This window comes from Moschus berezovskii, chromosome 21, assembly GCF_049115385.1.
Source record: "Moschus berezovskii isolate FMDL1 chromosome 21, NW_MosBer_1.0, whole genome shotgun sequence".
Taxonomy (NCBI): Eukaryota; Metazoa; Chordata; class Mammalia; order Artiodactyla; family Moschidae; genus Moschus; species Moschus berezovskii.
Genome location: NC_142480.1, coordinates 13,223,420 through 13,347,162, shown reverse-complemented (window position 1 = coordinate 13,347,162; position 123,743 = coordinate 13,223,420). Strand labels below are relative to the sequence as shown.

Sequence of the window (123,743 nt, the reverse complement as noted above, 5' to 3'; positions counted from 1 at the left end):
TGCCATAAGGGTGGTGTCATCTGCATATCTGAGGTTATTGACGTTTCTCCCAGCAATCTTGATTCCAGCTTCTGCTTCTTCCAGCCCAGCATTCCTCATGATGTACTCTGTATATAAGTTAAATAAGCAGGGTGACAATATACAGCCTTGACATATTCCTTTTCCTATTTGGAACCAGTCTGTTGTTCCATGTCCAGTTCTAACTGTTGCTTCCTGACCTGCATACAGGTTTCTCAAGAGGCAGGTCAGGTGGTCTGGGATTCCCATCTCTTTCAGAATTTTCCACAGTCTATTGTGATCCACACAGTCAAAGGCTTTGGCATAGTCAATGAAGCAGAAATAGATGGTTTTCTGGAACTCTCTTGCTTTCTCCATGATCCAGTGGATGTTGGCAATTTGATCTCTGGTGCCTCTGCCTTTTCTAAAACCTGCTTAAACATCTGGAAGTTCACGGTTCACATATTGCTGAAGCCTGGCTTGGAGAATATTGAGCATGACTTTACTAGTGTGTGAGATGAGTGCAATTGTGAGGTAGTTTGAGCATTCTTTGGCATTGCCTTTCTTTGGGATTGGAATGAAGACTGACCTTTTCCAGTCCTGTGGCCACTGTTGAGTTTTCCAGATTTGCTAGACTGGGTAGGCATTCCCTTCTCCAGGGGATCTTCCCGACCCAGGGATCGAAGCCAGGTCTTCTGCATTGCAGGGAGATTCTTTAGTGTCTGAGCCACCAGGCAAGTCCATCAAGCTATACATATCAGAATCATACTTTAAGTTTCTTGGACCATAGTCCATCGCACTAAAAACAAGGTTTTTAGTTTCGTGACATTGTACAGGAGACAGGGACCAAGACCATCCCCATGGAAAAGAAATGCAAAAAAGCAAAATGGCTGTCTGAGGATGCCTTACAAATAGCTGTGAAAAGAAGAGAAGCGAAAAGCAAAGGAGAAAAGGAAAGATATAAGCATCTGAATGCAGAGTTCCAAAGAATAGCAAGGAGAGATAAGAAAGCCTTCCTAGCAATCAATGCAAAGAAATAGAGGAAAACAAGAGAATAGGAAAAACAAGAGATCTCTTCAAGAAAATTAGAGATACCAAGGGAACATTTCATGCAAAAATGGGCTCGATAAAGGACAGAAATGGTGTGGACCTAACAGAAGCAGAAGAGATTAAGAAGAGGTGCCAAGAATACACAGAAGAACTGTGCAAAGAAGATCTTCATGACCAAGATAATCACGATGGTGTGATCACTGACCTAGAGCCAGACATCCTGGAATGTGAAGTCAAGTGGGCCTTAGAAAGCATCACTATGAACAAAGCTAGTGGAGGTGATGGGATTCCAGTTGAGCTATTTCAAATCCTGAAAGATGATGCTGTGAAAGTGTTGCACTCAGTATGCCAGCAAATTTGGAAAACTCAGCAGTGGCCACAGGACTGGAAAAGGTCAGTTTAAGTGTAAAGTTTTAAAATTATGATATAAAGGTGACCTGCAACTTATACATGGGCAAAGGATGATCTGGTTAATAGCGTCACTGACTCCATGGACATGAATTTCACAAAACTCTGGATGATAGTGGAAGACAGAGGAGCCTGGCTTGCTACACTCCAAGGGGTCGCAAAGAGTCGAACATGACTGAGGGATTGAACAACAATAAATTACTCTGGGCACTGGGGATACAGCAGGAGAAAAAACACACCCAAAGACCCTGATCTCATGGAGCTTGCATTCTACTGGGAAGGAACAGATGAGAGCATGTATTAAGTATAACATGATGATGACTGCTATGGGCGAAATAGCAATATATTAAACAGGGTAAGAATGGTATGGAAGGGATGTGGGGGAGAGAGCGCACTTGTAAATGTTGTCGAAGGTGGTCAGGCCTCACTGGTAAGGTGATATTCGAACAAAAACTTGAAGGAAGTAAGAGAGTGAGACGGGTATCTGGGAAAGAGCAGTCCGGGCAAAAGAAACACCTGATGCAAAGATCCTGAGGCAGGAGAATTCTTACCAGGTTAGAAGATTAGCAAAAAGGCATGGATGGCTGGAGCCGAGTCGGCTGGAGAAACGCAGTAAGCGATGAGGACCAAGGAGTTCAAATAGGGGAGGACAGGTCACATAGGGCCTGGTACGTGGATATAAGAACTCTAGCTTTTACTCCGGAGAAGGCGATGGCACCTGACTCCAGTACTCTTGCCTGGAAAATCCCATGGGCAGAGGAGCCTGGTAGGCTGCAGTCCATGGGGTCGCAAAGAGTTGGACACGACTGAGCGACTTCACTTTCACTTTTCACTTTCATGCATTGGAGAAGGAAATGGCAACCCACTCCAGTGTTCTTGCCTGGAGAATCCCAGGGATGGGGGAGCCTGGTGGGCTGCCGTCTATGGGGTCGCACAGAGTCAGACACTACTGAAGTGACTTAACAGCAGCAGCAGCAGCAGCAGCTTTTACTCAGAGCAGAATGAAGAGCTGTTTAGAGAAAAAGAGTCACATGAACTTAGGACCTCAATGGGTTCCTGTATGACAGTGAAAAGTTTGGTGTAAATCAAGCTGTTATTTCCTAGAGGTGTAAATTCTCTGGAGTGTCATTTATATAAATTCATGTCATGCCATTGGAGAAGGGCATGTCAACCCACTCCAGCGTTCTTGCCTGAAGAATGCCATGGACAGAGGAGTCTGGCAGTCTACAGTCCATGGGATCATACTGAGTCGAACACGACTGTAGCAAAAGCACACACACATACATGTCATGCCATAAAGATATTGCAGTTAATGCAGAAAACAAAATACATGCCTTTACATTATGTATTAAGGTATTAACATAAAAGCTATGTCTAAAATCCTCTTTATTGAGGATTGTTTTTAATGTGATGGACTATGGTCCAAGAAACTTAAAGTATGATTCTGATATATATATAGCTTGATGGACTTGTCCAGTGGCTCGGGCACTAGAGAATCTCTCTACAATGCAGGAGACCTGACTTCGAACCCTGGGTCAGGAAGATCCCCTGGAGAAGGGAATGCCTACCCACTCTAGTATCCTTGCCTGAAGAATTCCATTAGACAGAGGAGCCTGGCAGGCTACAGTCCACAGGGTTGCAAAGAGTCGGACATGACTGAGGGACTAATACACACACACACACACACACACACACACATAGCATGATGTGATGTTTGGGATGTGCTTCAAAGAATGGGGACAGGGTAGATGAATCAGGAATTGTCAGGACTTGGTCATTATTGATGCTGGGACATAGGTACATGTTGCTGTTGTTGCTGTTCAGTCGCCCAGTCATGTCCAACTCTTTGCGACCCCATGGACTGTAGCACGCCAGGCTTCCCTGTCCCTCACCATTTCCCAAAGTTTCCCCAAGTTCATGCCCATTGCATCAGTGATGCCATCCAGCCATCTTATCCTCTGATGGGAGTCATTTAGTTTTGCATATATTTGACATTTTTTACTGTACAAGTTTGGGCTGATGACACCTCTTCCTTTTCCTACCAAAATCCCCTGCAGCAAATAAGGCTGTTTATCATTACTTAATGAATAACAAAACAAGCCCAGCTACAGCAGACACACCAGACACAGCCCGGGAACGTGAATGACACCCTGTGGCGGGAGCTAGGCTGCCCAGCTGAAACTCTGAACTTAGGATTTTTGTAACCTCAACAGATAGAAGATTCTTTAAAAAAAAAAAAAAAAACTAACCAAAAAATGCTATCAACTGCAAACTGGTTTCCATTTCTCAAGAGGCAGCATCATGAATACTTCTCTAGGGAGAGCAGTCTCTTTCTTCTGAAGAAACCATCCAAATGGGTTTATTTATACAAAAAGAAAAGAACCCATTTTTTTATGTTTATGTAAAGAAAAAATAGACTTTTTAAAGTAGAATTTAAAAATATTACTCTGATCTGTCCCTCTCAATTTCTAAATATGATCCTTATATTGCCATTTTCTCATAATTTTTGACATTATCTACCTACTCTCAATTACGGAAAATAAAAGATTAGAACTCTTGTATTACCACCTGTCTCTATTTCCCTTCCTTCTAAGCTCCCAGTAGAATGACATCATAATTATTGGTAAAATTAAAAATTTAATTTATCAGTTAAAAATTCAAATTGAAGTTTACCTTATATGCCTACGTAAGTGTTGTTCATTGGCTGAGCCACATGGTGTACTAAGATTCAGTTCAGTTCAGTTCAGTCGCTCAGTCGTGTCCGACTCTTTGCAACCCCATGAACCACAGCACGCCAGGCCTCCCTGTCCATCACCAACTCCCAGAGTTCACTCAAATTCTGGAAGGACTGATGCTAAACTGAAACCCCAATACTTTGACCACCTCATGCGAAGAGCTGACTCACTGGAAAAGACTCTGATGCTGGGAGGGATTGGGCGCAGGAGGAAAAGGGGACGACAGAGAATGAGATGGCTGGATGGCATCACTGACTCAATGGACATGAGTTTGAGTACTAAGATTACATTTCCTTTATTTTTCAACCTGTTCTTCCTGAAGTTAACAAATTCCATCTTTTAGATTTGCATAATTTTCTGTTACCTCATGTGTGCTAAGTCACTTCAGTCATGACCCGATGGACTGTAGCCCACCGGGCTCCTCTGTCCATGGGATTCTCCAAGCAATATTGGAGTGTGTAGCCATGCCCTCGGAGAAGGCAATGGCAAGCCACTCCAGTACTCTTGCCTAGAAAATCGCATGGACAGAGGAGCCTGGTAGGCTGCAGTCCATGGGGTCGCTACTAGTCGGACACGACTGAGCGACTTCACTTTCACTTTTCACTTTCACACATTGGAGAAGGAAATGGCAGCCCACTCCAGTGTTCTTGCCTGGAGAATCCCAGGGACGGTGGAGCCTGATCGGCTGCCATCTGTGGGGTCGCACAGAGTTGGACACGACTGAAGCGACTTAGCAGCAGCAGCAGCAGCAGCTATGCCCTCCTTCAGGGGATCTTCCCCACCCAGGGATGAAACCCATATCTCTTACGTCTCCTGCGTTGGCAGGCAGGTTCTTTACCACTAGCACCACCTGGGAAGCCCTTTTCTGTTTATTACAGAATCACTAATCCTTCTAAAAGTTAGCAACAGAATTGCAAAACGTCCTAATTCTGTTTTCAAGAAGTCATCAAGAATTCTATTATTTGCTTAGACTCATTTCTTCTACCCAGAGTCCTCTGTTTCCCTGCTTCACTCTCCTCTGACCTGTTCTCTGGGCCTTGTTTTTCCTTCTGGAGGCTTGTAGACTTTTATTGTCGATGATGCTCTGAAGTTAATAAGGATGTGCCCTAAGTGGGTTTGTTTGTCATGCTGGGCACTCAGCAAACCCTTTCTAAAACCTTGTCTTTCAGTTCTGCGAATTATTATTATTTTTTATTGATGAATGTCCCCCTCTAGGGAAACAGCTGTTTGTCAGGTATCTTTAACCAATTCTCCTGACTTCAGTCCGCATCTCACCCCTACCTTCCAAGACAGTTGTTGCTGCCTGTTCTGTGTGCTGTTGGACATCCTTCTGTTTAATACTTACTATGCAGCTCCCTCTGTGAAGAAAGCTGATCGCCGAAGAATCGATGCTTTTGAACTGTGGTGTTGGAGAAGACTCTTGAGAGTCCCTTATACTGCAAGGAGATCCAACCAGTCCATTCTAAAGGAGATCAATCCTGGGTGTTCATTGGAAGGACTGATGCTAAAGCTGAAACTGCAATCCTTTGGCCACCTCATGCGACAAGTTGACTCACTGGAAAAGACTCTGATGCTGGGAAAGGTTGGGGGCGGGAGGAGAAGGGGACGACGGAGAATGAGATGGCTGGATGGCATCACCGACTCTGTGGACATGAGTTTGAGTGAACTCCAGGAGTTGGTGATGGACAGGGAGGCCTGGCCTGCTGTGATTCATGGGGTCGCGGAGAGTGGGACACGACTGAGCGACTGAACTGAACTGAACTGAACTGATGCAGCTCCCTCAGTTCTGCTCATTCCAGCATCAACTTTCCATCTTCAAAAAAAAAAAAAAAGGTTCACATCTCCTATCACCTCAAATGGTGAAAGGAAGTGTTAGTTGTTCAGTCCTGTCTGACTCTTTGCGACCCCATGGACTGGGTCCCCCCAGGTTCCCCTGTCCATGGGATCCTCCAGGCAAGAATACTGGAGTGGGTAGCCATTCCTTTCTCCAGGGGATCTTCCTGACCCAGGGATCAAACCCAGGTCTCTGCATTGCAGGCAGATTCTTTGCTGTCTGAGCCACCAGGGAAGCCCCCACGTTAAATGGCAGTGACTGCCAATTGTTCCCCAAAGTCCGTTCTCCCCTTTGCACACAGTGCTTGAATCCTCACTTTTTACCTGCACCTGTGGCACAACAGAAGATGCAGTGTTCCTCCTGATCCCATCATCCCTTTACCAGTTTTGTGCACCACCTGTTCTTGGGGTACTTTTACTCCCAAAAGTCAGCACCTGTTTCTCTTTGGCTGAGGGCTGCCTTTGGACGGCCAGAGCCCACGTTGCTTGTGCCCAAGAGTGCTAAAACACAGCCTTGTTCAGTAGCTTGTTAAAATGGCACAACTCCCATGCCCACCGTGGAGCATCTCTAAGATGGGACTACATTGCCTCTGGACCTGTCTGCAGGATTGAGGCTCTGTTTACTCTTACAAGCTTGCTTGACCTCCTTTTCTTATCTCACTTTCCCACTCCCCTACACCTGTTCCATTCCTTCCTGAGAGCATTTTTTTTTTTCCCGAGAGCACTTTTTGAAAAATAGTTTTCCCTTATCTCAAGGTCTGTCTCAAGGGTGCCCAAGCTAAGACTTGTGACTACCCAGAATGAAAACCACCTTGTAGCTAGGAGTGGTCTTGTGATTCATCTCTGGCCCATGTCGAAGAAGTGGAAGTGATGTGTGCCACTTCAAGGAGGTAAACTTAAAGACAGGGCATGTGGCCTTTTTCCACCTGCCTTTTGCTTCTTGATTGCTGAGATGCAGAAGTAATCATGGGCACCACAGCAGCTGTCTTGGACCCATGAGTGGACATTAGCAAAGGAAGCCATATATGTAACATGAGAATACAGAAAACAGATTCTGACATGGTGTGACCCTATCACCCCTGGATTGGCAATCTCTACATTTCCTGAAGACTTGTAGCATGTAAAGTCGTTGTTACATTAGGTTTTTCTATGATGGTCAAATCTAATTCAATGAATTCACCTCTTCTGCTCGTTTCTCTGTACCTGAGGTTGTTTTTCTTTTTTCTTTCTTTAATTTAGGTGGGATTTTGGAAGGAAGTAAATACAGTCATCAGTCCCATGTAATTTTTGTTTTTTGGCTGCACTGGATCTTCATTGCTTTGCCAGGGCTTTTTCTAGTTGTGGGAGTGGGGGCCACTCTTCATTGTGGCACACGGGCTTCTCACTGCCCTGGCTTCTTTCATTGCAGAGCACAGGCTCTAGGCGCACGGGCTCTGGTAGCTGCAGCATGTGGCTTCAGTAGCTGTGGTGTATGGACTTTGTTGCTCTGCTGCATGTGGAATCTTCCCAGACCAGGGATTGAGCCTGTGTCCCCTGCATTGGCAGGCAGATTCTTACCCACTGTACCACCAGGGAAGTCCATCCTATGTATTTTTTTGTGATAACATTTACATAAAATTTACCATCTCAAAGTATACAATCCGGTTGCATTAAGTTCATGCACATTGTTGGGCAGACATCACCATCCATCTCCAGGACTTTTTCATCTTCCTAAATTGAAACTCTGTACCCACGAAACAGTAAGTCCTTATTCCTTATTGCTCTAACCAGCCCCTGGCAACCACCATCCTATTTCCTGTCTCTATGGATTTGATCAGCCTAAGTACTTCGTATACGTGGAATCACACAGAAATCCTCTGTACTTAAATGGAAGCCCCTGGAAGAGATGATTGGTCAAAAAAAAAGCTAAATCTGCCTTGGCTCTGAGAAGGTTTCCATGTTGGAGACAGAGCTCTCCCTGTGCAGAATAGAAATACAGCTTTTGGAGAAACTATATCTTATTTTGAGAGGGCAGAAATGCAATGGAGACAGTGACAACATGGGATCAGATCCCTCTGATCTATTTTCTGAGAGACTCAGCAGGACTCTGGTCACCAGCAGAGCTGTATGGAGCCTGTGTGACAATATTTGCTGAGGGCTGAAAAAAGGGCCATTCCACTTACCTTAGCTTGGAACCTATGACTCACCTGGTGTTCCAAGGATTAGACATTGTTAGGCTTGGTACTTCTGCATCTTGTTTTCTAACATGCTATTGCTGGTATACAAACAAGCTATTGTTTTTTGTTGACTTATTGACCTCCTTCATCAGTTCCAGTAGCTTTTCAATTAATTTTCTTATGTTCTCTAGGCATACAATCATATCAGCAAATAGGCACCATCCTTTCCAATGTTTACACATCATCATTCCCTACAACATGTTGACAGAAATTAATGAAGGCTCACTTAAAGGTAATTGGAGTGACAGAACTAAGCAGCTTTGGGAAGACTGGTTCCAAATCAGAGCGGCCAAAGGCCAGGTGAACCGGTACAATGTTATGGCACATGCTTATATGTGATATGATGCTGTCCTGGACTAGAAGTAAGTGGCTGAGAAAGACAAAAAGGAACTACTCAAATATGAATCACTGCAATTGACAATGTGGATTCACAAACAAAATGCTAAGTTTTCTAAACTGAAATGTAGTTTCTGATATTGATGAAAAATATTGCATAAATGTAAGATGCAAAGAAAAAAATGCACAAGTGGTAAATGGGAGCCTTGCCAGAAATTCTGATCTGAGATAGCAGTATACTTGAAGTATTAAAAATTCAGTTTTTTGAGTTGCTTAAGGTGGACACTTGGAAGGAAAGCTATGACAAACCTAGACAGCATATTAAAAAGCAGAAACGTCACTTTGCCTACAAAGGTTCATATAGTCAAAGATACGGTCTTTCCAGTAGTCATGTACAGATGTGAGAGTTGGATAAAGAAGGTTGAGTGCCAAAGAATGGATGCTTTCAAATTGTGCTAGAGAAGGCTCTTGAGAGTCCCTTGGACTGCAAGGAGATGCAACCAGTGAATCCTCATTTGACGGACTGATGCCGAAGCTCCAATACTTTTGGCCACCCAACATGAAGAGCTGACTCATTGGAAAAGACCCTGGGGGAAAGATTGAAAGCAAAAGAAGGGGGCAGTAGAGGATGAAATGGTTAGATAGCATCACTGACTCAATGGATATGAATTTGAAGAAACCCCAGGAGATAGTGAAGGAGGGAGGAGCCTGGCAGGTTGCAGTCCATGGAGTCCCAAAGAGTTGGACACAACTTAGCCAATGAACAACAAGGTGGACACTGGCATGGAATACTCTTTGGTCAAAGATGTAGTTAATGGTGTTAAAAAATAAGTTTTTTTTTAAAGAGGCTTGGGATATTTTAGACAAGTCTAGAAAGCGGAGCCAGGCTGTTTGGTGTAATAAAATGTAAATACAATCCAAACTTACTTTGTAAAGCTGTACATAAGATTTTTGTTATCTACAATAGCTGGGGTATATTCCTATTCTCCCTGGGTCAGAATGCCCCCCACCGCCACCAAAAATAAAGCCTTTGTCTCATGAACTGTGAGAGAAAAACAATTCACTATCATTCATTCGCTCACTCAAGAAGACCTGTGTGCGTTCCTGGCATGATTCTGGGTTCTTGGAACAGAGCCATGAATCAGACACTCTGCTCTGCCGCTGCTTGCATTCTGATTGGCCATGAGGCAGAGGAAACATTTAAATTACTGACCCTGACTTCATACGATGTTAAGGGCTATGCTTGCTCTGTGAGATCTGGAGACAAAACAGGATGATACGATAATATGTGACTGGGAGGGAGGGCTGGATTTTGTTCATAACAAAAATCTTATGTACAACTTTACAAAGATACGTTTGGATTGTACTTACATTTTATTACACCGAACATCTGGCTACGCTTTCTAGACTTCTCTGAACATGTTCCATACTCCAGCTTTTGTTCACCCCCTGCCTGTCTCTCCAGCCTTCTGTGTTCTTCACAGACAAGCAGCCACCCCACCTGTCACCGCGCTTGCTGTTCCCTCAGGCAGGCATAGCGGCACCACACCTTTGCATGGCTGCCTCATTTTCCTGGTGTCTGAAAGGCACCTCCACAGAGGCCTTCCTTGAACCCAGTCTGAAAAGGCCCTCCATCCCAGTCACACATTATCATATCATCCTGTTTTGTCTTCATATCTCACAGAGCAAGCATAGCCCTTAACATCTTATGAAGTCATGGTCAGTAATTTAAATATTTCCTCTGCCTCATGGCCAATCAGAAGGAAAGCAGAAGCAGAGCAGAGTGTCTGATTCATGGTTCTGTTCCAAGAACCCAGAATCATGCCAGGAATGCACACAGGTCTTCTTGAGTGAGCGAATGAATGATACGGAATTGTTTTTCTCTTATAGTTCACAAGACAAAGGGTTTTTTTTTTGGGGGGGGGGAGTTGGGGGAGGTTCTGATCCAGGGAGAACAGGAACAATCTTGAGAGAGCAAGGTCCAGCGAAGAGTGGTGGTCAATTGAAAGAGAAAGTCCTCATAGCAGAGGTGGCCAATGATCTTGAGGGATAAGGATGTCAAAAGGGCAAAGGTGAAAGAGCAAGGGGAGTGTTAGGATGCCTGGCGGTGAGAAAGAACTTGGTTTCTCTGAAGACCTAAAATGAGGCCTGTTAGCTCCACTGTGCCTTAAGGGGAACTGTCAAGAATACAGGCTGAAAAGGTCAGCTGGGCTCATATTACCGATAAAATGATGAGCATTGAGTGTGACAGACACAAAATGGCAAAAAGGATCCCCAAACATGCAAATCTTCAGAATAAGGACAGCTTTTAGGTGACATAAAATGGGCCTTCAAATCAACTAGGAAGTTTCATAGGGCCTATAGGTGATGTTGATGAGATCAGAGCCATTTGGCTATCAAGTTACACTAAAAAGACGGTCGCATGTCATCAAGTGGAAATTTTTGTTTCAAGATTTGTGCCCAGCCCTAATTAAAGCTAAAATGGATAGCCGTCATTATAAAACCTGAGGATCCTATAACCCTGAACCATTTGGTGGATTCCAATTGTTAAGAGTCTGGTGTCTGGAGTTCAGTGAGGAAAAATAGCACTCTTAAAAACTGTTACTAGTATGCTTTGTTTGGCTCTCAGGGTGGGGAAAAGAAAAAAATCAAGCCAACATTTAAAAATCAGATTTCAAGTAAAAATATGGAATTGTTAGCCTCTCGGAAAAGATCAGAGGATCCCTCTGGAAGCAGTTAGTTGAAACGGAGTTATCAGTGGACTCCCCTAGCCAGCTTCATTTATCACCACGTCCATAAAACAATGCTTCTCATATTCACTGTGTGGGAATCTCCTGGGGATCTTGCTAAAGATGCAGGCTCTATTTCTGTAGGTGGGAGTGTGGCCTGAAACTTAGTGTTTCTGAACAGCTCCCAGTGGCATAAATGCTCCAACCACACTTTGAAGGCAAAGCTATGACCTTAACAATAAATACAAACAGAAGGAAAAAAAAAAGCAAACATTATCTTTATTTAATAATCTTTGATATTTAAAATACAACTCATCGAACATCCACATTAACAACAGTATCCTCAGGGTTCAACAGTGCTTTGGAAGCCCGGCTCTTCTAAGGACCAGACAGGAAGGCCTGTGTGTGTATTAACGGCAAAACAACTCAGAGAGAAGAGCGCACACACAGGGCTGCAGAGCTGGGTCCTGAGCAAATGGCACTGCCACAGTGCACCTGTGTGGTGGCCAGAAGGATGCTTTTAATGCTTTACTTGAATTTCAAAGGTTACTTATACAGAACAGTAATTTTTAAAAATGCATTCCTACTAGTCCAGTGTTGTAGAAATTAGATAATCACATTCAAATGTATGTTTTCCTCTTTAAAAAATTCCTGAAAATATTCACTTTTGAACTATGCAAGAGACAAGTGAAGTGCTTCCTAAATGAATCAGGAATTTCCAAATATGTTTCACAAATGCTTTCTACTCCCTGTTTTATGAATCCATAGTCTTAAAACATTTATTGACATACTATGATAATTAAACATGCCGATTACAATAATTTAGATGTGGTTAGTAGCATTAATTTTTAAAAATGCCAGACCATTTTGCAAAAATTAAAACAGCAGACGTTTTCTTGAACAAAAAAAAATCAAAATTCAAGAATTAAACAACCATGTCAATAATATTTTCATTCATGAAAGCAAAATGAAACAAAAATATTTTGTGTATTTAAAAAACAATACAAGTTCATTCATTTATTTAACAAAAGATGCTGGTTACAAAGGGACCAGAAATGCAGCGAAGTTTTTATTTTGAAAACATGAAAAATTACTTATACTGCTGAAATAATTAATCCAATCTGATTTTTCTTAATTAAGATCACATCTGTAATATCTCTATACTTGTCAGGGCCCAGCTGCAACAATTATCTTTGAAAGTAGTGGCCATCAGTTCAGTTCAGTTCAGTTCAGTCGCTCAGTCGTGTCCGACTCTCCGCGACCCCATGAATCACAGCACGCCAGGCCTCCCTGTCCATCACCAACTCCCGGAGTACACTCAAACTCATGTCCACAGAGTCGGTGATGCCATCCAGCCATCTCATTCTCCGTCGTCCCCTTCTCCTCCCGCCCCCAACCTTTCCCAGCATCAGAGTCTTTTCCAGTGAGTCAACTCGTCTCATGAGGTGGCCAAAGTATTGGAGTTTCAGCTTTAGCATCAGTCCCTCCAATGAACATCCAGGATTGATCTCCTTTAGAATGGACTGGTTGGATCTCCTTGCAGTATAAGGGACTCTCAAGAGTCTTCTCCAACACCACAGTTCAAAAGCATCGATTCTTCGGCGATCAGCTTTCTTCACAGTCCAACTCTCACATCCATACATGACCACGGGAAAAACCATTGCCTTGACTAGACGGACCTTGGTCGGCAAAGTAATGTCTCTGCTTTTTAATATACTATCAAGGTTGGTCATAACTTTCCTTCCAAGGAGCAAGCGTCTTTTAATTTCATGGCTGCAATCAGCATCTGCAGTGATTTTGGAGCCCAAAAAAACAAAGTCTGACACTGTTTCCACTGTTTTTCCATCTATTTCCCATGAAGTGATGGGACCAGATGCCATGATCTTTGTTTTCTGAATGTTGAGCTTCAAGCCAACCTTTTCACTCTCCTCTTTCACTTTCATCAAGAGGCTTTTGAGTTCCTCTTCACTTTCTGCCATAAGGGTGGTGTCATCTGCATATCTGAGGTTATTGATATTTCTCCCAGCAATCTTGATTCCAGCTTGTGCTTCTTCCAGCCCAGCGTTCCTCATGATGTACTCTGCATATAAGTTAAATAAGCAAGGTGACAATATACAACCTTGACGCACTCCTTTTCCTATTTGGAACCAGTCTGTTGTTCCATGACCGGTTCTAACTGTTGCTTCCTGACCTGCATACAGGTTTCTCAAGAGGCAGGTCAGGTGGTCTGGGATTCCCATCTCTTTCAGAATGTTCCACAGTTTATTGTGATCCACACAGTCAAAGGCTTTGGCATAGTCAATGAAGCAGAAATAGATGTTTTTCTGAAACTCTTTTGCTTTCTCCATGATCCAGCGGATGTTGGCAATTTGATCTCTGGTGCCTCTGCCTTTTCTAAAACCTGCTTGAACATCTGGGAGTTCACGGTTTACATACTGCTGAAGCCTGGCTTGGAGAATTTTGAGCATGACTGCCATAGGTCGCTCCAATTGCAGATAAAGTTTCTAATAGGAAGTCCTCAATATTAATGATTGAATCCTCTTAAGAATTTAAAACATTAAGATTTATTTTTCAGTCTAGGCAATTTCAATTATTATCATTACATTTTTGCTTGTGCGCTGAGAATCAATCTTTTTTGCATTTGCACACCTCCAAATGGGCCAATTTTAAGACATTCAGTAAATCTTGGCACTAGTGTGATACTATTTAAAAACAATATCAAACATGCAGACATTGAAAATGTCTTAGGCTCTTACTGGCATAAAATATACTTTATTTGACTTAACATTAAATGAAACAATGTAGAGTATGGGTAGTTTAGCTCCTCAACTAGTTTGGAGTTTTTCTTCATTAACTATGGCATGAATAAAGCCTCAATTAAGAAAAAATAAGTTTTAAAGAAAGAAAGCACCTTAAATATTCTGTGAATTGTAAATTATTTGGCCAAGATCTTAGAGGTGAAATAGAGTTTACCTGCAGCAACCTTTTCAAACTACCTGCATTACTGAAATATTCGTATGTTAATTACTGTAAAAATGTTTAATGATGGTTTAGATTAGATGTTAACTACTCTGAATTTTTGAAACATAAATAACTACTTATTAAATCATGACATCCATCAGTGTGAAAGTGTTATTTCCAAAGCTTGTTTAAACTTCACTTATAACACTAGCATTGCCATGGTACGTATTTCATCCCAGTAATACAAATTATACATTAGAAAAATGATACCAATAGTTTAAATATTAAACATTAAGGTGTTCCCAATTGGTAAAACAGAATGGAAATCTTTCTATAAATAAAGTTCTTAGCAGGACAGTTATGGTGAATTTCATTGTTTCTGACTTGCAGGTGGTTTAAAGTAAACCGTACTACCTTTGTAAACTATAACTTTGTGTACCTTAAAAATTTTCTTACTGTGGTTATGAGCATTGGCATCTTTACATACTGGCCAATCAGTCAAGAAATGGAATCTAAATGTTCAGTAATATTTATGCCAATCCACACAAGATGGCAGTTTACTAGTGATTCTGAGTCTGCCTGCCAAATGTAACAATTTCACAACAAACTAAATAAAGACATTCAAATATATCCAGTGTGTGCTCAGCCCTGCTTTAAAAAAAACCCTAACAAAAGAAGGTCAACATCCTATATTCCTTTAAGTGCTTTAGCAAGGGTGTGTAATATAAGAACTTTATAAATTCTCAAGGTTAAAACTTTTCAATGCATATTCGCTTTTTCATTTTTGTATCAGGTAGTTCATCAATTCAAATGTAAGAATTAACATATTTTTTTTTCAATGAGAAAAGATACAGGTCAAATATCCATGGAAAATATGACTAGCATGCTTGGGTTAACTACAGAAATGTCCAGTCTTAAAATATTTTGGTTTGTTAATCTCAGGGAGTAGTACCAAACTCCAACATCCCTTGCACTTCTAAAAGTTTATAATTCTTCTGAAACATTTTCAGTTGTCAAAAGAAAACTTTAGATTTTAAAATAAAACTGTCTAATTTTATGTAAGGGGAACTTCATAAAACTTAACTTGGCACAAAATAATGGCTTAAAAAAAGTCTGTCTCTTTCCAAGTAAAAGCTATTTTATAATCATAAATAAAAGGTATTTTCTCATCTCTTTTCAGTTAGCAATAAATCCTACATCAAAAAATTCCCTGATAAAATGTGTGTAGCCATACACCAGGGTATGGCAATATATCATACTTTAATATTCTAAGTTGTCAGCTGAAATTTCTTCTTAAATTTTAGCTAATGAACAATTCAACATTCAAAAGGGCTTCAAAGAGGGATGGAAAATGAGGGAAGGGGAGAATCTAAAAGGCCCATTTCAGAGAGACATGGTTAACTTTCATGAAAATCATCCCACTGCAATGACCCAGCAAGAAACTCTGCATCCCAATTAAAGAATGTTTATCAAAACTAAAGACTTTCTTATTTACAAATCCATTAAGTACTGTGACTTCTATAATTCGAAGCTATTTAAACATGATGCAAGTGTCAAGTCACAGTACAAATTTCAATGCAGTTTTGTTGGTAAATTATTTTCATGTTCTAAATGGTTATCTCTGGCAAGCTATACCTACTAAAAGATGTACAACAGAAGCAGACATCCACACTTCATAACTCAACTGTAAACAGAACAGACAGCTCCAGTCACAAGAGGAAAAATGAAACTGCTACTAAAATTGAAGGCCAAATTTCATCTATCATACATTCACAGTGGGCACTGTAGGTAACAGAAGGAAACTTGCACACTATGCTCCTCCTATTTTTCTCAATTTCAAAAGAAAAGGAAATAACAGGGTGCAGGAAAGAGGGTTACAACCCACCTTAAAGTTCTGACCTAACTGAGGAGAGAGCCACAAAGCATCTGGGGATGGATATGCTCACACATGACAGAATTCTCTTTTATTCTCAAATACTTGTGTAGAGCCAATTTCAGAATACAGGAATGCACTGGAGTCATGAAATGATCCCTTCTCAGAGGGCTTAAAAACCTCAAGAAACATTACTGTCTTTCAACAGAGTAGTAGAAAATAATGAAAACCAGATAACAAAGAAACTGTGATCAGAGAAAATAAAGATGAGAAACCACCCAAGTGCACGATACATAGTCAGAAGGAAAACAGCTTATCCTGGAACCGTTACTATTATCAAAACGGAGGAGACACTGTCCTACAAGGTTAATTTGGTTAAAGAGAAACAAGAGCAACTATTAGGTGATAAAAGTGAGCCAGATTCCCTAAGCAGAAGGGAGGAAAAGAAGACAAAGTGTGTGGGGAAAGTTCTGTGGCCAGAGCTAGTTATAATTAGTTGGTCTGCAAAAAGGTCCAAGAAAAATGCCCTAATTTTCGATCTGTTAGATATTGCACACTCAGAAAAAAACATTTAGAAAACTATTTTAAATTTCTTTAATTGCTGAATGCCTCTTTGACTAGTGATCATTTTTTAGTCCTACAACTGATGTATTTTTCCACCCTCTCATTGTTTTGTTTGCAAACCACCTAAGTCTTTTTTTCCTCTGCTGAAAACTGTTCTCTTTGACACATTACCAAAATGGACCCTATGCTGTAACCACACAGGACACTATTGGAAAGACTGAATATCTAAATGATTTGTGAAAGGTATTACTTTTTTCCTTCTGTTTTGAGATTACTTCTAACAGTTTCTAAAGACATGGTCACAGCTGCCTGAAGCATGTCTTCTTCACTCATAGAATCACCTGTTGGGAATAAAACACATATTTCTTAGTTCTGGAAAATTTCCAAAGTCATCAAAAGGTAAGTTCTCAGAAACTGTTTACTTGGCTGCTTTAGTTTCCTTTGTTGATTCTGAAAGTTTACAGACAGTAAAATCCACTCTTTGACAGTTCCTCAAGTTTTGACAAATACCAAATGGTATAACCATCACCACCAACCAGATACAGAAAGAACCATTCCATGCACCAAATAGTCCCTCAAGCTGTCTTTGTAGTCAGTTCCCAACCCCTAGGTCTAGGCAACCACTGACATGTTTTCTGCCCTACAGTTCTGCCTTTTCCTGCATGTCAACACAAATGGAATCACACATTGTGTATGCAACCTTTGAATATGGCATCTTAAACAAAAGCATTATGCTAAGGGAAAGAAAATTTAACTTTGATTCTGTCAATGATACATATGTTACTGAAAAGTTTCTTGTGAGAAATAATTATTTATGCACAGGAAGGTGCAAAGATAGTTCAAAAAGGTCCTGTGTACACTGGCTAAATTTCACCTAATAATTAAATCTTACATAACTACAGCTCAAATCTAAATCTGAATAATGACACTGGTATTTACAATGCTGTGCACAGTTCTGTGGTATTTTGTCGTATGTGAAGATCTGTGTAACCACCACCACCACCACAATCCAGACTGAGAACTGTTATGGTGCCACCAAAATCTCCCTCCTGCCATCCCTTTTTATCCACACTCACTTCTCTTCCCTGCCCCCCCTACATTCCTTAACTGCAGGCAACTGCTAATGTGCTTTCCATCTCTATCAATTTGTCATTTTTAGAATGCTACACTTAGAATCCTACAGTGTGAGATCTTTTGAGATTTATTTTTTTGTACTCAGCATAATGCCCTTGAGATGTGTCTAAGCTGCTGCATGTATCCACAACTGTTTTTTTTTAAAAAGTTAAAAAAAATTTTTTTTAAATTCTTTTGACTGCACCACATGCCATTCAGGATCTCAGTTCCCTGACCAATGATCTAACCTGTGCCCCTAGGAGTGGAAGCACAGAAGTCTTAACCACTAAACCAGCAGGGAAGTTCCTGGTTTCTTTTTAATACTGAGACGTATCCATGGGATGGATGTACCACAGTTGGTTTAACCATTCACCTACTGTAGCACACTTATTTTTTCCAGTTTTTATCATGACAAAGATGCTATGAACATTCAAGTACAGGTTTCTGCATGGATAGAAGTTTTAATTTCTCTAGGATTAAATGGGAATATAACTGATGGCTGTATTGTCACTGTATATTCAGGTGTTGTAGAAATTACCAAATTATTTTCCGGAGTGGCTGCACCAGTTCAAATGAAAGTTAAAAATCTTACCTCCCTTTACTTTCCTCTGATTATAATTGCCTTAAGTATTTCCTGTATTTTACAGTAAAAACCAAATCAGTTATAATTCTTCCTGCAATCGTAAAATATAATCTAGAAAACTGAAAAGGAGAGGCAAGTCTATTGTGTTTACACATATGTTTATTCCTACTGTTCTTTTTAAGTATTTATTTGGCTGTGCTGTGTTTCAGTCGCAGCATGCGGGATCTTTTTTGGCGGCACAGGGGTATCTTTTACTTGCACATGGAGACTCTTAGTTGTGGCAGGTGGGACCCAGTTCCCGCTGTTCTTCAGTCACTCAGCTGTGTCCGACTCTGCACCCCACGGACTGCACCACACCAGGCTTCCCTGTCCTTCACCATCTCCTGGAGTCCAGTCAAACTCACGCCCAGTGAGTCAGTGAGGCCATCCAACCATCTCATTCTCTGTCATCCTCTGTTCTTTCTGCCTTCAGTCTTTCTCAGCACCAGGGTCTTCTCCAGTGAGTCAGCTCTTCGCATCAAGTGGCCAAAGTATTGGAGCTTCAGCTTCAGCATCCGTCCTTCCAGTGAATACTCAGGGTTGATTTCCTTTAGGATTGACTGGTTTGATCTCCTTGTTGTGCAAGGGACTCTCGAGTCTTCTCCAACACCACAGTTTGAAGGCATCAATTGTTTGGTGCTCAGCCTTTTTTATTGTCCAGTTCTCACATCTGTACATGATTACTGGAAAAATCATAGCTTTGACTATACAGACCTTTGTAAGCAAAGTAATATCTCTACTTTTTAATACACTGTCTAGGTTTTTTTTTAATTTATTTTAGTTGGAGGATAATTACTTCACAATATTGTGGTGGTTTTTGCCTTACATCAACATGAATCAGGGATGGGTGCACATGTGTCCCCTCATCCTGAACCCCCCTCTGGCCTCCCTCCCCATCCCATCCCTCTGGGTTGTCCCAGAGCACCAATTTTGAGTGCCCTGCTTCATGCATCGAACTTGCACTGGTCATCTATTTTCACCTATGGTAATATACATACTTCAATGCTGTTCTCTCAAAATCACCCCACTCTCGTCTTCTCCCACATAGTCCAAAAGTCTGTTCTTTACATGTGTCTCTTTCACTGCATGTATATAGGATTGTCATTACTGTCTTTCTAAATTCCATATATATGCATTAATATACTGTACTGGTGTTTCTCTTTCTGACTTATTTCACTCTGTATAATAGGCTCCAGTTTCATCCACCTCATTAGAACTGACTCAAATGCATTCTTTTTTTATAGCTGAGTAATATCCCATAGTGTATATGTACCTCAATTTCCTTATCCATTCGTCTCCCGGGTGGACATCTAGGTTGCCTCCATGTCCTGGCTACTGTAAACAGGGCTGTGATGAACACGGGGGTACATGTGTCTCTTTCAATTCTGGTTTCCTTATTGTGTATGCCCAGCAGTGGGATTGCTGGGTCATATGGCAGTTCTATTCCAGTTTTTTAAAGGGAACATACATACTGTTCTCCATAGTAGGTGCACCAGTTGCATTCTCACTAAGAGTATTAAGAGGGTTCCCTTTTCTCCACAATCTCCTCAGCATTTATTGTTTGTAGACTTTTTAATGGCAGCCATTCTGACTGGCATGAGATAGTACACTGTGGTTTTGATTTGCATTTCTCTGATAATGAGTGATGCTGAGCATCTTTTTATGTGTTTTCTAGCCATCTGTATGTCTTCTTTGGAGAAATGTCTGCTTAATTCTTTGGCCTACTTTTTGATTGGGTCATTAGTTTTTCTGGTATTGAGCTGCATGAGCTGCTTGTACATTTTTGAGATTAATTCTTTGTCAATTGTTTTGCTTGCTATTATCTTCTCCCATTCTGAAGGCCCCCTTTTCACCTTGCTTATAGTTTCCTTAGTTGTACAAAAGCTTAAAGTTTAATTAGGTCCCATTTGTTTATTTTTGTTTTTATTTCCATTCCTTTGGAAGGTGGGTCACAGAGGATCTTGCTGTGATTTATGTCAGAGAGTGTTCTGCCTATGTTTCCCTCTAACAGTTTTATAGTTTCCGGTCTTACATTTAGATCTTTAATCCATTTTGAGTTTATTTTTGTGTATGGTGTTAGAAAGTGTTCTAGTTTCATTCTTTCACAGGTGGTTGACCAGTTTTCTGAGCACCACTTGTTAAAGAGATTGTCTTTTCTCCATGTATATTCTTGCCTCCTTATAGGTTTCTCAGGAGACAGGTAATGTGATCTGGTATCCCCATCTTTTGAATACTTTTCCACAATTTGCTGTGATCCCCACAGTCAGACTTTAGCATAGTCAATCAAGCAGATGTTTTTCTGGAAATTCCTTGCTTTCTCTATGATCAATGACTTCATAGAGTAGGCTTTTTTGGGGGCAAAAAGAAAATCGAGCCTACTAATCGCTCTTTCTCTGGTCCTGAACTTCCCAACCAGTTTGTCTTTTCTCTGTCTTTCAGATTCTGCTTATATTTGCTTTATACAAAAGCCCAGGGTTGTCAGCTGTGCTTAGCAGAATGTGTAAGAAAAAATACCAGTTCATTCCTTTTTATTGCTGATAGTAGTCCTTTGGATTTAGCAGTTTACGTGTCTATTCACCATCTGAAGAACAACATCTGAAGAGCAGCTTCCTGTTTGGGGCAATTATGAACAAATCAGCTAGAGTATTCACAGTAAGTTTTTGTGTGAATCTAATTTTCTTTTCTCTTGGTTAGATACTAGGAGTCGGACTACTGGATTCCATGGTTAAGTGTATATTTAAGTTTGTAAGAAAATACTAAACTGTTTTCCAGAGTTGTTGTACCATTTTACACTCCTACTAACAATGTATGAGAGTCCCAGTTGCTCGGATTCTTGCCTGCATTTGGTATTGTCAATTTAATTATTTTCTTAAGTCTTTCTTGTAAGTGTGTAATGGCATCTCATTGTGGGTTTAGTTTGCATTTCCCTAATGACTAGTGATGCTGAGTATATTTTCATGCCCAATTTTCATCCGTATACCTGGTAAAGTCCTCAAATCCTTTGCCCACCTTTTTGCGTTATTTTCTCAGTTTTGAGCGTTCTTTTTATGTCCTACTTACAAGTTCTCTGTTGGATACAGTTGCTTTTGCACTCAGTTTCTACCACCAATAACTGGCCAACGTTCAAGACCTATTTATTAAACCAAGGCCTAATAGTAATTCTAGACTTCTATGTTGTAATGCAGACTACACCAAAGTGTTTTCAGTTTTCCAAGTAGTAAAATGAACTTATTTCCCACCTACTATTATTCCTTATCTTTGAGAAACTTTTGGAACATGTACTAATTACTGTGACATTGCAAGTACTATTTATAAGTTAAAAGCAAAACATTCATTGAGTGTTTTAAGGACACAAGTACATTAAGGAGTCAACCTGCTCCTTAATCCAAGACAGTTTAGTAGATCACAAATTCATTCAAGAATTTCAGTATAATGAAAGAGAGGAGAAAAAAACCTATAAAGCCAAAAATCACATGGAGCCTGTGTGTCAAAGAGAGCATGCAGGTAACAAACGTGATGCATGGTCAGGAGGCATACCTAGATCACTGTCAGCTGCTTCAGAACTTGTGCTCGATTTTTCACACAGATGTGTAAGCTGTCCTGGCGGAGCTTGTTGTTGTTGCTGCTGCTGCTGCTGCCTGAAACATTCAAGAGTGAATGTATATTTAAAAAACAAAACCTAAGAATAAATATGCCATGAGAAAAACCATTCCCACGGAAAATAAATGGTTCCACAAAACAAAAGTGTCACTGGCTTGAACACCCCAAAAGAAGGCAAGAGCAATCAATCATTCTGATAGAAAACAAACTTATGATTATCAAAGGGTAAAGGGGGGGGATAAATAAGGAGTTTGGGATTAATAGATATATACTACTATATATAAAATATATAACAAGGTCCTACCGTATAGCATAGTGAACTATATTCAATACCTTACAATAACCTATAATGGAAAAGAATCTGAAAAAGAATATACATATATCTCAACAATTTTGCTGTACACCTGAAATTAACACATTATAAATCAACTACACTTCAATTTTTAAAAGAAAGAGCAATCAGTCTGACATAAATTACTGAAAAGCATCACAGTGCTGATCCTAGGAAACCTAGATAGAAAATTCACATTTATCAGACAAATTAACAGATAGGTATTTTCACCATAAAAATAACACATTGTACCAACGGAGTCACTATTTTTATACAAATGTGTTGGTTTACACTTGTTGGAAGTCACTGAAAATAAGCACCTTTGAAAAGATAAAGCATCTCAAATTATGGGCAGATTAAAATGATCCTTCCATGGTTGGCTCCTTCCTGTCATTCATATCTAGGCTTCAGTATCTCCTCAGAGGCTTCCCTGGTGGCTCTGATGGTGAAGAACCTGCCTGCCAATGCAGGAGACCCAGATTTGATCCCCAGGTCAGGAAGATCCCTTGAAGGATGAAATGGCAACCCACTCCAGTATTCTTGCCTGGTGAATCCCATGGACACAGGGTATTTCCTGACTGTTCGAGCTAAAGCAGCCACCTGCCATTCTCACACTCTCATTTAATTTTCAGTATAAACTATCATCATCTGATATTCTTTTGCCTGTCTCCCTCTGTAGAATCATAAACTAACGAGAGCACAAAGCTTATCCTGCTTGTTTCTCCAGTACCTAAAGCTGTGCTTGTCACCAAATATTTTATGAATGAAAGAAATGAAAACTATTTAAACTGCATTATCAAGTTTCAGTAATACCTGCTGCATTAAAGTAAATTCTCCCTGTATTTTTTTTCAAGAGGAAAATCCATGTCATAACAATTCACACATTTAAACATGATGGTTATGATGTAAATAGGTAGGACAGTGTCCTTATACTCAGAAAATATACACTTAAGTTTTGAGAAATATAATGGGAAATTGCGTTTGTAAGTTATTCTAAAGTGGTTCAGAAATATCAACAATTGGGAAATCTAGGTGGAGGGTATAAGGAACTCTGAACTATTTCTGCTTTTACATCAATTTAAAATTACTTAATATACATACATATGTATATGCTAAAAATTTTTTAAAAACAAAACTTATAAACAGCTGACAATCTAAGCAAGAAGTTATAGCTTTCAAAAAATGCATAAGAGGATTTTTAAAGGAAGCAGAAATTTTTTTTTATGAATACAAAACTCTTTAATGGGGTAATGAATGATACTTTCTGTTTTTTATCAACCTCACCCTCTAAGGTATTTCTCTTATTTTTTACTGTTTTTTTTTAAATGTATTTTTTTATTGAAGGTTAATTGCTTTACAGAATTTCGTTGTTTTCTGTCAAACCTCAACATGAATCAGCCATAGGTATACATATATCCAATCCCTTTTGAACCTCCCTCCCATTTCCCTCCCCATCCCACCCCTCTAGGTTGATACAGAACCCCTGAGCTTCCTGAGCCATAAAGCAAATTCCCGTTGGCTATTTTACATATGGTAATGTAAGTTTCCGGAGAAGGCAATGGCAGCCCACTCCAGTACTCTTGCCTGGAAAATCCCATGGACAGAGAAGCCTGGTGGGCTGCAATCCATGAGGTCGCGAAGAGTCAGACACAACTGAGCGACTTCACTTTCACTTTTCACTTTCATGCACTGGAGAAGGAAATGGCAACACACTCCAGTGTTCTTGTCTGGAGAATCCCAGGGGCGGGGGAGCCTGGGGGGCTGACATTTTTGGGGTTGCACAGAGTCAGACACGACTGAAGCGACTCAGCAGCAGCAGCAGCATGTAAGTCTCCATGATACTGTCTCCACACGTCTCACCCTCTCCTCCCCTCTCCCACGTCCATGTCTGTTCTCTATGTCTGTTTCTCCGTTGCTGCCCGGTAAATAAATTCTTCAGAACCATTTTTCTAGATTCCACACATGTGCATTAGAGTACGATATTTATCTTTCTTTCTGACTCACTTCACTCTGTATAATAGGTTCTAGGTTCATCTACCATATCAGAACTCAGATTCATTCCTTTTTATGGCTGAGTAATATTCCATCGTGTATATGTACCACAACTTCTTTATCCATTCATCTGTCAGTGGGCATCTAGGTTGCTTCCATGTTCTAGATGTTGTAAATAGCGCTGCAATGAACAATGGGATACAGGTGTCTTTTTCAACCCTGTTTTCCTCAGGATATATGCCTAGGATTGGGACTGCTGGGTCATATGATGGTTTTATTCCTAGTTTTTTAAGGAATCTCCATACTGTCTTCCATAGTGGCTGTATCAATTTTCATTCCCACCAACAGTGCAAGAGTGTTCCCTTTTCTCCACACCCTCTCCAGCATTTATTGTTTGTAGACTTTTTGATGATGGCCATTCTGACTGATGTAAGGTGGTATCTCATGGTTTTGATTTGCATTTCTCTAATAATGAGTGATGTTGAGCATCTTTTCTTGTTTGTTAGCCATCTGTATGTCTTCTTTGGAGAAATGTCTGTTTAGGTCTCTTTCCCACTTTTTTATTGGGTTGTTTCTCTGTTTTTGAGTTGTATGAGCTGCTTGTATATTTTGGAAATTAATCCTTTGTCAGTTGTTTCATCTGCTATTATTTTCTCTCATTCTGAAGGTTGTCTTTTCACCATGCTTACAGTTTCCTTTGCTGTGCAAAAACTTTTAAGATTAATCAGGTCCCACTTCTTTACTTTTGTTTTTATTTCCATTACTCTAGGAGGTGGGTCATAGAGAATCTTGCTTTGATTTATGTCATTCAGTGTTCTGCCTATGTCTTCCTGTAAGAGTTTTATAGTTTCCGGTCTTAAAGTTAGGTTTTTAATCCATTTTGACTTTATCTTTGTGTATGGTGTTAGGAAGTGTTCTAATTTCATTCTTTTACATGTAGCTGTCCAGTTTACCCAGCACCATTTATTGAAGAGGCTGTCTTTGCCCCATTGTATATTCTGCCTTCTTTGTCAAAAGTAAGGTACCCATAGGTGCGTGGGTTTATTTTTGGGCTTTCTATCTTGTCCCATTGGTCTATATTTCTATTTTTGTGCCAGTACCATACTGTCTTGATGATTGTAACTTTGTAGTATAATCTGAAGTCAGGAAGAAGCAGAAGTTTTAAATGACCAGTAACGAAGATCATGGCATCTGGTCCCATCACTTCATGGGAAATAGATGGGGAAACAGTGGAAACTGTGTCAGACTTTATTTTTGGGGGCTCCAAAATCACTGCAGATGCTGACTGCAGCCATGAAATTAAAAGATGCTTACTCCTTGGAAGGAAAGTTATGACCAACCTAGATAGCATATTAAAAAGCAGAGACATTACTTTGCCAACCAAGGTCCGTCTAGTCAAGGCTATGGTTTTTCCCGTGGTCACGTATGGATGTGAGAGTGGGACTGTGAAGAAAGCTGATAGCCGAAGAATTGATGCTTTTGAACTGTGGTGCTGGAGAAGACTCTTGAGAGTCCCTTGTACCGCAAGAAGATCCAACCAGTCCATTCTAAAGGAGATCACTCCTGGGTGTTCATTGGAAGGACTGATGCTGAAGCTGAAACTCCAATACTTTGGCCACCTCATGCGACGAGTTGACTCCCTGGAAAAGAGTCTGATGCTAGGAGGGATTGGGGGTGGGAGGAGACGGGGACGACAGAGAATAAGATGGCTGGATGGCATCACCGACTCAATGGACATGAGTTTGAGTGAACTCCGGGAGTTGGTGATGGACAGGGAGGCCTGGCGTGCTGTGATTCATGGGGTCGCAAAGAGTCAGACATGACTGAGCGACTGAACTGAACTGAACACAATAGGGCTTTCCTTGTAGCTCAGATAGTAAAGCATCCACCTGCAATGCAGGAGACCTTGGTTCAATTCCTGGGTTGGGAAGATCCCCTGGAAAAGGAAATGGCTACCCACTCCAATATTCTTATTTGGAGAATCCCATGGACAGGGGAGCCTGGTGGTCTACAATCCATGAGGTCACAAAGAGTCAGACATGACTGAGCAATTAACACATAAAACACTATAAAATAGAATAGCACACTTTTTTCTAGGGCTTCTCTTAATCTTGTGTTTTAAATATGAGCAACGAGGCAAATTCAGCCAGTGGGACTTGCAGCTTTTCCCTGCTGGCCTCTGAGCCAGACACTGATTTACGCACAGCTTCTGGTGAGCACAGCTAACAAGGGACACATAGGCAGTGGGCTCCCACAAGCATACTCTGATTCTGGAATGTAACATGAAAAAGACAGGCTGTGAGGGACGAGGAATTCCTGACGCATCCTCTCCATGCCCTCCTCCCCCTCCACTCAAGAAAGTATTTCAGAATGCAAGGGAGTGATGGGTAAGACAGCGCCTTCAGAGAGATAACCTTCATTCTACTTCAAAGTGAGAAGTAAATCAACTGCCAGCCTTGAGAGTATTTTGACACCTTTTCTATGTGGGGACACTGTAAGATGGAACATGTTCAAATAGTAAATCAGCATCCTTTCCCCCTGTGCCTTCTAACATGCCTTCAGCAATGAGAAAGGCTGGAAAACTGAAAACTATACGTCTTAGACTGTTTTCAAGTTAGGAGTCTGGCTACCAGTTAAACACATGCCTGTGACTTACATGGCAGAGGAGGTACAGTCATCTTCCTGCAGCTTTGGTGGGTCTCTGCTGGCAAGTAAAGCCACGGAGACGCCAGTTCCACAATCTTGCTTCCTGGCAGCGGCAGCGGGGACCAGACTGCAGGTTCCCATGTCTAGGCAACTGTGGTGGCAGCTTCCTGGTCCTAGGGTCACGGCTAAAGCAGCGTGTTCTTAAACTTGATATCCTGATTCCGCTTTTTCCAAAGCAGGCTTGAGAGGGAGGGGATATATGTATATTTATGGCTGACTCACATTGTTGTACGGGATTCCCTGGTGGCTCAGACGGAAAAGCGTCTGCCTGCAATGCGGGAGACCTGGGTTTGATACCCTGGTTGGGAAGATCCCCTGGAGAAGGAAATGGCAACCCACTCCAGTACTCTTGCCTAGAAAATTCCATGGATGGAGGAGCCTGGTGGGCTACAGTCCATGGGGTTGCAAAGAGTCAGACACGACTGAGTGACTTCACTTTCACACTGTTGTACAGCAGAAACATGGGATAAACTACATCATGCCACTCTAGTGGTAGTTCAAGTATTAGGTAATCAAAAAATCACAGTAACCCGTGACTGAAAACATTGGGTTTTCCTGGTGACTCAGATGGTAAAGAATCTGCCTGCAATGCAGGAGATCCAGGTTCAATCCCTGGGTCAGGAAGATCCCTTGGAGAAGGGAATGGCTCCCTTGTTTCTCTCCTGGTTAAGAACCACTTTTTTAGTGACAGAAGAATCAGCATCATTTCAGAGTTACATCTGGAGAAGGCATTAATAATGCTAAGTGTATCCGTAGGCTACTTCACAGTTTACAAAACAGTTTTACACACGTTGCCTCATTTGATGTTCTTAACATGGGAGCTAAGGTTTTACAATGACATAGCTGATAAAGCAGAGTTTCGCTCAGGGTTCTATATGTACCATGGATTTAGAGATTACCATTGGGAAAAAATATCACAGCTATGAAAGTATCAACTAACAATGCCTACTCATAAACTATAAATTTGTAACAGGTAGACTTTCAACAGTATTTTCACACTTAATCCATGAACACTGTGGCTAAACTGTGGCAACTACATTAAGTATGAAGCTTCAAATACTCTACAGGAAAAAAAAAAAAACACTATAAATTTCAATGAATAACAAATTAGCACCAGGGTAAGTTTGGAAAAGATCAAAAGGAAGAAATGGCCCCACAGCCTTACAGCCAAGTTCTCCACAATACAAGCTATTGTGACAAGGACCCATCTAGGTTTAGTAATCAGGAATTCTAGTGAAAGGCAAAAATTAGTTTCTCAGCTCCTTCAACCATGAATCCTACAAGATTCTGAATGCTAACTAAAGTTAAAAAGCAACCCCAGGAAGTTAGGTCTTAACTGTTCTCAGCAACAACTAACTGTGTAAAACATTCTCTAGGTCTACTCAAGTTGCCACCAGTATTTTCAAAGTCAAACTAGGAGGTAGGGAATAGGAAGCTGAAGCTGGCACCATCACTGTACTTTCTTACTCAATCAACTACCCCCAATCAGAAAGGAGACTCAGACATTTTTAAAAGGGTACAACATTGAATAAAACATCTGCATTAGTTATAGCTAGCATTCTGCTTGTTATAACTTCTTAGTTATTATGAAATGTTAGTTACTGCATTATCCTTTGTGCTATAGAAAATTTAATTTATTGGAAGTTTTACATTTTTAATCCAAAAAATCTTAAAAACTTTTTTTTAATAAAAGAGGGATTTGTTTTTATACTTTAAAGATGGTTTCCTTTTCTTGGATGTACTTGTGAATTTAACAGTTTCTCTATAAAGTATGTCTATGTTTATTCTGGAAAAAACTAAAGTCTCAAAAAAGCATGGTAGAGGTATCACTTGGAAACTGTTCTGGAGAGCAGTTTAGAAATCTTTACCAGGCTTTAAAAATGTTCCTGTGCTTTAACCTAGTAATCTGAAATTTTCAGGATAATTAGAAGAAATGAGGAGAGATGTGAGGCATAAAGTCCACACAAGGATTGCTCACTGCATTACTAATTATAATAGCAAAAATCAATAGGTTCATAAATTGTGGTACATACATTTTATGAACTACAACACAGCCTCTTGCAAAGAATATTCACAATCATGGGAACATGTGATACACAATATACGTGCATTTGTGTGACTACAAGTGTGACTGTCAAAACACTATCATTAGTTATTAAAGGTAGGATTGTGTTTTTTTAGATTTAGATATCTTGTAAGATAAATTTTCCAAAATATTATTTTTCATCTAGTTAAACACTGAAAGCTGTTTTTAGCACTGACTAGTTAGTTGATGATATTACAGAACTACCATTAATAATTATCATGTGATCTTTATTCCATTATTGTGTCACAAAAGCATTTGGTGATATTAAGAAAAAACCCATGTATTTTAGAGACAGACATGAAAATCAATACAGATGAAATATGATTTAGATTTATTACAAAATAACCCCACCCTGCATGGGGGGAGGAACAAGAGTAAATAGCATGGGAGACAGGGGCATAACAACCAAGATGGCCAATGTGCTGGTATTTGTTATATGTGGGCAACAGATAAATCAGGGTTCTTTATGCTAGTTTCTGTACTTGCACATAAATTTGAAGTTTATCATTTTTAAAAAATAAAAAAGTTAATTTTAAAATTGTAAAGGGAGTGACAAGCACTAATAATCACTATTTTGAGATTTTTATACAGAATTAAATCCATCAATCTATCACTGAATAAAGACTAGAAATATCTCACATTAAGAGGATGTCAGTTGATCAGAACTTTCCTTCATATACTTCTGAGTTGTGACTTAAAAAAAAACAGAAAACAAGGTAAATATTATCTTCATTACACCATCCAATGTAAAATGCGCCAACATTTTAGATATGGCTAAAGTACTACCAAGTATGATGTATAAGTCTTCCGAATTGCAGAGATGTTGAAATGTGAAAATATGTGCATCTTAGAATTGATAAAATATAGTAAATAACAGGCCAGACTCAGCCACTGCCTTAGTTCTCTGAGCTGGGATCAAAGGATCTGAGTATCTATTAGAAATCTTGTGATGGTAAGATGGAGTTTTATCTTTAAAAAAGAGAAAGGGGGATGAAGACCTGTGAATGATGGTTACCGGCAAGGATAACGATATGGGTGAAATTTCTATTTTGAGAGCACTTATACAGCTGGGCACAGTTAGGTCCGAGGAGCTGATGGTTGAGATTTACGGTTACTCTCATGCCCTCAATGCTGATGGGCCTGTGATACCCGCCTCCCCTGCCCCGGTGTGGTAACGAGCAGAGAGGTTAAGAACCAGCTCTATTTGAGAGTGTGTTCTATATGATAAATGCTGTTTTTCCTATTAATTGACAGGATAACTTTGTAGGGTTAGTCAGGTAACCAAGAAGCATATTCAAAGGACCACAGGGCTTTGTTCTTGCCTTGATCCAATTCCATTTTTCTTTTGATGACTGAAATTTTACAAGGCTTCCTTCACACTATTTCATGAAAATTTAGGAAAAGTTTTTTCCTAAAATCATATTTGATTTCATTTATTAGCTATAAATTTTTAAAAACTACATTCAAATGTTCATAGGGTCAGGCACTAGCCAGTCTTTTAAAAAAGGAGAGAATTCTAAATAAAATAAATGGTTAGATCAAAGCTGTATGTCTACAAACAGACCAAATAGCAAGGTAAATATAAAATATGCAGTTTTAATATGGTACCAACTACTTTACTTTTCAAAGTAGGCTTCTCTTCTCTTCCGTAGTTCTTCTGAAGTAGGATGTGAACCCGATGTCTGTGGGATATCTTGACATCTATTTCTGGAAGTACCTGAAAACAAAATAAAACACAACAAAAAACAGTTTTATTTACCAAGTCATGACGTGTTTACACTTAGGTGAAGAAGCTTTCAAAAAGTTTTCTGCTCAAAACTATTCTGTACCATTCTGTAAATGTAAGAAAGGCTCTGAAAGGTTCAGGGAAAATCAGAATAAGGTAGTTCAGTCTAACCTGTGTCCACTGCAACCAAACCTACTACCATTTGTGACACAGTGGACATGAGGTAAGTTCAATGACCATCTGGTAGGAGAAATAACTAGTACCACACTTGCTTGCTCTTTACTTATTAGAAATGAATCTACACTTTAAAAAATTTAATTAATTAATTTATTTGGCTGCACTGAGTCAGCTATGGCATGTGGGATCTTCCTTGCACCACGCGGGATCTTTGCTTGAGGCACACAGACCCTCTAGTTGCAGCACTTGCGGGCTTAGTTGCTCTGAGACATGTGGGATTTCAGTTCCTTGACCAAGGATTGAACCCATTTCCCCTGCTTTGCAAGGAGGATTCTTAACCAATGTACCACCAGGGAAGTCCCAGAAATCAATCTACACTTTCGAAGGCACAGAATTCCTAGAAGTAACTTAAAGTGGATGATTATAAAATAAACCCATTCTGTATATTCCTCTATCTTCAAACATCTGGGTACTGACATAACTTAAGTATGTTTCCATGTTCTTACTAAATTATTGTTCCAATCAGATTCTGCACAAATTGTGAAATAACATGGGAAGAAGAGTAAAGTACACAAAAATAATCTAACACTAGTAAGGCTGGCTTCTGTCCACCACTGGGCTCACCCAGCAGGACTCTGCTAATCCAAGATGTGCCTGTGCACCATGCAGAGTACTCAGGCATGGCCAGGAGGCATGAGCCGTTCAGGATAAAACACAGCAGAAAAAGGGTAATCTTCGTAGTAACAGAAACTCAATTTTATTTAGCTACTTAAGGAATTCAACTGGTGAGTAATTTCATTAGAAAGAACGCAAATTCACATTAGACAAAGACAAAACAATGCCCCCCCAAAAAGAAAACCCGTCACACTTTTTAAGTAGGCCCCTTTGAGCAATGTCCCAGACAGTTCCCTCCCCTTGGATTCCCTGGGGTGGGAGAGAGGTGGGTGTGGGTTGGGGAAGAGGAGTGGTGGGCTAAAAGAGTGAGCCCACCAAAGTGAGCTTAAGCTAAAAGTTCCACAGCCGGTAAGTTTTAGAGTTTTGTAAAATCAATTTATAGTCTCTGTCCAGACCTTCCTTCACAGCCACTAGAATGCATTTAAACAGCTGGTCTGGGCAAGGGTCCACTGACCTCACAATGATTAGCTCCGTTTAGTATTGTGTTTGCACAGTATTATAACCAAACTGAATGGCCAGAAATAAAAATATAACTAGTCCGAATATAACACAAGTCATAAAAAATTATATGTATTAAATAATATCCAAGTTATTTGTATTAAATAATATCTAAAAAAACAATAACCGATTATACAGAGCTACTGCTTCTTCAGTGGCTGTCAAAGAACTTCTACCGATAGTATATCAATTTCCAGAAGAACTAAAAATGATCTAAATCAATTCCTTCAACAACAAATAAAGTGTTAGAATGTCCATACCTTGCATACTGAGTTGAATGGCCCTGCGGAGATCGGCCTCTTCATCTTCCATGTCAATTTCTTGGCGACTTAGTGCCAGAGCTCTCTGCAAGTCCTCCTCATCCTCGTCTAACATTCCTGTCCCATCATTTACTTCTAAGACGCGTTCTAGATCGGTTTTCTGGACTCTAAAGAATAAAAGCACAAATAGTAACTGCAGACCATTCTTCTATTTTAGCTATAACATAGAGACAGATATTTTTTTTTTGCAGATAACGTCTAATAATACAAAGGTCCTATTGTGATATGAATTTGGGAAGTATACTTAAATAATTCAGAGAGTTGATCCAAGGTTAAACCAATAACTCACACTTAAACAGAAAGGTCTAAAAAAAACCCCATCAAAAATAAAAGGACCACATCTTCAATGTAAGCATGTAAATTTAATTATTGTAATGAAATACTATCATATACCCCACATTGCAGGTTCAGCTTTACCTCTGTTCTTTAAGTTGTGCTAATTCTTCTCCAATAAGTTTTGGTCGATGCATCTGTTGGACCCTGATCATCTGTAGAAGTTGGTCAGCTTCGCAATCTGGCAGATCACCCTTAACAACAAATATAGAGTAACCTAAAAACAAAGGCAGACACACTGAAATCATAATCACAGAAAACTAGTCGATCTGATCACATGGACCACAGCCGAATGTGGTCCACTGGAGAAGGGAATGGCAAACCACTTCAATATACTTACCTTGAGAACCCCATGAACAGTATCAAAAGGCAAAATGATAGGATACTGAATGAGGAATTCCCCAGGTCGGTAGGTGCCCAGTATGCTACTGGAGATCAGTGGAGAAATAACTCCAGAAGGAATGAAGGTATGGAGCCAAAGCAAAACCAATACCCAGTTGTGGACGTGACTGGTGATAGAAGCAAGGTCCGATGCTGTAAAGAGCAATATTGCATAGGAACCTGGAATGTTAGGTCCATGAATCAAGGCAAATTGGAAGTGGTCAAACAGAAGATGGCAAGAGTGACCGTAGACATTCTAGGAATCAGTGAACTAAAATGGACTGGAATGGGTGAATTTAACTCAGATGGCCATTATATCTACTACTGTGGGCAGGAATCCCTTAGAAGAAATGGAGTAGCCATCATGGTCAACAAAAGAGTCCGAAATGCAGTACTTGGATACAATCTTAAAAACGATAGAATGATTTCTGTTCGTTTCCAAGGCAAACGATTCAATATTACAGTAATCCAAGCCTATGCCCCAACCGGTAATGCTGAAGAAGCTGAAGTTAAACGGTTCTATGAAGACCTACAAGACCTTTTAGAACTAACACCCAAAAAAGATGTCCTTTTCATTATAGGGGACTGGAATGCAAAAGTAGGAAGTCAAGAAACACCTGGAGTAACAGGCAAATTTGGCCTTGGAGCTCGGAATGAAGCAGGGCAAAGGCTAATAAGAGTTTTGTCAAGAGAATGCACTGGTCATAGCAAACACCAACTTCCAACAACACAAGAGAAGACTCTACACATGGACATCACCAGATGGTCAACACCGAAATCAGTTTGATTATATTCTTTGCAGCCAAAGATGGAGAAGCTCTATACAGTTAGCAAAAACAAGACCAGGAGCTGACTGTGGTTCAGATCATGAACTCCTTATTGCCAAATTCAGACTTAAATTGAAGAAAGTAGGGAAAACCACTAGACCTAATTCAGATATGACCTAAATCAAATCCCTTATGATTATACAGTGGAAGTAAGAAATAGATTTAAGGGACTAGATCTGATAGATAGAGTGCCTGATGAACTCTGGACAGAGGTTCGTGACATTGTACAGGAGACAGGGACCAAGACCATCCCCATGGAAAAGAAATGCAAAAAAGCAAAATGGCTGTCTGAGGAGGCCTTACAAATAGCTGTGAAAAGAAGAGAAGCGAAAAGGAAAGGAGAAAAAGAAAGATATAAGCATCTGAATGCAGAGTTCCAAAGAATAGCAAGGAGAGATAAGAAAGCCTTCCTCAACGATCAATGCAAAGAAATAGAGAAAAACAACAGAATAGGAAAAACAAGAGATCTCCTCAAGAAAATTAGAGATACCAAGGGAACATTTCATGCAAAGATAAGCTCGATAAAGGACAGAAATGGTATGGACCTAACAGAAGCAAAAGATATTAAGAAGAGGTGGCAAGAATACACAGAAGAACTGTACAAAAAAGATCTTCACAACCAAGATAATCACAATGGTGTGATTACTCACCTAGGGCCAGACATTCTGGAATGTGAAGTCAAGTGGGCCTTAGAAAGCATCACTATGAACAAAGCTACTGGAGGTAATGGAATTCCAGTGGAGCTATTTCAAATCCTGAAAGATGATGCTGTGAAAGTGCTGCACTCAATATTCCAGGAAATTTGGAAAACTCAGCAGTGGCCACAGGACTGGAAAAGGTCAGTCTTCATTCCAATCCCAAAGAAAGGCAATGCCAGAGAATGCTCAAACTACCGCACAATTGCACTCATCTCACATGCTAGTAAAGTCATGCTCAAAATTCTCCAAGCCAGGCTTCAGCAATATGTGAACCGTGAACTTCCAGATGTTCAAGAAGGTTTTAGAAAAGGCAGAGGCACCAGAGATCAAATTGCCAACATCCGCTGGATCATGGAGAAAGCAAGAGAGTTCCAGAAAAACATCTATTTCTGCTTCATTGACTATGCCAAAGCCTTTGACTGTGTGGATCACAATAGACTGTGGAAAATTCTGAAAGAGATGGGAATCCCAGACCACCTGACCTGCCTCTTGAGAAACCTGTATGCAGGTCAGGAAGCAACAGTCAGAGAACTGTACATGGAACAACAGACTGGTTCCAAATAGGCAAAGGAGTATGTCAAGGTTGTATATTGTCACCCTGCTTATTTAACTTATATGCAGAGTACATCATGAGGAACACTGGGCTGGAAGAAGTACAAGCTGGAATCAAGATTGCCGGGAGAAATATCAATAACCTCAGATATGCAGATGATACCACCCTTATGGCAGAAAGTGAAGAGGAACTAAAAAGGCTCTTGATGAAAGTGAGAGGAGAGTGAAAAAGTTTAGCTTGAAGCTCAACATTCAGAAAACAAAGATCATGGCATCTGGTCCCATCACTTCACGGGAAACAGTGGAAACTGTGTCAGACTTTATTTTTTTGGGCTCCAAAATCACTGTGGATGCTGATTGCAGCCATGAAATTAAAAGACGCTTACTCCTTGGAAGGAAAGTTATGACCAACCTAGATAGTATATTAAAAAGCGGAGACATTACTTTGCCAACAAAGGTCTGTCTAGTCAAGGCTATGGTTTTTCCAGTGGTCATGTATGGATGTGAGAGTTGGATTGTGAAGAAAGCTGATCGCCGAAGAATTGATGCTTTTGAATGTGGTGCTGGATAAGACTCTTGAGAGTCCCTTGGACTGCAAGGAGATCCAACCAGTCCATTCTAAAGGAGATCAATCCTGGGTGTTCATTAGAAGGACTGATGCTAAAGCTGAAACTCCGATACTTTGGCCACCTCATGCGACGAGTTGACTCACTGGAAAAGACTCTGATGCTGGGAAGGATTGGGGGCGGGAGGAGAAGGGGACGACAGAGAATGAGATGGCTGGATGGTATCACCGACTCGATGGACATGAGTTGAGTGAACTCCGGGAGTGATGATGGACAGGGAGACCTGGCGTGCTGTGATTCATGGGGTCGCGGAGAGTCGGACATGACTGAGCGACTGAACTGAACTGAAAAAAAAGGCAAAAATTATCTACAACAGCTAGCAAGTCATTCAAAATTGACTGAAAATGATAGCAGACAGAGAGGCAGCACAGCAGCAGGAAGACCACAAACCTTGGAGTGAGGAAGGCCTGGGTCCAAACAACGGCTCTCACACTCGCCAGTGGGGCGGTCTAGGACAAATTACTAAGGCCGTGAAGCCTCACTTCCATATATACACATTTCTTCAATTGGTCTTAGTTGGATCTTTCGTTGTGGCATGTGGGCTGAGCTGCTTGGTGGCATGTGGGATCTTATTAATAGTTTCCCAACCAGGAATCAAACCCCATGTCCCCTTCATTGGAAGACAAATTCTTAACCACTGGACAACCAGGAAATTCCCTCTAAGCCTCTTCACCTGTAAAATGGGAATAGCCATCTCACAGAGTGGCTATGAGAAGTATTTGAAAAGGGCTCTAATTAAGTAAGAACATGGAAACATACTTAGTTTGTAGTTAATAATTTGTGCAGAATCTGACGGGGGCAATAATTAAGTAAGAGGCTTCCCTGGTGGCTCAGCTGGTAAAGAATCTGCCTGCAATGTGGGAAACCTGGGTTCAATCCCTGGGTTGGGCAGATCCCCTGGAAAAGGGAATGACTACCCACTCCAGTATTCTGGCCTGGAGAATTCCATGGACTGTAGAGTCCATGGGGTTGCAAAGAGTCAGACACAACTGAGCAACTTTACTTTCACTTTCCATGGAAATACACTTAAACATACTAAAACAGTGCTTGACCAAGTAGCTTACTCCCTAAGTGACAACAGAAAGGCAAGGGAAGGACTGAGGAAGAGCAAGGAGTGTGCACTCTGACAGCCCGGGTTTTAGCCCTGGCTCTTCTGTTTCCTAAGGGCTTCTCTTGATCACTTTACCCTTCTATGTCTTGATCTCTTCAACTGTTAAACAGATTATGCTGTACCTTCCGAAGAGCGCTGTTTGAGGACACAATCAGAGGATGCGTGTAAAAATCTGCAATACGGGTAAAATGAGTCATCTGTGGAAATAGCTGACCCTGACACACACCCTTCCTAACTGAAAACAGGACCTGGAAAGCCAATACCCTAAATTCTAGTCAAGGTACTGAAGATGTGGTTCATATTTTGGAAAAATTACATTTGTCCAATGTAACTTTTTAATTAATACAATTCTGGAAAGCCAAAGTTTTCCCAGCTGGATACTCCATACAATAGCCAAATAAGGGTGGGCCACACGTAAGTCATTTTGATCAATTTTCATTTTTCTACCATAAATTTTCTTCAATTTTGGTGATTATAGATATTCGGTGATTAATATTTGGTGATTATAATATATAGATATTCATTATGAGCATTAACAGGCAACACAATAAAAAAAAAGATTTAAAGGCCTATTAACAGAAAAAACTCAAGACTAAATCATAATACACTTAACACTTTTTTTCACAAGGACAAGTATACTCAGAGTTCAGATGGTTGAACAGGTTTTATGCCAGTGAAACTGTTTTCGAGGTTGTGGATACACTATGTTAGCTCCCCATGCTATTCCATGAAGAGCATCATGAAGGGCAGAAACTGCTTTACAGAGGTGACACTGTGAGGATCTTGGGTTTTATTCAAGATTAGATTTCATTCTAAGTGTGCTAGGAAGCCACTGAAGGGTTGAAAAGTGAAAGTATACCACAATGTGCATTATATTTTAAAAAGAGCACTCGAGGCTGCCTTCTCAATGTAATATATAGGAACCAATGCGCAAGAGGAGTGAGCCTCATGAAAATGGAAAGTGAGAGGGACAGCAAGTATGGGGAGTAAAAAAATGAGTCTTTTGTAAACATATTCAGATTGAAATGCTTTCTGGACTTCTGAGTGAAGATGAGAAAGTTAGGAGTTTGGTGTTCAGGACAGATGTCTTGGCAAAAGATAAAAGTCTAAGGAATTACTGGCAGATAGACTTTATTTAGTACTATTGCCTAGAAAATCCCATGGATGGAGGAGCCTGGTGGGCTGCAGTCCGTGGGGTCGCTAAGGGTCAGACAAGACTAAGCGACTTCACTTTCACTTTTCACTTTCCACTTTCACACATTGGAGAAGGAAATGGCAACCCACTCCAGTGTTCTTGCCTGGAGAATCCCAGGGACGGGGGGGCCTGGTGGGCTTCCGTCTATGGGGTCACACAGAGTCGGACACGACTGAGGTGACTTAGCAGCAGCAGCAGCAGCAGAACTTTATTTAAAGGTGATACTTAAAATAACAGGACAGCACACGGTCAAGAAGTTGTCCAAGACTGACTCCAGGTCACTTCATTGGTTAGAGATTACAGAGCAGGATCCATAAAAGGCATCTTAAAGAAGCAGCCAATATGACATGAAGGGAACTAGAGCATAGTGGCTTGGAAGAGTGGTATAGACAGTATTTCAAAAAGGGAAGATACAGTTAGGAACAAAGGTTTTAGGCATAATAGAAAAGAGATAAAAGTATATAAAATCAAAGCCATTACAACATAATGATCCTACATGTAAACCGGAGAGACCTACATGACAACCAACCTAGCAGCAATAAGCATACCAGTGCACAGACTGTGATCTGATCTAGAATCACCATTACTAAAAGGGAAGGAAATACACAAGACTGAAAATTCTTATTATATGACCTAAAAAGGGCTTCAAAAGGCTAAAGTGGTCATTGCAAAAGCTTGAGTCAAGTTAAAAAGGTTCCCACTCATCCAAGATGTGACAATATTAAGTATCAGTAGTAATTACAATAGACTAAAGCACATGCCTGGCGTGCTGTGATTCATGGGGTCGCAGAGAGTCGGACACGACTGAGCGACTGAACTGAACTGAAAGCACATGAACTATGATTTATTTAATTTATTTCGGCCGTGCTGGGTCTTTGTCGCTGCCTGGGCTTCTCTCCAGCTTTGGGGAGCAGAGGCTGCACTCCAGCTGGGGTGTGCACACTTCTCACTGCAGTGGCTTCATTGTTGCGGAGAACCGGCTCTAGAGCACGGGCCAGAGTAGCTGCAGCTCATGGGCTCAGGAGTTGTGGTTCCAAGTCTAGACCGTAGACTCAATAGTTGCAGTACACAGGCCTAGTTATCCCATGACATGCGGGACCTTCCTGGCCCAGGGATGGAACCCGTGTCTCCTGCACTGGCAGGTAGATTCTTTACCACTGAGCCACCAGGGAAGCCCTGAACTATGATTTTAATAGATTAGTTTACAATGACACTACAGAAAGAAACCAACTGGTTACCTTTGGAGACAAGATACTATGACCAAATATTTAACACTGATAAAAGGCAAGAAATATTTATCCTGCTTTTTCTACATGAACTATATACTTCAAGATAACCAAATAGCTGATGAAGGAAAGTCTATTTGTATAGAAGTCCTCCAGCTAATAAATGAAGAAATGATGGAAATCTAATCAATGAGATAACAGAATAGGCATTTATTATTAGCAGCTACTCAAATCACAAAAAGAGAGACAACTGGACATTAAGTGCCACGCCATCCATGAAGTCTTCTGTCCCCCCAGAATCATCTTAAATCTGATCAAGTCTCTAGATCTAAGGACCAGTCTATTGCTCATCAAGGGCTCAGAGGAAAAAAAAGAATGCAACAAGCAAAATCCAGAATGTGAGAAACAGAACAAATGACCCATTTTCTTCAAAAGAATAAGGAAAAAAATAAAGAGAAGGAACCAGTAGATAGGTTTTAGAGACACAGCAATCCAATGCAATCAAAGACCCTTATTTCAACCTGGTTTAACCATATTAAAAAAAAGAAGAAAAAGAATCAAAAAGGAGATTAGAGGACTTCCCTGGTGGCACAGTGCTAAAGAATTCACCACCCAATGCAGGGGACATAGGTTCCATCTCTGGTCCAGGAAGATTTCAAATGCCATGGGGCAACTGAACCCATGTGCCACAACTCCTGTGCCCGCATGCCCTAGGGCCTGTGCCAGGGCAACAAGGGAAGCCACTGCAATGAGAACAGTGTGCGCTGTAGCTAGAGAGTAGCCCCCACTCGCCACAACCTGCGAAAGCCTGTAAGCAGCAGTGAAGACCCAGCACATCCAAAAATAAATAAATAATAAATCTTAAAAGACGACTGAGAAATTTAATTCTTAGGTAGGACGACAAGCAGTCTCCTCCCAAGGAGGAGAAAGGGGTCCAGGGCGCTCGAAGAGAAGAAAGCGACAAATATTTTTTCCTATATTCCTTTGTCTTAGTCACAGAAGACATTTTTTTCCCCCTTAAATGCTGAGTTGTTATGACAACAATCTATTTTGCCGAAGACTAACTTTCTTTAGTCTCATTTTCACTCATCTCACACACTAGCAAAGTAATGTTCAAAATTCTCCAAGCCAGGTTTCAACAGTATGTGAACCGTGAACTTCCAGATGTTTAAGCTGGATTTAGAAAAGGTAGAGGAGCCAGATATCAAATTGCAAACATCCACTGGATCATCGAAAAAGCAGGAGAGTTCCAGAAAAACATCTACTTCTGCTTTATAGACTATACCAAAGCCTTTGACTGTGTGGATCTCAACAAACTGTGGAAAATTCTTAAAGACATGGGAATACCAGACCACCTGACCTGTATGCAAGGTTTCTCAGATTCCTGAGAAATCTGTATGCAAGTAAGAAGCAACAGTTAGAACTGGACATGGAACAACAGACTGGTTCCAAATCGGAAAAGGAGTACATCAAGGCTGTATATTGTCACCCTGCTTATTTAACTTATATGCAGAGTACATCATGTGAAAAGCTGGGGTGGATGAAGCACAAGCTGGAATCAAGATTGCTGGGAGAAATATCAATAACCTTATATATGCAGATGACACCACTCTTATGGCAGAAAGTGAAGAGGAACTAAAGAGCCTCTTGATAAAAGTGAAAGAGGAGAATGAAAAAGCTGACTTAAAACAGCATTCAAAAAACCAAGATCGTGGCATCTGGTCCCATTGCTTCATGGCAAATGGAGAAACAGTGGAAACAGTGACAGTCTATTTTTTTGGGCTCCAAAATCACTGCAGATGGTGACTGCAGCCATGAAATTAAAAGATGCTTGCTCCTTGGAAGAAAAGCTATGACCTAGACAGCATATTAAAAGGCAGAGACATTACTTTGCCAACAAAGGTCCATCTAGTCAAAGCTATGTTGTTTCCAGTAGTCATGTATGGATGTGAGAGTTGGACTATAAAGAAAGCTGAGTGCCAAAGAATTGATGCTTTTGAACTGTGGTGTCGGAGAAGACCCTTGAGAGTCCCTTGGACTGCAAAGAGATCCAACCAGTCCGTCCTAAAGGAAATCAGTCCTGAATATTCATTGAAAGGGCTGATGCTGAAGCTGAAACTCCAATACTTTGGCCACCTGATACGAATAACTGACTCACTGGAAAAGATCCTGATGCTGGGAAAGATTGAAGGCAGGAGGAGAAGGGGACAATAGAGGATGAGACGGTTGGATGGCATCACTGACTCGATGTATCTTGCTCAACTATAACTTCTTAACTATAACCCTCTGACTAATCCTATTATCTTAAGATGTGTTGTGGGAGTGGGTCTGGTAAGACCTTTCTACTGTTAGTAACCAATTGAAAAAGTATGTAAGGCCTTGATAAAACTAGGGAGATGGCCACCTGATGAGAAGAAATGACTCAGCGGAAAAGACCCTGATGGTGGGAAAGATTGAAGGCAGGAGGAGAAGGGGACGACAGAGGATGAGATGGTTGGATGGTATCACTGACTCGATGGATATAAGTTTTAGCAAGCTCCGGGAGTTGGTGATGACAGGGAGGCCTGGTGTGTTGTAGTTCACTTTGGGTCGCAAAGAGTCAGACACCACTGAGCAACTGAACCAATTAAAGACTAACAAGTGGGGCACTCTCTGCCCTCTTCTGCTGTCTATGTCAGAAGCTTTCCTTATCCCTTTTCCACTGTCATAAAACTTTTACAGGAAGCTCTGAGTGCCTAAAGCCTGTCTGTGGTACCCGATGCTAAATTATCTTCTTTGGAGATAACGGATAGGACATACTGTTCACCTTAGCTATCACTGCTCTTAAAAAAAACAAAAAACAGGCAATGAGAGATTTGAGTTGGCTAGTTGGTGCTATTAAAGAATTGTAATTAAATGTACTAACGCATATATATGGAATTTAGAAAGATGCAAATGATAACCCTGTATACGAGACAGCAAAAGAGACACAGATGTATAGAACAGTCTTTGGGACTCTGTGGGAGAGGGTGAGGGTGGGATGATTTGGGAGAATGGCACTGAAACATGTATGTTGTCATATGTGAAACGAATCACCAGTTCAGGGTCGATGCATGTTACAGGATGCTCGGGGCTGGTGTGTGGGGATGACCCAGAGGGAGGATAAAGGGAGGAGGGAGGTGGGAGGGGGGTTCAGGAAGGGGAACTCATGTACACCTGGGGTGGATTCATGTCAATGTATGGCAAAACCAACCAATATAATATTGTAAAATAAAAAAAAATAAATTAATTTAAAAAATAAAGAATTGTAATTAAATGTTTACATGTTATTAGAGTATTGTGGCTATATGTATATTTTTAAAGAGTCTTTGTTTTTAAAGATTTTAATTTAAAAAATCTACAAAGATGTTGATAAGATGATGAGTATTTTTCTTAGAATAAACTGGAAACAGAAGTGGGTAGGGTATAGGTAAAACAAGAGATATTTGTTGAGGCTGTGCGAAGGGTACATGAGGGTCCATCACATTGTTTTCTATACTTCTATACTTATTTGAAACTTCTGATAAGAAAATTTTGTTTCATTCTCTTTAAAGGAGGGTACACTAAACTATACTCTCAAAAAAAGATGAGAACTGAATACTTGCATTGGCAAATTGGAGGTCACTGGAGACACCAAGAGGGTTTTCAGTGACATGTTGGTTATCACGGTGTTACTGCAATGAGTTCATGCACAGGAGACAAAAGACTAGAGATGATTCTAAGGAGAAAGTAAAAATGGGAAACGGCTGGAGTTTCCTGGCATTAAAAGACGTTTTTTCTTTTTAATCAATGGAGAGAAAGAGCTTATTTCTCCACAGTAGGAATAATCAGATAAAGGAGGGAAGCCACATAGGAGAGCAGAGCAACGAAGCAGAAGCAAAGATCCTGAGTAAGTGGGAGGAGCTGAGATCCAGCCCCAGAGTGCAGACACGGGACTTGGCTAAGAGCAGGTAACAGCTCACCTACTCTCATAGGCTGAAAGCACAGGAAGAGAGAGAATCAGGGTGATGATCTGCTGAGAGAAGAACAAGGGTGTTCTCTTTTAATTGCTCCTGTTTTCATAGTAGAATGTAAAGGACAGCCATAAGCTAGGAGTTAGGAAGCAGGAGGGGATGGTGAGAGGTCTGAGGGAGAAGCTGTGAGATCATAATCCTGGGAAGTGGTAGGTGAGCTTACTGTGAGAATGTGGTAGGGATATCAAGTAGCACTGAAGGCTCATTTGAAATTTGTGATCCTAAATTTAAAGCAAAATTGATCATATTTCATACTGCATCTTTAACCATGCTCAACTGCTCTGATGGAGGAGGACTGGACAAGTCCAAGATTGGACTTTAACCAGGGTTGGGATTTTAGTATGATGGAGGGAGAAAGAGAAAGGAGTTGAGAAGCGCAACAGCGCGTTGTCGTGATAATCACTGAATGGTAATGAATTATGATGATGATTACAGAAAACAGGTGGGGTAATATAGGAAGCAAGGACCTAAGGGGAATGGTTAGGCTTGTAAGAGGGTTTAAAGAATTGTTACAAAGGAAAATATCAGAGAGAATATGGTATAAAGATAGGAGACAAAAGTCTAAGAATAGGATGCTTATAATTAGAATTTGAAGGTGGTACAGTTATTACTAATGGCAAGCAAGAGTGAAAAAAATGATCTTCGAAAGTAAGAAGCAAGAGATTGGACTGGACTGATTTTTGATGTAGAAATCACCAAGAATGATGAAAAGAGCTGAAGCAGAGCCATGACAGTGAGTCAGACCCTAAATCTTCAATGGAAAAGGAGGGAGATCAGACTTCAAAAGACTGCAAAAGAGCAAGGGGTAGACTTTACTCCAGTGATACATATTTCAAAGGAGCTGCAGTTTTTAGGAAACAAGAGTGACCTAGAAGGGGTAAGGATGAACAGAAGAATACCTAAGCCTCCCCTTGGCTCTGTGGTCTGAGGGGTCTGGAAGACAAAAAAGCCATTACATAGAAGGTCTGCAAAGGAATCAACCTCACCAAGGGAGGGCCAGGTGTCAGCAAGAATGCCAAGAGAGCAGGATGATTCAAATCACAGCCTAAAGCTCACCATGTAAAACAAAGATTATTTCCCTGCCTCTGCCACAAAAGCATTATTGTTCCACTTACTTCTAAAGAAAAGGTTTTATTTAGCCACACTCACTTCTATTGAGACAGCTGCTACACAGTTGCTATACTCACTTCTAATGAGACAGTTTCATTTAGCTACTTCAAAAGATAGCATACAATGTTCAGTCTTTACTTACCTTCCTGTTGTAACTGAGCCAAGAAAAGTGCAAGGTATGTGTCTGATATTAATTCTGGACCCGTCAAAAGAGAATTCAAGTTGAACCACTGGAAAACGAATTGTCAATATTTAAGTTAGTGCACATTGTCAGTAATAAGTTTCACATGCTATGAATTGATATAACCCATCTAAGCTTAGTAAGACTGTGTAAACACTGAAAACATATCAAATTAAGATTTTTAAAAAGTAATTAAATCATGCAATTTTTAAAAATGTAAATAAAATGTTGCAATTTTATCACTATTAAATGTTTTAAAAGTTTGCTTTAAGCCATAAACTTTAAATCCCCCCTTCAAAAAAGAAAAGAAACTGATAGTATTTTAAAGTATCCTTATTGTCAGTTCAGTTCAGTTCAGTTGCTCAGTCGTGTCCGACTCTTTGCGACCCCATGAATCACAGCACGCCAGGCCTCCCTGTCCATCACCAACTCACGGAGTTCACTCAAACTCATGTCCATCGAGTCGGTGATGCCATCCAGCCATCTCATTCTCTGTCGTCCCCGTCTCCTCACACCTCCAATCCCTCCTAGCATCAGTCTTTTCCAGTGAGTCAACTCGTCGCATGAGGTGGCCAAAGTATTGGAACTTCAGCTTTAGCATCAGTCCTTCCAGTGAACACCCAGGATTGATCTCCTTTAGAATGGACTGGTTGGATATTCTTATTGTAGCCATAATTAAATCTTTTTCAAAGGAACAGTCCAACAAAACCCTAATCACATTATATTGATGTGGAAGAAAAATGACAACCACCAAGTTTTTCCACTGCCGATAATTTTGGTCAAAATATTTAATTCTGAGAAAGCTAGACATTCCAGGAAGAGAATTTTTAATCGCCAACTCATTTTTAAAAGATCACTAAACCACTACTGCATGTAATTAACATCGCTTGTTGACTATTTCATGGGCATCCTAATTTAACCCACAAGATAGTTTCAGAAGGGTTATTGTTAGCATCATCACCAAATGATTTTTGTGAATTTTACCAGAGATGATATTTTTCTCATCTTTTTCTTTATACAGGGGCCTCAGACAAGAGTCTATAGTGAAAAATACAATTTTAATCAAAAATATAAATTAAAACCAAAGATGATAAGCCATAATTTGACATTTCCAGCACTGCCATTCCCTTCTCCAGGGGATCTTCCCAACCCAGGGATCGAACCCAGGTCTTCTACATGGGTGGGTCCCTCCTGCACCAAACCACACTTACTTACTAGCTTTTTGCCACCCAGAAGGGACCATTTAAGATGAAGCTGCTTCTAAGAAGCAAACTTAAAATGGTAGGGCTTTCATTTTAGAATTATCTTGTATTGGTTTAACTCAAAGTACTCTTTCCTGATTTCCTTTTCTGTTTCATATTAGCTTATTTTTTTAAAAAAAGCTTTATTTAAGTGTACTTGAAATGTAGTAGACTGCACATATATTAAGTGTACAATTTGAAGTTTTTTTTTTTTGTAAAAACAGTCCCAAAGCATTTATTGTCATCTGGTAATAACATAAGGGTGAGCAAAACAATATGAATACATGTTTTAGAACTACATCTCTAACAAAGGACACCTAAAAAAACCAACAGTATTGCCAAACAATTTCTCACTTCATTTATCACTTCTAGTTGGAGACACTTTGGAGCAGAGTAAAGTTATCTCCTTTTAGCATGATCCGACCCAGTTGTTTTCTTGACTTTGTCTTAGAATGCATCTCTTCTGCATCATCTAATATGAGGTTCATATACTCATCAAAACCAATGATACAGCCCTCTATCCGTATATTCACTTGCTCATAAAGCCATACCTGAATCCGCGATCTATTTTGCAAGTATCTGAAGATGACATTGATGGGCTGTACCATCACCTTCTGGCCCTGGCCCCGGTACGTCATGCGGGAAGCTCACAAGCACCACACTCTCTCTCAGAAAAGACTGAAGCTTTAACATATGCATACACCCATGAAACCATCACCACCACCAAGGGAGTGAACAGTTTTGTTGCTGCCACGTTTCCTGTGCCCCTTGCAATCCTCCTTGCCTCCCTCATCTAGGCAATCACTGTCTTTACAGGTTAGTTTGCATTTTCTATGCTTTTATATTGGAGAAGGAAATGGCAACCACTCCAGTACTCTTGCCTAGAAAATCCCATGAATGGAGGAGCCTGGTGTCCATGGGGTCCCAAAGGGTCGGACACGACTGAGCGACTTCAAGTGAGCCCCTGGTGGCTCAGATGTTAAAGAGTCTGCCTGCAATATGGCAGACCCAGGTTCGATCCCTGTGTTGGGAGATCCCCTGGAGAAGGAAATGGCAACCCACTCCAGTATTCTTGCCGGGAGAATCTCATGGACGGAGGACTCTGGCAGGTCATAGTCCATGGGGTCGCAGAGAGTTGGACACAACTGAGCAACTTCACTTTCTTCTTTCTTTTCTATGGAATATAGTACTGTGTGTCTAGTTTCTTTCACTCAGCTTAATTAATTTGAGATTCATCCACATTGTTGCATGTATCAATAATTCATTCTTTTTCATTAATCTGTTTTCAGTAACCCTCTTTCAAAGAGTCAAAATTCTGAGAAAAAGGACATTAAAAATTGTCTCAAAAATGGTATTGGGTATACAAAGATCACTGGTAATTATTTTTAAAAATAACACTTTTGGTACTTTCCTTGATCTTATAAAAACCTTGCTCAAGACACATTCCATTTTTTTTTTAATAGAAATGATTTATGTAGACACATGTATTACATGGCATTTTGGAATGTGAATAACCTTGTTAAGCTAAAGTGAACATGGCTGAAAATTTTTATTCATACCAGACACTATTTTAGGCTTTGTGACACTGCTATGCTTAACACAAACCTATGAAAAATAGAAGTTAGCTGACAGAACGTCTTTGTCACATAAAAATTTATGTCTAAATATGGCTGTATTGTCTTAAATAGAGAACTTTACTTATGTCCTATCTATCTAGATTGTAACCAGACCACAAATACACATTACTGGTGAGTTTCTTCATCTTTAAGGCACCAATCCCTTACACTTTAGTTGCAAATGAGGTACAGATGAGAAAAAAGACAGGCAAGGAGAAGCATTACCTGTTTTCCTAATTTTCTAACTGTAAACCAGTGTTCTTTATAGTTGCATATAAATGATCTTTCATTTCTAGAAACAGGAAAAAGCACATACGCAATATTAAGCTGAAATATTAGAATCATATTCATTTAGTTTGTCAATTAGAAAATACTATGCAAGCCTATGATGACTTAGGATTATATTTACAGCTTTAAGAATCACTGATTTTTTTTTAAATTACAAAACAGTATAAATCTCTGTGGAGATCGGTGATGCCATACAAAAGCAACAGCACCCCCCATTCAAGGATCAGCTCTGCACTGCCACACTGTAGGGGTCAGGGAGGCTCGGGGGACAGATGTTCACAGACAGCCCCAAAAGGCAAACCAGGAAAACCTGAAGGGATAAAATGGGGAATATCATAGCAAAAGCAGGCCAGACTTATTTTTCCCCTTTAAGAAAGTATAAATTTAAAAATCAAATATAGGAAACGAAAATAATCTTACATGGGATCAATCCTGAGCCTCTGGTACTCTGGACTGTTAAACAGGATTAGTTCTAAACCCCAAACTTTCAAGGCATTGCTTATAACCTGTTAAAAAAAAAAAAATTTTTTTTTTTTAAATTCCAAACAAGTAGTGTTAAGCCATGTTAGTTGTAGAAACAATTTTAGTTCATAGATAAACTTCCCCAGTAGGCTATGGGTTTTAAACTGCGTGCACGCGTGTGTGTGTGTGTGTGTGCGCTCACGCACGTGCATGCATGTGGATATATCACTATATGCATCAAATATCCATAAATTACAATATAGACATAACATTTAAAAGAGTACCTTTTACACTAAGTTTCTGGAATTGTATGAGAACCATACAAGTCCTAGATAGAACTGCCTCCAAAATCTATATGTACAGTCTATCTAGTAGTAAGTGCTACTCTTAAAACAAGTCCATTGCATTCATTTGGCTGCTATGAGTTCTCCTTTAGAAAACTAACAGTCAACTTACTATACGGAATAATGATAATTTTACATCTATTAAAATGAGTTATTTCTGAGGATTATACTGAAGTTTTCATCAATTCTAAACTTCTTTTATCATGGGTTTGTGATTTGTAGGAAACCAAAAGATAAACCTGATTATTTCAAACTGAGGGAAAAAAAAAAGGAAAATTTTTGAAAATTCACCACCTACCCTCCAAGGTATCCAACGAAGCAGCAAGTGAGCCAGGGATGAGTATAGACAAAAAGTGAATGATCGCAGTGGGCAAGTGTGAACTGGTACCCAGAGCAGCACTGCACAAACAGGAAATGGCAAGCGCTGAGCCCATTCAGGCCCCTGCTCTGGGCCCTGCAGCAGCTGTTACCTGTAACCATCCACGGTGAAGCCCTGGCTGGAAATGCTGGTGACCGAGGAGGCCCGGAGGACTGAACAGGGGAACACATACAGAGATATCTGCAGGTCCCCCAAGAGAGGGTCTAAAGAACTCTGGATACACCCCACAGGAGTTAGGAATGGAATGAAAGATCCACAGACGAGAGAATCAATCTCACGAGTATCATGCATATATTCACCCACAGAATTCCAGGGGAGCGATAAGTTCAAAAAAAGGGAAAAGACGAAGGCCACAGACCATAATGAAGGAATCCAATCCTGGTAGGCTGATTTAAATGCAAGGTTAACAAAGGGTTCCCCTCTGTCCATAGGATTTCCCAGGCAAGAATACTGGAGTGGGTTGTCATTTCCTTCTCCAGGAGATCTTCCTGACCAAGGGAGCAAACCTGTGTCTCCTTCATTGGCAGGCGGATTCTCTACTGCTGATCCATGAGGGAAGCCTTTGAAATACTGTGACTTACTGGAATTACAGTTATTAGCACACAGATTCCAATTAACAACCTCCTTTGAAAAAGGCCTTCTCTAAAATGAAGAATCTACTGTCCTAATTTTCATGTTTATCTATATAGAAAACTAGTATTCTAAAGGATAATCCTATACTCCTATACTCAATCTACTGGAGGAACTTCTGAAGGTCACATCAACACAGTGGCTATGAAAGGCTGTGAAAAGCATACCCTGAGCTTAGTGCCTGGGATATAAACAACACTTAGCACATGCTTGTGACTACTTACTTGAATAGAGAAAAAGCCACTGTCATCCATATTTCCAGAAGGCTGCTGTTGAATTCGGAGAGGTGGTTGGGGCGGGGATTGAGGGTGGGGAGAGAAGGGTAAAGTGTCATTAGTGTGTGTATTTAAAATAACATCTTGTGCATTCCCATCTACAAAGCTGAGAGCTGAGTTATAATTAACAAGTCAGATCCTCATTGGAAGAGCAGCTCATCCCTTCCTAAACAGCACCCACATTCTTTAAGAAGCATGATTTAGTGAGCTGAAAATCGGTACCTGCAAAAATGTGCGGTAGTCTTCACTAGTAACTCCTCCTTCTGCCATTCTCATCCTCTCCTCCTCATCCAGCTGATGTGCAATTGAAGATAATTCCACAGGGCTGAAGTATTCTCCTTGCAGTAGGTTATTCAAGCAGTGTTGAGCACAAAGTGAGCCTTCTTGCTAGTATTTCCAAAAGAAAAAATTCAAATGTGATTTGTAAAACAGATTTGTACAGTATCTTCTCCAAAGAGATATGTAATCATTAACTTCTTAACACTGCCAAACCAAACATTTTTAGCTTTAGAAAGCATGAATAACCCAGGTATGGGCTTTTCATTTGCTAACATTTATTTTATAACTCTACCGCCCTGGTGGCTCAGAGGTTAAAGCGTCTGCCTCCAATGCGGGAGACCCGGGTTCGATCCCTGGGTCGGGAAGATCCCCTGGAGAAGGAAATGGTAACCCACTCCAGTATTCTTGCCTGGAGAATCCCATGGACGAAGAAGCCTGGTAGGCTACAGTCCACGGGGTCGCAAAGAGTCGGACACGACTGAGTGACTGAACGGAACGGAACGGAATGGACGGAACGGAACCACCAATGAAACTACAATTATATGATCAGTTATATGGTCAAAAACTTAATGATTTATATTGAACAAACATCATCTATATAAAATCTCTTATTTCACTAAAAATTACTCTACAATAAACATTTAGCCTCCCTCATTTTCAGTAGCTAAAATAAATTCACTTTTGGAGATTCCACGGTAAATTACTAATGCTGAAAAGAACATTTAATCCCTAGAACATTCGTTCTTTCAACAAGATTTAAATGTTCGTTCATGGGATGTTTACATACTCCATTTAATGAGTACATTTAAATGTTCGTTCATGGAATTTCAAATCTATGACCAGATGAATCTCAAGAACTGACACAGTAAGACAAATTCTGTTCCATGTTTATGGAGACTTGTAGCGACAAAAATGAGGTTCTCTTAAAGAAAGATAAGGCACACACTGTGGTGCAATGAGCACAACTGTCCAGAAAATCATGCTTGGAGCTCACTTCTACACAAGGCAGCAAGGAGACCGCATCCAAGCGCGGGTCTCCATGGGATCACTGGCTTCCTGTTAGGAGGGTGGGAAGAATACAACTTTCCACAAGCCCCAGGATCGTCGGGCACTGGGCAACTGGCTTTCTCACACTACTGGCACCCAAACCTAAACCCAGGCTACCTTCAACTAAGCAGTCTGAGCATCACCCTTCTCCCCTCATCAACGCTGCTCTCCTGCTTCCCTATAAGAAGGGGGACTCATGGATGGATGAGGTCCCTCCCTGTGCACCCAGCGCTGGGCTGGACTCCAAGGGATGATGACAGTTGGGAGAATACCTTCTCCTGCTAATAACCCTGATGCTCTAAGTTATCCATTTCCCTAGAAAAGTCTGTTCTTTAACCCAGCCTGTCTGACGTCCTGCAATTTGTTCTGAGCTATGTCACAAAAGCAGATCTGACCCCAAAGACCAACACGATGCAAGACGCATCTTTTTCCTGATTTAATTTTCTGGGAACAAAATTCAGGAATGCAGCATTGAGACAGTCTGAATGTGAGCAAGGGGGCTGAGACAAGTTTATCTTCTTATTTTGGTACTGAATAAACAGCTTGAATTTAAAGAAGGCACTATCTACCCCTCAAATCATAGCTACAATGGTGAGAGAGGACTTGTCTGCACCTCTTCTACTGTATTTCTACTACCAGAAAGCACCTCCCACCGAGTAACAGGTGAGTTGGAGGGAAAGACCCTGATGCTGGGAAAGACTGAAGGTGGGAGGAGAAGGGGACGACAGAGGATAAGATGGTTGGATGGCATCACCGACTCAACGGACATGAGTATGAGTAAACTCTAGGAGTTGGTGATGGACAGGGAGGCCTGGAGTGCTGCAGTCCATGGGGTCGCAAAGAGTCAGATATGACTGAGCGACTGAACTGAACTGACGTCCTACTTATACTCTATTGAAAAATGGGCAAGACAAGCAAGTACTCACAAGAGGATAGCCAATGGATTAAAAAACACAAAAGGGGGCTCACCTTCATTTAACTATGAAAGGAATGCATACTAATGTTAACAGTATGTTATTACTACACACTCCAGAATGACTAAAATGTTGGAAAGGATTAGAGACATCAAAACTGTTCCATACTACTGACGAAAGTGTAAATTAGTATAACCACTTTGGAAAACTATCTGGACTATCTACTACAGCTTAACATATACCAACCCTATAATCTAGTAATTCCACCATTAGGTACATAGCATAAGCAACAGAAATGCATACAGATGTACATCAAAAGACATGTATAACAATGTTCATAGATGCATTATTTGTACTGGCCCCTAAACTGGAAACTACCCAAATGCTCCTCACAGTCCAATGGCCAAAATGTGTTATATTCACAAAGAAATACTATATAACATACTATGTAACAATGAGTAGCTTAGTTGCCATTGGATTCTTTGTAACGCCATGGATTGTAGCCTCCCAGGCTCCTCAGTCTGTGGAAGTCTCCAGGCAAGAATACTGGAGTGGGTTGCCATTTCCTCCTCCAGGGGATCTTCCTGACCCAGGGATCGAACCTGGGTCTACCTGCATTGCAGGCAGATTCTTTACCATCTGAGCCATCAAGGAAGCCCTATTATATTGGCCACCAAACTAGAAACTACTCAAAGGCTCCTCCCAGGAGAATGGCTAAATTGTGTTATAGTCACAAAATAACAACATACTATGTAACAGAGACGGAGAAGGCAATGGCAACCCACTCCAGTACTCTTGCCTAGAAAATCCCATGGATGGAGGAGCCTGGTAGGCTGCAGTCCGTGGGGTCGCTAAGGGTCGGACACGACTGAGTGACTTCACTTTCACTTTTCACTTTCACACATTGGAGAAGGAAATGGCAACCCACTCCAGTGTTCTTGCCTGGAGAATCCCAGGGACGGGGGAAGCCTGGTGGGCTTCTGTCTATGGGGTCGCACAGAGTCGGACAAGACTGAAGTGACTTAGCAGCAGCAGCAGCAGCATGTAACAGAGAATTAACTGTATAACATAACAATACTGTGTAACAATGAGTTAACTACAACTACCTGCAACAAAATGGGTAACTCAATCAGTGTTAAACATAAGACAGACTCAAGAGCATACTCTATATGATTCCACTTACAAAATCCCAAAAAGACAAACTGATTACTCGATGATGTTAGAAATCAGGACAGAGGGTACCCTTGCAGAGGTGGAGGGAGCCTTGGTTTCCTGGAAGAGCACAGAGGAGGCGTATAGGATGCAGGTAAATGTTCTATTACTCGATGTAAGTATTATTTACACACGTGTTCATTTCATAAGAATTCATTGAGCTGTACTCTTATGATCTGGGTGCCCCTACACGTGTTATCCTTAATAAAAAATTCAAATAACAACAAAAAAGTCTCTATTAAGATACTCTATTTCACTTTAAGAGCTACCTAATACAGTGACCAGATACTGCAAACAGCAGAAGTGGGATTCAAACCCAGGCAGAGTTTGTACTATTAACACTTCCTTAAACCACTTATTTGGAACTTGGTGATTCTTAAACCTCAAATAGCCTGAAGATGGATAGGAAAGAGCAGTCTCTCTCACACACACACAACAAAAACATCATGAATGTCATAAAGTCAATGCTCAGCATCTTTCCAGTATTTTCGCTAATTTTAAATATAATCCCAACAAGTTTGGTTATCATTCTCAGTTGTAAATGCATAAAAGTATCAATTCGGACGGCAAAATAATAACCTCACCAAAAGCAGTCAGCAACAGAAGTGATAATGTCAGAAAGCAGGTACCAGAACCAAAAAAAAAAAAAAATCCAAACAACAGCAACAAAAAAACCAGTACTAGGTGGCCATGCATTGATTATGCCAAAGCCTTTGACTGCGTGGATCACAATAAACTGTGGAAAATTCTGAAAGAGATGGGAATACCAGACCACCTGACCTGCCTCTTGAGAAACCTGTATGCAGGTCAGGAAGCAACAGTCAGAACTGTACATGGAACAACAGACTGGTTCCAAATAGGAAAAGGAGTACGTCAAGGCTGTATATTGTCACCTTGCTTATTTAACTTATATGCAGAGTACATCATGAGGAACACTGGGCTGGAAGAAGCACAAGCTGGAATCAAGATTGCCGGAAGAAATATCAATAATCTCAGATATGCAGATGACACTACCCTTATGGCAGAAAGTGAAGAGGAACTCAAAAGCCTCTTGATGAAAGTGAAAGAGGAGAGCGAAAAGGTTGGCTTGAAGCTCAACATTCAGAAAACAAAGATCATGGCATCTGGTCCCATCACTTCATGGGAAATAGATGGAAAAACAGTGGAAACAGTCTCAGACTTTATTTTTTGGGGCTCCAAAATCACTGCAGATGCTGATTGCAGCCATGAAATTAAAAGACGCTTACTCCTTGGAAGGAAAGTTATGACCAACCTTGATAATATATTAAAAAGCAGAGACATTACTTTGCCAACAAAGGTCCGTCTAGTTAAGGCTATGGTTTTCCTGTGGTCATGTATGGATGTGAGAGTTGGACTGTGAAGAAAGCTGATCACCGAAGAATTGATGCTTTTGAACTGAGGTGTTGGAGAAGACTCTTGAGAGTCCCTTGTACCGCAAGGAGAGCCAACCAGTCCATTCTAAGGGAGATCGATCCTGGGTGTTCATTGGAAGGACTGATGCTAAAGCTGAAACTGCAATACTTTGGCCACCTCATGCGATGAGTTGACTCACTGGAAAAGACTCTGATGCTGGGAAAGGTTGGGGGTGGGAGGAGAAGGGGACGACCGAGAATGAGATGGCTGGATGGCATCACCGACTCTGTGGACACGAGTTTAAGTGAACTCCGGGAGTTGGTGATGGACAGGGAGGCCTGGCGTGCTGTGATTCATGGGGTCGCGGAGAGTCGGACACGACTGAGCGACTGAACTGAACTGAGGTGGCCATGCAGCATTGGGGTTTAAGTTAGGGACTGGCAAACTCTAGCCCGTGGGCCATATTCACTCTGCCCCAGGAGCTAAGAATGATTTTCACATTTTTAGATGGTTGGGAGAGCATACAGAACACACACACACACACATGAATATGTGAGAACATAAATGCCTTGCAAAATCTAAAATATTTACAGAAAAACTGTTTAGATAAACAGCACCATATCATCTTAGATGCTCAAAGAACACTCTTGATTAATTCAGATATGTATTGAGCACCTACTATGTGCCAGATACCGGGGATATATCAATAAACAACTCTTGAGTTTACGTTTCAACTTATTAAAGGGTCACTTATTAAAGTGACAACTCTGAAAATGGGGAAATCAGAACTCCGAGAAGAAGTGGCTGCAAAGTTCTCTGCAGGCAGACATCCCTACATGCACAGATTTCTATTGGCCACAGTTGGTTCTCTGGCTCTCCAAATCCAGGACCTGGAGTTAAATATATGAGGAGCAGGGGAATGGAGTGCTCTGGAAAATGTCATATTGACTCAAACATCCCCAAAATGGACTCTGTAGAAGATGGGCAACAGGTCCTATGGTTATAGGTGCTTTCCCTACCTCTGAAATATACCTGAAGAACTTGAAGAATCTTCATTTGTTAAGTACATGTAAGTTGATGAGGGTAAATGTGTTCTTGAAGAGTCTTTAAATCTATATTCAGGCTGATAATTCAGAGTGACTGCTCCAAGTTAAGTGGATTTTCATTAGGCTAGTGTCCAACTTCTGATCCCATGATTAAGCAGTTACCTCCACTGCAATCTATCTAAACTAGGTACCAATGAATATTGTTGTTGTTGTTTTAAATACATTGCATGTTCCTCAAAAAGTGATGTGGAAAAATTTAAAGTTTTCAATATGAAACATCTGGTCCTACACCAAAGCTTCTGAAATTAGTCATAAAAATATGTCCACTCAAGGTTCTTTTCATCCAATCTCCTTAGCCAAGCAACGATAAAGTTCTCTTGTCCAGGATTCATATATGTCAGCCAACTGAAAAGATTAGTGATAACTGAACACTGAATCCTTCCTCATCCACCAAAAAAAAAAAAAAAACCTTTCTGAAATGTTTTCTATAAAGAAAAGCATTCCATAACAATTTGTTTGAATTTATACTGCACTTCCTTTGTTCTGATTGCTTTGATTGCTGTGTGTGTGCATTTTTAAATGGATATATATTATAAGTATTTAACAAAAGAAAACCCCGTTGCTCCTACAAAAGTAACAGCCTCAGCAGCAACTCATTTCAAACATGAAACTATTATGAAATATGATATGTGTTTAAGCCGACCTGGGGAAGGTTTCATTCACACTCAAATGAAATGGTAATGCAAAAAAAGACGAGTTTATCCACATGCCACAAACATTAATCTTCAAGTGCATAGTCATGGAAGAATCAAAGCACAATGGGCTAAGCAGATAACAACATTATTCCTGCCCATCCTTCATACCTAACAAGAAAGCTGGCCGCCTGATCCGGAAAGATGCCACTACCGAAAAAAACGAAACCCAAACATCTCGTAACAGAAACTCTTGTGACGACTTCCCAGTGCAGAGGCGCACCGGGTTTCCTACTTCACTTCGCTGAAGTGTCACGCCCTCCATGGGACGAGCCAAGGTCCCTGCCTCGAGAGGCTTACGGACCCAGTGCAGGACAAGGATCTGAGGGTATGGGAGATTCCACTATAGAACTGAGGAGCCCAGAGAAGGAAAAGTTAATTCTTCCAAGGGCTAGGACTGGCAGAGTGGGGCGGAGTTGGGAAGGATAGAGGGAGATGTCCAAGAGGTGACTAGCTAGGATGTGGGGAGACGGAGAGACGGGGACAGAAGAAATCCCACGGAAAGTGGAGGGGAAGCGCAGAAGCCATCCCCTCTCTCGTGCCCGGAGGTGCCCCCGGCCCGGCCTTTATCCCCTCCCGGCTTCCCAAACATCCCCGGAGCGGGGCTCCTCCGGATCCCCGGGCACGGGCCTTGGGGTGCAATGGGGACACCGGTGAAGCTCCCCTCTCGGGGAAGCTCCCCCCGCCCGGCGAGATCTGGATGGGGGCCTCTCGGGCCCCACCCAGCTGCCCGGGAGGCGGCGTGGCCGCGCCCCACGCCCGCCACCACGCCGTGGACAGCTCCCCACCGAACGTGGACACTCACTTTTTCGTGGAAGATGGACTCCATGTTTATTTGTCTGGAGCCAACGGCCCCCGCGCCGAACCACCCCCCTCCAGCTCCGCCCCCGGCCCCACCCCTCCGCCCCCGCCCCGCCCCCCCGCGGTCCGCCCGGCCCACGTGCCTCACGTGGACCAATCATCCCGGAGGATGCGGGTCACGTGGAGCGACGAGGCGTGAACGCCGGGGCGGTGAATGAGGGGCACGTGACCTTCGTAGCGCATCCTAGCATCCCTGGTTTATCCCCTCGAGCTGGGGAGTGCTGCAGCGCCCCCTGCCGTATGGAGGATCATCTTCCCTTCCCACTCATTGTGCTGGATTCCTAAGCTTCTGGGGATTTGTTTTGAATAAGGATCACTGAGGTTCTACGTTCTTTCTGTTTTCTACTTTTATTTTGTATTTGTATTGTCTTTTTATCATATTTGCTTACGGTAATTTACTATCTTTCTCCTCCTCCATAGAAATTTTCATTGCATCTTTCAATACTGACCACGTGTGTGAAAATGAGAGTTATTATTTACATAGGACTTACTGGCAGGCGGGCACTCTTGGAAGTGCTTTGCATATGTTAAGAAATTTAATACAGCAAACGTTGATGTAGGCATTATTATCCCTATTTCACACACGGGGAAAGTGAGTCATGAATATAGTACAGCACAACTAGAAACTCCAGACACCTTGTTACTAGATGTCAGTGTTCTGGCCCTGAAGCGGAAGCGTAAATTGAGGAGATGAAAAGCCCAGTATAGTGGTGGGGGAAGCTGAAGGAGCAGAATAAGAGCAGGTCTCGTACCCTGAAACCAGATTAAGGAAGGTGTGCTTTTTTTAAAAATCTTCTCCTTGGCACCACAGGCATGTAGGACCTTAGTTCCCAGGTGAGGGATTGAATCCAAGTCCCCTACATTGTAAGCATGGAGTCTTAACCAGTAGACCACCAAGGAAGCCCTAGGAAGGTGTGCTTTTCACAGGCAATGGGGAGCTATAAAAAGATTTTACAAGGAGGTGAGATAGACTCAGATTTGTGTTTTAGAGTGATCAGTTTGGCAGAAGCAGAGAGCCATTACTGTCAGAGGAATCCTGGGATAGATGACAGTGTTTGGACTAGCATCATAACTTAGTGATGGAGAGAGACCATTTTGAGAGATAATTAGCAAGTGAGACTGAAAATATGAACGTGTCCCACTCTTTGTGACCCATACACGGTAGCCTGTCAGGCTCCTCTGTCCATGGCATCCTACAGGCAAGAATATTGGCGTGGGTAGCCATTCCCTTCTCCAGGAGATCTTCTAGATCCAGGACTTGAACCCCATGTCTCCAGTATCGTAGGCAAATTCTTTACCATCTAAGCCACCAAGTGGGGAGACTCAACCAAACTTGGTGAGAGAGTGGGGAATGAGAGAGAGAAGTGTTAGGGTCAGACGTCTGGGTTTCTGCCCTAGGTAGCCACTGTAGCAGGAAGGATATTCACTGAGGTGGGGAATAATTGGGAGGAGAAGCTTTGGGGAGGAGAAAAAGACAAAGAATTTATGCTTTGCAGATATTGGTTGAATGTGAAATATCTATGAGATATTCAACGTTGAGGTGGGTGGATGGATAGATAGATATGTTGTTTGGCTGTAGAATGGGGAGTTGTTGGCATAAAAAAAGGGAACTGAAACCACAGAAGTGAATATAATCATCTTCAGGGAAAGGAGGAAACTGGGAAGAGGATCTAGCAGAGCCCTGAGGGCAGCAAAGGAAAGCAGAAGGGTGTAATGTTATGGAAGACCTGGGAAGGAAATGTTTCAAAGAGCAGTTAGTGTCATTTGCCATCCAGAAGCCCAGCAGCATGGGGACTTATAAGAGCCCACTAAATTGTGTTGCTACAGAGACCATGGGTGACCTTGGTGAGTCCATGTCCAAGGGGCAATGGCAGGGAAGGAAATGAAACTGCCTGTGAGGACCAGGTGCTCAAGTGATTTGGTTATCATTTGTCAAGCGTCTCTGCATGTACAGTCCACAGTCTTGTATTGGAAATAGTGTTCTTAAGAAACTGTAGCCTAACTGGGGAAACAAATCATGGTCTCAGGAAGTGAAAAAGAATAGGCAAACCAGTTTTTCTGTTTTGTTTTTTTTTTAAAGAAAATGTGTATCTGTGTAGAGAAAGAACTCTGGAAGAATATACAGAAAACTCAGAGGTTACATGTTTGGGTGGGAAGGGGTCTAGGCAATGGTGGTAAGAGTGGGCTGGAGACATTTTACTGTATACAATTTTGGTCTTGATTTTTAAAAATATTTGTTTACTTGACCATACCTGGTCTTGTGGCCTGTGGGATCTAATTCCCGGACCAGGGACCAAACCTGGGCCCCCTGCGTTAGAAGCACAGTCTTAGCCACTGGACCACTAGGGAAGTTCCTAGTCTTGATTTTTGAGTTAATTAATGTATTACTAATTCAGAAAAATATGTGGTTGTGTTCATTTCCTATTTTGTAGCAAATTATCACAAACTTGGTGACTTAAAAGCAAAAATTTATTCTCATTGTCCTTGTGGCCAGAAATCTGAACCCAAGGTGTCAGCAGGGCCCTGCTCTTTCTGAAGCCTTTAGTGGCAAGTCCTTTCTTGCTTCTTTTAGCGTCTGGTAGCTCCTGGTGTTCTTTAGCTTGTGGCAACCTAACTCCAATTTCTGCCTTTGCCTTCACATGGCCTTCTTCTTTCTGTGTCTCTTTGTGACCTCTCCTCTTATAAATAACACCAATCATTGAATTTAGGTTCCACTCTAATCCAAGGTAATTTCGAGTTGATATCCTTAACTAAATATATTGGCAAAGACTCTATTTCCAAATAATGCCTTTGGTTCTGGATGAATTTGAATTTTGGAGGATCATGATTCAACTCTACTGTAATTAATTGCTTGTGTGTGTGCTCAGTCCTTTCAGTCATGTCTGACTCTGCAACCCTATGGACTGTAGCCTGCCAGGCTGCTCTGTCCATGGGATTCTCCAGGCAAGAATACTAGAGTGGGTTGCCATGCTCTCCTCCAGGGGATCTTCCCAACCCAGGGATCAAACCCATGTCTCCTGCATTGGGAGGAGGTTTCTTTACCACTAGCACCACCTGGGAAGCCAGATTCATTTCTTACTGGGATATATTAATAAACTTTCCCAAATGACTTTTGAGATTTGTTAAAATCCTTAGCATATAGAACAGTACCTGGCAATATTTAGTAATGTTGAATTACTAATAATTATTTCATTCGGCTTTCCCTACATATTGAGCACGTGATTAATAGCAAGCAGCATAAAGTGAAAAGATCAGTGCCTGAAGTCAGAATCCAAGTTGTGGGTTTGGCTTTGCCACTAAAGCCTTGTGTGATTTGGGTATTAGATTTGCTGCATTTCCTATCTGATAACTCCACTCGATATTTGGCACATCCCAAATTTGATCTTCATAAGATAACTCATATTGTTCATCAAAACTGAGAGACCACACTCTCCAGGAAGTATTCCCTCCTCTTCAAGTATGTAGAAGGCCCTGTCCCTGTTCTGAGCTCTTGTGTGCGTCTGAATCGTATGTGGTACCTTTTATACAGTATCATAATAGTTGGTTTGACCATGTGTTTTCACTGATGCCCTGTAAATGGCAGGTGCATTGCATGCTCAGTTGCTCAGTTATGTCTGACACTTTGCAACCCTATGGCCTGTAGCCCACCAGGCTCCTCTGTCCATGGGATTCTCCAGGAAAGAATACTGGTGTGGGTTCCCATTTCCTTCTCCAGGGGATCTTCCCCACCCAGGGATTGAACCCGCATCTCCTTGCATTGGCAGGAGGATTCTTTACCACTGAACCACCTGAGAAGCCCATAAATGGCAAGGATCCATGTCTTATTTGACTTTATGTATTGCGTAGTCAATGTCTTTCAGATGAACTAATGAAGGTAGTATCTGAAAATCATTCCTGATTCTTTCATTCTTCCCTATCACCTCTTGTTCCAACAGTCCTCAAATGCTGTGTGTTCACGTCTCTCTCCTGTCTGCATCGCTACTGCTTGCCCTCTTAGTCTCTCCTGTAGTCCAGTCCCAGGATTTCTGAATTGGTCTTCAAATTCGTTTTAATATGTTCAACTCATAGTTCTGTCCGTGTTCTTTCAAGAATGCAAACCTCACCAGTATTTCTCTTAACAAATGGAATGTGAATACATATCAAGCACTGGAACTATAATCATGAAAGAGACAAACAGTTTCACTTTCACAGAGCTTATACTGGGAGGAATCTTCATGCGTAATTACACCGTGTTACCCTATTTGAAATCTTTCAATGGCTTCCTGTTGCTGGTTTAAAAAGTTCTTTGTGATCCAGACCAAACACCTGTCTGGTCTTATCTCCCAGAATTCCCTCTGTTCCAGTCACACCAGCTTCCCTTGACTTCTGGAAACCCTTTGAGGAAAAGTCCTTTGTGCCACCACTATACCTGGCACCTGCCTACTTTACAACTCTCATTGCAACATACTGGACTAATTTATATGCTACTGAACCATCATCTTTTGAAGGTCAGAGGAGTCTCACTCTTTATATCAGGGTTGGTGCAAAGTAGTGAATGAATGCAAGTATTTGGGGGGGGGCACAAAGTATTACAAGAGTTCAGTAGGAGAGGGAGAGGTTCCTGAGTTAAATCAAGAAAGAGTTCCTGGAGACAGAGGAGATGGGCTAAATACTCTTCCAGGAAACATCTGTCACCTTGGACAGCTCAACTTTTCTCTAAATCTACTTCATTGAAATCATGTTAACAAGCGAGATTACACATGGATAAATCCTGTTGGAACACTGCTTCTTTTAAACTGACCTATATTTTATTCAGTTCAGTCCAGTCACTCAGTTGTGTCCGACTCTTTGTGACCCCATGAACCGCAGTACGCCAGGCCTCCCTGTCCATCACCAACTCCGGGAGTCCACTCAAACCCTTGTTCATTGAGTTGGTGATGCCATCTAACCATCTCATCCTTTGTCATCCCCTTCTCCTGCCCTCCATCTTTCCCAGCATCAGGGTCTTTTCAAATGAGTCAGCTCTCCGCATCATGTGGCCAAAGTATTGGAGCTTCAGCATCAGTCCCGCCAATGAACACCCAGGACTGATCTCCTTTAGGATGGACTGGTTGGATCTCCTTGCAGTCCAAGGGACTCTCGAGTCTTCTCCAACACCACAGTTCAAACGCATCAATTCTTCTGTGCTCAGCTTTCTTTATATATTTTGTTACCCCAAATCAGATAGTTTAATAGAATTTCTAATGTGTGACATTTTAAAATGTCAGCATAAATGTCCTGAGTTCTGAAAAGAATAAGTGACAAGAGACTATCATTACATTGTAATTTCACTTCCCCTAAATTCAATCTTACCAAAACAAAACTTCCTTTCCAAAGAGGTAGTTGGATGTAACAGATGACGTGTGTGTGTACAGAGAAGCCATCAGCACAATCATGACTATGAACATCCCGTACCCATTTCCTTATGCCCATACATATCCTTTTCGCCAGCTCCTTCCGGGAGCCCACTCCCTGGCAGCCACAGACCTGCTTTGTTACTCTAGTCTGCAGTTTCTAACATTATGTATAAATGTGTGCTTTTGGTTGGCTTTTTCATTCAGAAATTCATCTATATTTTATCAATAGACCATTCCTTTTTATTGCAGAGTAGTAGTCCATTAATACAATTTTTCCCTTTGTTGATGGGCATTTGGGTTCTCTGTAATTTTTGGCTTTTATAAATAGAGCTGCTATGAACATTCGTGTAGACATCTTTGTGTGGATTATGCTTTCTTTTGGCATGTATGCATTTCTTCTGGGTAATTACCTCAGAAAAGAATGGCTGGGTCAGATGGTAGGTGTATGTTTATCTTGAAACTGCTCAATTGTTTTCTAAAGTGGTACAACTCCTAGCAGCTACATTTTCCATTCCTGCCAGCAGTGTGAGTTCCAGGTGCTCCACACCCTTGCCAACACTTGGTAAGATCAGTCTCCTTAATTTTAACCATTCTAATAGACGTACAGTGGTTTCTTGCTGTGGTTTTCATTTGCATTTCCCTAATGACTACCGATTTTGAGCATCTTTTCATGTGCATATCTGCCATTCTCATATCCGTTTTTCAGTGAAGTGCCTGTTAAAAGTCTTTTGCTTTTTAAAAATTTGGTTATATTATTGAGTTCTTTACATATTGTATATGTTTTGCAAATAGTTTCTCCTAATGTGTGGCTGCATTTTCACTGTCTTGTGTTTTTTTTTTTCCTTTTTAATTGACGGATAATTACTTTGCAGTATTGCATTGGTCTCTACTAAACATCAACATGAATCAGCCATAGGTTTACCCATGTCCCCCCCCCACCTGAACATCCTTTCCACACCTCTCTAGGTTGTTATTGAGCCCTGGTTTGAGTTCCCTGAGTCATACAGCAAATTCCCACTGGCTATCTATTTTACATAAGGTAATGTATGTTTCCATGTTACTATCTCCATACCTCCCACCCTTTCCTTCTCCCCTTAAATGTCTTTTTTAAAAACTTTATTTAAAAATTTTTTTGCCACACTGCATGGCATGTGGGGTCCTAGTTCCCTGACTAGGGATTGAACCCATGTCTCCTGCATTGGAATCACAGAATCTTAACCACTGAACTGCCAGGAAAGTCCCTGAATAGTGTCTTTTAAAGAGCAAAGGTTTTTAATTTTGATAAAGTATGTCTTGGTTTTAAAAACTGGCTCACGCTTTATATGTTATATTTAAGAAATCTTTGCTAACCCCAAGGTCACTAAAATTTTCTGTTATTGATTTTTAGCAAATAAAATCCTACCATCTTCTTTTTAGAGATCCTTTGAAGCACAAGGTTTGAAAAAAATTTCTGAAAAGTTGGGCTATGATTTGGTGACTACTTTTTAATCACTACATCTGTTATTGAAATGGGAGAGATTATTTCAGCACAAAAACGATCACACTTTAAATTCTTCAAATTAAATGAGTGTGTTTTTCTCTTATAATTTAAAAAATGTGAACATTCTGTAATTCAGCTGTAGCCATTATTTCCAGGTGACTTCTTCATTAGGTTTCAATTCCCTGCATAGAAAGAAAAAAAAAGGAGAAGCAAAAGTGTAAAGAAAACTTTTATGAAAGAATAAAAGGGAAAGTCAGGAGAATATGAATTTGGTGTTTTATATTGTATTAAACTGACCCATTCAAAAATTTTTATTAGATTGAGAATATTCCTTCTATTCTCTTGTGATTTTAAACCTTTTACCACCTCTTCAATTTCATTTTTCCAGATTAAACAACTGTAATTTCTTTTTAACAGCTATAATCTCTAATTAGTCTACATGAAAGCAGTTATCCTCTCAGTGACTTCATTTAATGCTTTAGACTCTTTCGAGCTCATTTTTTCTGTTTCGAAATCCCTAACGATGAGCCTCCTCTACACACCTCCCATGGCTGCTGCTCGATTCTCTTGTCCTGTGAGCTTCCTCCTTCCCAGCATCACAGCCAGTGGCGGATACCCTGTCTTGCTAACTCTAACTCTGCTGCCAAATAAGCCATCTCCAGAGACACAATGGGACAAGGCGGCTGCCAGTTGATATCTGATCACGCAACCATCCTGCCTAAAGCTCTTGAGGAGTGTTGCTGAGACCAGTGCCTCAAGCCATTAGTGCTGTTGATTTCAGCTACATCATGGACTAAGTAAGACAGTATATGATAATATATGTTAAAGTTGCATACAGAATAGGCTTTGATGAGATGGTACGAAACTGTTTCTACATTAAAATGAACCTTGGAATAAAAGACTTTCAAAGATCTGAAATAGCCTGTTCAGAAACTAGAGACTTGTTTACACCGCAAAGGTAACCATACTGCTTTATGTAAGGGCTAAACAACAAAATAGTATCACTAAATCCTTGGAGGAGTGGGAATCACCCCTTCTGTTTATTTTTGGCACTAATGATATTAAGAAGAATACTTCCAAAAGCTGACTGTTGGTTTAAAAAACACAAAAACTAACCTTTTATATAACAGACTCTTGTTCCTGAAGGCAGTTAGCTTTTCATCATTCTTCCTGTCTAGATAATATCCAAAGACAAATCCCATAGGGACAAGTACATGTACCCAGTGGTCACGCACAACCTGAAGTAAGTTCATCATGAATGCTATAAAAAAAAAACACAACAACCCTGAAATATAGCCACTTTTGAAATATCTTTCAAATCACACCTGACACAGGAAGATAGTTCTAAACATAGGAGACAGATCTTAAAAGCATAATAAGCCTCTTCAGAATGTAGTATATTACTTAAAATCTAGTTAATGAAGATTACACAGGTGACAATGATGAGTATGAAAATTACCCTGCACTAAAGTCAATTTATTAATTTTATTTCAAGTTCTACCAGTGATCTATCACAGGATTGGAGAGAGTATTAAAAAATTCTGCCTGCAAAAGCTGAGTATTTTCACCCTCCTAGTATTGTTTTAGAACTTTTACACATGTAAAATATTTTTAGATTTAGCATAGCTCACAATGTTAAAACTGATATAACAATAATATTGTCAGAAGCAGAATTCTTTAAAGCTATAATTATTGAAAACTATTTTTTAAAACTAATTTTAAAAGGAAATGAAAACATGAGAAATTTTTTAAAGAATCATACTGAATAATGTCACAGTAGATCTGAATATCAATTAAATAACTCTACAAAAGATATGGAGAGAAGGGAACTTTTACTCTTGTAGAATGACTACTAGGTACCAGAGCCATCATATAGTCCAATATATAACATGAAAAATTATTACTCTTATTTTACAGATAAGAAAACAGTTTAACCCAAATAGGTATTACATATAAAGCTGGAATTCAAACACAGGTTCATCCCAAAGGCCTAGATCCTTCTATTATATTGAAATGCCTCTAATAGAGACCCTTCCCCAAATTGACATTGACATTTATGGTACTTAAGACTTATTAAGTTTTTAAGAGTTTCCAGGGCTTCCCTGGTGGTCTAGTGGTTAAGAATCTGCTTGCCAATGCTGGGTACACGGGTTCGATCTCTGGTTTGGGAAAATCCCATATGCCGCAGAGCGCTTAAGCCTGTGCTCTGTAACTACTGAGCCCGTGTGTTGCAACTACTGAAGCCTGTGTGCCAAGAGCCTGTGCTCTGCAAAAAGAGAAGCCACAAGGAGCAGCCTCTATACAGCAAAGAAGAGTAGCCTCTGCTTGCCACAACTAGAGAAAGCCCACATGCACAACAAAGACCCAGCTTAAAAACAGTGTTTAAAGAGTTTCCAAAAGGCAGAAGAGGATGACGTCTTTATAGAAGAACTGGAAGTCATCACATGGAAGATGAAGCTGCACTTCAATGGAAACACAGTTCAATCATCAATTTTCTGTAAAAATTTGGATCTAAAGGTGAAATACATGTGTATGCACATGAATCTATAATGAGTAAATCCTATATAATGTCTGAGAAGACATGGCAACATCCCAGAAAGAGAATACATTACTGCTAATAAAAGGGCTTCGCTGTGTTTGGAAAGAAGCTGTGCTTTCTAATCTTAGCACTCAACTGTGCTAGGATTATGTAGACTGGATTCCTGCCTCTCCTAAGAAACTGGTTCTCACACACATTCTAATTATTTCTCAAAGTTTACTCACTAGAGGCACTGGGTTAGGAAACAGACATGAGGTTATAAGTCACACAACTATTATACACTGCTTTCATAGAATATAATGTTACACACAGCATATTCCAGTCTGAATATCAGCGATACAGAAAACTATGATGTAAATAAATGAGATGTTTGAAATAAACTCCCCAGTTGGTTTGCTGCAAATCATTCTTAGACATATAAATGTAAGCAACATTACCTTATTCCTTTGAAGGCGGTGGTTTTCTTAGCATTGTACCTCCCCTAAATAACATTATTTGCATTCAGATCTTTAAGACCTATTTAATAAAACACTCAGGAACTTTCTGTGATTCTGGTCAAGTTAGCCACTTGTTTTTTTATAAACTTGAGCCAGTCAAGTGTGGGAATAACAATGTGTGCCTTAATCAAATTATGTAACCTGGAAAGCACTAACCTACAAATTACTAGACAATATAGGTCTCTAGAGAAGTCCAGGGGTCATCTATTCTCTCACCTGTTGTAAGTTTCTTAAGAGGTGTCAATTTTAACCCTCAGCACAGCTGACTCTTAGATAACCGTACCGTCACTGACTGGACAGACATGAATTTGAGCAAACTCCAGGAGATAGTGGCTTCCCTTGTGGCTCAGATGGTAAAGAATCTGCCTACAGTGTGAGAGACCTGGGTTCGATCCCTGGGTTGGGAAGATCTCCTGGAGAAGGGAAAGTGAAGAGGAGCTAAAGAGCCTCTTAATGAAAGTGAAAGAGGAGAGTGAAAGTTGGCTTAAAACTCAGCATTCAAAAAACTTAGATCATGGCACCTGGTCCCATCACTTCATGGCAAAGAGATGGGGAAACAATGGAAACAGTGACAGACTTTATTTTCTTTGGCTCCAAAATCACCGCAGATGGTGACTGCAGCCTTGAAATTAAAAGATGCTTACTCCCTGGAAGAAAAGCTATGACCAATCTAGACAGCATATTAAAAGGCAGAGACATTACTTTGCTGACAAAGGTCCACCCTAGTCAAAGTTACGGTTTTCCAGCAGTCATGTATGGCTGTGAGAGCTGGACCATAAAGAAGGCTGAGCACCTAAGAACTGATACTTTTGAACTGTGGTGTTGGAGAAGACTCTTGAGAGTCCCTTGGACTCCAAGGAGATCCAACTAGTCCATCCTAAAGGAAATCAGTCCTGAATATTCATTGGAAGGACTGATGCTGAAGCTGAAACTCCAATACTTTGGCCACCTGATGTGAAGAACTGACTCAGTGGAAAAGACCCTGATGCTGGGAAAGACTGAAGGTGGAAGAAGGGGACGACAGAGGATGAGATGGTTGGATGGCACCACCGACTCAATGGACGTGGGTTTGAGCAAGCTCCGGGAGTTGGTAATGGACAGGGAAGCCTGGTGGGTTGCAGGCCATGGTGTCACAAAGAGTCAGACACGACTGAGTGACTCAACAACCAGGAGACAGCGAAGGACAGGGAACCCTCGAGTGCTGTAGCCCAGGGGGTTGGAAAGAGTCAGATACGACTTAGCGACTGAACAACAACACAGCACAACACTGAACCAACAAGAAAAGTAATTGCTAACTCTCGGTCCAAGACTTTAGCCCATGGCCACCTGTGGGCTAATAAGCCATTACTGTTTACACTCCTCTAACAGGGCAGCAGGCATTTCTGTCTGCCTTTACTCTAACCAGAAAAGATGAATGCCTCATGGGCTGCTCTTAATACAGGTTCTCGAAGAGACTCTACAGATAAGGTAGTGGGAGTGACAGATAAAAGGATTCTGTACATTTAGGACCCAGAGTTGGAGTCAATCTCCATGATGGACTTCCCTGATAGCTCAGTTGGTAAAGAATCTGCCTGCAATGTAGGAAACCCGGTTCAATTCCTGGGTTGGGAAGATCCCCTGGAGAAGGGAAAGGCTACCCATTCCAGTATTCTGGAGAATTCCATGGACTGTAAAGTCCGTGGGGTTGAAGAATGGGACATGACTGAGAGACTTTCACTTTCACCATGATGGAAGCGATTTCCATCCCTGAGAGATAAATGGCAAATCTTAGTCCCAGAGGCATTTCATATTACAATTGTATAATCTACTACTTAATGGGCTCTGGGACCAGTGACATAAAATTTGTCCTGCATATGTCACTGCAAATGGATGACCTGGAAAGACAAAGATTGATGAACATAAAAAGTGAGCTAGATGTTTGGTAGAAACCAACATAATTCTGTAAAGCAATTATCCTTCAGTTAAAAAATAAACAAATTTTTAAAGAAAGTGAGCTAGAATGATCCCCTTGAGAAGGGATAGGAGGAGGAGTGTGGAGGAGGAGTGTAGACAGGTTCATGGTCACAGGCCCAAGACCACACGATGGCTCTATTTGATAGATGGAGGGCAGTGAGCATCTGGGACAGTCTCTAATGAGACAAGTCTCAGTTCAGTTCAGTCGCTCAGTCGTGTCCGACTCTTTGCGACCCCATGAATCACAGCACGCCAGGCCTCCCTGTCTATCACCAACTCCCGGAATTCACTCAAACTCATGTCTGTCGAGTCGGTGATGCCAGGTTTGGATTAAGAGTGACATCCACATGGGTGCCCTCAGGGGCACTATACATATTATTAGTGTCTTCTTTATATGAAGACTCTCAAGAAAAATTTTGCTTCTACTTCAGAACTGAGAGTAGCTATGGTATTCCTGAAAGAAAGAAAAAAAAAAAAAACTAAATGGTTTTTAATCTTCTGAACTCAGGGAATTGAGTAACTGATCAAGTAACCTCTGATACCAAAATTATCCAAAAATTTCTCCCTACTTCTAGAAACAGCTGACTCTTAGAGCACTCTCTGTCAGGCATGGTTCTTTTTTTTTTTTGGCATTTTTTTTTTAAATATTTTTTTTTCTTAGTAGATACAGACTTTTATTAACAAACTGGGATTCAACATTTATTGAAACATCTTTTTTTTTTCTAAAATTACTCTCATTTTTATCAAATATAACCAAATTAAGACTTGTTTACAAAATAGATCTGTTCTCAATAAACCTGACCTGACTATTTATATAACCATAGGAGAAGGCAATGGCAAGCCACTCCAGGGTTCTTGCCTGGAGAATCCCAGGGACGGGGGAGCCTGGTGGGCCTCCGTCTATGGGGTCACACAGAGTCGGACACGACTGAGGTGACTTAGCAGCAGCAGCAGGAGAAGGCAATGGCAAGCCACTCCAGTACTCTTGCCTGGAAAATCCCATGGATGGAGAGCCTGGTAGGCTGCAGTCCATGGGGTCGCTAAGGGTCAGACACGACTTAGCGACTTCATTTTCACTTTTCACTTTCACTCATTGGAGAAGGAAATGGCAACCCACTCCAGTGTTCTTGCCTGGAGAATCCCAGGGATGGGGGAGCCTGGTGGGCTTCTGTCTATGGGGTCACACAGAGTCGGACACGACTGAAGTGACTTAGCAGCAGCAGCAGCAGCAGGCATGGTTCTTAACTGCTTTTCATAATCTCCAATTCATGTAATCCTTACATTACTATACATGTATTAACTAATGCCATGTCCCCAGTGAAGCAGGAATACTTTTTTCAGATGAGGAAGTGCAGGGACAATCAAGTTGTCTAAGGTCACAGAAGCAGTTAAGTGCCAGAACTGGGATTAATACCCAGGCAGTCTGGTTCCTTGGTCCATGCTCTTTATTCATGCTTTTCTGTCTTTCACAGTAATTATAAAGGTCAACATGTATATTAATCTTACTCTTGGCTTTATCTCATTTTTCCCACTGAAAGCTTAATTTGAGATATTACAAGTTTCGTTCCAGACTACTGCAATAAAGCTAATATAAAGTGAGTCACGAGAATTTTTTGGTTTCCCAGTGCATATAAAAGGTTGCCACGCACCTTCAGTTTGTAAAAAGTGCATTATCTGTCAAGCACGATAAAATATTTGCCTTATTACCTTTTCTTCAACCCAATTTTTCCTCCTTAACATCTATAAAGAAAATTGTATATGGTGTGACTTTCGTGAGTCCTCCTAAATTCACACCGGAAAAACACAGATGGTTAGCCATTAGTCCTTACAGCAATCTATGTGTATTGATCCAAAGTGTCGACTTAACCTATAAAAAAATCAGTTCTGGATGCAAGGAGAAACTGAACTCTTTGAGGTCCGGAACCTCGATTGAATGACATGTACACTCAGAAATCAAGAACAAATATTAATTTAAAAACTACATTTAAAAAAAGTGTGTGTTTTGGGGCTTGGCGGCTCAGGAGGGTTTGAGACTTAAAAGAGAGTAAGGTTAGTTTCCAATCCTGAATAACGAGGAAGGCTGAAACTGCGAAGGAGCGGAGAAGCTGCCCCTTCCAGGCTGTAGCCCGGGAGCTGTGATCGATCTCTCAAAGTCTGGGAGCTTTGATCCCGGCCGGTTTCCCCTCAGGTCCCATAACATCTAAAGGTGTTTTCCCGTTAGGACAACCTCAGAATACCCTTTCCCAAGCACGATCGCAGCCGCCCACCTGAAAGTCTGCTCCTTTCGTTTCTCCGTCTCCTTCGCCCAGAAGCCCCAGGAAGCCGTTCCAGCCCCGAGGCGGCCCAGACCAGCCCAATCCCCGCGCACACGCCGCCGCCGAGCGCCTTCCTAGAGGTGCACCACCCCACCTGCACAACGGCGAGTCTTCCCGCTTCGACCGCCCTGGACCCCAGACCCACCTGCGGCCTCGGAGCCAACAACGACCCCACGGCCAAGGACAGCGGCTGGCGCAGCCACTCGCGCCGGCGGAAGCGGCGGCCGCGGGACCCACCATTAGCCGCGTCCGGTCCATGAGAGGGGTGGCTCCGGGAGATCATACCTCTTCTTCCTTTGACCGCTCGACTCTCCTCATATTTACTTTAGCTTCAGCACGTTATAAATCCTTGAGAACTGAAACTTCGGCCCCAGGTGGCGAGACTCGGTGTAAGCGCCACCCGCTTCCTCCAGTTTTGTCCCCCCCGCCGGCCCCCGAAGATGGTATCACCCGGTGTCTCCCCGCCTCCGCGGGGTCGCCTTCAGTTTCAAAATGGCGGCGGCCACTGAGCGGCTTCTCCTGGCTGATCGTCACCGGCGCTGCTGAACCAACGTCAGCTTTTCTCGCTCTTGAACGTGGATTCGAGTAGGGGGTTGGGAAGGGCAGTGGACCGCGTTGGGGGAGGACTGATGAGGCAAGTGGGGGCGGAAGAGGGCTGTGCGCCTTTGGATGGGGGAGGGGGCGCCTCGGCCCTCGGGGGCAGCCCGGCTCCGGCTCCGCCCGGGTCTCCGCGCGGGGACGTGCCCCGCAGGGCTTCGCTGCGACCGTCCGGGTCGTCCCTGGCGGAAGTCCTCGGCGAGGGAAAGACAGTGACTTCTCCATGGACCCGAAGCTCCCGGTCTTTCGTGGCAGTTCCTACGTTTCGCTCCCAAGCTCTCCTTCCCTCCTTTCTGCCGGTTTCCGCCTCCCTTTCAGTCTCTCGAAGCTGGAGGAGTTAATCCGACGCCAGCTTCGGTTCCTTAGCCTTTTGGCTAACTTGTTCTCAGCCCGCTTCCTCTGGGTCTCCCCGTCGTCTCGTGAGAGACCACAGGCTGCTGGGCACAAAATAGGCGTTCCTTTTTAGTTAATCGACTCCAGAGACCTTGAAGACGTTACCATGCTTTTGAAAACAGCCTCCGCAACCCCCCTCCCGGGCCCTCCCCCGACCCCCTCATCGCCTTTGCGCGCTTCCAGCATCATCACTCTATATACATGCTCAACGGTAAACAGGAGGTCAGCTCAGTTCAGTTCAGTCGCTCAGTCGTGTCCGACTCTGCGACCCCATGAATCACAGCACGCCAGGCCTCCCTGTCCATCACCAACTCCCGGAGTTCACTCAAACTCATGTCCACAGAGTCGGTGATGCCATCCAGCCATCTCATTCTCTGTCGTCCCCTTCTCCCGCCCCCAATCCTTCCCAGCATCAGAGTCTTTTCCAGTGAGTCAACTTGTCGCATGAGGTGGCCAAAGTATTGCAGTTTCAGCTTTAGCATCAGTCCTTCCAATGAACACCCAGGATTGATTTCCCCCAGAATGGACTGGTTGGATCTCCTTGCAGTCCAAGGGACTCTAAACAGGAGGTCAGAATAATTTTAACTCTGGCAGGTCTGGCTTCCTGTGACCAGGCGAACGTGCGTTATCAATTGCCCGTGCTCTGTTTTTTTTTTTTTTTTAAATTTTAGAATCCCTTGGAGCCTTTTATGAAACTAGTGCTCTCCCGGAACTTACCAAGAGGAGCCTTTTCTCTCTCGAGCTCCAGAGCTAACCCAGAAAAACTCTTTCGTTTTCCCTTAGATTTTGCATGGTTCCCCTTAGTTGTCATCAGCATATGCAGCCCTTATTGAGAACGAGTGGCTGTGACAGATAATTGATGTGAAATGGTCAGCAATCCCCGCTCAGAAGGAATTTATATGGTGTGGATTCATTCCGTTCAGGACACATTTGTGTTACTTTGAGCCCTGTGCTTGGCATTGGCGATAGAAAAGATTCATTTTACTGTTTCCCCATTCATTTAACATCCATTCAACATATATTCTTTGTGCCCACTTGTGTTAACTAAAAATGAAAAACATCACCTGGAGGCACCAAAATAGTTTTATAAAAGAGTAAATATTTGAACTGGGTCATTAAGGGTCAAAAGGAAAGTACTAAAATCAGAAAAAGGTCATCCCTGGATACAGTACAGAGATGCAGAGACTGGAGAAGTTTTGGCTTACTTAGGAAGAGCAGGAGAAAGCAGCCTTGAGCATGCAGTGCAAGGGTGGTTGGTGAAGCAAGAAGAAGATTAAGGTAAACTTGTGAAGGACCTTGCTTTCCAAGGAAGGTGTTCAGACCTAGTAGTTAGCTGGAAATCACAAGAAAGGGGCGCGAAGATATTTGTTTTTTATGATGGTCTGTCTTATGGTTTTGTGGAGAATCAACTTGGAACAGAAAAACTAGATGAGAGGAAATTGCAGTCACTCAGGTAAGGTAATGGGTGCCTCCACTGAGGCAGGAGAGTAAAGGATGTCAGAGAGACTTCTGAAATGTCATATAGGGTTAAACTGATGGCAGCCAATTTGGTGGTCAGAGGGTGACTTAATGTTTAGTCTGGGAGATTAAGTGGTTGGTGATACCATTAAAATCAAGTCTAAGACATGAACGTGAAAATAGTATGATGTGAGCTTGCACTTTAGGAGTGGCAAAGCGCAATCCAAAGCATTGATTTTAGAGTCTAGACTTGGGCTATTACAGTAGCCACTAGCTACCTGTAGCTCTTGTGCACTTGAAATTGTAGTTGGTTTGAATTGAGATGTGTGTAATCATAAAATACAATGAGTTAGTACCAAAACTCATTAATGTCTTAATAATGATTGCATGTTGAAATGATAATGTTTTGGAAATATTGGGTTAAGTAAAATAAAATAAATTTCACATGTAAAACTTCAGTGTGACTGTGAAAAAATTTTAATTACACTTATGGCTTGCATGATATTTTTGTTGGACAGAGCTGTTCTAGTCTAGACTAATGATTCAGAGATTAGTGAGGATGTTAGATTTGAGCTGGGCCTTAAGATGATGATAGTGGTGATCTTAGGGCAGCCTGCTGGTGCCCTCCGTTGCCTGTGAAGGCATTCAGGTTTTGTTTTTTTAAGCAGAAGCCTTCAGAGATTTTTCAGCAAGGGACCATATTCAGGGGTGTTTTGGAAGATTAATCAGCAGTAAGGTTTATGTTGAGATGAAGGAAGGAAAGGCTGCAGGCAAAGAGAAACTCTAAAATAGTGAGACCCTGTATAAGGGTGCTTGCAGTATGAATGGAAAGAGAATAATAAATGTACAAAAGCATTCTAAGGGGGAAATAATCAGGATTGCTAACAGTCTAATAGTCCAAGAAGTAAAGGAAGGAGTCAAACATGTAGAGTTTCAAGTCTTGGTTACTTAAATAATAACTAGTGAATTCTGTGTCATAGAGTTATAAGGTACATGTGGGGCTAAAGAAAGTTAGTCTCAAAATAGAACCAGTAAGTTTGAAAGGAGGAAGTGGGCTGCTACTTTTTTTTTTAATCTCCCTGTACTCTCTATTTTCTTTATCTAATCAGTCGTGTATACCAGCTAGTTTTTTAAAATATAGAATCATGTCATCTTACTTGATCATTGACCTTAAAATGTCTCTGTTGCCTCTTCTCTGTTTAGCAATTATAATTAGGTCCAAAGTTTCAAGGCCTTTCATTAGCTGACCTTTTTCTATTCATTAAGACTTTTCATTTTTTTGCTTCCATGAAATTGTGCCAGGCTAGTGTTGTTACTGATATGCTAATAAGTTTTTGTTTTGTGCTTTTGATCGTGTTTTTCCCTTGTTTTCAATACCTTTTCTCTTTACCTCTTTTTACCCATGGCCTACCAGTCCTTAATAAATAATTTAAGATCCCACCTCTTTTATGATTCTCAATAACATACATTAATGTCAGTTTTAAAAATCTTATTTCCAAGATTTTTTTTTAAAGGACCACATATTATTGTACTTGCTGCTGTTCACTGTCTTTACCTTAGGAGAAGACATAGAAGTTAAACACCAAAATTAAAAACAGAAGTAAATCATTATACCACATTCATGAGACTCTTATTTCTTTATTTTTTAGATATGTAAAGAAGTCTTCCTTTGAATTCATGGTGTTTCATCCCAAATACAACTGAGATACTAGTAAGTAAAGACTGTCTAATAAAGATACAGCTTTATTATATTATAAGCAAGTATAATACAAATATCTTTTCATCTGTTGCAATCTGCGTTTGTCTGCAACAGTTATAAATGGCTCATTCGGTTCTATTTGTAAGACGCTTTGTATTTTCATGTCATAATCTAAATAAAGAAAGTGGGAGAGTAAAGTAGATTTAAGCTGGAAAAGAATTTCTCTTAGGCCATTATTATAATTGTGGTACACGGAGCTTTTTGACAGGGAGATCCAAGTCCTATTTAAAACTGTATTTATAAACACATTTCTTCAAATAGAGAATTAGTATCTGTGTATTTCTCATACCTTAAAAATAGAAACACACTAAGTCAATGTATTTTTAATTTCAGTTTATTTGTTTTAGTAACAGTGATTGTTAAATATCCACTGTGTAAGACGTGCTCATATAGTAAGGATACAAACATAGATCAAACCTAGTCCTGCATTCAGAGAGCTCTCCCAAACCAAAGGAAGTGCATATAAATAGGTAGCTGTTCAGTTCAGTTCAGTTGCTCAGTCATGTCCGACTCTTGGCGACCCCATGGACTGCAGTACACCAGGCTTCCCTGTCCATGGCCAACTCCCAGAGCTTACCCAAACTCATATCCATTGAGTCAGTGATGCCATCCAACCATCTCATCCTCTGTTTTCCCCAGTTTCCCCCTCAGTTAGTCTCTCCCATCAGGAAGCTTCCATAAGCCTCTTTTCCTTCTCCATCAGAGGGCAAGCAGAATGAAAACCACAATCATAGACAACTAACCAATCTGATCACATGGACCACAACCTTATCTAACTCAGTGAAACTATGAGCCATGCTGTGTAGGGCCACCCAAGACGGACGGGTCATGGTGGAAGGTTCTGACAAAATGTGGTCCACTAGAGAAGGGACTGGCGAACCACTTCAGTACTTCTGCCTTGAGAACCCCATGAACAGTATGAAAAGGTAGCTGTTAATGGTGTGGAAAGAGCACTAAGCTCATTTAATACTAGCCATCTTCATTTACTCATTTAAGCAGCACTATTGACCACCACTCTGTGTGAACACACTGTAGGGGTACTGGAATATAATTATGATCAAATAGACAGAAGTCTCTACTTTCATGGAGTCCTTATTCTAGTGTAGGGGTTAAAAGGAGATAAGGGGTTGGACAAAGTGAGCAAATAAGCAGCAAGTACAGGTGGATGCTATGTATTTTGAAGAAAATAGAAGGAAAATACACATTATAGTATGTAACTGAGGTGGGGGTGGACTTTAGGGTGGTCAGAAAGTGTCTCTGAAAGAATGAATTTGAGGTAGGGAAAACAATAACTCAGACTAGTTAGAAATCTTGGTGACAGCAGATAGAAAGAAATATATGAGGAATTATACTTGAGAAATATAATAGAGGTAAAAAGGCAGGATTTACTCATGGATTAGATGTGAAGAACAAGCAAAAGATCAAGGATGATGCCATCAGAGACCAGATGATCTTAAAGCTGTAGGACAGTAAGATTACCTAGAGAGAAAAGAGAAGGTCCTGCAGAAAAGCACTACCTCATGTAGAGGTTGGGGGAGAAGGAGGAATTAATTAAGGAGAGTGAGGAATGGCCAGTTAGATGTAAGGAAAATCAGGAGAGGGTTGACACAGAGGAGCAGAGGAAGGTGTTTCTGGGAGGATGGAGCTGTTAATTTCGTTGAATGCTGCTACAATTTCCAGGAAGTTGGGACCACAGAAATGTCCGCTGGCTTCAGTTGTATAGAGGTTTGTCATTGACCTTCATGAAAGCTCTTCTAGTGATATGGTGGAGAAAGACATCAGATTTAGTGGTTTGAATAGGAGATAAGAAAGCAGAGACAGGTCTGTGGACAAATATTCTGAGAAATTTTGCTATGAAAGAGCATAGACGTGATAAAGCAGTTGCAGGGGACTGTAGGATTGAGAGAGGGTTCTTTTAAGTTGAGAAATTGTAGAGTGTCTTTGTATGCTAATGGGAATGGTACATCGGTCATCCATTGATGACGCCCAAGGTGGGGATGACTGAAGAAGTTCTGTAGAAGATAAACAGGAGTGGGGTTCAGAGCACACGCACAGGATTGGCCTTGAATGAGAGCTGGGCTGTTTATTCTGTATGATGGGAGACACAGCAGCGTACGTGCAGACAGGTTAATGTAATAGCTATGGTATTTGGAAAATGTGGAGTTACTGTCTGATTACTTTTGTCTTCTAACTGAGGAGTGAGGTGAGATTATCAACAGAGGAGGGTGGAGGGAAGGGTGTGTGATGCTTGAGCAGAGAAGAGATGCGAAATGATGGTCTCAGATGGAAAGTCAACCTGGTGAGAAAAATCAGATTGGTAGGTAGGACATAGTGACTGTTTGAGATCTTTGGCCATGAATTTAAAGAGCAAATAGCATAGTTGTGTGATTGGGTTTTTTCCACCTCTGGCAGCATTGAGCTGCTCGAAAAGACAAAGTGCATGATTGGAGTTAGTGAGGGTTAGGATTTTGCCAGACTTGCCCAAAGAAGGACTAAAGCTGCAAAACACTGGAGTATTTGCAAAATAATCATGATGGCTTGGGGATCCATATAACGTGAGTGGAGACAGGAGGTGGTCATGGACAGTGAAAAAGTAGTCAGTGAATTAGAGATACAGTGAGGCTAAAGGGTTTTTGCAGTGGGAATTCTAGAGTAGGGAAGGTGGGATGAGACGGGGAGATCGTTGAAAGTGAAATTTTGAAAGTGCTGCAGTTTATTGGTCAGATAAGGTCATGGTTCTTACTGTGGAGCCGGGTGGCTGAAGTGAAAAGAAGACTCTTGGAGTTGGGAAAGTCAGGGAGAGAAGAGGTCAGTAATGAAACTACTCAGGAAGACAGAGTCGGGAACTGAAGCCCTCCATTAACGAGGAAGGACAGGAAAGGCTCACAGCGAGCTGGCTGGCAGCATGAGTTCAGCGGGACTAGAGTGTTTCTAGGAGCAAGGAGGAGACGTGGATTGGAGGCTGCAGTAATGAACAGGGAGCCCGTGCTTCCTGCTTTTGAGGTCAGGGAATACAGGAGAAAAAAGGCCTCCTGAGAAGGCTGGAGGAGAAACAGCATCATTTGAGAAGAGCTACGTTTCTGTGAAGATTTGCAGATGAGGAAAACCTTCAGAGAAGAGGGTGAAGTTCTCGGTGAGTGTAATGGTTGCAGAGGGGATACTGAAAGGATGTGGAAGGCAGAGGAGGTAGTGAATTGGTCCCCTGGGTGGACTTCAGTGATGATGGACAGCCTCAGAGTCTTGGGTCTTTGGCTGTGAGCGAAGTAAACAAGGATGGAGGTGTGGTGACAGTCTGTGAAGACAGCTGGGCAGTTTGCCTTAATTTGTTGCTATGACCTCGGGCAGATGTTGAAGGATCATCAGATGTGCAGCGACCTTCTCTCTCTTTTTCACACAATAATAATTTTAATAATAGATGCTGTAGAGTAACATTAACAGTAATGAAAAGTCACATTAATTAGAGGGGGGCTAATAACTTAGAAAACTTTTGAATCTTCCAATGTTCCCTGTTCTTACAAGCACTCTAAGGATAAGTAACTGTGAATGAATAATTCTCTTACTTGCATAGTTAACCAGAAAAGGCAAATTTATTTTAAGAACCTGAGATCTGAAATCTTGCTGTGGAGTTGTGCTTTGCTAATGAATGTTTTCAATAACATCTATATAGTAGCACACAATTCTAGGTCCTAAATCCCAACAGATGTTTTCATGTTGTATCTTCTTGAAATATGTAGTAAGTATCTCAACTGTATTCCATCAGATATGTTTTGAACACCTACTCTGTGTCAGATTCTCTTCAGGAAGTGCAAACTGTAAGTTACTACAATTGTTTTCCAGTTGCTCACGTTACAGTGCAAGGCTTCTTAACAAAATTCCCTGAAAAATATGTGAATTGCTACATGTATATGGACCTTTTTGTTTTTTAGGACTGAGGGGAGCAGGAAAAATCCATAGCTTTTTATCACATTGTCAAGCGGTCCTTTATTTAAGGACCACTGGTTTAGTTGTAGAGAAAGACACATAAACTAGTAACAGTGTAATGTGATGAAATCACTGCCATCTCAGAGCGAAATAAAGGAGGAGCAAATTCACCTTGAAGAATAAGTTCACTAGTTGAGTACACTACATTTATTTATTGAGGAACTTGGTAGTCTCCATTCTAGGTAATTTATACATTATTTGAAATCTTCCAACATCCTTTTAATGTATATATTAATATTCATATTTTATAGGATACATAAGTGAGGAAAATTTAACTAATCTGCTCAGAATCATATAAACATACATTCAAATATGGGTCAGTCTGATTCCAAAACCTATTACTTTTCATCAAACCACATTGGGGGGCCACTGAAGGACTCTATATACAGGAGGGTGTAAGATTATGTTTGTACCTTCACACTTAGCAATGATGGAAATAGGTCTTTTAAATGACTCTGCTTTTATGTTTAACTATGTTTTTATTTCTGTTGAAAGAACCTTTTGGATTATTGTTGTTGGACCGAAAAAATGACATCTATTATCAAGTTAACTACCCTTTCTGGGGTCCAAGAAGAATCTGCTCTTTGCTATCTTCTCCAAGTCGACGAGTTTAGATTTTTATTGGACTGTGGCTGGGATGAGCACTTTTCTATGGATATTATAGATTCCCTGAGGAAGTAAGTTACTGTTAATATTTCTATACTTTTAGTAAATCAACTTCTCTTTTCTACACTGTAATACTATTTTGATGTTACACAGTGTTTGCTATTTTGCTCTAATTTAGTTGAGAGTAAAACAGTTTTATTTAAACTGAAGAACCAAATAATAACTGTTTTTATTTGTGTAGTTTTGATTGACTTGTAAGCTGTGTTTATTGAAAGTCAGCAAAATCTTAAGTTAATTGTTACTTGATCAATGGATCTCAGTAGAAATTTTTGCACCCTAATTTTAGAAAAGAACAAAATTAAGTTTATAAGAATTTGAAGAGAGGAAAACTGTACTTGTAAAAGTTCTGCAGTCAGATCAAATTAGCTTATTTTCTTTTAATCTTTGGATGCTTAGACATTTGAGAATTGGTGCTTAGAATAAAGACCATGAGATTCAAAAGGATCTAATCCATCAAAGAAAAATTTAGTTGTGTTAGCAGTATTGTACTAATTATGGAATGAACGAGAACTTAAATATTGAAAAAACTTAGAACTTACAGCAAAATTTTTTTTTCTTATTTCTTTTGTTAATGAGAATATATTATTCATTGACTAAAGTTACACTATCATGAATATACTGTCAGTCATTATGCTAAAAAGCTGAGACAAAATTCCATAATAAATATGTGGCCTTTTAAATGTCCTTTTCTTAACGATTTCTTAAATCCTGAGTTCTTTAACTTTAATAGTATATAAGATAGCCTCTTGAAATCAGTTTATGTGTGGTGTCTACTGTTTTCCTTCCTTTTTTTAAAAAACGTGTCTGGACACTATAGATTTACATGCAACTCATACCACAGTTTTGATCTCTGTGTAGGATGGGGTAGTACTAATTGAGATTCATAGGTAACGTAATTTTAGCTCTCAGTTGAGCATGGGGTCTGAGTCAGACATGACTGAGCGATTTCACTTTCCCTTTTGCTCTGCTACCCCATCATAGTCTTCAGCTTGGAATACTGAGAGGAATCAGAACCGGCAAATTAATTTTGAGTATCCTGCCTTTTCCTTTAGGAACAGGATTCGGTAATAGTCATCTTGCTTGTGTTCTAGGCATGTTCACCAGATCGATGCGGTCTTGTTGTCTCATCCCGACCCCCTCCATCTTGGCGCCCTCCCCTATGCTGTTGGAAAGTTGGGTCTGAACTGTGCCATCTATGCAACCATCCCCGTTTATAAAATGGGACAGATGTTCATGTATGACCTTTATCAGGTAATTTAAGCAATTAAAAAAAAATTGTTTTAACACCCCTGCAGTGATCATTTTTAACCTTTTATTTGTATTTTTTTTTTAGTCCCGACACAATACAGAAGATTTTACACTCTTTACCCTAGATGATGTGGATGCAGCCTTTGATAAGATACAACAGTTAAAATTCTCTCAGATTGTGAATTTGAAAGGTAAAACATGTTTCTAGTAGCAAATAATTGGACAAATGGTGTTTGAACAAAAGTACAAGGGAATTTGTAGTAAAAATTACAGGCACTATTGTCTGAAGAATAAAAACTTAGCATTTTTTCAGAGGGAACTGTGAAGTTCCCCAAAATCATCTGATTTTATAATATTGCAGGCTAAATTCTAATAAAATGTAACAGCTCAGGCCTCCTTTTCACGTTTAATTTAGGAAGACTTACTTAGTGATTACTGTATATAATGCACAAAGGTAACATGGTCAGATTCTCTTCCAAAGAGGTCACAGTGAGGTTGAGAAAAAGTTGCTCAGATGACTAGATGGAGTGATGGAAGTAAATGAAGTGCTATGGCAGCACAGAGTAGAACATGACTCAATTCTAGAATTGAACATGAAAAAAAGTTGTCATTTAATTAGGACAGGAAGTCATATATATATGTGTCCCTAAATATATATTTATCATCTGTAGAGAGAACTATTTAAATATTTTCAAAAATATGATATCATAAATATGAAAAAATGGTACACAAATGGACTCTGAAGTTTAGCCAGGAAGTAGCAATGGTCTCAGGAGAAGGCAATGGCAACCCACTCCAGTACTCTTGCCTGGAAAATCCCATGGACAGAGGAGCCTGGTAGGCTGCAGTCCATGGGGTCGAGAAGAGTCGGACACGACTGAGTGACTTCACTTTCACTTTCATGCATTGGAGAAGGAAATGACAACCCACTGCAGTGTTCTTGCCTGGAGAATCCCAGGGATGGCGGAGCCTGGTGGGCTGGGGTCTATGGGGTCGCACAGAGTCGGACACGACTGAAGTGACTTAGCAGCAGCAGCAATGGTCTCAGTAATTTGGCTGTACTGTACTTCGTTTTCTATAGGATACATTCTTTACCATAATGAGATTTGAATTGTCAATTTAAAGGTTAGCGAAGATGGAAACACTTCATAATTTATGTGCACGATATGAATAGTAAAGTTTATTAGTTCATGCTGCTGCTGCTAAGTCACTTCAGTTGTGTCCGACTCTGTGTGACCCCATAGACCCCAGCCCACCAGGCTCCCCCGTCCCTGGGATTCTCCAGGCAAGAACACTGGAGTGGGTTGCCATTTCCTTCTCCAATGCATGAAAGTGAAAAGTGAAAGTAAAGACGCTCAGTCATATCCGACTCTTAGCAACCCCATGGACTGCAGCCTACCAGGCTCCTCCGTCCATGGGATTTTCCAGGCAAGAGTACTGGAGTGGGTTGCCATTGCCTTCTCTGTTAGTTCATACTAAGTTATTGAATAGTAGTGGCAATCTCTAGCCTTTTATTTTTCAAGCACAAATATTATGCATGGATGTATAATAAAATTATAAGAGTGCCTCCATGAAGGTATGAGGTAGCTGGGGGACTGGACGGTGAGACTGGCATTACACTGTATGCCTTTTTGCTTTTGAATTTTGTATCATTGTGCATGTTACTTATTAAAGAATAGCTAGTAATAACCTTTCTTTAGATTTGTAATAAGAAATCTGAGTATTGTCATTATCTTGTTGACTTAGGTAAAGGACATGGCTTGTCTATCACACCTCTGCCGGCTGGTCATATGATAGGTGGAACAATATGGAAAATAGTCAAAGATGGAGAAGAAGAAATTGTTTATGCAGTTGACTTCAACCACAAGAGGGAGATGTAGGTATATCAAGATAAAAGCTAATGGAAATGCAGCTGGTCTTGCTTCATTGTTTGGAGGGAAATTTAAAAACAAAATTTTCTTTAAACTAGAAATCTAGAGCAATTTGGAAGTACCAAGTAGTGAATGTTTTCAAAATTACTTAAATTATTTGCATTGTAAGGAAAAAAGTTTGATATGAAATAGAAGATATTGTTTTGAAATTTACATCTGCTCTATAAAAGAAGTATCTCTCTGGAGATGTTGCATAGGAGATTAATTTTTATGCATCAAATTGTATTTTATATATTCTTGACTTGCTATTTAGAGGAACTTTGTGGGTGGGTTTTTATTTTTTTGATAAAATTCATTAATACCATCTAATATAGTGATTTAAAGTCACACTCCCTTTAGAAGAGTGTGTAGCCTATCCCTCTCCAGTGGATATTCCCGACCCAGGAATTGAACTGGAGTCTCCTGCATTGCAAGCGGATTCTTTACCTACTGAGCTACCAGGGAAGTCAACTTAAAAGGGGACACAGTAGTTTCATTTTAAAACTTTATTTTGTACTTATAGTATTTCTATAAGATTGCTTTGGTTTCTTTTGTAATTTTTGTACATTAAGTACATAACTATTTTATATTAGATTATAGTATCCTTAAGATCTTTTGTATCATATTAAGAAACATTTAAGACTAATATGTTGAATTTTAGGCTCTTGTAATTACAGGTTAATGAGAAAAGATGGGTATTTGAGTGAATGATATTCGGACATTTTGGGAAAAACCTCAGTTTATGTCTTTTTTATCACTTAATAGGATAAATTTCAGGTGGATTAGAGTTAAATAGAAAAGGAAACAATACTGATGAGTCTGATCTCTTGATTTGGAAGACTTTGGTAAGCAGAAAGGAAATAGACCAAGTTATAAAGAAAGACTCTGCTACATTTGATTATATATACGTTCAAAATGTCTGAAACAATAAACTAAGTCAGGGCAACTCAGTGTAAAGAATCCGCCTGCTAATTAGGAGACACAGGTTCAATCCCTGATTCGGGAAGATCCACAGGCCACGGAGCAACTCAGCCCGTGCACCACAACTATTGAGCCTGTGCTCTAGAGCCCAGGAGCTGCAGCTGCTGAGCCCACTTCTCGCAACTACTGAAGCTCATGTGCCCTGGAGCCCGTGCTCCGCAGCAAAGAGAAGGCATAGCAGTGAGAACCTGTGCACTGCAGTTAGAGAGTAGCCCCCACTCCCCACAACTAGAGGAAGAAAGCCCGTGCAACAGTGAAGACCCAGCAGAGCCAAAAATAAATAAAAATTTTTAAAAAGACCTAAATTAAAAGACCTATAAACTAGGGAAAATATTTCCATAAAGTTGATCAAAGGCTTATTTATAAGACCAGGTATTAATCAATCAGAAAGATACCAGTTGCAAAATGGGCAAAATAAGGTCAAAAAAGAGAAAATTTAAATGATAATGATTTTTTAAAATTAAATACCATTAAAATTGCTTTTAAATGGTAGAGTTCTTCTGGGAATTATTTAGTGAGTTGGTCATTGTTTCTGGTTGAACCTTTCTGGAAAAGGGAGAGCTTTCTCAAAAGGGTCAAACCTTTCTGGAAATCCATTTAGCAATATTGTATATTTTAGTAAAAACATTTCTAGGAATGTGTCCTAAAGAAACAGTTAGAAAGGCAACAGAAGCTTTTTGCAAAAGTTTTCTCTGAGAGATTATTTATAATGACAAAAAAAAGTAACCTAAATATCAATACAGGGAAATGACCAAATATTTATTATACAAACACACAGAAAGCTTTTATAATGATTAAAAATTAGATTTAGAAAATGGTTTTAATGTTATGGGAGAAAACTAGGATATAAACTGGGTATACAATCATCTACATGAGATACCACTTTAGTAAAATACATACACAGATATATGCATAGAGAAATATGTACTTAGAAGGATATATACCAAAATACTACGGCTATTATCTTTGGGTGATGGTACTCTGGGAGAGCTTAGTTTTCCTTTTTTGAGTTTACTAGATTTTCTTATCAGTGAGCATGTAAATTGTTAGAAGAGGAAAAAACCTTATAAAAAGAAGTTTTGGTTTTTTTTTTTGGTAAGAAAAGCTGTTGTTTATTTGAAGTGATAGAAGGTATTCCTGTTCTTCAACTTCCTTATAGCCACTTAAATGGATGTTCCCTGGAAATGCTAAGCAGACCTTCCTTACTTATCACAGACTCATTTAATGCTACTTATGTGCAGCCCAGGAGAAAACAAAGAGACGAGCAGCTTCTGAGTATGTATTGCGTATGGTCCTTTCTGCAGAGCCGTGGAGGTGCGAATGACTGTGCGAATGACTGGTAGTACGAATGACTGTTTGACTTTTTTCTTGTCATAAGAGATTGGTTAACTCTAGTATTTTTGAAAGAATATTATGAAACCATATCAATATTTTTACAAAAAGATGCTTTTGTTGGTTTGAATTTAACTTTCGTGGGACAGGTATAAAGGTTGGTTTCTTCCTGCTATTCAGCACATAGCTAGCTTTCCTTGGCCTCATTGAACGTCTTATACAACATATTTTGATGTCTAGCGAACAGCACAACATATAAAGATCTCATATAAACACTAGAAAAACATTTATACTCAGAGAAATGAATGAAGGAGATAAATGAGGGTGTGCATAGTCTGCTGACTTTGGTGTTTGGGTGTTTGGGTGTTCTAATACAGTGGTCTTGGTTCGAAAGAGATGCAACCGGACCATCCCTGGTTGCTTTTGCTCTAGCTTGAGCCCTTTTATCTTTTATTCTGTTTTTGTAAGCTGCTGTGGAATTCAACAGGGTAAATCGGATTCCAATTTCAACATGCTTGAAACCACCACCTTCATTCATCTACTTAAAAAGTATGACTTATGTACTATATTACTCTAAGACAATTTTCAATTCTTGGATTTTTGTTGTTGTTTGCTATTTGACTAAATATTTCCAAGCAGATTTTCATCTAGAAAGTCTTTTATTGTAAGAAGGAATGTTAATTTGTCTTTTATTCTATAGGCATACATACATATAAAGCATGTATGTATTAAAGTATAACTGTGTGTGTATAAATTTGGGAATTATGTTTCATAATGAAATTCATGGAGGTGAGAGGTGAGGTGAGGCAGGTGAGACCAGAGTGACCTGGAAACACAAAGCTGATTGCATTTGGCTTGTTAGCCCAATTTTCCCAGGACATTATACAAATGTCATTTTCTGTGTGTACTATGGGTGGAAAGGGTTAGAAACCATGGTTTATAATTTTTTAATAAAAAAAAATAGAGTTAATGGCATTGTTATAAACCATAGTCTTAATAGTGAAAGCATGAAGATAAAATTTATCTTTAATCTTATAGCAAGATATTGTTGTGTTCTATTGGGATTTTACATTCTTGTTTTCTAGCAAATGTCCTGGAAACACTTCGAGGTGATGGAAACGTATTAATAGCAGTGGACACTGCAGGCAGAGTTCTAGAACTTGCTCAGCTCCTTGATCAGATTTGGAGAACTAAAGATGCCGGATTGGGTGTTTACTCATTGGCACTCCTCAATAATGTCAGTTACAATGTGGTGGAGTTTTCTAAGTCCCAGGTTTGTTTTCATGTTATGTGTAATAAAAAAGTTTGCTACAGAAATTGGACTTATGGAAAACAGTGTCTGTCAGTGCTCTTTGAATTTTCTTTTTCTGTTGAGGTTGATGATAATAATGATGATGATATAAACTAAAAAACCACTTACTGTTATGTATTCTTTACATGTATTATTTCACTTAATCCTTAAATATCCTATGAAGTAGGTTCTGTTTTTGTTCCCCTTTTACAGATTGGGTAGGTTGCTTCTCTAATGATTAGTATCACAATCTGTAAAATAGGGACAGAAATAGAACCCACCTCATAGGATATAAATGTTAGAATTCATTTTTTTCTTCCTTTTGAATAAGCTCTTTTTCTTGAAATAGCAATGTCTGGGGTAAGGTATTCATTTAGAACTTATATACTACCTTCCAAATAAGATTTAAGGTGACATAACTGAAACGTGATGTAAAATTATAGATTTTTAGGGATGAACATTTGGCTGAGAAGATTTGTTGGGGAATAGAAATAGACAGTAAGCTACTTGTCAGCATGGTACAAATTTAAGCAACCATTGGTAGGAAAAAAGACTGAAGATGAAACTTGAACTCCTAAACTATTGTAGAATACATTCAAGTTATAATGGAGTATTTTCTAATTATTGCTGTCTTTTCCCCCCATTATCAGGTGGAATGGATGAGTGATAAGTTGATGAGGTGTTTTGAAGACAAAAGAAATAATCCATTTCAGTTTCGTCATCTCTCTCTGTGTCATGGTCTTTCTGACTTGGCTCGAGTACCTAGCCCTAAAGTTGTACTTGCCAGCCAACCTGACCTGGAATGTGGATTTTCAAGGGATCTCTTTATTCAGTGGTGCCAGGACCCTAAAAACTCGATCATTCTGACTTACAGAACTACACCTGGGACTTTAGCACGTTTCCTAATTGATAATCCTTCTGAAAAAGTTACAGAAATAGAGGTAAGTGCTTGTGTGTGAACCTTACCTTGAAATTGTTTGTGGGATACATTATGCATGATGTTTATAACAGTTAGTGACCAAAAATAAAACTTGAAGTTGTTGGGGATTTTTATCAGGCTGACAGTAGAGGGGCTTTAACAGTTCACATTTCAGAGCTCCTTAATTGGAAGTTCTCAGTATTGAACCCTTCCGTGGTACCCTCTGGAACCATACCCAGAGAGTGTGCATATATACTGTATTCTCACTCACTCTGAAAAATTCCTTTCACATTCTTCCCATAATTGAAATCTGGCTGTTTCCTAAGATTTCTTTTTTCCAGCAGCCTTCTCTTTCATGCTTCGTGTATTTGAGTGGCATAGATGTCCTTGTTCTGCATTGTAGCTTTCAAGCTATTTCTCTTCCCTCTGTAGTGCGTGCTGTCAGACTTGAAAATAAGCTGACCTCTTCTTGTTTCAGACACTTTTCTCTTGGTCATTCTCTGTCATTCACTGGTGACTTTAGACCCTGGTTCACAGCTTTCCTGTCCACTCATACTCAGGACTGCACTTGTGATGACTTTAGCATCCATATATATGATTTATCCAGTTCCTTGGCCCTCTCAGTTCCTTGACACTTTGTTTCTTTTCTCTTTAAAATTGATAACAGTTTATTATTTCTTTCTTTCTGACCCTATGGACTGTAGCCCTCCAAGCTCCTCTGTTCATGGGATTTCCCAGGTAAGAATACTAGAGTGGATTACCATTTCCTCCTCAGGGGATCTGCTGACCCAGAGATCGAACCCCCATCTCCTCTGTCTCCTACATTGGCAGACGGATTCTTTACCACTGAACCACCTGGGAAGCCCCGACATTTTATTTCTTAAATTTTTTCTTCCATTCCATGTCAGCCATCCCTTCCCATGATCGTGCTGTCCACTCCCATGGTCATACCTTTAACCTTGTTATGATTTTCAGATCTCTCCTTCAAGCAGACCACTCTGGTCTCATAGCTGACTTTCTCTGGTACTCCCATGCCAACAATGCTTTGGTCTCCCTGGGACTTTGAATTCATGAACCTCATCACTTCTACTTAATCATCATTGCTGTATCTTGTGGTCAATGGTCCAGCATTATTTTGTAGACATCTTTCTTTATATTTATTTATTTGAAGTATAGTGTGATTTACAATGATTCAAAGTGATTCAGTTTTACATATGTCAGATTCTTTTCTATTATAGATTGTTACAAGATGTTCAGACAGATATTGTTAGAAGATATTTAACTCTTTTACCCTTCTTTCTATTGTACTTGCCTAGCGGACTCTCAGAGAAGGCACTGGCAGCCCACTCCAGTACTCTTGCCTGGAAAATCCCATGGACGGAGGAGCCTGGTGGGCTACAGTCCATGGGGTCGCTAAGAGTCAGACATGACTGAGCGATTTCACTTTCACTTTTCACTTTCATGCATTGGAGAAGGAAATGGTAACCCACTCCAGTGTTCTTGCCTGGAGAATCCCAGGGACGGGGGAGCCTGGTGGGCTACAGTCCATGGGGTCGCTAAGAGTCAGACATGACTGAGCGACTTCACTTTCACTTTTCACTTTCATGCATTGGAGAAGGAAATGGCAACCCTCTCCAGTGTTCTTGCCTGGAGAATCCCAGGGATGGGGGAGCCTGGTGGGCTGCTGTCTCTGGGGTCGCACAGAGTCGGACACAACTGAAGCGACCTAGCAGCAGCAACAGCAGCAGACTCTAGTTAAACCATTTGCTTAGTTCATGCCTATGCACAAGCAGTGTGATATTACTGGAGCTAAATACACTGTGTGGACAGGTTTTCCTTCACAGTATTGACCTCACATCTCAGACAGGCACCCAACACCAGCACTCCACATTCTCTGGACTAGTGCTTCTCCCATTCTCCAGGAAGACGGTACTGTCTTTCTCCACAAATATCTTACAGCCCATCTCAGCCCTCCCCTGTAGCACATGACCTTGTTTCAAACTTAACTGAGAAGTAGAAGCAGTCAGGGAGGAATTCTCTTACCTTCTCATCACTAAATAGCCTAATCTGTCCTGCATCCACATTGAGGCCTTATCTCCTGTTACGGGAGCAACATTTAGCCAAATGACCCAGAAGCCAAGAGATCATTTTGTTTAGTAACCAGCACATCAGATCTGCCAATTTTTCAAAACTGGTATCATTTGTAAGGCTTCCCAGGTAACTCTAGTGGTAAAGAATCCACTTACCAATGCAGGAGATGCAAGAGACGCTGATTTGATTCCTGGAGAAGGAAATGACAACCCACTCCAGTATTCTTGCCTGGAAAATTCCATGGACAGAGGACCCTGGTGGGCTACAGTCCATGGGGCCGTAAAGAGTTGGACTTGACTGAAGCGAATTGATACTGAATAGTTAATAGCTGCCATTCTTGTGCACACTTTTAGATAACTACTTTTTATTTTGTCTTCATGGCAGTGATTTTAAGGCATGTTTAGTTTGTGAAAAGCTAACTGGTAAGGGTATCTTCATCTTTAACTCTGCTTAGTCCATGTGCTAAGTTGCTTCAGTTGTGTCCTTAACTCTGCTTAAGAAAAGCATAAATAGTAACTAAAATCTGATATACGTTCACTATAAAAACAGGATTGTTGAGGGAAGATTTAGAGCAGACATATCAAAGTAAAATGCATACTGTCTTTTGGGCTACTTAATAGCTTCGAAATATAAAGTTAAAATACAAAGTTCAAAACTTGAAACAGTTTCATCAGATATGAAATACTAAATATGAAAATATTAATTACTGGAAATACAATGAAGACTAGTATGCTATTTGAGGAATTAATAAAAGACTATGAAAAGTGATTTAAGTTTGAAAAAGAAAATGATATTGTGAGCTGAAAATGTTTTAGGTTTTTAATATTTTGGTAAAATGTCTAGGGTCTTTGCCCTCTCACCTTGTTAGGGATATTTCTTCTGTGATTATCCTTTTTCTCTCCATTATCTATCACCTCTTTCCTTTGTCACATCCAAAGTAATTTTTACTGTTCCTTGTCCCCCATTCCCAAACTTGTTCTTTTCTGAGTCTTCCTCATCTCATGGAATAGCAGCACTTTCCACATACCTACTCAAGCTCTAAGTATAGATAATTTTAAAACATTCATTGACATATAATACATACATATAATATAAAGTTTGTATATTATAAGCAAACAGCATGATAAATTTTCACAGATTGAACACACCTGTCTATTTTATACTCAGATCAGAAGTAAACTGTTACCAATTCTCCCAGATGGCCCCCTCCTCATCCTCCCTATCTTTCCAAGGGTAACCACTTTTCAGACTTCCAGTGCTCAGACTATTAAAATTTATTTTCATTTCCTTAATTTTCTCTCTTTGTTTGTGTGTTAGTCACTGTGTTTATGTGTGTGTGTTAGTCGCTTAGTTGTGTCTGACTCTTTGAGACCCCTTAGACTGTAGCCTGCCAGGCTCCTCTGTTTATGAAATTTTCCAGGCAAGAATACTGGAGTGGGTTGTCATTTCCTCCTCCAATGGATCTTCTTGACCCAAGGGTGGAACCTGTGTTTCTTGAGTCTCCTGCATTGGTAGCCGGTTTCTTTACCTCTGGTGCCACCTGGGAATTTTCTTTCATTCAGTTCAGTTCAGTTCAGTTCAGTCGTTCAGTCGTGTCCGACTCTCCGCGACCCCATGAATCACAGCACGCAGGCCTCCCTGTCCATCACCAACCCCCGGAGTTCATTCAAACTCATGTCCACAGAGTTGGTGATGCCATCCAGCCATCTCATTCTCTGTCGTCCCCTTCTCCTCCCGCCCCCAACCTTTCCCAGCATCAGAGTCTTTTCCAGTGAGTCAACTCGTTTCATGAGGTGGCCAAAGTATTGCAGTTTCAGCTTTAGCAAATCCAGGAGCAATTCCTATTGTCTTGACTTCCAGATATATCCTAAATCTGTCTGCTTTTCTCCAGCTCCACTCCCATCATCCTAGCCCATGGTAAAGGTCTTGCCTGGGCTGTGCAGTAGTTTCTTAATTGATTTCCCTGTTTTTACTTTTATTCTCGCTTAATGCTCTGTTCAAGCAGCTTTTAGAAAAGGCAGAGGCACCAGAGATCAAATTGCCAACATCCGCTGGATCATGGAGAAAGTAAGAGAGTTCCAGAAAAACATCTATTTCTGCTTCATTGACTGTGCCAAAGCCTTTGACTGTGTGGATCACAATAAACTGTGGAACATTCTGAAAGAGATGGGAATCCCAGACCACCTGACCTGCCTCTTGAGAAACCTGTATGCAGGTCAGGAAGCTACAGTTAGAACTGGACATGGAACAACAGACTGGTTCCAAATAGGAAAAGGAGTACGTCAAGGCTGTATATTGTCATCCTGCTTATTTAACTTATATGCAGAGTACATCATGAGGAACGCTGGGCTGGAAGAAGCACAGCTGGAATCAAGATTGCCGGAAGAAATATCAATAACCTCAGATATGCAGATGACACCACCCTTATGGCAGAAAGTCAAGAGGAACTCAAAAGCCTCTTGATGAAAGTGAAAGAGGAGAGTGAAAAATTTGGCTTGAAGCTCAACATTCAGAAAACGAAGATCATGGCATCTGGTCCCATCACTTCATGGGAAATAGATGGGGAAACAGTGGAAACAGGGTCAGACTTTATTTTTTTGGGCTCCAAAATCACTGTGGATGCTGATTGCAGCCATGAAATTAAAAGACGCTTGGTCCTTGGAAGGAAAGTTATGACCAACCTAGATAGTATATTAAAGAGCAGAGACGTTACTTTGCCAACAAAGGTCCGTCTAGTCAAGGCTATGGTTTTTCCCGTGGTCACGTATGGATGTGAGAGTTGGACTGTGAAGAAAGCTGATGCCGAAGAATTGATGCTTTTGAACTGTGGTGCTGGGGAAGACTCTTGAGAGTCCCTTGGACTGCAAGGAGATCCAACCAGTCCATTCTAAAGGAGATCAGTCCTGGGTGTTCATTGGAAGGACTGATGCTAAAGCTGAAACTCCAATACTTTGGCCACCTCCTGCGAACAGTTGACTCACTGGAAAAGACTCTGATGCTGGGAAAGGTTGGGGGCGGGAGGAGAAGGGGACGACAGAGAATGAGATGGCTGGATGGCATCACCGACTCTGTGGACCTGAGTTTGAGTGAACTCCGGGAGTTGGTGATGGACAGGGAGGCCTGGCGTGCTGTGATTCATGGGGTCGCGGAGAGTCGGACACGACTGAGCGACTGAACTGAACTGAACTGAATGCTTTGTTCTCGTAGCACCCAAGGACATGTCTTTTCCTTTCTCTCTGTCTCTGTCTCTCTCTCGTTTTATTGTTTTAAGACCACATAACATGAAATTTACCATCTGAACCATTTTTAAGAGTCCACACAGTTAACTGTGTGAATACTGGTGTGCAACAGACCTCTAAAACTTCTCAACTTGTTAAACCCAAGCTCTGTAACCATTGAACACCCCCCAAAGGCATCTTTTAAAAATTTATCCTTTCATGTCACTCCCTTGCTTGAACCGTCTGGTGACTTCCTTCTCTTTGAAACAAACCCAGGCTCCTTTCCCAGGGTTTCAAGGTCCTGCTGACCTGATCTCCGTCCACTTTTCTGACCATGTCTCATCCCGCTGTCTTTATGCGCCACACTGCTTCTCTGCATCAGGGGCTCCTCCTTCCTCTCATGCTCCTTCACAGCTTTGCACTCGTTTACTCCTTTACTCAAGTCTCAGCTGAACGGTCACCTCCTCAGGTAGGCCTTCTCTGACTACCAGTCTACTACTCAGTTGCCAACCCATCACCTTATTTTCCCTAGCCGTCATTACTATCGGATATTTTTTCATAAGAAAGGGATCTTGTTTTTTTATATCCACTAGTACATGGACTCCATAGACAGAAGCCCACCAGGGTCCCCCGTCCCTGGGATTCTTCAGGCAAGAACACTGGAGTGGGCTTCTGTCTATGGGGTCACACAGAGTCGGACACGACTGAAGTGACGCAGCAGCAGCAGCAACAGCAGTACATGAAGGTCCTCAATAAATGTGTAGGTTAAATTCATGAAACACACGAGATGAGTGACTATGTAATAAACCAGACTTCTGATCATGTTAGGTAAGAGTTTACTATGTATGGTTTCTTTTCATCTACATTTATCCTTCTCTAAAGTCAGATCTTATGCATTTAAAAAGCAAAAACAGTAAATGAATAAGGATTAACGAATTGAAGTAGATTTGGTTAAGAAAAAGGAATAACTTGGAGACAATGCAGTGAAGTACTAGAAAGAAAAAATCTTAGGGTTGATTATCCTAGAAATCTGCTTTTGAATTCAGCCATTAATTTTAGCTATCTTATGTGAGATAAGATGGAAAGTAAAATTTATTATAGCAATAGGCATAAGCTAAATCATGGGGTAAATGTTTTGTCAAGTTTATTTGTGGTTATAACAGACAACTGTGTAAATTGCCAAGTGTGTACTACAGGAAAATAATGATACTTTTCTAAATTGAACTTATATTCAAGTATATGCTAGGTAAATGTGAGATGCTAGAGGTAACATGTAAATCACTCTTTCATCCTACATAGTAGAATCACTTGATTTTGTTTTAATTTTTTCTAACTTTTTATTGTAAAATAATTTAAACGTTAACATAAAAATTGTAAAAAATAGTATACCCAGATTTCCCAGTTGTCAGCATTTTATTGGCTTTGCCTTATGACTTCTTCATACACATGTAGACACAGTGTGAAGTACTTTTTTGAAAGGAAGCTGCAGAAATTCCATCATTACCTCCAGACACAACAGTATGCAATACCTAGAAATGAGGACTCGCTCTTGTAAGACTGTGTATTTATGATACATCACTTGAAATAAGGAAATAAGCACTCTTATCATACTGTTGATATTAATACTGTTTCGTCCATTGACCCCACTTGACTCTTGGTGATTACTCCAACAATGGCGTTTCCTTTTTGTTTGGAATCCCATCCAGGATGACACATTGCATTTGTTGTCAAGACTTGATATTTTTGAAGCATTCATGTTCTAGATTTTTTTTTTTCTATTCACATATAAATATCTATATGATTTTTTTTAAGAAATGGGACCAAATTATCCATATATTTTTGAATAATAAAGGTTGCTACAGATTTACCTTATTCAATACTTGGTATAATAAACTTTAAAATGTTCTTGAATAAGTGATTGAATTATTTCTAGTGATTCTTTAATAATACATTATGTATACATACTTTATTTAATCCAGTGGATCCCAAAAGCATGGTGCAAGGACCCCTGGGGGATACCTGAGACCCTTTTATGGAATCCACCAATTGTTTTTCATGGTGATATTAAGATGTTATTTGTCTTTTACTGTGCCTACGATATTGACAAGTGAAAGCAGTGGTTGGTAAAGTGCTGGTGCCTTAGCATAAATCAAGTCTTTGGCACCAAGCTAGGTTAATCACTGCATTTTTCATCACCATACACTTGTCGTTCAAATGAAGTTACAGTTAAGAATATCCTTGATGAAGCAATAAAAGTTATTTACTTTTATTAAACTTATAAACTTTTATTAAACTCTAATAAAGTTATAACTTTATTAAATCCTTTTAAAAAGAACTTTTAAAAATAATCTTGGTGTCAAGACGGGAAGTATACAGAAGCACTTGTGTTGCATACTAGGTTGGTCAAGAAGTTTATTTGAGTTTCTCCCTAACATCTTACAGAAAACCCAAATGACTTTTTTCGGCCAACGCAATATGATGTTTGTCTTGAAGAAATCACTTGGGTAATTGTTTGAGTTGTTGAGTTAAACTAGCTACTTTATTTCCTGGAACACCAGTTTTACTTGAAATGACATGGTTATTCAGACTTGTGTATTTGGCAAATATTTTCCCAAAAAGAATAACTGAGCTTGTGACTCTGAGGAAAACAATGGACAGCATTTCTTGCCTCAATGTGATAAAACTGAAACTTTCAAGTGAAAATTAGCATTTTGGAAAACTTAGCCTGTCACTGTCAGATTGACAACTTGACTTTTCTGGTGAGATGGTGGTGTTATTTGCAAATGTTGATTTTTAGAAATATTGTCACATTTGTGTAATGTGTAATTTATGAACTAATACTCATAAGTTAATGAACTTAACTGTGTGACTTAATGAACTAATCTATGTAACTAAATTAACTAATATTTTCCAAATATCTAAGGCATGAAGTTGCAAAGTAATATACAAGTAAAAAATCCAGTCAAAATGTAAGATCAATCAGTAAATTTTAATGTAACAGAGTACAGAAGTTATGGGTATGATTAAAGATTCTACATTACAACTAGCCTTTAAGAAACTACCACTTTTTGAGTTTTAATGTAATATCAAAGAAGAATATTCATGAAAAGGCTATTTAAAAATTTTTCCAGCTATTCATCTGTGTGAGGCTGGATTTTCTAAATATACTTTAACCAAAACGATATATGGCACGAAGCAGAATGTGAGAATCCAACTGTCTTCTATTGAGCTAGATATTAAAGAGACTTGCAAAAACGTAAAATAATGCCACACTTTTTACTATTTTTTTTCTTGCTTTGGAAACTATAATCTTTTGTGAAAAATGATGTTAACATGGTGTGAGTGATTTTATTTTTAGTGAACAGATAAATTTTTAAAAATCTCTCAGTTTTAATTTCTGATATGGTAAGTATGAATAAATGTAACCTACAAAAAACAAAAGTTCTTCAGGGTTCTCAGTAATTTTTAGGAGTTTAAAAAGAGATGATTGGAGAAGGAAGTGGCAACCCACTCCAGTATTCTTGCCTGGGAAATCTCACAGTCAGAGGAGCTTGATGGGCTACAGTCTAGGGGGTTGCAGAGAGTCAGACACAACTTAGCAGCAACAGCAACACACAATCAGGTAGATTGTAATTTGGGGAAATACTTCTTGATGAAAATGTGGCATAAAACAGAGAGTGATATGGCAAAGCAATATAAAACTATGGAGTTTTGCAGGAAATTAAAATATATGTATAGAGTGTGCTGTGCTGTGCTTGGTCGCTCAGTTGTGTCTGACTCTTTGCAGCCCCATGGACTGTAGCCCAGCAGGCTCCTCTGTTCATGGGGATTCTCCAGGCAAGAATACTGGAGTGGGTTGCCATGCCCCCCTCCTCCAAGAGATCTTCTCAACCCAGGGATCGAACCCAGGTCTCCCACATTGCAGGCGGATTCTTTACCCTCTGAGCCCCCAGGGAAGCCCATGTAAAAGAATGATTGTTCCAAATATTCAAATAATAATGTCTGTGGCTAAAGAGAAAAATAAAAAGAGATCAGAAAATTTGAAAACTGCTGATTAGATCATTCCATGCTGATGAATTTTAAAGTTGGGTCTGGTTTTTCACTCTTGTAAACGTTGCCGTCATGCACTTTTTTTCCCCTCACGTGTGTGTGATCATTTCAGTAGATATCTTCCTAGAAGTAGAAGTGCTGTGTTAAAAGGTTAGGTACATTTTTAGTTGTAGATGTTGACAAATTGCTTTCTAACATAGTCATGCTAATTTTCCCATAGTAAATGAAATTAACCTTTCCCTATTAGTAATTACTATAGCCAATTTCACAAATTAAAAGATGGTTTTATATTAAAAATTTGCATTTTTCAAATATTACTTGGGTCAAGTGGTAGAGAATCCACCTGCCAATGCAGGAGATGCAGGTCCGATCCCTGGGTCAGGAAAATCTCCTGGAGAAGGAAATGGAAACCCACTGCAGTATTCTTGCCTGGAAAATCCCATGGCCAGAGGATCCTCGTGGGCCACAGTCCATGGGTTGCAAAGAGTCGGACATGACTTAGCGACTAAACAACAACAACAAAAATTATTAGTAAAATTGGATATGTTTTCATGGCTATTAGTCTTTTTTCTTATTTTATAAAGTGCTTGTATATCATTTTGTCCTGTTTTGATGTGTTGACCATCTTTTTCTTAATATTTGGAAGAGCTCTTAGGAAAAAGTAGCTTCTGATAGTCAAATAGTGCTGCATATAATTTTCTCAGTTTCTTTTCGTTTCATGAGATTAGAATATCAAGAGTTTTTTCCCCTCATTACCATATTTATTCACCTTTTCTTTTCAGTTTTGTGTCATTTGTAGCTCTCACCTACACCAAGTTATAAAAACACTTTTCTGTATTTTCTTTGCCTGATTGGTGATTTTTAACCCGTTTGATTTAAATTAAACCCATCCTGGAAATGTGATAGCTCAATTTTAGTACTAATCTAAATAGGACCTGTGATTGCACGTAATAGAAACTTGAATATTTCAGAGGAAAATTTAGTTTAAAGATGATGAATCAATTTAGGGATGTAATGTATTTCTCACACCCCACTGCCTTAACCTCCTAGTATTAATATTTCCTTTCATCTGCTATTTTTCTGTAGTTGAGGAAACGTGTGAAACTTGAAGGGAAAGAACTTGAAGAATACTTGGAAAAAGAGAAACTAAAGAAAGAAGCTGCTAAAAAGCTCGAGCAGTCAAAAGAGTAAGTTGTTTTTAGGTAGATTAGAAGTTTGTATAATTTGAGAACTTGTTTCTACACAAAAATGTTTAATTGAAAAAATTTAAATTTTCTTTTGACTTTATTACGTTCGGTACATCTTTCCAGTGGTGCTAGAATTCTAAATTCTTTTCAGTGCTGATGTTAGCATGTATTTATTAATTGGCCTGTTATTAATTGGCAGTTTACACTATATTTCACAAAATAGCAGTTCAATAATACCATCATTATCATTGAATTAATGTTGACTGTTAAAGGACTTGCTGATCTGTACCTTTTCACAAACTCCCTTAGGGCGGACATAGATTCCAGTGATGAGAGTGACGCTGAGGAAGACATTGAGCAGCCATCAGCGCATAAGACCAAGCATGACCTGATGATGAAAGGTGAAGGCAGTCGTAAAGGGAGTTTCTTCAAACAGGCTAAAAAGTCTTATCCTATGTTTCCTGCCCCAGAAGAGAGAATTAAATGGGATGAATATGGAGAAATTATCAAGTACGTGAGCAAAACAAGCTTTTCTTGCTTCTAGATTGGAGGTAGTAACTGTGTTGTCATTTGAGCTCAATGAATTTGGTCCTTCTGGTTATCATGTATGTAGTTTCTGAGTATCTCACCTTGAAAGATACAGAAAACTTTAAAGTGTAAAAATAGGTTGAGGAACATCTAGAAAGTTAATATTAAGGAGAACTGATAATTTTATTACTTAGGTATGTGAAATGTTTTTAAAAGAGGATCACTACTCTTTCCCCTCTCCCCACTTAAAAAGAGGTAAGGGACATGCAGGGCTTCCCAGGTGGCGCTAGTGGCAAAGAACACCAATGCAGGAGACCTAAGAGACGTGGGTTCAATCTCTGGGTGGAAAGATCCCCTGGAGGAGGGCATGGCAACTCACTGCCGTATTCTTGCCTGGAGAATCCTATGGACAGAGGAGCGTGGCAGGCTGTGATCCATAGGGTTGCAAAGAGCTGGACACGACTAAAGTGATTTAGCACGTGCACAAGGGACATGCATTGGAAAAAGATGTATGATAGGAAGAACTTTTGACAGCTAGAGTTATGTGAAGTTGGGGAAATGGGTTATGGTTCAAGTATTGCACACCTGTTTTAGTTCTAAGAGGAATAGGAGATATCATGAGTGGAACCATGGAAAATCTGTCTACACCATTAGAGAAACAACTGAAATCACATGTCGAATCACAGACTTGAAAACACTGTTGTCCTGAATAAAGGTCAGTAAATGTCAGGTGCCTTAGCACAGTGACTCTCACACTTTGTGCCTTTCACAGTTTGGTCTCTCCTTACTCTCCTGTTATATTTCTCTCTATTTGTTACATTAGTGTGTGTTCTCCATTCTGGTGGCACCAGCCTCCTCTCAGTTTCCTCCTGCTCAGCCTTTTCTTTTTTTCTTAATTGGAGTATAATCGCTTTACAACGTTTGGTTAGTTTCTGCAGTATAATGGAGCGAGTCTGCTACATGTATTCGTGCATCCCCTCCTCCTGGCCTCCCTCTGGCCGCCCCTCAACCCCGCCCATCTTGGTCTTCATGGCTGCTCAGCTTTTTCGTGTCATGCGTTTGCACTTTCTTTCCTTCAGCCTTGTTCCACCTTCCCACCCCAAGCTTTCAGGCTGCGGAGTCTGGCCTCCCACACTCCTGGAAAGCTTCCCTCTTCTCCCCCGCCACCCCAACACAGTTAGCTCCCTCTCTTGTACCTTCTTTGTTCTCCTTTAATGGTATCTTGAGCATATGGTCTTAGGTCATCCTTGGGTTTAATTAGGAAAATTCTACTGTTTATTCGGCCCTCTAAAGTAGTAGGGAAAAAAGCTAACAATCTAAACAGTGCTGGAGAGTTTGCTTACTGCTTCACTTAATTAGCGCCAGTCTGTTTAGCATATGGACAGCGGGTTTTTAGCTTCAATTTTCTTACCTTAAAAATGGAGGTAAGAATAAAACAGCTTGTGCTTTTGAGGCACTCAGCATAGCACCTGACTCACAGTAAATGCATGTTAAGTGGTTGCTGCTTGCCGTCGTTACGTGGATTACAGTTGGCAGTGTGCTCCGTGGATTACAGTCAAAGGTACTGGGCTCCTGCAGCAGTCCAGGTGCTGGTGGTAGAGGCCTGGATCGTCAGGAGGAGTGTGAGGGGATTTGGGGCTAGGGCCTGATAAATACTGAGATTAGAGAGAATGTCTCAAAAAAAAAAGTTTCTCTTTTAATTTTAGCATAGAACTCTCTCTGATACTCAAAAATAAATGTGCTAGTAGTTTGTTGAAATAAAAGTGCAGGCTTTTGAGGGAGCTAATGATTTGTATCTTGGTCTTCTCTGTAATAAGCAAAAATGGAGAGTCCTCTGCTTTCATCAGGCAGGGAAGGAAGAACGGGTAGGCGGGCGTCTTAGGGAAACTAAAGGAGATCTGAGATTTGTAAGACTTTGGGAAACTGACAAGAGAAACCACAGAAACTGAGAAAATGAGTTACTGGAACAAAGGAAGGGCCAGGTTGCAGTTGTCCTTGTAGCAGCCACTAAGGTCTTTGAATGACCTGTCTCGATAGGGCCTTTTCACTCCTCACATGGTGTGTTTTAAAGTGTACTCTATGGTCATGGAGAAGCTAATATATGCTGTCGTTTGATTACTGAGATTGTGAAGTTGCATTGACTTTGGACCAAATGTATATTGAATCTTGAGATATGTGAGGAGTCTAAAAATTATGCCATCTACTAATTAGTTGTTTATATTAAATAATATTAGCTTGCTTGTTACTGCTTCTAATTAGAGGCTTATTATTTAGACCAGAGGATTTCTTAGTGCCAGAACTTCAAGCTACTGAAGAAGAAAAAAGCAAATTAGAGTCTGGCCTGACAAATGGAGATGAACCCATGGATCAGGATTTATCTGATGTTCCTACTAAGTGTATTTCTGCAACAGAATCTATTGAAATAAAGTAAGTACTTTTGTTGCATTTTGCAAATAGATTACAAAGTAAAATTTCAAATACTTGAATTACATAATTGACATTGTTTCAGAGGGTATATTTCTGAATATTCACTAGCAAGTTTGTGATTAGTTAATTTTTTTTCTTCTTGTGATATATGGGAGTTTTTCTCTTTATTAATGATATCGGAATGCCAAAGTGAATTGGTGGTGAGGAGGGGGTTAAACTTCACATTGTATGTTTATATGAAGAAACATTCTTTCTGGTGTTTTTAGTAAGTTGAGTAGCAGGTGAACTTGTGTAATTCACAAATTTAATTTTTATAAGAGCTTGTTTAGTAAAATAAACACCCTGACTCAATTACCTCTAGGGCACTAATATCTTAAAAACACCACTATGTCTTAAAAATACCAATTGTGAACCTTTTTTCCCCTTTCTGTTTAGTGCAGTTAACAGCAGCAAATGATCATTTTGGAATATATATATTTTTTAAGTTATCAGAGAGCAAAGTGGCTTATTTGTCTAGTAGTATCATTTAGTTTTACATTCTTGAGTATAGCTAAGAGCTTAATAATACATGTTAACAATATAACTCAGGTATAGTCCTCAAATCCTCATGCTACATGTTGGTACATTTCTTTCCTGATGATAAAAGCTATTAAAAACCTAATTTTAGAATGAACTTACCAGAAAAGGAAACTTGAATGATCATCTAATTACAGAGCCAGGGTTACTTACATAGACTACGAAGGACGCTCTGATGGGGATTCCATTAAAAAAATCATCAATCAGATGAAACCTCGCCAGTTAATCATTGTCCATGGACCACCAGAAGCCAGTCAGGATCTTGCAGAGTGCTGTCGTGCATTCGGTGGGAAAGATATTAAAGTGTACATGCCAAAGCTGCACGAGACAGTCGATGCCACTAGTGAGACTCATATCTACCAGGTAAGCGTGCGGGCCTTCAAGCAGCAAGTCCTAGGAGGTGAGATTATTGGTGGTTTCCAGCTCCACATCAGGAGAGCTCTGGGGGAGTCAAGGGGCTTCTATGTGTTCGTCTTAGTCTCACCAGTTACATTAGAATCACTGGAGGTGGGACCCTGACATCAGTAGAAAAGAAAATTTGCCATGTGGTCCCAGTGTGCAGTTGAAGTTAAGAACCTTTACTTAGGAAAGGAGACAGGGGCCCTAATGATCTTACGGGTCATTGGGGCATTACCAGTTACAGTGAAGATCATCTGAGTGTAAGATTTTAAAACTTTAATACACAGTACTAAAGTTAGAAAATTATAATAATAGGTCATATTTAATTGTCAGGTTATACTCTGTGGGCTTTATTTCTCTTTTTCCCCTTTGCATCATATCTAGGTGAGATTAAAAGATTCACTTGTCAGCTCCCTTCAGTTTTGTAAGGCAAAAGATGCTGAACTAGCTTGGATAGACGGTGTCCTAGACATGAGAGTTTCCAAAGTGGACACAGGAGTTATTTTAGAAGAAGGAGAACTAAAGGATGATGGAGAAGACTCTGAAATGCAGGTGGATGCGCCTTCAGAGTCTAGTGTCATAGCGCAGCAGAAAGCCATGAAAAGTCTGTTCGGAGACGATGAGAAAGAAACCGGTGAAGAAAGCGAGATCATCCCTACTCTGGAACCCTTACCGCCTCATGAGGTAAAGGCATGAGCTGCGTCTCCTTGCTCCCATAATTTACCCTTTGAATTTTCCTTCTCTGTTTTTAACCATTAAAATGTGTCATATGTAGACTCATTTTGAAATTTTAAAAAAATTACTAAAGATATTGTCCCTGTGCTTGTGCATGTGTGTCCTCTATGGCTGCTGCTGCTGCTAAGGCACTTCAGTCGTGTCCGACTCTGTGTGACCCCATAGACGGCAGCCCATCAGGCTCCCCCGTCCCTGGGATTCTCCAGGCAAGAACACTGGAGTGGGTTGCCATTTCCTTCTCCAGTGTGTGAAAGTGAAAAGGGAAAGTGAAGTCGCTCAGTCATGTCTGACTCGTAGCGACCCCACGGACTGCAGCCTACCAGGCTCCTCCGTCCATGGGATTTTCTAGGCAAGAGTACTGGAGTAGCTTGCCATTGCCTTCTCCGGTCCTCTATGGCTAGAGCGTAACAATAGTAGGGAACCCTTTAGCAAATCTCCTTCTAAGACGCGTAATTGTTCCATGACTTGCTTTTTCCAGAATAGATTTTTAAATGTTAAGTTTGATGATTGGGAGGGTCACCTATCTACTTCTGTTATAGTTAGGAGATTTATAATTCCATTTTTCTATGTTGCCTACTCAGTTGAACCACTTTTGTTTTTGATATAGTTAGAAATGTTTTATTTAGTAGAGATATAGTTTTAGTTCGGTATTTTGTTTACGTGTTCTCAAGAGATACCTAGTTAACTGGCAGAGCTGTAAGACAGTTTAACGTACAATAATATTAAAAGCACATCATGAGAGTCTTACACAACTGTCAGGTGATGTCTTTAGCCCTTCTATGCAATAAGGGATGAAGAGATGGCCTCTTTCAACAGATCCCCTTCTGGCACAACTCTTGAAATTGCAGGAAGGAATTAGGAACTTTTCTCTCTGAGCCAAAGCTGGCACTCTCCAAAACAGCTTCAAAGTAGCGGCATTACGTTGAACCACTTACCTTTCTGATTCTAAAACCCACAGTGTCCACCGCATTCACAGTGAGGGGGACGGACAGGGGAAGAGGGATCAGGGACAATTATTCTGTGAACTATATACAAAGGACAGGGATCTGGAAAATGAAATTTCGGTTCAGTTCTGCCTACTGGCACTCTCGTTGACCCCCTTCGGCAAGTGGGTGAGGGAAGAGCATAACATTATCAAATGTCTTTCTGTTATTATGAGGCATGACTAATAAACTTGATTGTGAAACATTCAGAAAATGTGAAGGGCTTTGTAATGTTAAATAAGGAGGTAAGACTCAGAATAACAACTGGGAATGTGATTTACAGACTTGAAATGATCTGTCAAAGGGATTCAGGGGATAATAGAAACTATCTTTGAGATCATGTGTTACTTCCCTTTATTCAGTACAACTCTGTGTCTGGTGTTCTGTTTGAAATTCTTCTTTCCCCCTTTTTAACCTTAAACCTCAGGTTCCTGGACATCAGTCAGTTTTTATGAATGAACCAAGACTGTCAGACTTCAAACAAGTTCTTTTACGGGAGGGGATCCAAGCTGAATTCGTGGGAGGTGTGCTCGTTTGCAACAATCAAGTGGCCGTCCGTAGAGTAAGTGTGTCTTTAGTAAGGAGGGACTGAGTGAATGAATACTTCTGGTATTTTGTTATTTTGAATTCTGTAATTCTTGATTGAGTTAATTTTACAAACTGGAGATCAATAAATTAAATTGATAATGATCACCTTGAAGGCTTTTAAAAGGGACTGTCAAAGATGTGATATATAATTTTATTGTAGATTTTTATTATTTGAATCCTCTGACATTTATGTGTCTATGTAAAATTCATGACTGGAATATTATGTTCATATTCTGTGAATCAGAACAATCACTTCCTAATCAATCATAAAGTAACCTAGATAATATGTTTTGGTTATCATGTCTGCATATTAATGGATAGAAGATGTACTAAAGAACTTTTTTTTTTCCACTTGGTTTCTAGACGGAAACTGGACGCATTGGATTAGAAGGCTGCCTTTGTCAAGATTTTTATAGGATAAGAGACCTTTTATATGAACAGTATGCCATTGTGTAAAGGATATGATGTCAAAAAGTATCTGTTTGACCTTTCTAAGAAAAAGGATTCTTATTCTAAGCTTTTGCTTTTTTGTTTTGTAACATATAAAAAGAATCTGCCAGAAAAACTTAACATGCATTTGATTTTTAAAAGTGTAAATAGAACCCGTATTGCTAATGCTCAAATGAGCATGCTGCCTTTTGGCTTTCAGAGTGTCAGAGATCCTTACAAGCGCACAGGCCTTGGAGTTGAAGGTAACTGGCTTCCTTTACAGACCCCTTATTTCAGAAGGGCTTTTACTTGAATTAAACAATGCAACTTAGCAAACCCGTTCATGGCCTTAGAGAAGCATGTTTGCATGAATTCTTGCAAACTGTTTCTTATATTTTCTGGAATGAAAAGTAGAAATTTCTTTTAAAAAGATGTGCTATAAAAACAAACAAACTGATAAAACAGTTTTGTGAGGCCTATGTATTTAAGAAACAGAAAAACCGAGAGTATGTGCTGTAACTCTTGGATTCCTGTATGCAGTTTTCTTCACGTGGAGCCTGTCTTCTCCGTGGCTTGTTTCCCAGAGATTCACTCTTCCATGAGATGGGATACATTTGGTTCAGAAGTCAGTTTTTATTTCCCCCAGTTTTATCAAGATTTTGTTCCTGTTATTGTTGTTCAGTTTGAATTATAACACTGTCATTTGGATATATGTAATTGAAAAACACTCCTAGTCGTACAGGTCTTGCATACGTTTAAACACATCTTAACTCACAGCTTGGTTACTGTATTGGAGACTGTTCAGTGCTTTGCTTTCAGAGGAACAAATGTTGAACCTTACATTTTTATAAGGTAACAGTATAATTAAGAGGTGTAAATGTGTTCATCTCTTGGGCTTGCTTTCTCCTAAGGTTGCCCAAACAGTGGTTGAATTTTATACGCATTGCAACAGAAATAATACTGAAGTTGGACAAGACCATCCTTTCTATGTTCATGTCTTTCTTGGGGCCAGCAGCCTTGAAACAGTGTAAACCACTTGTGTTTTGTAAAAACAATACATGCAATTTGCATTGAACTTAAAAATGAAAATCATGTCACCCTGTTGTAATCTGTTGGTGCTTTTTTTAGAATGTAGCTTAATCATGACAGACCTTGATGTTTACTTCTTAATTATTTAATCCCTCCTCTCTCTACACTTCAGCATTTTTAGAAGAATCCGTCGTCTTATTTAACTTATATGGAACTATGCATAGTACAACCCAGTGATATCAGACAGGAATTAATATTTCATTCTATTTCAAGTGCTTACAGAGCTCTTACTGTGAGTTAGACTGCTAATGCAAGGTTTACAGCCTCTGGTACTGAAAACCAGATGTACAAAACAATGTTACAGGTGATGAAGATAGAGGGTATTTTTTTTTGTAGAGCTTTGAAAAAAAATCACTTCAGCTCTTACTGCTGAATAGAGTAAGTCTAGAATTCTGTTTCTATTCCAGGGAAAAGAAAGTCTGTACTTGTTTGATGGCTTCAAGCATCAGGTTATACATATTACATTGCAGTACTGATATTGAAAAATCATTTCTTGCTTTGCCTTTTTATTGTCCTATGAACGGGAATTAAATTTTAAAGTACTACGTGAAGATAGCTGTGCTAACTGATGTCAATGCAGGAGCAATGTTTTCATCTGTTTCTAGATGACAGTATTACTAAAATTTCTAAAATGAAGATATTTGTTTAGTCTCAGTTGCTTAAGAAAAATGTAAATTTTAAGAAGGACTCAGATAAATCATGAACTCAGAGGAACTTTCAGATTATCATTTTTCAGAAGCAAATTTTCATGAACCAGTAGGTGGCCTGAAACAGAAATGAGGAAATCAGTTTTCTAAGGAGGGCCTTTGCCTTTAAAAAATTTTTTTTTTATACAATTCACGTACCTTTAAAACTCACTCTTTTAAAGTTATATTCATTGGGTTTTTTTTAAGTATATTTACAAAGTTGTGCAACCATTACCACTGTCTAATTCCAGAACACTTCATCCCCTCCAAAAAGAAACATCATATTCATTAGCAGTCACTCCCTATTCTCACTTCTCAACTCTGGGCAACCATTAATCTGTTTTCTGTCTTTATGAATTTACCTCTTCTTGATAGTTCAAAAAATGGAATCATACAGTATGTGGCTTTTTGTGTCTGACTCTTCACTTGGCATAACTTTTAGGATTCATCGGTGGTGTAGCATGTATCAGTATTCTTTTTGTGGCTGAGTAATACTCCATGTGGATGCACCACATTTTGTTTTAGTCCATTCATCTGTTGAGAGGCATTTGGTTTGTTTCCACTTTTTGGCTATAATGAATAATGCTGCTCTGAATGAATATTTGTGTACAAGTTCTCATATGGGCATATGTTTTCAATCTAGAGGCATATACTTAAAAGTAGAATGGCTGGATCATGTGGTAACTCTGTGTAACCTTTTGAAAAATTGCCAGACCGTTTTCCGAAGTGGCTGCACCATTTTCCATTCCTCCCAGCAGTGTATGAGGATTCCAGTTTCTCCATGACCTTGACAGCACTGATGAACCATCATCTTACTTTAGCCATTTTAGTGTGTATGAAGAGGTATCTCATTGTGGTTTTGATTTCCATTTCTCTAATGACTGATGATTTTGAACTTCTTTCTTGTACTTATTGGCTGTTTGTACATCTCCTTCAGGTAAGTATCTGTTCAGATCCTTTGCCTGTTTTTAAATTGGGTTATTTATCTTTTTTTTTGTTGAGTTAAAGAGTTTATTTTTTTTAATATACTCTGGATACTAAATCCTTAACATATGTGACTTGCAAATATCTTTTCCCATTTGTAGACATTTTTTTCCCCTCTCTTGATGGTGTCCTTTGAAACACAAAACCTTTAAATTTTGATGAGGTCTAATTTATCTTTTATTTTTTAGTTCCTTGTACTATTGGTGTCGTATCTTAGAAACCCATTGCTTCATCCATTGTCACAAAAATTTATGCCTGTTTCTTTCCTAAGAGTTTTGTGGTTAAATATAGTTCTTATATTTAAGTCTTTGATTCATTTTGAGTTAACTTTTATATATGATGTGAGGTAAGGGTCCAATTTCATTCTTTTGCACTTGAATATCCAGTAGCGCTGGCATCATTTGTTGAAAGACTATTTCCTCATTAAATTTTCTTGCCACCTTTGTTGGAGATCAGTTGCCCGTGAATGTATGACTTTCTTCTTAGAGTCTCAGTTCTGTTTCACTGATCTGTACATCTATCCACATCTGTCTGTATGCCAGTACCACGTTGTTTTGAATACTGTAACTGTATCATGTTTTTAAGTCAGCAAGTGTACATCCTCCAACTTTTTTCTCTTTCAAGATTATTTAGGCTATTCTGATTCCCTAGCATTTTCATATGGATTTTAGAATCAGCTTATCAATCTCTGCAAAAAAAGCCCTCTTACTTTATTAATAGGGAAAAAAGGTAGTTGGAATTTGTAACTTAAAATCTTAGAATATTAAGGCTGAGCGGAACTGTAGAATTCATCTAGTTCGACACACTTATTTCAATGTTTAATGAATGGGCCTGTGGAAGGGAAGGGATTTGCTTAAGTTAGGTAGATGGTCAGAGACAGAGGTGGATTGGAACCTAGCCTTCATAGAATTCATTCATTTGATATTAAATGAATCTGAATCCTTATAGAATCCACTAACTCAATACTAAAATAAGTATGTTGAACTAGATGAATTCTGCAGTCTGAGATTTTAAGCTGTAAATTTCAACTACTTTTTTTTCCTGCACTGCTGTACTACTCTGGTTCCTTAGTTATATTCACTTTGCTTAGCGACTTCGCAGCAGCAGCAGCAGGGGGAATATGTTCACTTTATCTGCTGTAAGAACAGCATGGATAGTAGCCTGCTAAGAGAGGACTGCTTCCATCCTGCGTGATGGCCAGTAAAGGTGGGGCGGTGGGGGGCGGGTGGACAGAAAGGATAAATGTCACATCCTGTACTTTTCTTTGGTTTTAAGGTTCTAGAGGTTTAGATAAAATAAGGTTATTGTCCTTTAAATATTGATGAACTCATTACCACTTAAGTCAAAGGGTGTAAATAGTGGTTAGTGATTGAGAGGTTGATTGTTTGCTTGTTTGTTTGGGTGGTGGTTGCTCCCCACTACCCCAATGCCTTGTTTATCCAGCCACGTGGCATCTACAGAGTGGGTGGATATGTGACGATACATGGAACTTGAGAAGGAACCTTCAGATCTGCTGCCTGGGAGAGGATCAAGGGAAGGTTTTTCTCCTTCTTGTGCTTTTTCTCTCACGCTAACCACCTTAATTGTGTTTATGAGAAAATACCCCAGATTGTCAAATTAAAAATGGAGGACTGCTGAAAGCGAGGGTATCTTTGTTCCTTTCTCCCATCCATCTCTATGCCCACCTCCCCCACCCCCCACACACACCCACACAGCTCTAGTTTTTTGGTGCTTTTTCCTTCATTACTCACGTCCATTTCATTTTAGTTCTTGAAGTTAAAATGTGATTTCAAAATAGTAGAAATGTGGAGAGTTTTGCATCTCTCTTCATTGTTGAAGAAAACCGCAAGTGTGTGTGCTTCTTTTGTGAAATTGTTACTGGATTCTGTGTCTCCTACTCAAACTTGATACTGAGTGACAATTTCAAGTGGAGAATACACAAAGGATTCATAAGGATGTACTACATCACTTTCTAAAGTTATTTTTAATGTTCAGTATCCAATTTATCATATGTATTTCCTTTTTTCCTCCGTTGACACAATTGTAATTTTTTTTGAAAGTGAAAGTCACTCAGTCGCGTCTGACTTTTTGGGACCCCATGGATTGTAGCCCGCCAGGCTCCTCTGTCCATGGGATTCTCTAGGCAAGAGTACTACAATGGGTTGCCATGTCCTCCTCCAGGGAATCTTCCCAACCCAGGGATCGAACCTGCCATCTCTTAACATCTCTCCTGCTTTGGCAGGCAGGTTCTTTACCACTAGCCAAAGGCACTATTAATTGTTCATTGGAAACTAGTGAAGGCTTGAAACAAATCTCTCTGGGAAGCTGTTTTTATTCTAAGGGTGCTGCTGCTGTCCTTGTTTATTTTTGGACCTCTCATTTCTCTTCAGATTCGTGTACCAAGCGTATGAGAAATGTAATTTATTTCAGAAACACACTGTGGCCTTGGCCCAACATATGCTATCACCATTGATTCTAAATGATTCCCCCGACCCTCGCAAATATTTAAAAACTTTTCTTTTATAGACAGACATTTGCTGTCATAGAAGATTTTTTATGTTAAAGAGTTATCTATTAACTACCAAATTATAATTGAAATAAAAGTAGTAAAATTTACCACAAATCATAAAGATACTCATGGTTTGGGTTAAATTTCATACTTAAGTATCACAGGGTGTGTGTCTCTGATGAGATTATGGAAATCTTGTTATAAGAAAAATATTACTTTAACCTAGATGTACAGGATTTAAATTCTCAAGGTTTCTGAATATCTCCCATGTGTAATTTTTTTAAGGAGACAGACATATTGCAGGAGAAAGAAGTATGTCTAATGAGAAAGGTTCAGTTCGGTTCGCTTCAGTTGCTCAGTTGTGTCCAACTCTTTGAGACCCCATGGACTGCAGCACACCAGGCTTCCTTGTCCATCACCAACTCCCAGAGTTTACTCAAACTCATGTCCATCGAGTTGGTGATGCCATCCAGCCATCTCATCCTCTGTCATCCCCTTCTCCTCTTGCCCTCAATCTTTCCCAGCATCAGGGTCTTTTCAGATGAGTCAGCTCTTTGCATCACGTGACCAAAGTATTGGAGTTTCAGCTTCAACATCAGACCTACCAATGAACACCCAGGACTGATATCCTTTAGGATGGACTAGTTGGATCTCCTTGCAGTCCAAGGGACTGTCAGGAGTCTTCTCCAACACCACAGTTCAAAAGCATCAATTCTTCGGCGATCAGCTTTCTTCACAGTCCAACTCTCACATCTATACATGACCACTGGAAAAACCATAGCTTTGACCAGACGGACCTTTGTTGGCAAAGGAATGTCTCTGCTTTTTAATATGCTCTCTAGGTTGGTCATAACGTTCCTTTCAAGGAGTAAGCATCTTTTAATTTCACAGCTGCAGTCACCATCTGCAGTGATTTTGGAGCCCCCAAAAATAAAGTCTGCCACTATTTCCACTGTTTCCCACTGTTTCCCCATCTATTCACCATGAAGTGATGGGACCAGATGCCATGATGTTAGTTTTCTGAATGTTGAGCCTTAAGCCAACTTTTTCACTCTCCTCTTTCACTTTCATCAAGAGGCTCTTTAGTTCTTCACTTGCTGCCATAAGGGTGTTGCCATCTGCATATCTGAGGTTGTTGATGTTTCTCCCAGCAATCTTGATTCCAGCTTGTGCTTCATCCAGCCCAGCATTTTGCATGATGTACTTGGCACATAAGTAAATAAACAGGGTGACAATATACAGCCTTGATGTACTCCTTTTCTTATCTGGAAATATTCTGTTGTTCCATGACCAGTTCTAACTGTTGCTTCCTGACCTGCATACAGATTTCTCAGGAGGCAGGTCAGGTGGTCTGATATTCCCATCTGTCAGAATTTTCCACAGTTTATTGTGATCCACACAGTCAAAGGCTTTGGCATAGTCAATAAAGCAGAAATAGATGTTTTTTTGGAACTCTTGCTTTTTCAGTGATCCAGAGGATGTTGGCAATTTGAAAGATTTAGAACGTTGTCCTTTTTTAACTATTAAGCAGAATCTTATATCTACATTATTGCCCATTAAGAAAAGCTTCCTTCACATTTATTTCGCCTATTCTTTTGAATAATTTTACTCATTAAGCAAAGATTTTTGTAGAATAAAAACCAGAGTAATAAATTCCCAACAGGTAAAAGACCGCTTGTGTGTGTCTTATTTTTTCACTTATTATTTTGGAATAATTGTAAACTGACAGAAAAATTACAGATACAAAATTACAAAGATTACAAAGATCCTTTATAGCCTTCCACTATAGTGTCCCCTGTTAACATTTTTGCCATATTTATCTTTCTACACACACACACACACACACACACACACACGTATAGATGTTCAGTTGTGTCTGACTCTGCAGCCCCATGGACTGCAGCACACCAGGCTTCCCTGTCCATCACTGTCTCCCAGAACTTGCTCAAACTCATGTCCATTGAGTCGGTGATATCATCTCATCCTCTGTTGCCCCCTTCTCCTCCTGCCTTCTGTCTTTCCCAGCATCAGAGTCTTTTTCTAATGAGTCAGCTGTTTGCACCTGCTGGCCAAAGTATTAGAGTTTCAGCCTCAGCATCAGTCCTTCCAATGAATATTCTGGATTGATTTCCTTTCGGATTGACTGGTTTGATTTCCTTGCGGTCCAAGGGACAGACTCTCAAGAGTCTTCTCCAGCGCCACAGTTCAAAACATCAATTTTTTGACGCTCAGCCTTCTTTATGGTCCAACTGTCACATCCCTACATGACTACTGGAAAAACCCGCACATATATACTATTTTTTGAGCTGCTTGATAGTAAGTTTTTCCCTTTAAAGCAAGGACTCTTCTACCTAACTATAGTACTTCAAATCAAAGTCAGGAAAACAATATTGATAAAATTCTACCATTTAATCCGCAAACCCCATTCACATGTCATAATGGTCCAAAATGTCTATAATAATCCTTTCCTTCATGGTGTAGGGCCCAGTTCAGGATGATACATGTGTTTAGTTATGTTTTCCCTTCAGTATTCCTCAAATCTGGAGGACTTCCTCAGTTTTTCCTTTTCATAAATTTGTTTTATGACCTTGACATATCTGAAGAGTGCTGGTCAGTTGCTTTGTAAATAGCCCTTCCTTTGAATTTGTCTGATGTTTCCTCATGACTAGATTCAGGTTGAGCTTCAAGCCAACCTTTTCACTCTCCTCTTTCACTTTGATCAAGAGGCTTTTGAGTTCCTCTTCACTTTCTGCCATAAGGGTAGTGTCATCAGCATATCTGAGATTATTGATATTTCTCCCAGCAATCTTGATTCCAGCTTGTACTTCTTCCAGCCCAGCGTTCCTCATGATGTACTCTGCATATAAGTTAAATAAGCAAGGTGACAATATACAGCCTTGACGCACTCCTTTTCCTATTTGGAACCAGTCTGTTGTTCCATGTACAGTTCTGACTGTTGCTTCCTAACCTGCATACAGGTTTCTCAAGAGGCAGGTCAGGTGGTCTGGGATTCCCATCTCTTTCAGAATTTTCCACAGTTTACTGTGATCCACACAGTCAAAGGCTTTGGCATAGTCAATGAAGCAGAAATAGATGCTTTTCTGGAACTCTCTTGCTTTCTCCATGATCCAGTGGATGTTGGCAATTTGATCTCTGGTGCCTCTGCCTTTTCTAAAACCTGCTTGAACATCTGGGAGTTCACGGTTCACATATTGCTGAAGCCTGGCTTGGAGAATTTTGAGCATCACTTTGCTAGCGTGTGAGATGAGTGCAATTGAGGTTGGCTTGAAGCTCAACATTCAGAAAACAAAGATCATGGCATCTGGTCCCATCACTTCATGGGAAATAGATGGAAAAACAGTGGAAACAGTGTCAGACTTTATTTTTTTGGGCTCCAAAATCACTGCAGATGCTGATTGCAGCCATGAAATTAAAAGACGCTTACTCCTTGGAAGGGAAGTTATGACCAACCTAGATAGTATATTAAAAAGCAGAGACATTACTTTGCCAACAAAGGTCCGTCTAGTCAAGGCTATGGTTTTTCCCGTGGTCATGTATGGATGTGAGAGTTGGACTGTGAAGAAAGCTGATCGCCGAAGAATTGATGCTTTTGAACTGTGGTGTTGGAGAAGACTCTTGAGAGTCCCTTGGACTGCAAGGAGATCCAACCAGTCCATTCTAAGGGAGATCGATCCTGGGTGTTCATTGGAAGGACTGATGCTAAAGCTGAGACTGCAATACTTTGGCCACCTCATGCGACGAGTTGACTCACTGGAAAAGACACTGGTGCTGGGAAAGGTTGGGGGCGGGAGGAGAAGGGGACGACCGAGGATGAGATGGCTGGATGGCATCACTGACTCTGTGGACTTGAGTCTGAGTGAACTCCGGGAGTTGGTGATGGACAGGGAGGCCTAGCGTGCTGTGATTCATGGGGTCGCGGAGAGTCGGACACGACTGAGCGACTGAACTGAACTGAACTGAGATTCAGGTTACAGGTTTTTGACAGGAATACCAGAGAAATGAGGCTGTGTTCTCTGTGTTATATAAGAAAGTACATAAGAGTCAATTTTCCCCATTACTGGTGATGTTAATTTTTCACAGTTGGTTATGTTTCCAAGGCTTTTCCACAGTCAGTCAGTATTTTGTGGGGAGCTACTTTGAGACTATGTCAATATCCTGTTCTTTATAAATATTTATCCTCTAGCTTTAGCATCTATGGATGATTCTTATCTGAATAAGTCCTTGCCAAAATGGTGATTTTCTAATTAAACTATGGCTTCTGTGTTTACTTGGCATTCTAGTATAAGCACTTTCTCTTCACCTCCGTTTGTTTATTCTTTGTTTATGTCGCTGTGGAACATGGATTCTGTTTTGTAATCTGTAAGCGATCGTGATTTATTTTGATTCTACACAGTGCTCTCACTAATTTTCAAGCTGGCTTCTGTGCTCTTTTGACATAGTCTCGGGTTCTGTTTTTTTTTAATTGTGATAAAAACCATGAGGTTTGCCATGTTAACCTTTTTTAAGTGTTCAGGTTCAGTAGTGCTGAGTACATTCACATGATTGTGCAGCAGATAGTGACCTTTTTCGTCCTGCAACACTGAAACTCTGTACCCACTGAATACTAATTTTGTTTCCTGCCTCCCCCAGCCTTTGGTAATCACTTCCCTACTTTCTGTTTCTATGATTTTGTTTGCTCTAGGTACTTAATGAGTGGGATCATACAGTATTTGTCCTTTTGTGAGTGGCTTATTTGACTCAGCATACTATCCTCAAGGTTCATCCATGTAGCATGTGACAGGATTTGCGTCCTTTTAAAGGCTGCATAATATTTCATTGTGTGGCTTTACCACATGTTTTTATTCATTCGTTTATCTTTGAACATTTGGGTTGCTTCCACCACTTGTTTCTTGTGAATCATGCTGGCATGAGTGTGGGTGTACAGATACCTCTTTTGAGATCCTACTTTCAAGTCTTGGATATATATCCAGGGAGGTTGCTGGGTCATATGGTAATCGTGTTTCTAATTTTTTGAGGAATTTCTATACTTACTTCCTTAATGGCTGCACATCCCCATGGTTCTTCGAGCACTTTATTACTTTGAGTCACCACAAAATGTTTCAGGCTCCATCTTGAATTTTCATGACTGCAGTCCTGGGATCCACCGTTTTTCTGGAGTCCTGGTTTACTCTAGCGGAGAATGTCATGTAGAACCAAGATTTGGGTGCTGTATTGTATGCCCTGTCATGGGGCCATCACTCCTGCCATGTCCTCTCAGTGTACAGTTAGGAAATACCTACCTCTCTGCTTGATTCCTCATCATCCATCTCTCTGTGTTAAAAACCACAAGTTCACACTGATCTGCATCCAGTTCCACTTCTACTCTGCCAGGTTTATTCTAGCTTTCCCTGTCTTTGCATTTGTACCTCCTTTGTGCTCAGTCGCTTCAGTTGTGTTTGACTCTTTGTGACACCATGGACTGTAGCCTGCCAGGCGCCTCTGTCCATGGAATTCTCCAGGCAAGTATATTGGACTGGGTTGCCATTCCCTTCTCCAGAGGATCTTCCTGACCCAGGGATCGAACCCAGGTCTCCCACAATGCAAGAGGATTCTTTATCATCTGAGCCACCAGGGAAGCCCAAGAATACTGGAGTGGATAGCCTATCCCTTCTCCAGGGGATCTTCCCGACCCGGCAATCGAACCAGGGTCTCCTGCACTGCAGGCGGATTCTTGACCAGCTGAGCTGCCAGGGAAGCCCTCGTCTTCAGCACAGTCACTTACTTGTTCACTTCCCTGTGATTAATCAGTTTTTGACCACACAGCTGGCTGCTTGGCTTGAAGCCCCCACACACAGCTGTCACAAAGATGGGGCTTCTTTCCATTCCTCGATCCATAGCAACCCCTACCAATTGCTCCCCAGTGGCTCAGATGGCAGTGCCTCAACTGGTGTTCTGTTCCAGTTCACGTGATGGTCCAGCAGTGGTGAAATGGCACAGTTTCCAAAGGTTTCTACTTTGAACGGAGCTTGATAGTCTTTGGGTATCTGTCTTGGTTATTTTGCTACATTATTATTTTCCTCATTATTTTCTAGAGTTAAGTCAAAGTAATGATCACTGTGGAGTGGGGTTAGTGGAGAATATGAAACCATAGAAGGTGGAAACCCAGTCCCAAGGGAGTAACAGGTATGGCGGGAGGATGCACACAGTGGCGATCAATATCCAAAGTGCCACCTGATCTAAACACAGCCGTTAAAGATCTTAAGTTCTGCGTTAATAATATTTTATAACTGTCCTTGCAAAAGACTTTGCCTGTCAGTTCATCATCTGGATCATCCACCCCCTTAACTCTTAAGCTTTAGGAATGTCAGGACCAAGTTCACTCTATTGAGTGCTGAGATGTTCTTTTATTAAACAGTCAGTTATTCTTCCTTCTTAACAGTTTGGAGTGGGAGGAATAATATCATGCCCCTGGACAAGTGATTTCTTAGTAAGTTCAAGATGGAGTCCAATAGTTACATAACAAATGTGGGAACCTGTGTAATACTTACGAGAACTTAATCCCACCCATAGAACATGAAGATTATGGCCATAATTATTTCCATTTTAGAGGTTTGGTTCATCTAATGGGAATCATTGCTCAAGTGCTGTTTCACTAAATATAATAACTGAGCCCCTGCCTAGTAGCTGACACTCAATATTTTCTTTTTACCAAGTACTGTACCAAGAATTGGGTTGGCCAAAAAGTTCGTTTGGGTTTTGCTGTAAGATGTTACGGGAAAAGCCACATGAACATTTTGGCCAGCGTACTACTTTGCATTCATTGTCTCATTCAATCCTAATTATCATGGGCAGAACAGATATTGTTATTAACCCCATTTTACAGATGTGGAAACCGAAGCTTATGGCCTGTTGTCAGCCTCCCAATTTTCACATATAATAGGCGTTACAGTGTATACTAGTTTTGACACATCATTAGAGTTCTTTAGTTTTGGGGTACCTCTTTGTGTGGATTGGGCCTGTTCCTTTAAATCTTGTTGTTCAGTTGCTAAGTCGTCTCTGACTCTTTGAAACCCCATGGACTGGAACACCAGGCTTCCCTGTCCTTCACTATCTCTTGGAATTTGCTCAAACTCATGCTCATTGAGTTGGTGATGCCATCCAACCATCTAATCCTTTGTCGTCCCCTTCTCCTTCCCTCAATCTCTAACAGCATCAGGGTGTTTTCCAATGAATCAGCTCTTCACATCAGGTGGCTAAAGTTTGGAGCTTCAGCATCAGTCCTTCTAATGAATATTCAGAGTTGATTTCCTTTAGGATTGGCTGCTTTGATCTCCTTGCTGTCCTTTAAATCTTAGCACTTCAAATATATGGGGATGGTAAAAGTACCATCACCTAGGGTTGCATGAGGATTAAATGATGTGAACCTTGAAAGCACGTGGAGTGTCTGGCACATGGTCAGCACCTCACTATGTAATTCTTTAGTGCCACTTTTACATCCATCGCCTCGTTCAATCTTTATTACAACCCTAAAGGCTAGGTATCACCTCATTTTCACAAAAAAAGAAACTGACTCTCAGGGGTCTGAGTGGTTTATTCAAAGCCACATGGCTGATCAATAGTGAACTGGGTGCTTTTACCACTTGATCTATAAAAGTGCTCTAATATTTATCCTTTTACCTTCTAGATAAGGGTCCTTTAAAGTAACTTCTAATGTATTACAATTTACTTTAAATAACCGTGGAATTTTCACCATATGACCTAATGTAGATCAAAGACATTTTTATCTTCAGACATTTTCTAAGACAGTTTAAATGCAGGAGATTTTCTGATTTGATCAAAGTGATAATGCATTAATCTAAATACTGAATCTTTTGTCTTGACTGCTGACTTTATGCTATTCCCCATAGAATTACAGAAAAATCTTCTCTCGGTCAAAATGAGAAAATCCACAGGCTGCTTGAGAATCTTGGAACATATTTTTCTAGAAATGCTTATATACTGATTTCAGAAAGCCATCTAACACTTTCCCATAAGATCTTTATGGAAAAGACAGAGAGATGGGGGTTGGGTTAGGATTTAGTCAAGTGGGTTTGTCCAAGGTCATTTCTAAAGGCTGTCCGTTGATGGGCACCTGGAGGTCTGGATTGGAAGGCCCCGTTCTTGTCTTTCCAGGCAGCCTTCCCAGGTGGCACAGTGGTAAAGAATCCACCTGTCAATGTAGGAGGTGCCAGAAGCACCAGCTCAGTCCCTTTATGGGGAAGATCCCACACAGTGGGAAATGGCAACCCACTCCAGTATTTTTGCTGGAAAACTCAGTGAACAGAGGAGCCTGGGGTCGCAAACAGTCCACGGGGTCGCAAAGAGTCAGATGTGACTGATCGACTAAGCACATATGCATATCCCCATCTTACCTTACATGACATTTTTATAAGTTTTCTGGTTGAGTATATTGGTGGTAGGTTAAGACAATTGCAAATGACCTGCCACCCAAAGAAATAGCTCTTGAATGAGAAGACAACACTGATACCCAAAAGCATCCTGGTAAGTTTGGACTGTGGTAGAATCTGAGAAAATGAAACTTCATCTGTCTTTCCAATGCAGTGGCACAAATTATAATGGAGAGAAAAAGCCTACCCTAGAATGCTAGGTTTGTAAGAAAGCATTTCACTGGACAGTAAGCTGAGTATAACGATAGCTGCCAGAAAAAGTAATGACTAAGGGCCCTACTACTAATAGACTCATGGACTTTTTAATTAGTAAGACACTCTGAAAGAAGTGAAAGTGGCTCAGTTGTGTCTGACTCTTTGTGACCCCATGGACTATACAATGCATGGAATTCTCCAGGCCAGAATACTGGAGTGGGTAGCCTTTCCCTTCTCCAGGGGATCTTCCCAACCCAGGGATCAAACCCAGGTCTCCTGCATTGCAGGCGGATTCTTTACCAGCTGAGCCACAAGGGAAGCCCAAGAACACTGGAATAGGTATCCTATCCCTTCTCCAGGGGATCTTCCTGACCCAGGAATGGAACCAGGGGCTCCTGCCTTGCAGGCGGATTCTTTAATAGCTGAGCTATAAAGATTCTGATAGGCCTGGGATGTCATTCTACTGCTGAAATCATGCCTAGTTCAGTAAACATTTCCCCCCTTCCTCCTTTTAAACTTTCCCATCTAATAAGTAATAAATGCACGTTATAGGAAATTTAGAGAGTATAGAAAAGCATAAAGAAACAAGAAGGTCCATACTAAATGCAGTACTTTTATCATTTTGGCCCCTTTCCATCTTTCTCAACAAAATGTTTATGTAATTATGTGTACAATTTTGCATTTGTCTTTAGAGAAAAATTTCCTATGTTTGTAAACATATTTTCATGGCTGCAAATATTCCATCATATGGCTGTATCATTATTTACTTAGCTCTTCCCGGTTTTTGGATGGTTTCCAATTTTTCTCTATAATCTGAAATGCAAACAGATTTATTCATAAAGTCATGCTTCATGGTGATATTCATACTAGCACATAATTACAAACAGCCTAAGTATCACTTTTTAAAAACATTGATATCCGAATGAAGCCCAGAGGAGAGTAGCTGTATATCCAGCTCTCTTTCTTTGGAGAAGCAAAATAAGTCTTCAGCATTTAACAACTAAGTGATAGTGTCAGTAATATACCCACCACCAACCCTCAAACATAACTGTTCCAAGAATTCGCTTCCAGTGCCAGCATCTTCTATGTAATTATCTATGTCACTCTTTCCTTCTCTTGCTGCTTTTTTCACTCTCAAGGTTTCTCTCTCAAAGCTTATAGATCTCATTTGACCTTGATCATTCTGGGGGAGACAGAACAAAATTTTTTAAAGATTTGTTAGAACTTTTATTCTCTTCACTACCTTATTATAAACTGCTGCTCCTGCTGTTGCTGCTGCTGCTAAGTCGCTTCAGTCGTGTCCGACTCTGTGCGACCCCATAGATGGCAGCCCACCAGGCTACTCCGTCCCTGGGATTCTCCAGGCAAGAACACTGGAGAGGGTTGCCATTTCCTTCTCCAATGCATGAAAGTGAAAAGTGAAAGTGAAGTCGCTCAGTTGTGTCCGACCCCTAGCGATCCACGGACTGCAGCCCACCAGGCTCCTCCGTCCATGGAATTTGCTAGGCAAGAGCACTGCAATGGGGTGCCACTGCCCTCTCCTTATTATAAACTAATAATTATTAAAAATGTTTCACAGTGGGAAAAAGAGCACATGAGCAATTGTACAAAACTTGCCCACAGACATCAGCCTCTAGCAGCCACTCCTACAAGCAGCATTGCTTTAGTCTTGGGTGAATTCTTCATTTCGTGACTTTGGTTTCCTGAAAAATGGGGCTGATGTAAGTATTTAGCTCCCAAGTGTTCAGAAAAGATTAACTCCTTTTGGCAATCCTACAAAATTGATGGACAACAGAAATAAATTATAAGCTATAACAATAAAGTACATAGTACACCGTTTACTATGCTAGGGAAAGAAACGATCTGTGTTTCCATTGAGCTGCTGACCCAGAATGAAGAGGACTGTTATTAACTCTTAGTGTGTATCACACACTTGCTCATCATTACTTTTACTTAACTCTTGCAGCAGCTGGTGTCAGATCTGAGTTATCCCCACTTTACAAATGACAAAGTGAAGACTCAGGCTAAGAATTTCCCAGGTGTCAATCACTGGTAAACAACCGTGGCCAGGATATGGATCTATATTTTTTAAGTATTCCAAAGTCTACACTTAGGATTAGAGCTTCAGAAGGTTGACTTACAATTGTAGACCTATCCCAATATGGCAAAAATCAGATATTTGTGAAAGAAGAAGGAAAGAGTAGTACGGACTGAAGGGATGTGAAGATACTAATAAAACAAGGCAAAGGTATTTCCTGTGTTTCAGAGAAGGAAACCTCCATGTTTCTCTGTCCCTTGGGTTGAAACTTCAGGATCTGTTTATTCCCAGGACTTCCAACTGTCTTTCCTCATCACTATTTCAGAATAGAAGCAGTGGTCATCTTAAACCTGACATTTAATCCGTGATCATGTGATGTTCCCCCTGTTCTAAATATTTCCACAGCACTTTTGAAGCATTTTTCTGTTGCTGTTAGAGTTGTTCCCGACCCCTTTAACATTTTGAGATGTCCTTTGAAATAAATTAGGGAAAGGACTGGTGTCAAATGCAAATTCAAAAAGTAAGACATACCCACAAACTCAGGAAGCAAAGTTTTACAAAATGATTAGTGGGTTTTTGGAGTTGTTAACTTGGACTCCCATTCTAATTCCGTTTCTAAGTCACCAATAGCCAAGGAAGCCAGGGAGCCTGACATTTGGTGTGTCTCTACCACAGGCACAGGCCTAAGAGCTTTATCACTGCATTCTTTGTTTTTTGCAATAGCAAATCTGATTACCACCGAACATCCATGAAAAGGGAGAGACTGAGTTGATTACCATGTATCTGCACTGTGATTTTTTTAAAAAAAATTTGTTTGGCTGCACTGGGCCTCAGTTTCAGTACACGGGGCCTTAGTTGTGTCATGCCGGGCCCTTGCTGTGGCTCACGGACTCTCTAGTTGTGGCGCCGACTCCAGAACCTACAGGCTCAGCAGTTGCAGCGCAAGAGCTCAGCTGCCCTGTGGCCTGTGGGATCTTAGTTCCCAACCAGGAATCAAACCCACGTCCCTTAACCACTGGACCACCAGGGAAGTCCCCACACCATGGCATATTATCTTTGCTGTTGCTTAGTGGCCAAGTTATGTCTGACTCTGTTGCAACCCCATGGACTGTAGCTGGTCAGGTTCCTCTGTCTGGGATTTTCCAGGCAATAATACTGGAGTGGGTTGCCATTTCATTCTCCAGAGGATCTTTCCTGACCCAGGGATCAAACCCAATTCTCCTGCATTAGCAGGCAGGTTCTTTACCAGTGAACCACCAGGGAAGCTTGTGGAATGTGTGTGTGTGTTCAGTTGTGTCCCATTCTTTGCAACCCCATGGACTGTAGCCTGCCAGACTCCTCTGTCCATGGAATTTTCCAGGTCAGACTACTGGAGTGGGTAGCTGTTCCCTTCCCCAGGGGATCTTCCCAACCCAGGGATCAAACCCAGGTCTCCCACATTGCAGATGAATTCTTTACCGTCTGAGCCACCAGGGAATATTTAACACCATTAAAAAAATAATTTTGATTGATACATTGGTATCAATGTATCAGTGAGGGAGCAGGAGAAGGGGGTGACAGGATGAGATGGTTGGACTCAATGGACAAGAATTTGAGCAAATGCCAGGAGACAGTGAAGGGCAGGGTAGCCTGGCATGCTGTAGTCCATGGGGTCTCAAAGAGTCAGACATGACTTAGCAACTGAACAACAACCACATTGATATTACCTACTGATCTGGAAAGATGTTCACAGTAATTAAAATGACAAAAACAAGTTGCAGAATAATATATGACTACATTTTTGTGAAACCGTGTATGCAGATAGCTGAGGGAAGATTTTATCCCCGGTCTGCACTGAAGATGAAAAATTCCCCAGTTCTCAGCTTATAATGCCACTAATTTGTCTCTTTTGCCTCAGTGAGTACTCAGTCTGAAAGGACAGTTTTGTGGGTGTCACAGGAAAATTCCCACTTCCCCTTTCCCCAGCAGTCCTCAGTGCCCTATACACAGGAGCTGCAGAGAGGCAGCAGGGGAGGGGAGGGGAGGGACAGGGGAGAGCAGGAAGGAGAAAGGCTGCGTGGAAGCTTCTCCTGAAGCATCACTGCCCTTGGCTTTTGTTGCCCTTCCTTGGTCTACTTTTGCAGTGCATGGACCCCTGTCTATCCATCGAGGCCCACCTCATTTCCACCATATGATTCATTGCCCTTGAACAGTGCTACAGGCTGGACTAGTTCTGATGTCAAGTGTGGTTTCGGGCGACATGTTTAACAACAGGTGCATTTGGTTTGATGTGCGTGTTTTGGGTCTTGTCCTCAGCTTGGCCACCCAAAATGGATGACAAAGCATGATGGGTGAGGACCAGTGAGTCTCAG

At 40.5% G+C, this 123,743-nt stretch overlaps 3 protein-coding genes and 1 pseudogene across 8 annotated transcripts; 1 reads left to right on the top strand and 3 right to left on the bottom strand.

Moving 5' to 3' along the window:
- Positions 1-14,060: 14,060 nt before the first annotated feature.
- On the bottom strand, positions 14,061-57,551 carry ATXN3 (ataxin 3). 4 transcript variants are annotated; one of them, XM_055418398.2, is made up of 11 exons: positions 57,484-57,551; positions 50,277-50,441; positions 50,004-50,048; positions 48,385-48,470; positions 47,902-47,968; positions 44,781-44,868; positions 32,966-33,098; positions 32,489-32,655; positions 30,773-30,869; positions 21,975-22,075; positions 14,061-17,043 (listed from the first exon to the last, which is right to left on the bottom strand). In XM_055418398.2, the coding sequence occupies exons 1-11, from the start codon at positions 57,505-57,507 to the stop codon at positions 16,949-16,951; spliced, it is 1,068 nt and encodes a 355-aa protein (XP_055274373.2). In that variant the 5' UTR covers positions 57,508-57,551; the 3' UTR covers positions 14,061-16,948. The 4 variants fall into 4 exon arrangements, with proteins under 4 accessions (XP_055274373.2, XP_088685581.1, XP_055274375.2 ...); XM_055418400.2 differs by lacking the exon at positions 14,061-17,043 and adding an exon at positions 18,540-21,047; XM_055418401.2 differs by lacking the exon at positions 14,061-17,043 and adding an exon at positions 29,792-29,845 and having other exon boundaries at positions 21,994-22,075.
- LOC148774498 (small nuclear ribonucleoprotein E pseudogene) lies at positions 44,887-47,878 on the bottom strand (annotated as a pseudogene).
- A 6,827-nt stretch (positions 57,552-64,378) lies between the features above and the next one.
- On the bottom strand, positions 64,379-72,002 carry NDUFB1 (NADH:ubiquinone oxidoreductase subunit B1). 2 transcript variants are annotated; one of them, XM_088829453.1, is made up of 3 exons: positions 71,844-72,002; positions 65,511-65,655; positions 64,379-64,576 (listed from the first exon to the last, which is right to left on the bottom strand). In XM_088829453.1, the coding sequence occupies exons 2-3, from the start codon at positions 65,648-65,650 to the stop codon at positions 64,540-64,542; spliced, it is 177 nt and encodes a 58-aa protein (XP_088685579.1). In that variant the 5' UTR covers positions 65,651-65,655; positions 71,844-72,002; the 3' UTR covers positions 64,379-64,539. The 2 variants fall into 2 exon arrangements, with proteins under 2 accessions (XP_088685579.1, XP_088685580.1); XM_088829454.1 differs by lacking the exon at positions 71,844-72,002 and adding an exon at positions 71,651-71,837.
- Positions 72,003-72,174: 172 nt separating this feature from the next.
- On the top strand, positions 72,175-107,476 carry CPSF2 (cleavage and polyadenylation specific factor 2). Of its 2 annotated transcripts, none has more exons than XM_055418402.2 (16): positions 72,175-72,332; positions 75,796-75,857; positions 80,382-80,563; positions 81,644-81,803; positions 81,886-81,991; positions 83,547-83,676; positions 85,851-85,966; positions 87,109-87,296; positions 87,965-88,255; positions 98,679-98,779; positions 99,089-99,289; positions 101,582-101,734; positions 102,448-102,673; positions 103,094-103,393; positions 104,855-104,989; positions 105,379-107,476. In XM_055418402.2, exons 3-16 carry the CDS (start codon positions 80,415-80,417, stop codon positions 105,469-105,471), a joined length of 2,349 nt encoding a protein of 782 aa, XP_055274377.1. In that variant the 5' UTR covers positions 72,175-72,332; positions 75,796-75,857; positions 80,382-80,414; the 3' UTR covers positions 105,472-107,476. The 2 variants fall into 2 exon arrangements, with proteins under 2 accessions (XP_055274377.1, XP_088685577.1); XM_088829451.1 differs by having other exon boundaries at positions 72,207-72,283.
- The last annotated feature ends 16,267 nt before the right edge of the window (positions 107,477-123,743 follow it).

Bases quoted from the DNA above. Each gene is read 5' to 3' on its own strand.
- NDUFB1 (XM_088829453.1), bottom strand. From the start codon at position 65,650: ATGATGAACTTACTTCAGGTTGTGCGTGACCACTGGGTACATGTACTT. The intron at 64,577-65,510 runs GTTAGTTTTTGT...CTTTCTATGCAG, and splicing joins AAGAGTCTGTTATATAAAAG to GGAATTGAAACCTAATGAAG.
- ATXN3 (XM_055418398.2), bottom strand. From the start codon at position 57,507: ATGGAGTCCATCTTCCACGAAAAA. The intron at 50,049-50,276 runs GTACCGATTTTC...CGAATTCAACAG, and splicing joins ACTACCGCACATTTTTGCAG to CAGCCTTCTGGAAATATGGA. The intron at 44,869-47,901 runs GTAATGCTTCTC...TTCGTTTTCCAG, and splicing joins TTAGAAAATTAGGAAAACAG to TGGTTCAACTTGAATTCTCT.
- CPSF2 (XM_055418402.2), top strand. From the start codon at position 80,415: ATGACATCTATTATCAAGTTAACTACCCTTTCTGGGGTCCAAGAAGAA. The intron at 88,256-98,678 runs GTAAGTGCTTGT...ATTTTTCTGTAG, and splicing joins AAAAAGTTACAGAAATAGAG to TTGAGGAAACGTGTGAAACT. The intron at 99,290-101,581 runs GTACGTGAGCAA...CTTATTATTTAG, and splicing joins GAATATGGAGAAATTATCAA to ACCAGAGGATTTCTTAGTGC.